The sequence below is a fragment of the Epinephelus lanceolatus genome, chromosome 12 (genome assembly GCF_041903045.1).
Source record: "Epinephelus lanceolatus isolate andai-2023 chromosome 12, ASM4190304v1, whole genome shotgun sequence".
NCBI classification, from domain to species: domain Eukaryota; kingdom Metazoa; phylum Chordata; class Actinopteri; order Perciformes; family Serranidae; genus Epinephelus; species Epinephelus lanceolatus.
Window position 1 is genome coordinate 27937865 of NC_135745.1, and position 106673 is coordinate 28044537.

At 41.4% G+C, this 106673-nt stretch overlaps 7 protein-coding genes and 1 long non-coding RNA gene across 10 annotated transcripts; 5 read left to right on the plus strand and 3 right to left on the minus strand.

Moving 5' to 3' along the window:
• The first annotated feature begins 1818 nt into the window (after window positions 1-1818).
• hfm1 (helicase for meiosis 1) lies at window positions 1819-24004 on the plus strand. Its single transcript, XM_078173201.1, has 38 exons — window positions 1819-1959; window positions 2049-2164; window positions 2526-2799; window positions 3358-3689; window positions 4153-4194; window positions 4324-4394; window positions 4514-4646; window positions 5614-5765; window positions 5859-5936; window positions 7325-7480; window positions 8011-8211; window positions 8359-8447; window positions 8565-8608; window positions 8715-8816; window positions 10203-10348; window positions 10643-10737; window positions 10866-10999; window positions 11103-11150; window positions 13131-13211; window positions 13375-13466; window positions 14185-14291; window positions 14411-14458; window positions 14608-14705; window positions 14797-14931; window positions 15096-15181; window positions 15422-15505; window positions 15691-15848; window positions 16036-16139; window positions 17022-17207; window positions 17321-17386; window positions 17472-17596; window positions 19565-19647; window positions 19808-19920; window positions 20314-20619; window positions 20833-20914; window positions 21080-21179; window positions 22684-22835; window positions 22988-24004. Exons 1-38 carry the CDS (start codon window positions 1889-1891, stop codon window positions 23040-23042), a joined length of 4545 nt encoding a protein of 1514 aa, XP_078029327.1. The 5' UTR covers window positions 1819-1888; the 3' UTR covers window positions 23043-24004.
• A 505-nt stretch (window positions 24005-24509) lies between these two features.
• On the plus strand, window positions 24510-32283 carry cdc7 (cell division cycle 7 homolog (S. cerevisiae)). Its single transcript, XM_033649571.2, has 12 exons — window positions 24510-24682; window positions 24951-25044; window positions 25639-25725; window positions 25862-25997; window positions 26429-26522; window positions 26708-26850; window positions 26979-27327; window positions 27560-27667; window positions 28121-28296; window positions 28603-28685; window positions 28844-28993; window positions 29722-32283. The coding sequence occupies exons 2-12, from the start codon at window positions 24951-24953 to the stop codon at window positions 30168-30170; spliced, it is 1869 nt and encodes a 622-aa protein (XP_033505462.1). The 5' UTR covers window positions 24510-24682; the 3' UTR covers window positions 30171-32283.
• Window positions 32284-33419: 1136 nt separating this feature from the next.
• Window positions 33420-44695, minus strand: glmna (glomulin, FKBP associated protein a). Its single transcript, XM_033650972.2, has 19 exons — window positions 44598-44695; window positions 44007-44087; window positions 42567-42692; window positions 42370-42483; window positions 42129-42237; window positions 41758-42040; window positions 41553-41652; window positions 41176-41357; window positions 40960-41013; window positions 39618-39648; window positions 39365-39454; window positions 39219-39260; window positions 37782-37855; window positions 37620-37704; window positions 37401-37510; window positions 34501-34564; window positions 34060-34195; window positions 33849-33919; window positions 33420-33760 (listed from the first exon to the last, which is right to left on the minus strand). The coding sequence occupies exons 2-19, from the start codon at window positions 44043-44045 to the stop codon at window positions 33671-33673; spliced, it is 1800 nt and encodes a 599-aa protein (XP_033506863.2). The 5' UTR covers window positions 44046-44087; window positions 44598-44695; the 3' UTR covers window positions 33420-33670.
• A 1-nt stretch (window position 44696) lies between these two features.
• Window positions 44697-62112, plus strand: rpap2 (RNA polymerase II associated protein 2). Of its 2 annotated transcripts, XM_033650971.2 has the most exons (13): window positions 44697-44797; window positions 46470-46515; window positions 46700-46814; window positions 47243-47341; window positions 47451-47516; window positions 47613-47701; window positions 47811-47846; window positions 48196-48440; window positions 48603-49336; window positions 49522-49628; window positions 51196-51276; window positions 52885-52953; window positions 61809-62112. In XM_033650971.2, the coding sequence occupies exons 1-13, from the start codon at window positions 44743-44745 to the stop codon at window positions 61951-61953; spliced, it is 1887 nt and encodes a 628-aa protein (XP_033506862.1). In that variant the 5' UTR covers window positions 44697-44742; the 3' UTR covers window positions 61954-62112. The 2 variants fall into 2 exon arrangements, with proteins under 2 accessions (XP_033506862.1, XP_033506861.1); XM_033650970.2 differs by having other exon boundaries at window positions 44698-44797; window positions 48196-49336.
• Window positions 62113-64263: 2151 nt separating this feature from the next.
• gfi1aa (growth factor independent 1A transcription repressor a) lies at window positions 64264-68334 on the minus strand. Of its 2 annotated transcripts, XM_033651502.2 has the most exons (7): window positions 68198-68334; window positions 66868-67071; window positions 66518-66721; window positions 65470-65873; window positions 65098-65235; window positions 64740-64905; window positions 64264-64620 (listed from the first exon to the last, which is right to left on the minus strand). In XM_033651502.2, exons 2-7 carry the CDS (start codon window positions 66977-66979, stop codon window positions 64442-64444), a joined length of 1203 nt encoding a protein of 400 aa, XP_033507393.1. In that variant the 5' UTR covers window positions 66980-67071; window positions 68198-68334; the 3' UTR covers window positions 64264-64441. The 2 variants fall into 2 exon arrangements, with proteins under 2 accessions (XP_033507393.1, XP_033507391.1); XM_033651500.2 differs by lacking the exon at window positions 68198-68334 and having other exon boundaries at window positions 66868-67909.
• Window positions 64557-78608, plus strand: LOC144465097 (uncharacterized). Its single transcript, XR_013492446.1, has 3 exons — window positions 64557-64686; window positions 64799-64923; window positions 78129-78608. It is a non-coding gene; the product is annotated as an uncharacterized LOC144465097 (long non-coding RNA).
• A 4554-nt stretch (window positions 78609-83162) lies between these two features.
• Window positions 83163-87329, plus strand: rpl5a (ribosomal protein L5a). The gene is made up of 8 exons (XM_033651504.2): window positions 83163-83296; window positions 83655-83724; window positions 83838-83953; window positions 84034-84168; window positions 84350-84552; window positions 84964-85141; window positions 86795-86883; window positions 87169-87329. The coding sequence occupies exons 1-8, from the start codon at window positions 83294-83296 to the stop codon at window positions 87269-87271; spliced, it is 897 nt and encodes a 298-aa protein (XP_033507395.1). The 5' UTR covers window positions 83163-83293; the 3' UTR covers window positions 87272-87329.
• A 3915-nt stretch (window positions 87330-91244) lies between these two features.
• On the minus strand, window positions 91245-106387 carry dipk1aa (divergent protein kinase domain 1Aa). Its single transcript, XM_033649645.2, has 6 exons — window positions 105856-106387; window positions 97661-97795; window positions 97220-97327; window positions 96954-97130; window positions 96172-96303; window positions 91245-95498 (listed from the first exon to the last, which is right to left on the minus strand). Exons 1-6 carry the CDS (start codon window positions 105907-105909, stop codon window positions 94818-94820), a joined length of 1287 nt encoding a protein of 428 aa, XP_033505536.1. The 5' UTR covers window positions 105910-106387; the 3' UTR covers window positions 91245-94817.
• Window positions 106388-106673: the final 286 nt, after the last annotated feature.

A 106673-nucleotide genomic window follows, 5' to 3' on the forward strand; every position in this document is an offset into this window, starting at 1 on the left:
GTATTTAGCTACAGACAATATTTTTTTAATAAAAAGTCAAGCTACAGTGCTGTTATATGAAATGTGCATAAGTTGTTACTGGTGGGTAAATCAATCTCGCCAAAAAATAGTAATGACGGGTTAACTGCAATGTATTTCTAGAAATACTGGTCACTCTGTTAAGTCTAAACGCAAAGATGTGTTTATTTTGAAAGCAATGGAAATTTATCCATCCATCCTCCTGTTTAAAACGTTTTTGATATATATTTTTTTTTATCTAATGAGGTCTCATGAACATGTAAATAACAAGAAAAGTGTATTAACCATACATAATAATAACCTGCCATTTTGTAATTTCCCTGCTATTTGATTTTAAATGCTGTATCTGTTTTTTTTTTTCTTCCTTTTCTTATCGGTCAATTTCAGTCTGTCACTTGTACTTTATTTTATTATTATTACTGTTATTATTTTGGACAGTTTCTATGATATCTGACTTTGTATAAATCACTGTTTTCAATAAAGTTGCGGAAAAAAATGGCAACTGAAACGTTAGTGGGGTCAAAGGTTAAGCCCTGACCTGACAACCCTGTGTTAGCATTTGTGTAGTAAATTTATTTATTATCACAGGTGAGAACACAGCTAGGAATTACCGGAGATAATTTTAAAAATTACAAAAAAATCAAAGTTTAAAACAACATAGGAAATTATAAAGCTAACTGTTAGCCGTGAGTTAAAATGTCGTCATAACTGAAGCTAGCAGCTAGCTAGTTGTTGACTAGCGCCTAACCCTTTAGCTAAAGCTAGCTAGGCCCAGTTTCCTCAACTGTGTCAGCCCGTAAATGTAGTTACCTAATAACCGGTAAGTATTTTAGTACGATATACTTGCCTACCACATTCATAATGTATATGTTCATACATCTTTGTTAACAGGTATGCTACTTATAGAACATTCAATTCTGTCATATCCATAAGTGGCTAAATGCTAAAGCTAACCATGGTGACTGCAGCTCCTTAAAAAGTCTAGTTAGCTACTAGTTACTCTCAAAATTTATTGAATTACTTAACCAATTACTGCATATAAAAGTAATTAGTCACCAGATAAAGTAACTTTTGCATTACTTTTAAATATCTGCATCAATTCTCTTATTAAGGCGCATATGGCTATAATAATTTAGTGTTTTAAGTGTAATTTAAATTTTATCTATGATTGTACCCATTATCACTATGATGAAAAGTAAGTAGTGGAACAATAATATACACAATAGATATGTTTTTGATAGGTCTTTATTTATTGTAGCCTCGAAAGGCCTTCAAATCAACCAACACAAGTGCAAAATCAGTCTTAAAATTGGTTAAAAATGATCTTCAAACGGTCGTAAAAAGCATTAAATTAAGTGTCTTATACCTGTAGAGACACTGGCTAGCATTAAATCAGCAGAAATGCTGCTAACTGATATGAAAGCCACATTTTTTGTGTATCCAAAATGTTATGTGTTAATTTTCCTTTTAATCTCTCAAATGAATCCATACACAGTGTAATTAAAATGTAACTACATCATTTGCAGGCTTGATTTTTTTCATTGTAGGATATGTCATGAGAGAAATATTAAAGATGGTAAACCATATGTTATTTTTCTGCTGCAGACCAAAACAAGTCTTCCAAAATACCCCTCAAACTTGCAGCAACAATAGCTTTCTTCTTCTCATACGGCCTGTAAATAATTTTTCACCGAAGAAGTTATACTGTAAATATATAGCTACTAATATATTTATTGATTTGTGTTTGCATTCATATTAGTATCTCTGGTTTGTTTTCTTCTTTAAGCCAGATGTCCCCCAGTCAAGATCCATTGTGACTGACAGACATCGCCCTGCTTTGCATCCAAATGTGTGAGCGCCAAATAATCTGATGTTGGACTCAGATGACTGCACATTGTCCCTCGACAATCTCTTTTTTGAGAGACCCATTGTCCAAAAAGTGTGAGTACAAAGAGATGCCCCACATCATCCCTCTCTCATCTTCATCTCACAGCTGAATTCATTTTTTCCCTCTGGATTGCATTTGACAGAAAGCCACTGCACCAGGAGGTCAGCCCATGGCAGCTGGAAGTGCCTCCATCTCTTTCTCAGGTTCCAGCCACTCAGGATATGCAGAAGGAGGCAGAGTCTCTCTCTACCCTATACAGTATGTTGCGCTCTGGATTAGAGGGAATTCCTTTTCACTTGACTTGAGTAAACTGCTCAGTATCTGGCCTTTTGAAGCCCTACTAAATTTAACTGTGTGACTCACTGACACGATAGCTTGAATAGGCTTGAAAGCTTCTGGATCTGGGTCTTATGATATATTCTCATAATCATTAGTATAACTGGAATGGTAAAGTCCCCGATGTAAAGTCTTTTCTTCAGCAAGCAAAAAAGTCAACCATAATTCTGAGAGTCACACTCCAAATTACAGCTACCAACAACTTTGTGTGATGAAACTCTCTCCCTCTTCAATAATACAGGTTTCTCACAGAGACCCAAGACACTCCTGCCTTCTTTTAAAGGATCAGCTGGGCTTCAGGTTTTACCATCAAACATCAACAGTCCTTACAGTTATAACAATGATAAGAAAGAGCTTGAGGACACTCAGGGTGGCAGCAGCAGCACCAGCAGATGTGATGCCCTTTGGCATTTAGGTGAGGGGTTCAGGGATTACACTAACGGTGCCTGCCAGAGTGGCGGATGTGGAGATGAAACCCTGCAGGCCTCTGGTCATGCGGCCATCAACAGGAGGTGTTTGTCTCTGGACTACAGCGAAAGCCCACCTCTACGGAGAAGGCAAGTGTCAGTTATTTATCAAGAAGATGACATTTACTTGATTGTGAATCAACAACTTGTTTTCAGTGTTTCTGTGGTGCGTATTTTGAAAGATGAGAAGAGTTCTGCATTTGGGGGCAGTAACAGGTTTGTGATTTCAAAGCGTTTAACAAAGATTGATATGTGGCCTTGAGGCCGTGAAAAGCAGGTCAACAAGGATTTTCTCTCCTCGGAGGCGGATGCAGAATGTAATTTTTAAAAAATGCTTAATATAGCAGGATTAATGCTATTCAGTTCACAATATAAAAGCCATGTTTCCAGTTTTTCGCTGTCCAAAAAATGTAGTTATGATTCACGCCTTAATCCCTCAAATTGTTGGAATCCATGACGTGCTCAGTTAAGATGGAACTACAGTCTATCATGAAGAGGATCAAGTTCTTAAGAAAAAAATGAAAAGATGCTACACCATCAAATAAGCCTCCAAGCTCACAGCATTAACAGTAGTTCCCTCTCTTATTCTACCTTCTGCCTCTATCAATTCTATATTCCCTCCATATCTTCCCCTCCCTCTCACAACAGCTTGTTCAAGGTTCAGGTGTTGAACAGTGGAGGTGACTCGTCAAACACAGATGACCTCAGAAGCAGCAGCAGCCAGACAGCATCCAGACCTCAAACTTTTCTCAGTCCGGTTACCATGGCGACAGTGCCTCCTCCTCCTCAGCCGCCACGGGCGACAGTTAGCCAGGCAGCTCCTCCTTTCTCCCCCAAGCCCCCCTTCCCGCCCCCTCCTCTGGGCTCATCTGCAGCGAGTGGCCAACCCCCGCAGCAGGCGGCACATGCTGAGATGCAGGACAAGGGCACAAAGAGAGCCTTCGTTCCGCCCATGACGCCTCAGCCACTTCGCATAGAAGGTGCTGCACTGCATTGACACAGTCACAGACAGGCGCTGTGCTCACAGGCTATGACTGGTTTACCAAATAGCACTCATATAGCCTCTGTAATGTAGTGCAGTTAATGAGCGTGCCCATGTCTAGCCATGGCAGCAGCTGCCACATTGTGTTTGGGTGTGATGAGGTGAAATGAGGTGAGCTCCCCTCATTGACCGTTCCATTGTAATGCAACTTGCTGGTCACTAGGTGGTGGATTGTGAAACATTAGAAGCAGTAGACAGTAACAGTAGAACCCTTTGTGACCACATGTAGTCTACAAACATTACTGCAGCTTTACATTCACAACAGAATCAAACCTCGTGATTTTATACCTTACCAAAGTCTTAAACATTTCATATCAGCATTACGGTGGAATGAGTGGAATCACTGAGAGTGTGACTAAAGGTGAAAGTATTTTTTTGTGTTTTCATTGTGCACATTTTAGGTACCTCTGGGTCTGGAGTTTTGCGGCCAGTTTCTGAAATCCGTATCCTTTTTTGTTGTTGTGTAACTCAACACAATTTGAAATTGTCAGACAGTATGTGAACTGCGCCAGAAGCTTGGAATGCAATAACACAAGTACTGTGGTTTGATTTCCTGAATCATGCTAACACAGCAGCTAAGTTCAGATCCGTTTTCAACGAGTTCCCCTTTTTCAACTACGTTCAATCCAAAGCACTCGATGATGTAAGCATTATTTGGAAGCCTTTATAAACAGAGTGGTGAGGATTATAATTAACACGTCTTGTTAGAACCTGTGAGATGTGAACTGTGACTGCCTCACCTGGAGTTATGTTTGTTCACAGGTTCTTTACACGGGTAAGAACTTTGTGGCATGTGCTCCGACTGGATCTGGAAAAACAGTGCTGTTTGAGCTGGCCATCATTCGTCTACTAATGGAGACCTCAGAGCCCTGGAGAGATGTCAAAGCTGTATATAGTGAGCATAGACCCTATTAATACACCAAATAAACTCCACGCTGAGTAGATTTGGCCTAAAGTATGCTTTATATTCATAAGATATATTGCATTTAATTTAAAAAGTTGTACTTTCCGGTCTCAGTATTGCAGAAAATGATTCCTACCCAGAAAGATAATAATTTCTCAAACTGTTCTACATTCTTAACACCTGAAGGGACAGTTCATCCCAAAATTTAAGAGATTTTGGCCATAGAGATGTCTGACTTCTCCTGAATTTAATAGAACTAGATGGCACTTGGCTTGTGGTGCTCAAAGCATTATACTGGAGAAAAGTCAGACATCTCTACGGCCGATATCTCCAACACTCAGCAACTCACCAAAACAATCTGGATTAATAAGTAGCACTTCAGGAAAGAGTAAAAATATGTATTTTCAGGGGCGTCCAGTAGCTCACCTGGTAGAGCAGACGCCCCTGTGAACCAAGGCTGTGTCCTTGTTGCAGCAGCCTGGGTTGGTTCATGCCGGCGGCCGTTTGCTGCATGCCGTCCCCTCCTTCTCTCCCTCTTACACACTTAATCTGTCCTGTCAAATAATCTTAAAAAATATTTTTTGGTGAACTGTCTCTTTAAGATTTGATAAATGAACATGTGATATTTTTTTCTTCATTTATAACTGATTGAAAACACAAAATACAGATCTGGTGTTGCTTAACTGTTCATACACGCTGCCAATTTGAAAAAGCTTGTGCTGTATCAAAGTTCAGGCAGGAGGAAGAAATCCTATACCTGATGGAATTCAGCTTAGTCAAAGTCACTAAAGAGCAACAATGTTTTAACACAATACACCTGACTGTAATTATACACAGAAGCTTTGAATATGTGTATCATTCCCAGACTGTTTTCATTTTTGATTCAGTTATAGATTTAGGGTATTTCTAAAGTACAAAGAACTGCTTTGAAAAAAGATTCACTGTTTGTTCTTGCCAGTGGCCCCTATCAAAGCTCTCTGCAGTCAGTGCTTTGAAAGCTGGAAGAAGAAGTTTGGTCCCCTGGGACTGAGCTGCAAGGAGCTGACGGGTGACACAGAGATTGATGACTTCTTTGAGATTCAGGACTCCCACATCATCCTGACCACTCCTGTGTGTGACACTACAGTATACTGCCTCTCCATCAACGTATGCAATCTGTAGTTACATTTGAATATGTGATTTTGTGTTTAATTTTTTTTACAGGAAAAATGGGACAGCATGACAAGAAAATGGAAGGACAACTGTCTGTTGCAGCTTGTCAGGCTCTTCCTCATCGATGAGGTCAGATGTTTTGTTCACAGGCCCTTTGTTTAGTGTTTATAGTGTCTCATAATCTGCCTGCATAATGTTGGATACTCACAATGCCAAAAGATACACAGTTTACAGTGGGTTTTATTTTGCCACATTGTGTGATGGCACGCCATTAGCCTCTGCCCTCAGCACTTTATTTCACTTAAGGTTAGCCATTAAAAAATTACAGTACATGATGTTCAACGCCGGTTATTATGACAGTGCATTTAACTGGGCCATGTAGTTCTTCCACACTGAGATGCACCTCCTCATATAAGTGATGGAAGCAATGATAAAAGTATAGTTGCACTGAATTTGGGTGTTTATATTTGAGAGCTTCTATTTGGGTTTTCGAACAATGCTTCGAATGTCCATTTCTACATTATCACCCTAAAATTTTTTAAATATCCTCAAACAAGTTCCTCAATTTTAATGAAGTGATTCATCAAATTAAATGAGTCTTTTTTATTAAATCAACCATCTTTAATGAATATAATGCATTAGTTTTTGTCAACATAAATACCCCCTCGTTAATGCAGGTGTGTGCCTCCGTTTGTGTTCAGCGAGCAGGAGAGCACAGTTTTTTTACTTCAGGGAAAATGTTGTTTTTGAAAGGCTAAATGTCAACATATATAGACTGAAGCACTTGTGTACACAAGGTAATTAACTTGTGCGCACAAAATAAAAAAATGTCATCGTTCAGGACTTTAGGGACTAAGTAATAATGATCTTAGGCAGACAGCACTGGACTCTGATTCCACAAAAAGTATAATACTAATAATATTACTGCAGCCTAATCTTTATCTTTATCTGCAACTGTGCAGAAATAGCAGGTTTAAAAAGAATGAACAGATGTCCAAAAAGCAAAAAAGCTGCACTGTATTTGAATGCTTCGACCTATTAGGTACAGCCCTAGATAAAAGATAACTCAATTTTATTTTGCCAACATGTTTCTGAAGCCAACTGTAAGATCCATCAATCCATCCATCCATCCATCCATCCATTTTCATAACCGCTTATCCTCTTGAGGGTAGCGGGGATGCTGGAGCCTATCCCCGCTGATATTTGGCGAGAGGCGGGCTACACCCTGGACAGGTCGCAAGACTATCACAGGGCGGACACATAGAGGCAGACAACCATTCACACTCACATTCACACCTATGGACAATTTAGAGTCACCAATTAACCTGCATGTCTTTGGACTGTGGGAGGAAGCTGGAGTACCTGGAGAAAACCCACGCTGACATGGGGAGAACATGCAAACTCCGCACAGAAGGGCTCCCTCCTGGGATTGGAACCCTCTTGCTGTGAGGCGATAGTGCTAACCACCACACCACCGTGCCGCCCCAACTTTAAGATGACACATTTCATTCCTTCAGGTGCATGTGGTGAAGGACGTGACCCGCGGTGCCACGCTGGAAGTTGTGGTGAGCAGGATGAAAGCCGTACATGCCTACAGAACAGCACAGAATCCAGAGACAGACCTCTCCATGAGGTTTGTGGCTGTATCAGCCACCATACCCAACATCTCTGATGTAAGTGGCTGAGGGAGAGAGTCAGTGATCTTTCAGAGTGATATAATTCATAGATAAATCTGTAATTTGGAGTCCTAGTTTTGTGATTAAAGGTATACTACGCAGGCATTGTAGATTACTGTTTATAAACCGAATCGCCAGCAAAAATGAAAGTGAAAGCCAACTCCAGATTGGTGTTGTACTTCGCTGTATTTGTGTTTTTCTGGCAAAATGTCTGCGATTTCGTAGCTCCCTTTTGGATGTGTGTGCTTACAGTCAGGTACCTGGTTGCTACCCTTATAAAGTCCTGCCCTCACCTGTATGCTGTGTCCAGGAAAGCCTGAATACAATAACATAAGAAGATAATAAGAAAACACAGGCAGAAGGCAGAGTCTCTGCCAATAAATACACTGCCCTTGAGTTTGTGACAAATTAAGAAAGGCACCCTACTGACTCGCTTCCCTGTAATACACATACATAATTCTGTGCTTGCTCTGTATCGCTAGTTTAAATCAGTAATCGGATCATTGTTTTGTCTGCTGCGTTATTAGATAGCAGACTGGCTGTGTAATGAGAGCGGTCCAGCCACATATCTGAACATGGACGAGAGCCATCGTCCAGTGAAGCTGAGGAAAGTGGTGCTGGGATTCCCCTGCAGCCCGAACCAAACAGAGTTCAAGTTTGACCTGTCGCTCAACTACAAGATGGCCAACATCATACAAATATACTCTGACCAGAAACCTGCACTAGTGGTGGGTGAAGGATGTGGGCCAATTTGTGTGTTTGCTTTCCTTCTTGATTTTTTCATGTCATGGAATAAGACTGTAAGGTTATGAAGAGTTAATGAGGATGGTGGGTTTCTGTTTCTTGATGGTCGAATAATTTATGTTATTTTGTAGTTTTGCTCTACAAGGAAAGGAGTCCAACAGTCAGCTACAGTTCTGGCCAAGGATGCTCGTTTCATCATGAGCGTTGAGCACAAGCAAAGGTACGTTTCCTACATGTTCTCACATGTGCAACTAATCATCAAATCATTTCATGTTCAGTTAAGTTAATTTCACGGAAGGCTTGAGCTCGACTCTTTGTTACTTTTTTATCTATTTAGGTTGATGAGATATGCAAACTCTATTATGGATTCAAAACTGAGAGGTGAGTCCCTTTTTGAAGCCTACAGACACAGACCCAGCAAGAAGTACATGTTGATTTCTGGCTCTAAAACAGTGTAGCATTATTTGGTGTTACGTTTGTGGTCCAGATCTGGTGATGTTAGGAGTTGGTTACCACCATGCAGGAGTTGACCTGTCTGACAGGAAGCTGATAGAAGAGGCCTTCACTCTGGGAGACCTGCCTGTCCTCTGTGAGTCTTTCTTACTCTCAATTTTATCCTGTGCTGTAAATGGATATGTGACTATATGAGTGTGCAACATCATCCTGTGTTTTTATTTTCTTTGTAATGCTGCAGACGTAATCAGGAAAAACAAGTGTCACTGGTTACAGCAACTGAGTCGTACGGTATTCCACCCATATCGTGTTGAAACATTGCTAGGGCCCAGCCCAAGCTTTTTAACTGCAGGGTTGTGTCAAAAATGCATGTAAATGCATGTTTAATAGAACGTAAATTGCAGAGAGTGTGACTACTAATGACCTATACTGGTAAGTTTTTATGCCAAAAGCAATAAACAGTATTTTCCTTCCCATATTGACTAAACTGTTATGCACCAGTTGTAGGAATCTTTGTACAAATAAGTAAGAAATAAGATGGATGTTATGGATGTCTTGTTAAAACCTTCTGAGCAACAAAATACAACACACCTTTTCTGTAGCTTGATGAGATAGCAATACAACAGACAGACAGACAGCTCAGATAAAGTCAGGATATGCTCTCCGACAGAAGTACATTTTTAGGAGAGACTTAAACGGAGCCAGTGACTCAGATGGCCTTATATCATCAGGCAGGTCATTCCACAGCCACGGGGCCCTGATTGCAAAAGCGCTGTCCCCTTTGATCTTCAGCCTGGACTCTGGGACACGCAGAAAACCTCTGCCCGAGGATCTCAAACTATGCAGAGGGTCATAAAGGACTAACAGGTCTGAAATGTAATCTGGAGTCATGAAGAGCCTTAAAAGTAATCAATAAGATTTTAAAGTCAATCCTAAAACAAACAGAGAGGCAATGTATAGAGGCTAAAACTAATGCGATGCGGTCGTTCATAGTTGCAGGGTTTTTTGATTGAAACAGGGATAAAGGCTGTTGCAATAATCAAGACGTGAAGAGATAAAAGCATGTACAACAGTTTCTGTATCTCATTAAGTTAAAATAGATGGTATTTAAGCAATGTTTCTGAGGTGATAAAAGCATGATTGCACAAGCTTAGTGACATGACACCATGAGTTCTTGCCACAGGCTTTATGTGTTGTGACAGGTCAACAGTAGATGGCAGTATTTGGTATGTGATATGCTGTGACCCGAAGCTCATGAACACACCAAAGTTGGAATAGCGACCATCAGAGGAGCAGCCAGTGCCAGGCTGGCAAAGGTCTCAACTTAATTTGAATATAATCTGTCATTCAGTGCTGTTCGTACTCTACGTTACAACACGTTATGGATTCATGAGCACTTACATACTCAAAACTAAAAACTAAAAAGAGTTTCTTCCCATCGCTTGTACAGTTTGAAATCAGATTTTCATTGTATTTCACTGACACTAAATTTGTGTTCGTGGTCTGATTTTTGACACCCTAGTTACCACCAGGACTCTGGCCATGGGGGTGAATCTGCCAGCTCATCTGGTGGTGATCAAGTCCACCATGCAGTATGTGGCAGGCTCCTGTGAGGAGTACAGCGAGGCCGACTTGCTGCAGATGATAGGCCGAGCTGGAAGACCACAAGTAATGGCAGATAACAACAGAAAACTTGATTTATTGTTATTTCTCTCACTGTACCTCCCTTAGCTCAAGGAGGTAAGAGCTGGCGCACCATCACTAAACAAGGAACAGATGTGATGCATTTGTTTCACTGGTGCTGTCGCATTTTAACACAGGGTGCATCTCTCTTCTTTGATTGTTGAAAGTGTACCTTGCTGTCATAGAAAGAGCATTTATTTAAATACTTTAAAAGGAGTAAGAAAGATAGCAACAGTGATTTTTATTAAACTAAATAATTGTCGTCCCTTCTCTCTCTAGTTTGACACATCAGCGACTGCAGTGATCATGACCAAGATCCAAACCAAAGACAAGTACATGACACTCATGAATGGGATGGAAATCATTGAGAGCAGGTATTACAGCTCAGTCACTTGATATTCTTCACTCTCTCTTTCTCAGTCTTTCTTTCTTTCACTCTTTCTCTCTCATAGGAGAGATTATACAGTAATACATGAGGTAACAGTATACTTCCTTCCCCCAGCTTACACAGTCACCTGGTGGAGCACCTGAATGCTGAGATTGTTCTCCAAACCATCAGTGATGTCAACATGGCTCTGGACTGGATACGCTCCACCTTCCTCTACATCAGAGCCCTCAAGAACCCCACACACTATGGTCAGTCAGAGCTCAGGCACACAGAATGTGATGAGTGTCCAGATTCTTTGTCATGACTGAATGTAAAACCAGTGAGTGCAATGTGCCTCAATTCCAATTTCAGGTTTCTCTGCCGACTTAGACAGATATGGAATCGAAGCAAAATTGCAAGGTGGGCTACATCTGTTTTTACTCTATTTGAAGTCACTAAAGTAGCAGGAAGAAACTTGATAAAAAGGATAGTTCAGATTTTTGGAAGTGGGGTTGTAGGAGGTACTTATTCCTACAGCAGATGCTGGTTGGCACGCTCCCAGTTTGTATAAGTAGACTCGCTCTATGGAAGCTAAGCAGTGTACAGCTGTGGACAGGAGCAGCAACAAAATGTATTTTAACCACCAGAAAAAAAAATCATTATCAGTTTAAGTGTACGCTATATTTAGAATATTTTCATTGCTTTACCTTGCCGTGAGCCCTCCCTGACAGGGACCTTAAGCTGTTACTTTACTCTCTTCAAAGCCTATATACTCTGTGGACATTAACATGAATTATTCTAGGGATGCACCGAATATATTCGGTAACCGAATATATTCGGCCGAATATTGCAAAAAAACACACATTCGGTATTCGGTGGAATAAGTTAAAAGCAAGGCCGAATAATAGCGGCACGGTTTTGATAACGCAATCAAACCGTGTGCCGTGACGGGCGGATTAAAATGTCAGCAGTGTGGCAATCCATCCGTCACTGCACTCGCGTTTGCGACTAAAAATAGTTTTGAGCGAGCAAAATAGGCTTTAATCATTCAACACGCTGTGCGAGCAGCCTACAGATTTCAACCACCTGCAGAAACGAAAGGCAAATCCCACCGATTGTGGGTTGAACGGGGGTCACAGACACAGACAGTAATGTATTCCTGTCAAATACGGCGGCCATCGGCTTACCGGCGACGGAGAAGTCGGCTCCAATAATATCCTCTTCTTGGTGTCATGACTGCCCAAAAGTACCTGAACAGCTGAGCCAGCTAAACACAGGTATGTGACGTGTCAGAGGAGAAACGAGCCATTCACGGCCCACAAACCTCACCGCACTTTAGGGACTGTTCTTTACTTATGAAGGGGCTTGTCAGGGGAGGAGGGTGGCTGGTTGATTCTTATTTTATTTATTTGTTTTATTTTGATCCCCCCTATGTTCATCACTGATTGATGCTGTTTTTGAAGTATGAATAAGTCAATAAGTAATTTATTCCATTGAAATATCATTGATGTATTATAGAAAAGTAATTTATCTTTTCATAAATGACAAAAGGCACATCTGCCTCATTTTCGCTGTGGTATCGTGATACTACTCAGAACCATGATATTTTCATTGGTATCGTACAGCGGGATCCAATTTTGGTACCGTGACAACACTAATCTGGAGGGGGTTCATCTGCAAAAACTAATGAAAAACTAAACGATATTCGTTATTCGGTACTCGGTATTCGGCCAAGTGTTTAATATTATTCTGCTTCGGCTTCGGCCACAAATTTTCATTTTGGTGCATCCCTAAATTATTCCTCACAGAACACAGAGCTGCTGGTCTACCTCTGCCTTCATCAGTTTGTTTGTGTTATTGTGTGACTTTGGTGAATCCCAACTAACCCTTTAAACACCAAAGTAACAAAATAACACAAACAAACTTGCGGATCAAGGCAGCAGTAGACCAGCTGCTCCCTTGTTTTGCGTTCTGTTTTTGTCAAATGACTCTGGTGGCCTTGAAGAGAGCATAGATAACAGTTTCAGTTCCCAGTTGCAAAGGGTTGTCTGACGGCCAGTATTCTAAACATGGTGTACACTCAAACCTTTATAGATTATTTTTAGGTGACTAGAATTCATTTTGCTGCTGTCTCCATCCACAGCAGTACATTGCTTAGTTTCTGTAGTAGTACTCCTGTCTGCTTCTCCAAATTTGGGACTGCCGACTGCCATCTCCTGGATGTAATACACTCACTATGTATAATAAGTACCTCAGCCCCACTTCATAAAATCCAAACTATACCTTTAATGGATTTAAAACTCTGTACTGAAGCCACTTCTATCCAAGCTGTCCTACTCTGACTTTTTTTGAGCACATCACAACAGTATATTAAGGTGATTGCTGTTTCTCCTCTCACAGAACTGTGTCTGAAGAACCTCAACTCTCTGTCCTCCATTGGTCTGATCGACATGGATGAGGACATCAACATCAAACCAACAGGTTGAGAGGAAATTAGTTTAAATGGTGTCAAAATGTTTAGTGTGTTTTCACAAAGTTCCTCTTAGTTTCCTAACTTATGTTCAGGGGTGTGGATGACATCCGTATCTTCACCAACACTCTTCTTTTTCAACTGAGTCTTACAATTTGTTTTTGTTCCTGGCAGAGGGGGGCAGGTTGATGGCGAGGTACTGTGTTGCCTTTGACACCATGAAACAGTTCAGCAAAGTGGCTGGGACCGAGAACCTATCAGACCTGGTAGGTTTCCTGATAAGACTGCACGGCAATGTATTTGATTCAAATGCAGGCCCTTTGTGTCAAGGGCCCTGTATAAACAGTCTATAGTGCATGGTTTAAAGTGAATGGCACAATGCACTTAAGGCGTGTCCACCTACTCTTTTGTAGTTAAATGGTGCATAATCTGGTCGCAAAGTAAGGTGCAAGGAGCAAAGGAGTTTTATTTAGTGCCTTCATTAATCACAGGTATGATTTGGGTGTAACTTAAATTTGACCAATCACTGCTGTTAACATGGCAGATTGGAGAAGCGGGTGGTTTTCTGCTGGGAGTAAAGCAGTAAGAGCAGTAATGTCCCTGCATGTATCGTGGGACATTTAAGCAGCAAAACCTAGTTATAAACTTGACGGAGGAAACAGAACTAAACTTTTAGCTTCTGAAATGTCAAGTTATGCTGCTCTTCTTGTGTAAATATGGTCAGACTGCAGCTCTGCAGCTCTGCTCTCTGCCATGTTCACATTTTAGAGAATGTAGATAACATTTGCTACTTACACAACATCTGCTTTGGCCGTAAAAATTTTGTCTGTATGAAACAAGCAATGACAGTTGCGCTGCGTGGTTTGCTGCTTTGCGCTGGGTGTAAGATAGGGCCGTTTGTGTTGATAGGCTGGTTTCCTGTAAAAGAAAATTATTTACGATTAGAAAATACTGTTCAGATCAAAAGTGGCTGTGCATGTTCAGATTGAGTTGCTGTCGAAGAGCAAAGAGTTCAGTGACATCCAGCTGAGAGTGAATGAGAAGAGGCCCCTGAACACCTTGAACAGGGACAAGAACAGGGTCACCATCAGGTCAGATGTTTTTGACTACTAACTATTGCACATTCAGTGTCATACTTCCTGCTTCTAAATGCATCATGGTAGACATAGACACATGCTAATGTAGCTGAGATGTTTCTGTATTTTTCCAGGTTTCCCATTGAGGGAAAGATCAAAACCAGTGAGATGAAAGTGAACTGGTAGGTTTATTCATTCAGTGTTTTCTCTGTGGAAAAGCAGTGTTGAATAGAAGTAGGAACACTGGTTTATGAATTTCATTGCAGAATATGTATTATGGATTTCTTATGGACTGTCCATTACGGACATGCTTCTGTCACCTTGTCTGTAGCTTGATTCAGGCCCAGTTGGGGTCCATCTCGATTCCAGAGTTTGGACTGACACAGGACACAGCAAGGATCTTTAGGAACGGGATGCGCATCAGCAAATGTATGTTGACTGAACCAGGGATACCAAATAAAGACAGTGCTTTCTGTTTCATTTTATTCTTTAACTGTCATTGTGTTTTGATCTTTATCAGGCCTCTCAGAGTTTCTGAGTCACCAATCCAAGACCGGTCTCTCAGCTCTGCTCAACTCTCTGATCCTGGCGAAGTGCTTCAGAGCCAAGCTTTGGGAAAACTCGCCCTATGTTTCCAAACAGCTGGAGAAGATAGGTGGATACACACAGCATATTGTAGCATCTTAGGCAAACAAATATAGTCTAAAATGAGGCCAAATCTCCATGTTAGGTTCTACATGATGAATTAATTAATACAGTAAATATCCTTCCTATTAGATGCATACAATTAAATGAATATTAACATTTGATATGTTTCAGGTCAGACCCTGTCTACTGCCATGGTGAATGCTGGACTCACCACTTTCAGCAAAATAGAGCAAACGCACGCCAGAGAGATTGAGCTGGTCAGTCTGTGTAAAACACAAAGCATTTGATTTCCTGAGCTGGATCAGTGGCAATGTAGGCACCAGGCTTTGTTGATTCAACTGTGAACACCATAGTTTTGTTTTGATTTGCCAAGTGTTGGAGATATCGACCGTAGAGATTTCTGCCCTCTCTCTATTATAATGGAACCTTGGCTTGTGGTGCTAAAAGAAAACTCAACAGCGATGTCTCTGATTTCTAACATTGTTGATTTTATTCAGATTCTTAACAGGCATCCACCATTTGGCAACCAAATCAGAGAATCTGTCATACATCTCCCAAAGTATGAAGTTACTTTGGAGCAGGTAAAAGATATTGCAATGTTTTATTGTCAAAAGCACAAGTATGTTATGACGCTATATAACAGAGCATTTCACTTTTTGATTCTCTGACTTTTGAGCTATTATTGCAACTGATTGCAAGTGACACCTCTTTGGATATTACTGTTATTCTTAATGGTTTTTCTTTAAAGTTGTCTCTGTATTTGCAGCTTCCGAGGTATACCTGTGCTACGGCAGAGATCGTGGTGAAGGTGAACCTTAAAAACCAAGCACAGCTGCTGACGAGGAGAACAGCTCCAGACCAACACTATGTCTCTCTGATCATCGGGAACTCTGACAACTCTGTGGTCTTCCTACAGAAACTCACGTGAGAAAAAGTCCTCTGGCTCCTACGTATTCTGTATTGTCTTTACTTTGTTTTACTTACCCTCTTATTCCATATAATTCTATCACTAAATGAGAACACAGACCTTTCATTGTAATGTAAAAAAGACAGAGCCTGGTTTGAGAATATATATTAATTTTCAGGAGGCATCATTTTATTTGTTTTCCAGGGACTTGGTGCTGTTGAAGAGTGGTAGCTGGTCGAAGAAAATCGAGGTGGCAAAGGCCTCAAAAGGAGAGGAGATCAGTGTCAATCTCATCAGCTCACAATACGGTAAACCATGATAATACCTTTGCATTTAACACAGAAATATAGCCACAGTATGTATCATCTATATTATAGAGGTGAACAACAGTATGTAGAAAGGCTATAGTTTTTTTAAACATTTAGGGGGACACATATTAAGCATCAAACACTTCATTTCCTTCATTGTGGTTAATTTTTGTGCACCAAGTTGTTCCTTTTCTGCATCAATTTATGGTAGACATGTCTCGGTACTTCCTGCTTCAACTGTACATAGTTGCTTCCTCTTCTTTCTGATTTTTTGGCACATTGCAATCATTGCTTTTGATGCTGCATTCTGCCACCACCTACTTTACCGGAGACATTATTGCATTTATGAGTTGCGTTCTGCTTCCAGCTGGCTACCTGATGGTGGCGCTGTGTGCACATTGAAATCATGACCAGAAAAAGAAAGTAATTTTCTCTGATTAAAAACGTAGCCTCCTCAACGCTTGTGACAAACTGAGATGCAGCAGTGAAACTTTGAGTTCCTCGGGCTACTTTGTGTAGTCCACTCAAGCAATGAGAAACAGTCAGGCTGCTAGTGATGGAGACAGAAAACAATGCACACAGGGAAAGCACCTGTGGTTGAAGCCACCCTGTGGATTGATAATGCCCGGTCATGTAATGCCTTTAGTTACGATATATTCATGTAGTAAATATACAGTTGTTAATTAGATGGTAATTTGCATGAGAAATAAAGAAAAAGAAAAAAAATCTGATACAATATGATCTACATATAGTGATCAAGTAATTTATTTTTTGTTGTAATGTTTGTTTTTTTGGCTTTAGACTCTTGGAGTGGACTGCCTATCAGTGCTTTGCAGGGAGTGCATGACTTACTGTACATTTTGACCTTTTCCTCTCCTACAGTCGGCCTGGACATCCAACAGAAGTTCAATGTCTACTTCTCTGGAGCAAGGAGGTTTGGAACTGATAATCCATACAACATGCCATACGATCCTAGTGGACATAGACTGCAGCAGTCTGCACTGAAACCACAGTCTGCAGATCAGGCTGCAGCTCACAGGGAAAATGACACATCTGCTACAGACCAAGGTGCGACAGTGCGGCTTTATTTTGTTGGTGCTGAAATATAACCGTGAGTATATTCATATAGTATGTTTTCAAAAGTAGGTTCATATTTAAGATGGGTTTTATTTCTATTTCAGATTCAGCCAATAAAAGACAGTGCAACCACTTCTGCAAAAACAAGGATCTCTGTGGCCACGACTGCTGTGAGTACAATCACTCGTCTTTCACTGTGTGTTTGTGTCTTTGTGTGGCTGTCAAGATTAAAGAGGTCTCCTCTCCACCCTCAAGGTAAAGTAGGTGTAACTGTGGCACGGACGAGGTCAGCAAATCAAGAATCTGGTTTCTCTTACTATTTGAAAGACCTGAGGAGCAGGTGTGACACACTCACACAGACCCCTGTCAAACGACTCAAGGTGAGAAACAAACCAGATATGATTTTCGGAGTGTGTTCAAGCCTGCATCATGTACTCTTTAACACTGCAGCCATCACACAAAAAACAGTTGTTTGATTTAAACAAATAAACATGATTCAATGTGTAGCTGTCTGTGATTTTTACAGGATATAACTCAATACCGTCCTTTTCAAGGGATTTCACTGTCAGACAAATTTCCAATATCAGTATAAAATCTTCACCTCAGTCTGTGCTCCTGTGATCATGATTTTTTGGTGCAAGCTGGTCATAAAACTCAGTCCGAGCTGCCTTAAGTCTTTATCTTGTCCTGATGTTCTAACAAAATCAAACATGTTTAATATTATTTTAAGTTTTTAGTTTTGGCTCATGCAAATACTGAAGTTCAGTGATGTGAACGTTGTCACCATCCAATAACTGTGCGCTCTCCAGCACTGAACAGGAAGCAGCAAAATGGAGCAGTAAACAAGTGTCGGTTCTCCTGTACTGTGGAAAAGGAGGAGAAATTGGTGGAGATGTGGAGTGAACAAGAGTCTGTTTAATTTGACATGTATTTGATTCACCAACTAGCACTTGTTATAGTGAGAAATCTTCGTTTTTGAAAGGCCTCTTATTCCCGAGGTCTTTTCCTACTAAAATAGCGCGGAGGCTGGTAGCAAGTTGAGGCGACGAAATCAAAAAGTTTGTACACAAATATGGTTTATCTTTATGGATTATATAGATGTCTAATTGACAAGAATATTGTCGACATATGATGCCTTTTATCTTATGTTTCTAGAGTGATGTGTTTGGCGGAAACGTAAGGAATTGTTAAAATGTCATATTTCTTACAGGGAGTTTGGTGTAGTATTTTCGACCAGGGGCAGGATGGGAAATAAATCTCTACAGGAATGTAGTTGTAGTCTTGTAAATAGTGACCCTGCAGGATCCTCAGTCTTTGTGAAATCTTATAATGTGTGACTAAAAACTCACATTATCTGAAGATGTGAGAGGGTGTCAGCCTTATGTACTTAGTGTATGGTAGGCTGTGCCATCCTAAAGCTCATGCAGGATAGAATAGAAACTGCAATTATGCAAGATTCTTTTTCTCCAAACAGGAGATACTCGTTTTTATAGCTAAAAAGAATATTTATTAACGTGCACATTAGAATGAAAAATTTGAAAAGTCTTTTGCCAATTAGACCCCATCGAGATGGTATAATATAAGGAGGGTGATGAAGTCGATTAGTCGAGTAGGGAACACCCTTGGGGTCTAGACGCTGGTGCCGGTAGAGGTGGGGAAGTTGAGATGAGAAGAAGTGCTGATGATCTGGATGAGTAGAGGAATGAGCCTTTGTTGAACTCGTCCTGGACTCTGGATAAGATGGCTGGAGGTGTATGGGATGGAGGAGGGCACGACAGTTCTGCCTAACATCACAGCTGACGGCAGCAGAGGAGAGAGCAGATTTAAAATTTTGCAGTAGTATCCTGATTGGCTGATAGAAAATGTGGCGAAGTTTGATTGGATAACTAGAAGAGTGAACACCCATAGTCAGCTGATGAGAGGAAGCAGTGGGAATGGGAGGGAGAGAAGTGTGAATGGATAAGCACAAAGAAAGTCTTCCTGATTGAACTCACGCTGAATTTCATTATGGATGAACAGCTGTTATACTGAATAGTGCTAAGATATTAGAATACTATTAGCATGTATGTACATTAAGGATGTGCATAAGACATATACCAGAGTCATGTCATGTAGACATGCACATTTTAAAAAGCTTTCAAAAAATATTGTTTACCTGTGTACAATATGCAGATTAAAAACAATATGTGTGTTTTTACACTTAACTTAATATTAAATTTGTGAATAATTTTACATTTGACAAACAATAAAATTGTATTTCTTGTTTGTCTATAAGTCAATTTAAAGATCTTTTTCTGTGTCACTGAGCTGAATAAGTCTCCGTTTGGTGTTCTGATTATTTTCCTCAGATGAAAATGCGTGAGGACTCTGCGTCTGTCAACATGCACGAGTTTGCTTACAAACCCAAAGAGAGGCTTCCGTCTGTTTCCTGGTATTTACAGTTACACCGGCATTGTACACTTGCTTTGATTCATAATTGCAAATAATACAATAAGTCTTCTAACAACTGCTGCAATTTAAAAAAAATGATTGTGATTGAATTGTGTTTCAATGAAAACTGATGGCCTAATGTCTTGTTTTATTTGATGAAGGTATGGAGGAAGTGACTACGAAGCTCCAGTAAGGTCTAACACAGAGACTGTGGATCTGACGGGAGAACACTGTGCTCAGCTGCCAGATGTGGTGCATCTGGATGTTGACAGTGGTAAACAAGTCATGAACTCTGAACACACCACATTGCCCTACAACGCAGGATTTAATAATCCCATTATCAGTGACTGTGTTTTCCTGTCTCTCATACTCAGATTATGATGACTTTGTGGAGGACATGCACAGGATGATGGAGGAGTCTGTCCAAACACCTGCTGCATCACACTCTCACCATCAAAGTATTGTTCAACAGCTCAAACTCATTACGAGACACACAATACTGCTGGATTTGCATGTGAAAATTGAATAGTGAAAAACATGCAAAGCCACCAGTTATAGTCTTTAAAAATGCAGGAGTCCTTACAGAGGTTCTTTTGTCAGATTAGATCCAAGAAAGGCCAGAGTGCAGTAATCTTTTATGACTTTGATTTTAATCATCTGTGTTCAGGTTCCTCGGTGTGGATGACCCCAGGAATCAGTGTCGGTGTGAGTCAGAACCATAAACTACTTCTAAACCAGATCAATACAACCAACTCAGCTTATCCCCAGAGGTCTACTGCAATGTCAAACCAGGGTGTTCACTGCGAAAACACTTCTTCCTCACACATACCGACCGTCAGCTTTGACCTTGGAGATGAATGGGACGACTTTGATGACGAGAACCTGGTGCATGCCAGCGAGACATCAGTGACCACCTCGTGTCCAACAAATGTTAAACCTCAAGTCCAGCAATCTGTTGACCACAGCATGCAAGGTAGAGAGAAGTGTGAGTTGCATTTAATTTAGGAGATAAAGGAGGTAACAAGTTTGTGTTTTCTCAGCTTCTCATACATCTCGTTAAGACGTCATTGTAACACACACAGTTGTGTTTTAATCATCTTTGCATGCCTTACTTCAGGCATGATTATGAGGGAATATGCCTCACAATTGTCAGAGTTTTATAATCCTATGTGTGTTTGATGTGTAGGCTTTGGCGCTACTTCTGCACCAGTATTCCACAGTCACTCTCAGGTCAGACCCTGTAGCACCACTGTCAGAACACCACTGAGGTAAACCCAGAGAATTACACACAAATAATTTCCAACTGAGATGCAATTGTTTGTTTCAAAGATCAGAAATCAAATATATGTGAAATATTTATAATCTCTTACCTGACTGAGGTTTCATATTGTAGTTAATACAATAAAAACATTTGTTGTATTTTTGTGTTTTAGGTCGATTTCACCAACTTTAAACCCTGAAATCAGAACACCAGGACGCTCAGTGCTCACAGTCAAACCGCAGAACAGAATCACACTCGACTGGAATAAGAAGGTGTGTGTGATGTGATGTTTTTTAAATTTGTGTTTTTTTGTTTGCTTTATTCTGATCGATCTGTTCTTGTTTTTACTGAATTTTTAATTTTCTAATGATTTGATTGAGGTGTGTGTGTTGAACACTTGGGCAGAAAGCTGGATTATTCATGTTTGGCATATAGTTAATTGATAAAATATTTTATAAACGGGGTAGGACTTTCTAAGGATTCACTTCTTCCTACTCCTTTCTGGACATGACATACTTAATTATGTTGTGGATTGAGAATTTGCTGTAAATGTTTACCCGGTATTCTGGTTTTGTTTTTTTTCACCAAATAATGTCTTGAACGTCATGTCTCTCATCTGTGTGGATACATTTAAATATCACCAAAAAAAACAAGGCAGAAAGCAAAATATATTGTTGGTCAGTGGTGGAAGACGTACTCAGATCTTTGAACTCTGAAGTACAAATAGCAATACCACAGTGTAGAAATACTCAGTTACAAGTCAAAGTCCTGCATTCAGACTCTTATGTAAGAAAAAGAACAAAACTATTAGCATCAAATTTGACTTAAAGTACCAAAAGTAAAAGTACCCATCCTGCAAAATGGCCCTTATCAGATATATATATTTTACATCACTGGATTATAATATTTATGCAGGAATGTGTTCATCACTTTAATGTTGCAACTTAAAAGTGGAGATCATTTTATGGGAAGTTTAACCTAAAATAATATTTCATAATGCATTAGTTGATTGATGTTTTGTAGCAGTAATCTAAATATGGAAAGTAAATTGTGGCTAAGCTGTCAAATAAATATAGCATGTTGTGGCGTAGAGGTATGATGCACTGTACTTGAGTAAATGTACTTAGTTACTTCCCACTTCTGCCATTAGTTTTGTTTATTGTTTCATTATGGACTGGAATATTCTGTCAGTTTATTAACCCTTTGTAAACTGAGCAAATTGGCTTGATTACTTTCAAAAACATGGGAAGAATGTAATGAGCAACCAAAGAAATGACCCCAAAATATTTGCAAGAAATTAGTAAAAATTGAAAACAAGAAAATCAGTTTAAAAAAAAAAGTTAAAAACAAAACAAACAAGGGAATGACCTGGGAAAAGTACATAAAAATTATAATAAGCCTGCACCATAATTTTAAATGTAATAATAATAATTATAAATATAGTTTTTGCCTAGGATTTTCCCTGTTTTCTTTTTTAAATAATCTTTTTTTTTTTTGCAATTTGTGGGACATTTCTTACCAAGTTGCTCGTTGCCTTTTTTCCCCCATGTTTTTGAAAGAGATCACATCAATTAGCTCAGGGTTTAAATATTTAAATACTAGTGACAGGTGTCTGAGTGATGTCACTCCAGGTTTTACAGGGTTAATTGCAAAATGGTTACTAGTTGTAAGGTTAGCCTTAATCAAGGTGCCAGTAAGCGGCTTAACTTTTCGAAAATCTCTCCTGGTGTATGGTCAGTAGCACACATGACACATGTCTCCCTTCCTCATGTTCAGAGACCGAGCATCTTTAGAGAAGAGTTCGCAGTGAAAACACCACAAAATCTCCCAAAGCAGACCGAGACCCTCGTGGCTCCACTTACCAGACCGTTTGATTTCTTCTCAACAATGAGTGTCCCGGCCAACACCAGCTCATCTGTCAACAGAAGGTAGAGGAAGATACAATGACAAGGCTTGTAGTGACTCATTACAATATTCTTTCCTCTGTACATAATGAAAATAATTCTATATCAAATATACTCTGAAGTGTAATTTTCACCTGATTAACCCCTTCCCTTTCTTTTAAACCTTGTGTATTCAGCACCAGCTACAAAGAAGAAGAAGCTTTCCTTGGGATATTTGATGGTATATTTTAGAGGTGCTACTTGTCCTACTGACAAAAATATGTTGTTAACATAAAGTGTTTTTTTATGTTTATGTTCATATATTGTTACTGGTGAGCTTTACATGAACAGTTGTTGACGTCATGTTACTATATGTTCATATTATAAATGAAACAAATAGTTTCTAATGTTCTGATTCTAATTGTTAGTAATGTTATTTATTTATTTATGTGTTTATTTATTTATTTATTTAATAAATTCTGTGTTTATTGGATGATTCAGTGCAGTCTTTCGACAAATCCTCAAAGCTTTAAAGTAAATAGATGAGAGATCTACCCTCATTGTTTAACCGAACACATATTTATCCTTTGATGGGGCAAGTTAAACATTTAGCACCTATTCTTCAGGTAATTTCTCAGTGGTCATGAAATCAGTTTCATTTATTTAATCTGGTGTTTAAAATCAGCACACAGGAGTTGAAATATGGCTGCATCTGCTTTAAACAGCTATTTTGAAAATATCAGAAATGGATCCAGCATCCTCAGTAACACCCAAAACCGCTCCAGTACTGTCCAAATCGGCCAAGCAGCTGCTGAAATATAGTCTATATATATGATTATGCCATTTAATACTAGTTATGCAAATTTTCCAACATATTCAAGTCAACATCTGACAGTTTCTAAATATTGGGCACCCGTTCTGTACATTTCTAACATGCTGTTAAGAAGACTCTCTGGAAGGCTGGTGACTAAAAATTCTGTTTTCTCTGATTTAAGGCTCAGATTGAAGCTTACTAACTTGGCAAGTTTTCTATGTACAAGTGAAGCAGCGATATTAAACACAAAGTGACGAAAAATAATCATATTTGAGGAGAATATGTCAAACAGACTCATTTTTTTGTTTATCTGGGTGGATGTTGTGTGTAATACGTTAAAATAAAATGGTAGCATGTCCCAGAATCTTATTTTGCTACTTTCCCCTTTGTCTCAGGATACTTTTTACCTTATTGCATACTTGTATGTCTCTACCATCGTAGTGCACTAATATTTGCATTTACATTATTTCCTCAGAAACATGCCCCAAAAAAGGGGTTTTGGGCCCCCTGAGATCAAACGGCTCTGAGCTGGGGCTGCTTGTTATCACCTTTTGATGCCCCATGGTTTAGGCTAACAAGAAATAATGAAAAGGTAGTTTAAAACATGCGAGCTGGACCTGACTCCTGGCCTATAATGTACATTTAGTGATTTGTCAAACAAATGTGGATCTAAAGAGCACATTTTTAGTTTTATGCAGGTTAAGGTCCACACTGCAGCATGCGTGGACCATAGAAAGCAGTCTTTGCACCTTTGTTAGGTCTGGGATGTCGCTTCCCATCAGCTTTTCATCATAGTACGCCTTTCATCACAGATTTTAATGGCTTCCCATTCACAGTCCCGTCTTCCCCCCGGAGATCCCTTGATATCGCGAGATTTGTGTGACGTAACTTTTAGCGCGGAGTTTGTTGTTGGCGGAAAAGCTCCGAAGTCAGAACAACAAACTATTTCACACAGCCGCAGACTGAGTTATAGTGATATATGTAAGTGTTAACCGGTGAAACATTAGCTCATGACTGTACGGTGGTTTCAGGGAATGTTCATTTAAAGAATTATTGCACTTAACGACCAACTAAAGCGGTAAGTTTCTTCTTGTTTTATCAGATAAACTGTGGTTGTTAGCTAGCTTGACAGACGAGCTAACAGTAGCATGCTAGTTGTTGTAATGAGGAAGACAGCAGCGCTTAGACTGAAATAAGCTGTACACATTTCCTATCCATCTGTCGCTCTGTTATGTGAATACAGCTCTTCGTACACTGTCCACCTTTACATTACTTACCAGTTGGAAACGTTTATAATAAAAATATTTCAGTTACCAGCCTCTTAAGTTTCTTCCTTTCTCTCTCAGATGGAGTTGTCTCCTGTCTGCACTGACGGCATCAGCACAGATGGATGTAACGTTATTAAATCTGACAGAGGTCACAGGAGAAGCAAAGTCTCAAGTAAGTTCTTCATGACTTAAAAACACAATCTTTGAGTACAGATGCACCATTATATTAGCATATTATGGTCTAGGGATAATATTAAACTGAAGAAGTAGTATTTGCAGGTCAATATTTTTGTGTATTTTGCTTTATAACTTTGTACAAATGTTAAAATAGTGATAGAATAAAATTATCATTGTCTTAAGTGAAAGCCTGTAACATAGGCATGCCTGTAAAGCTGTCACTCTCGCACCTTTCAGGTGCACAACAATCTGTTGCACATATCTATTGATGTAAGTGATGAGAAAATATGGCAGTTGTTCTATGGCAGTTTAGATTATTTGCATACACGAATAAAAATACAGTTAAAACATTGTGCAGGAGAGGTTAGAAGCCAAAAATGGCTCATGAAGAAGATACCTCCCTTATTAAATAACAACCACCATACATAAAAAGAAAAAGATAAAAATGAAGATTACATAATTGAATAAGAGTTCCCACGACAAAGTATTACAGTATTGTTAAAGATGTACAAGATACTTACTTAAATTTACAACTAATTGAGATAAGTGTTGTGTATCTGTAACAGTATTTTTTCCTGTTTTCTTCCAGGGGATGTGGAAATAGATATTGACTTGCTCTACAAAGCCGTCCCTCAGCTGGCCAAGGTTTTCCGCATCATAGACAAAATCGGAGAAGGTACGTACTCCACCTGTGGAGTTTACAAGCATATACTATTTTCTTAAGAGAAACTCCTGTTTAAGATTGTTGATCTCATTTTATTTGTTGGAGAACAAGAGGTGACGTGTTTATGACAAGTGTATCTGTGCACCAGGGACGTTCAGTTCGGTGTATCTGGGTGAGGCTCAGATGCGGAATGGGAAAAGAGAGCTGTTTGCCCTGAAGCACCTCATCCCAACCAGCCATCCTACACGCATCGCGGCTGAGCTTCAATGTCTTACTGTTGCTGGGTGAGTGTTGTGTGTTCATAAAGGGATATACAGGATCCTTTACTATGCCCCCAGACTACCAGACAACCTTTTGTAGAACTGACCAGATAATGCAAATTATTTTAGGTGGCATTTTAAAATACATTTATAGATTTTGCTTTATGCATTGTTTCTATAGGACCTTTAAATGACAACTAAATAATGACTGGTTAATATTGGTAATATTAAAAATAATCATAAAGCTGTTCTATTGATCTGTTGATTCATGAGGGCTAGTATTGTTTTGACTTTGTGAGTCTGTGTATGTCATGATGCAAATACTTTGCATCAATGCTTTTCAAGATTGAGTTACTTGAGTCTCTTGAGGAATTGTTTCAGCTGTACAAGACATCGAAATAAGTTTTGATGTCTCACCACATCATCACCACATTTCATTTTTTCTCCCTTTGCAGAGGCAGAGAAAGTGTGATGGGGGTGACTTATTGCTTCAGGAAGGAGGACCACGTGGTGATTGTCATGCCCTATATGGAGCATCAAGCTATTGTGGTATGTACATTGTCAAGCAGTATATGGTTACTGTGTTTCAGTGACATACTGATTTTTGCTGGGACACAATCAGTAATGTAATCCTCAAAAATAAATCATTCACTAGGTGCCTTGATGTAGTTCTTGTTTCTATGTTTGCAGAAATGTCTTTAAAACTTCTGATCTAATACAAATGTGTTTATCAGGACATTATTGGCTCACTGAGCTTTGAAGAGGTCCGTCTGTACATCTATCACCTGTTGAAGGCTCTGAGACACATCCACCAGTTTGGTATCATTCATAGAGACATCAAACCAAACAACTTCCTCTATAACAGGAGCAGCAAAACGTGAGTTGACATTTTATGAGTTAACATATTGCTGCATAGTTTAGTTTTTTTCCAACTTTAGAAATGCTGAATCAGTGGGCACATATATCTGTTAATTTCAAATGTTTAAAATGTGTGTGTGTGTGTAGGTATGCGCTGGTGGACTTCGGCCTGGCTCAGGGGACAGCAGACACCCAGATTGAGCTGCTGAAGGTGGTGAGGCAGAGGACATCACAGAAAGGTGGCGGGTCCACAGGGAAACAAGACACCACACAGCGGAGTAAACCACAACCTAAACTCCCTCCCAAAACTACCACAGCTTCGACCTCACTACCTCCGAGAACCACAACCTTGCCACCTTCCTCCTCCTCTTCCTCCACCACCACCACCACATCCTCCTCGGCCACTCAAAAGGCGCTGGTTAAAAAAGCACGTTCTGTCACCACCACTGCCACCACCACCATCACCACCTCCACCTCTCGCACAAAGCACACAAAGGTGTCCACACTTTTACCTTCACTGGTGTTTCTGAGTCTTTTCTTTGTCCTGTAAAAGCAGAGTTGTTGATTAGTGCACAGTGGGTTTTTTGGGTGTCACTCTCCTGAGGTTAGGTTAAGAAATTCCTGTATGGATATGTTGAAGTATCTCTGGTCATCAGTGCATCTGTTTGTCTTCGTCTCTGTGCAAAAATGTGTTGGCTTTAGCTAAATTCCATGTTTGTTTTCTCTAGGATTTGACAGGACTACGCAAAGTGCCACGGCCTGTGTTTGGAGAGAGGAACCTGAACAGCTGCACTGCAGCTCCATCCACCACCAAACAAGCTGCCATTAAGACCGAGGTAAGCAAGGTGGGAATTTAAGTTTTGGAAGACTAAGAGGTTTCTCTCTTTATCATATCTCAAACCATTCAGGATAAGGTAAGATAAGCTTTATTGTCTGTCCCAAAGGTGACAGAAATTCTCCTTTGGCAAGGCTCAAATTCACATTTAAAACACACATCACATTTAAAACACACAAGGGGACTGAAAAAATGGTATATGACTGTGCATGTGTGTATTTTTAATGTTGACAAATGAGTTAAGGTTATGACAAATTAAGGCCCCTGGGAGACAGGCGTTCCCAGCTGACATTACTGTCTTTTGGATGCATGCTTGTCAGGAAGGGGGGTTAAGTAACGCTTCAAAATGAGACCAGGGGGTAGAAGAGGTTAAAGAGGTGCTTTTAAAGGGTATTATGGGTGTTAATGTCTCAGTGCAGTCATTTATTTTTCTTCATAAAAACTTTGTATTCAGTTGGTAAAGCCGAGCAAAACAGAGGACCCAGCCAGCCGAAGGTACTCTTCAGCCAGCCGGGGCCCGCTTCCTGTCAGGACCCAGAACGCCAGTCAGAAACCTCAGAAGGCCGTGCAGCAGGGCCTCACCTGTAACTGCTACATGACCGACCGTGTCTGCAACATCTGCCTGTCCAGGTAACTGAAGAAAGAGGCGAAAATCGTCATTAAAGGCCAATTTTACACGCCACTTTTTTTCTAGGATGGCAAAGGCATAACCTGCCTGACTATTCCTCTTATTGGCTGGTGCTCATCACCTTTGTTGGTTAGGTTTACAAGGAGTTTGGCAGGTCATGGCTTCACCATCTTAGAAAGAAAACTCACAATTTTTCACACCATATGTAACATAATAAGTCCTCCTTAATGAATGTGAACCTTAACCTTCTCTCAATGATTTGTGTGTTGCACTTTTTAAACCGCTGCTTCATGTTGTTTTTAATAAAGGAAGCAGCAGGTGGCTCCCAGGGCTGGAACTCCAGGTTTCAGAGCACCAGAAGTCCTCACAAAGTGTCCCAACCAAGGAACAGGTTGGTTCCCTAAACAATGACTATTATAAATGATTGTCAGCCACACAGATATAATGACGGCTATGTAAACCTGACTGTTAATCTTAAACCTTGACTTTCTTACCCTCTCTAATTGTTACTAATGCAACACTCTCCTGTCTTATCTTCCTGTACTGCAGCCATAGACGTGTGGTCAGCTGGTGTGATCCTGCTCTCACTGCTCAGTGGTCGTTACCCATTCTTCAAAGCCAGCGATGACCTGATCGCCCTCACTCAGATCATGACCATACGAGGCTCCAGAGAGACCATCCAGGCTGCCAAAGCATTTGGTGTGTATTAATATTTTAAACTGATCTTCCTGCTTCTGTGTAGATATAGTTGGTGTCCGGTCACAGTAAGGTGGCTTGGTGAGGGCGAAAACAGCCTACAAATGCCAGGAAAGTGCTTTTTAAATTCACACAAGAGACACTGTTACATTTAATTCCACATGTTTCGAGACAGTATAGTGGTGCTGACGTTACTAAATGCCATTAGCCTATACTTTAGCAGTGGTTTCAGGGCTGTTTCTGGTTAAACTAAAAGGATCTTACTCTTTGAAAAAATGTCTGTCTCTGTAGGGATCCTTTTATTAGTCTTGTCAGGCACTAATAATAACTATCTGAGCCTGTCAGTGGCAAAAACTAGCACTTACAGTGGATGTAAATTGACGGTGTGACCATGCCTTGAGTGTTTACATTGCAAACTGGCTGCTGCTGTCACTCAATACTGAACCAATTCAAAAAATGTTGTTCCCTTTAACTCTGGATTTTTAAATTTATTAAACATGCAGAAGGCCACACCAAAACTCTTCAGCATGGTACCAAATGCTTTGTGTTGTCCCTCAGCGTAAAAGAATGTGACTTATTGTGGGTGTAACTATTGCAATTAATCCGCCAACACAGTTTATCACCATAGACAATCACTGTAACAATGCAGGAGGACTTACATCAGCCTCACTGTGATGTATTGAAGACTCTGTGCAGATAATGAACCTGTTTATGGGCTGAACTTTATTCAGGCAAGGCTGTGGTGTGCAGCAGAGAGCTGCCTCGGCAGGACCTCAGGACGCTGTGCGAGACTCTGAGAGGACGAAGGCCATCACCAGACGATGAAGTCACACCGCTTCCCGAGGCCAGCAAAGACTCCACCGCCATCAGTCATCACAAAATCCAAGATGATACACCCACACACCGTCCCGCTGAAGGAACATTCAAGCAACACAAACACGAAGCAGGTGAAACTGCTTCATCTCTACCAAACCACCAGGAACATTCAGGGAACACAGGAACCCCTCGCCTCATCAAACAGAGCTCAGAGACGAACTGTAAGGTGGAGGAAGATGAGCGGGGCTGGGACAGAGTTCCTGATGAGGCCTACAAGCTGCTGGACCGACTGCTGGACCTGAACCCTGCCACCAGGATCACAGCTGCTCAGGCCCTGCAGCACCCGCTGTTCAAAGACCTGTGAGACCGCACGCTGTCACAGGACCAGGAGTCTCACGTCAAAACAACTTAAGCTTATTCTCTGCAGGAATTATTGGTTACTTGTGATCAGTCTCATCAGTGAAGATGAAAGACAATTCCAGATGCACGTGTTTTGTAATGAGCTTAGTCCACTTACATTAATGCTACATTTCATTTACCCTGGAAGTTGGAGCAGGGAATGACGTCACACCCAAGTTGACCGTATTCAAGTCAGGAAACCAAGATGTTGTACTAGTTGGTAACGTGTTACGCTGTATTTTGCGCATACAAACGCTGTAGCAACAAGTTTACAGACAGAAGTTGGACAGGACTGTGTGTGCGACTGTTTTAATGTGGCACAATAAGACAGAAGCGCTAATAAACATATACAGCATTCACTACTGTTTATGCACAGAGTAGCCATCTTGGATTTTTAGGTTGGGTTTGGTGAGGCTCTGCTGGCTTTTGGAGTCAGAAATACAACTTCATGGAGAATTTGGAAACTTTTACTTCCAGTGCAACTGTAACGCACCGAAAGCTTCACTCTGTCCATGATTTCTGTGGTTTCTTCTTGGATGCCTGCTGCTTATGTTTTGGCACCTGGCCTTTTCCTTTTTATAAAGCTCCGACCTCACCTGTGTGCTGTGCCCAGGAACGTCCCCACCACAGCAGCACAGAGTCTGATAAGTCTGATGTTTTAAGCAAAGTGGAGAGAAGTTTACATCCCTGTTTGGTTAAATTACCTGAACACCACAACTGATACATCTCTGTGTGGGGAGAAAACATTTCCTCTCAATTTTCTCTCTCCCACTGACCCATTAAATGGTTCATAGATTTTAATATGACTATCAAGTTATGACAGGTTTGACTTGCTGGTGCACACACCTGCAGTTCATGGCAGCTACGGTACAAAGTACTTTCAAAATGGTTATTTTAAAGGGCTCTGGATGTGCACTGTTAACTATAACGAAGAGACAGGAAGAGTATTGACTTGAGCCAGACTATTGGCTTTTGTGTCGATGGTTGGTCGGTTTTACAGCTGAAGGTACCCGATTTTCTCTGTGGAGACACGGAATCGGCAAGTTACAGCTGCACACTGTCTGGTTATATTGGTTTTTATTTTTACACTCTGTGCATTTTTACTTGAAAGACCAAAAGAGAAGAATACAAAACGTAAGGGATCTTGTTACTGTGGGCTGTCGGCTATAGTGGTTCCGAACTGGTCCAGATTTCTCCGTAGTCATTAGTTCAAGGTCCACACAGTTTGATATTTAGCATCATACTTTCATTTGGCCATGTGGTTGGCTGGTTCGCTGTTTCTGTTAAGCAGCTGTCTGTTAGTCACTCACTCTACAGCAGGAAACAGCACTTTCAATAAAAGCTTGTGCCAGTCACTTGTGGTCCATTCAGAATGGACCTGAGACCCACCAGTTGGGAACCACTGAGCCAGAAGGTCAAAAAGGAGAAAAACCTTGTTTAACACTTTGTCATAGTCTGAACTGGGTCTTGTTGAGAGGGGATAGTCTGTATGCTTTACTGTTGTCACTGCTGCCAAATCAGCATATTACTGCCATATGAAACGACTATTTCTAAAGTATAAAAGGGCTTTTAATATAAAGCTGCCTATGAGTTCCATCTGTATTTTATAAATTGTGTGTGAATATAGCTGTATGAGAATGTGTCTGTTGCAGATGTGTTAATTTATAACACTCTAAAGTGGATTTTCTAATAAAGGGAGGAAAGAAAGCAAATGGCTGCCATTTACAGTATATGACATCTGACATAATATGTGGAGTATATGAGGCGCCAACTACCTCAGACTGTGTCCTTGAGGCGGCCACAGGTTGGTTTCCAGCCCGTGGCCCTTTGTTGCATGTCCTCCCACCCCTTCATGCTATAACTGTTCTATCAAATAAAGGCAAAAAGCTCCAGAAAATTGACCACCAGCATGCACTGGGGTGGTTTGCAGCTAGGTATGAAACCGTCGTGATGAGAGTCAGCACCTCCAAATCTGAAGCCATAGTTCTCTGCCGGAAACCGGTGGATTGTCCCCTCCAGGTTGGGAGAGAGTTACTGCCTCAAGCGAGGGAGTATCTCGGGGTCTTGTTCACAAGTGAGGGTAGAATGGAGCATGAAATGGATCAGCGGTTTGGTGCGGCCCCTGCAGCGATGCGGACACTGCGCCGGACTGTCGTGGTGAAGAGGGAGCTGAGCCGGAAGGCGAAGCTTTTGATATGCTGGTCCATCTACATCCTAACTCTCACCTGTGGTCATGAGCTCTGGGTAATGACTGAAAGAAAGACTGCGGTTACAAGTGGGGCTCAGCCTTAGAGACAGGGTGAGGAGCTCAGACATCCAGAGGGAGCTCGGAGTAGAGCCTCTGCTCCTTCATGTCGAAGAGAGTCAGTTGAGGTGGTTCAGGCATCTGATCAGGATGCCTCCCTTTAGAGGTGTTCTGGGCACGTCCCACTGGTAGGAGGCACGCTGGAGGGATTACATATCTCATCTGGCCTGGGAACATCTTGGGGTCCACCAGGAGGAGCTGGAAAGTGTTGCTGGGGAGTGGGACGTCTGGGGTGCTTTGCTTGGCCTGCTGCACCCGGGACCAAGCCTCCGATAAGCGGATAAAAATAGATGGATGGATGGAATAACATATGGAGCATATAGTGTACTGAAAATTAACATAACATTATCATACATCATTACTAATCATCACTATAATTACCCATAAAGTTGATGAGGCTCTCATTACCCTCTTCTACTAATAGTTTTGCAATTTAGGTGTGAATTTCATAAATTCAGGGTTCCCATGTGTCCTTGAAAGGCCTTGAGAGTTTTTTTAAAATACAAGAATAGTCATGGGTCATTCAAAGTGCTATAATTTTTTATATTTTGCCCATTAAAAGAAATGCTGTCTTGTATTTTTTTGCTGTGCTGTGTTAGAGAAGGCAAGAGAGAGACAACATGGTCTGCCATCACTGTAAAATGGCACAGTCAAGCTTCTGTCTTCTTAATTGTGAGTCTTTTTAAAGCTGGCTGGCTTGATCTGTGTCTCAAACTGTGCCCTGTTGGGTCCTTAAATTTGAGAGTACTGGGCTTGAAAAGTCCTTAAATTTGATGTTTAAGGAGTGGAAACAATTAATTTTGACATTTTCATCAAAATTACTCTGGAGGCATATTTCAGAGGCCATATCTGGAATAAACCAAACCACAACTTGCTCCCACTTAACAGAACAAACCGTACAGCACCTCATTTAACTTGTGTGAACAAGAGTTTGAAATTTTATTACAGAAGTGATACAAATTTTCCAGCTGTTATTTGGATGTTATATAAACACTGTATGCAACATTTTACAGAATCCAGCAGACCTGCTGAAAACAACTTGAAATAATAATAAACCGTTTACAATAACGTATCCACAACTGATGCTGCTCATTTTTTTATGAACAGTTACAGGCTTCGTTTGGCGATGACGATCACTGGTAGTAAAACTCAGACTCAGTCTAAGAGCTCTCCTTCACCTCGGTGAGTTCCTCTATCCGCACCAACACGCTCTCGATCATGTCAAACGTGTGCAGGGCGGAGTGCAGAGCCTGAAAGGACATTGAAACACAGTCAGGTCATCGCTGCTCTTTGTTGGCGCTGTGTCAAGATTGTCGAGTGAACATGAAAGCCACTGACCTGAATCTGAGACTCAGGCGTCATGTTCGGCAGCTTCTCACTGCCAACGGACACAGAAAGCATGGACTGCCCTGTGGAAAACAAATTCATGCATTTCTTTTTAAATACGTTTTTACACGCTTATTTAGAGAAGTTTTTCAATCTTTGCAAAATGTTATTAAGTAATTTGAGAAAGGTGGGACCGAAATAATCATGCTTGTGTTGGTCTGACCTTTGGCCTTGCCCCTCTTGGTCTCCATGGTGTCATGGAGCTCCCTCTCGTAGTGAGCTCTCGACATGTTTACTCCAACACGTAATGGCTTCAGGAATGAATCTTCTATTTTATACAGCTCTGTCCAGATGCCTGTCTGAGGTTGAAACAACAGCAGGGAAACACGATGAACACGACCAGAAATGTAGGCTGCAGGGTTGGAAATTAGCTGCAAATACTGGTAAAACATGCAAATGGCTGCTGGATTGGCTTCACTGACAAACCAAAAATAACAATGGTAATCTACTGAGTAGCTGGTAGGTTGTCCTTCTGACCACTTGATACAATGGCCGGTAACTTAATTGCACATTAACGAATCAAACCATCATTCACTGTGACTGACTTTGGTCTTTATTCACTGGAAGTGTTGGCTGATATTTACTGGATCAGATCAACACTCACCTGGTTCTCTGTCACTTTGTCTCTGATGACGAGGTAACGCAGCAGGTTCAGAGACTCCATGATTCTGTTTAAAACAACACGCAAAGATGGACTCAGTAACAGAACTTTTACAAAACAATCCTGAGTCAATCACGTAAATGTCTGAGAAATAAGATAGGGTACTTTCTAAGATTATAATGTCATAAATTAAATTATTAATGCCTTCAGGCCTTTCTGCCAGAAAATCAAGTGACGTAGTATAAAAAGCAACAAAGTTGAAATAGGGGGAAGCCGTGGTGGCTTATTTTTTTAAGACTAAGTTGACTTTTTAGGATGGATAAAGCTGCTGAATGCACACTGTGTTAACTTTAGCAGAAGAGCTCAATAGGCCTGTTTGTGTTAATTTTTTATTTCGACATTGCTGAGACGCCCATGAAGGAGGTTCATCTGATGGTCTGGTTACATCCGGTACATCGACACAACTCTAATTTTTACCAGTGGCATCTGTCTCGTAATGAGATTTTTTTTTTGTGACTTTAATATGAGATAATTTCTGAGTCTTTTTTTGCACATTTCTGACATGATAATCCCAGAGATTATTTGAGTTTTTTCACAGGAATTTACAATTTTAATCTCAAAATATAGAGTTTTTTCTCTGAATATTACCACCCTCCGTTAGCTACATTTTAACCTAGAATGCGTCATACGTCCACATCTAGTTAAGCTTATGTAAAAGTGATATATGCATGGTAATCAATAGCCAATAAATTCATGTTTTTCTGTAATGTTTTGCTTTACATACAGCAATGCATCATAACATGACTTTTTTTTTTACATTTTAGCTTTATTAATCTAATTAAACCTACTTTAGTGATTAATTATGCACATTAGTGGGGTGTCAGTGGCTTAGTGGATAGAGCAGGCGCCCCATGTACAAGGCTGTTGCCGCAGCAGCCCGGTCTTGACTCCAGCCTGTGGCCCTCTGCTACATGTCATTCCCTCTCTCTCTCCCCCCCTTTCAAACTCAGCTGTCCTGTCAATTAAAGGCAAAAATGTCCAAGAAAATGTCTTTAAAATAATATGTATATATATATATATATATATACAGTACAGGCCAAAAGTTTGGACACACCTTCTCATTCAATGCGTTTTCTTTATTTTCATGACTATTTACATTGTAGATTCTCACTGAAGGCATCAAAACTATGAATGAACACATGGAGTTATGTACTTAACAAAAAAAGGTGAAATAACTGAAAACATGTTTTATATTCTAGTTTCTTCAAAATAGCCACCCTTTGCTCTGATTACTGCTTTGCACACTCTTGGCATTCTCTCGATGAGCTTCAAGAGGTAGTCACCTGAAATGGTTTTCCAACAGTCTTGAAGGAGTTCCCAGAGGTGTTTAGCACTTGTTGGCCCCTTTGCCTTCACTCTGCGGTCCAGCTCACCCCAAACCATCTCGATTGGGTTCAGGTCCGGTGACTGTGGAGGCCAGGTCATCTGCCGCAGCACTCCATCACTCTCCTTCTTGGTCAAATAGCCCTTACACAGCCTGGAGGTGGGGTCATTGTCCTGTTGAAAAATAAATGATCGTCCAACTAAACGCAAACCGGATGGGATGGCATGTCGCTGCAGGATGCTGTGGTAGCCATGCTGGTTCAGTGTGCCTTCAATTTTGAATAAATCCCCAACAGTGTCACCAGCAAAACACCCCCACACCATCACACCTCCTCCTCCATGCTTCACAGTGGGAACCAGGCATGTGGAATCCATCCGTTCACCTTTTCTGCGTCTCACAAAGACACGGCGGTTGGAACCAAAGATCTCAAATTTGGACTCATCAGACCAAAGCACAGATTTCCACTGGTCTAATGTCCATTCCTTGTGTTTCTTGGCCCAAACAAATCTCTTCTGCTTGTTGCCTCTCCTTAGCAGTGGTTTCGTAGCAGCTATTTGACCATGAAGGCCTGATTCGCGCAGTCTCCTCTTAACAGTTGTTCTAGAGATGGGTCTGCTGCTAGAACTCTTGGTGGCATTCATCTGGTCTCTGATCTGAGCTGCTGTTAACTTGCCATTTCTGAGGCTGGTGACTCGGATGAACTTATCCTCAGAAGCAGAGGTGACTCTTGGTCTTCCTTTCCTGGGTCGATCCTCATGTGTGCCAGTTTCGTTGTAGCGCTTGATGGTTTTTGCGACTCCACTTGGGGACACATTTAAAGTTTTTGCAATTTTCCGGACTGACTGACCTTCATTTCTTAAAGTAATGATGGCCACTCGTTTTTCTTTAGTTAGCTGATTGGTTCTTGCCATAATATGAATTTTAACAGTTGTCCAATAGGGCTGTCGGCTGTGTATTAACCTGACTTCTGCACACCACAACTGATGGTCCCAACCCCATTGATAAAGCAAGAAATTCCACTAATTAACGCTGATAAGGCACACCTGTGAAGTGGAAACCATTTCAGGTGACTACCTCTTGAAGCTCATCGAGAGAATGCCAAGAGTGTGCAAAGCAGTAATCAGAGCAAAGGGTGGCTATTTTGAAGAAACTAGAATATAAAACATGTTTTCAGTTATTTCACCTTTTTTTGTTAAGTACATAACTCCACATGTGTTCATTCATAGTTTTGATGCTTTCAGTGAGAATCTACAATGTAAATAGTCATGAAAATAAAGAAAACACATTGAATGAGAAGGTGTGTCCAAACTTTTGGCCTGTACTGTATATATATGCACATTAGCTTTAAATAATGCTGTCAGGCGAAATAAGCTCACTTTAGCTGTGACTTTTTTCCTTTATTAACAGACCACTAATTTGTCTATGTACCCTGCCCCGACATAGAAAACAAATGGATGAGGGGTGTGTGTGTGTGTGTGTGTGTGTGTGTGTGTGTGTGTGTGTGTGTGTGCGTGCTGACCTGTCCAGGTACTGCAGGAGGTCGGTCTCTGGGCCGTCTGGCAGGATGAGAACTCTACGCAACAGAGGCAGCAGGTGAGGTCCCTCAAACCAGGTGTTACTGTTACCTGGCTGAAGACGGACAGACAGACAGACTCATTTAGCTCTTAAGTTATTGCATCAAAACAGGAAAGATGTCAACAGAGCAAACAGCCACCAAGAATTTAAAAAGCCGTCTCACCTGTAGGGCAGCGTTTATCTGATTCTTGATGTTTTTGATGACGTAGCCTTCGACTCCTGAGTGATTACCTGTTTTCAGCATGTACCTAAAACAACCAGTAAAGGTCAGTACGCTGCAGGCTGGAACAGAGAGAGACAATTCTGAAGGAGAGGTGGAACTTACTGGAAAAAATTGTATTTGGCTTCGGTTTCAAACTTATCGATGCTCAGCTGGAACATCTTCAGACCTCTGGTTCTCTGTTGACAGAGGCACATTTGTAAATATATCTGTTTTTCAAAAGCTTTAATCTTGAGAATAATAGATGCAAATGAAATTTAAAATAATTTCAAAGCTACAATAAATGCAAAAGTAGGAAAAAAAGTCATGTTAAGTTTATTATCTATGGCATTACTTAGATAAATACACACTTTAAACCCAACTAATGTTACTTTTTTCCTGCAAAATTGCTAAATTATATAATTTCATCCCTTCTTTTCTTGATATTTATTATGCTATTTTTTTATGATGTTATTGTCTTTTAAATTTGTTCAATTTGCAATCTGTACTGTTCAATGTCATGTTTTATATACACTCACTGGCCACTTTATTAGGTACACCTTGCTAGTACCAGGTTGGACCCCTTTTGTCTTCAGAACTGCCTTAATTCTTCGTGTCATGGATTCAACAAGGTGCTGGAAACATTCCTGACAGATTTTGGTCCATATTGACATGATGACATCACACAGTTGCTGCAGATCTGTCAGCTGCACATCCATGATGAGAATCTCCCGTTCCACCACATCCCTAAGGTGCTCTACTGGATTGAGATCTGGTGACTGTGGAGGCCATTGGAGTACAGTGAACTCATTGTTATGTTCAAGAAACCAGTTTGAGATGATTTGAGCTTTGTGACATGGTGCATTATCCTGCTGGAAGTAGCCATCAGAAGATGGGTCATCCCTTTATGACCACATACACTGTGGTCATAAAGGGATGGACACGGTCAGCAAGAATACTCAGGTAGGCTGTGATGTTTAAACCATGCTCAGTTGGTACTAAGGGGCCCAAAGTGTGCCTGACCCTACCATCTGAATGTGGCAGCAGAAATCCAGACTCATCAGACCAGGCAACATTTTTCCAATCTTCTATTGTCCAGTTTTGGTGAGCCTGTGTGAACTGTAGCCTCAGTTTCCTGTTGTTAGCTGACAGGAGTGGCACCTGGTGTGGTCTTCTGCTGCTGTAGCCCATCTGCTTCAAGGTTGGACGTGTTGTTGGTTCAGAGATGGTCTTCTGCAGACCTTGGTTGTAACCAGTGGTTATTTGAGTCACTGTTGCCTTTCTATCATCTTGAACCAGTCTGGCCATTCTCCTCTGACCTCTGGCATCAACAAGGCATTTTCACCCAGAGAACTGCCGCTCACTGGATATTGTCTCTTTTTGGGACCATCCTCTGTAAACCCTAGAGATGGTTGTGTGAAAATCTCAGTAGTTCAGTCAGTTAAATCACCTGTCTTCCTCATTCTGGTGCTCGGTTTGAACTTCAGCAGGCCGTCTTGACCATGTCTACATGCTTAAATGCATTGAGATGCATGCATGCTACAAACTGATGTGAAGACTTACCAAATCATTCCTCGGACACATCGTCATGACCTTCACCAAGTTCTGAAAACAAAAGGTAAAATCAATGACTACACATGAGTAAAGCTTCACATTGTGAGGATCACAGCAGAGTAAAAGCTGAGCTTCATGTGAATAACTGTGTTCACCTTAGGGACTGTGAGGAAGGCTCTGATCTCCAGCAGATCTGCAGGCAGACTGCCATCCTCCACCCGCACCAGACTCTTCTCATACAGCTCCTGTGCGACGGTAAACACACACACACACACATGTAAGACTAACACAAGATCTAAAATAAACAGCTACTTATTTTAGACAGTACCTGAGTGTTTCTGCTCTCTTCTGAGAAATGTTTGAAAACCAAAATACAAATCTTTAATTCAATGTTTGAGTTTGACTCACCAGTCCTTTCTGAATCCTGGACTCCTCAGTTCTGTCAATAAAATACAAAATGTTAGTTTGGTTAATATCAACCTGGACCCTATTTTCCATGACTTTCATTTAGCTACTAATGGGAACAACAAATTTTAAAATTATTCCAGTATTGAGCGAAACCAAAACAGGCTGCATTATAACCATTTGGGGTATTTGCACATTGCCAATAACGTCCACTTAAAGTGCTTGTTTTTGTCACTGACAGGTTCAGATTGTTATAAGTGTCTGACAACTTAAGAAAAGTTTACCGAAAGAGGTCGACCCCTTTGTTAAAGAGCAAGATCCTTTTTGTTTAATCAGAAACAGCCCCGACATTGCTATCGCCAAACCCACCAGACTCAATTTAAATATTTAGCAATTTTATCATCGTAAAACACGCTTCATTCAAAGTCAGCAGAAACAAACTCACAAAAAACATCTTGGTTCATGTTTCCACTGTTCCAACAATCACCAACTCTAGTTTGGTTCAAATAAACCCTTAAGTCACACAGTTAGATGTGAACATATACTGGCTCTTTACACGTTAAAATTACAGTTTATTTAAATGGAGTCTGGTGGGTTTGATCAGAGTGATCTCGGCGCTGCTTCTGGTTAAACAAAAAAGATCTTACTCTTTAACAAAAAGGTCTATCTCTGTAGGGATCCTTTCATGATGTTATCAGAAACTTAAAATAACAATCTGAGCCTGTCAGTGGCAAAAACAAGCACTTTTAGTGGACATACTTTGACAGTGCATAATTGCCTTGCATGGTTACATTGCAGCCTGTTTCGCAGCTGTTCCCATCAGTGACTTAGACCCAAACTATAGGAAAATGTTGAAAATTATTAAAATTACCCTTTAAAAGTAAGCTATGTTGAGGGATTCAGATCAAATGCACAACACACAGCAAACATCTACTTGTAAATCCATGTCTGCATTTACACACACACACACATATATATATATATATATATGTATATATATGTGTGTGTGTGTGTGTGTGTGTGTGTGGTTAAATGGTGTGTGAGTAGTGGCTACATAAAAAAAAACAATAACACTTTTTTTAATCAGTTAAAAAATGTGGCTCCAATATGCCTTGTAAACTCTGAATTTATACAAGGAAAATGCTCTTACTAACCTTTTACCATTTAAAAGTTCATCAGTGACACATGCTTTATCATTTCAGGTATCAAGGGCTGCTTAAAAACTCAATTTGACTGATGAACTATCAAACAAATGCAGTGTTTTAAGTGTAATTTATGAAAGCCAACTGACAGCAACACTGGAACAGCACAGAACAGACACAATGACACAGTGTCATGTGCTCACCTGGACAGGAGGAGGCAAATGTGCTCCATATTACACCGCAGACAGAACACAGGACTGTAAACACAGGCAGAGAGCCAGGATTTAAATTCTTAATATTATATTAATAATTGTTCAAACAGTATGAATCATCAAGCAGTAATTTCTAGCCATGTATAAAGGTACTTGTATAACAGTGTCACAGTGATTTATGATAGTACACGTTTTTTACTATCTTACCTAAAAACACTGGGGAATGTATCTGCAGCCAGGTGATGGACGAACACCAGGTGAGCCAGGCTGGCCAAAGACTCTTTAGGGTAACGCACTTCCTCCTCCAGAAAGCCGGGAACGTGTTTTCTCTTCAGCAGAGCCTGAGAGACAAGACTGGGGACGGACTCTCCGATAGCACTGAGGGTGCTCTGCACAAAACACACACACACAGATTCATCAGCGACACAATATCTAAAAGGGGAATCTGACAAAATGAGAGTCCAGCATTTACGAATTCTGTATAAGTTCATGTAAATTGTGGTCTGGTCCAATTTGCAGGACCAGTCTCAACATTTATAGTGCAGTTAGAGGGCAGATTATCATGGTAAATGGATTTGCTGTACCAAAATCTCTGTCGCAAAATTCCTGAGGGGAGACACAGCCAGAGTGTCGGGATCCTTGAGTTGTACCTCCAGCAGAGGTTGACTCAGAGTCTTCATACAGCTGCAGGACAGAAAAAAAACACCAAGAGTCAAACCTTGACATCAGTGCTGAGTTCATGCTGCAGATATTTTATATGCAAGTCCATGTTGTGAATTTCTCACTCACAACTTTAGCAGTTCTGTCCGCAGCTCGTCCTCTTTATCCCTGCCCTGCACACCCGCCAACTTGTTCTCATTTTGTGTCTCACTGCTCAGGAGGTTTTGACTGGCCTCGTGGACAAAAGGCTTGATAAAGTCTATCAGATCGGTGCAGCACCGACAAAGCGAGAAGACGTCATCCTCCTCTTGCTCCTTGGTGTGAGGTAGAGGCAGTTTGGCCACCTGGTCCAGCACAGAAGACAGGGTCATGCCCAGTGACGACGCCTTACGGCTGCCCAGACACAGCAGCACTGAGAGGAAGACACAGGTGAAATGGCTCTATTTGAGTTGACGTGATTTACGTATACTAGATTTAATATTCAAGGGAATGTTCTTTACCTTTCTGCAGAGGGTTCAACAGCAGATGGAGACTCTCTGCTATGGTGTCAGGGTCGTCCTGCTCCAGCTGCTCCAACAAGCCAATCAGCAGCTCTTTGGGTCTGCAGGTCTGGGAAACCAAAACTGACGCTTAAAAGAACAATTTCATCCAACACTCAAGACAACATGCATCTACACACTGCTAATGTTTCATCTTATATTTTAATCCAGTCTTGTTGTTTTCGTTAACTGTCGAGCGGACCCGCAGCAGGTGGTTGAAAATGGCGAGGCACTGAGAAAGCGTCTCGTCTTCTTTCTTCAGCAGAACCCGGATCAGAGGAGGCAACAGATTCCATCCCATACATCTCACTATGTCCTACAGAAAGAGTGATGGAGTGTTTACGCAGAAGTACAACCTGCAACACACTATGTGTTCAATCAGTGGTCAGCTCTGAGTACCTGATTCTTTTCATCCAGGACGATACTGAGGACCTGTGCGCTGTTTCCCTCCTCGATGCAGGTCCGCCCAGAAATCGTGAATACGTCATGGTCCTCGGTGGTGTAACTGTCTTCAGGGAGGGCTTGCTGTGTGACATCGAGACAAATGAAGGAATCAAAAGAGAGAATATACAGACATCTTACTGCAGTGAATTGATGATAAAGTCATTCTTAAGGCAAAAATGCCTGTTTCTAGCATCTTAGTGAGAGTCTGCTGCTTTAAATTATGTCTGTAAGTATTCCTTTAGTGTCACTGTAAATTTTATGTATTTGGGGCGGCTGTGGCTCGGAGGTGAAGTGGGTCGTCCACTAATTGGAAGCTCAGCGGTTCTATCCCCAGCTCTTGCAGTCTGCATGTCGAAGCATCCTTGAGCAAGATACTGAACCACAAATTGCTCCCGATGGCTGTTCCATCAGTGTGTGAGTGAGATAGCAGGTGGCACCTTGTATGGTAGCCTCGGCCACAAGTGTGTGAATGTGACTCGTAGTATAAAAAGCGCTTTGAGTGGTCAGATGATTAGAAAGGCGCTGTACAAGTGCAGGTCCATTTATTTATTTGGGGTTTTGGATATTTTAGTTGGACATGAGCAAACTATAGATATCACTTTGTGATATGGGAAACTGTGAACGATACTTTTCTAGATTTACGGTTAATCAAGTTAGTCTAGACATTAACATTAGTCCCACGGTCTTTGAACCATTATTACAACATAATATAAGTTATTCAAGGCTCTCTTAATATAATGTAGCATAGACAGTAGCAATGCAGCACCCTGTAAAAATGTCTCTTTTACTTATGACTGAAATGTTACTTTTCTAAACTGATGGAGCCGACTGAGGGCGGTGCTGTGTGTGAAAGTGCAGCTAAAACAGAGCTGCATGAATCTAGTATAGTGGCACTGCTCACTGTATAACAGGGTGTCTACAGGTATCAGATAGTTAAATGTAATGCTTTTTAAGTCCCATTCAAAACACTTTGTAACCTGTAACTTTAGGACAAAGGTAAGTGTTATGTAGGAATATGGTTACTAGAGTGAGTTAAGTCAATCTACATTTTTCCAACATTAAAAATGTGGATTTTTATATAGAAAGGCTCCACCCATTTTGACAAAAATAAATTTAAAAGTGGACAAATGAAATTAGATAAAATGTTTGCAGTAGTTAAGATCCCTCAAATTCAAATTTAAGGCTATTTAATGGCATTTAAGGCCTTATTGTTGTAAGAATTTAAGATATTTTAAGACTTTACAAGGACCTGTAGACACTCTATATAAAAAATAAGATTATTTGTTTATCTGTGTGAAACCCAGACATGACGGTGACATGTAGGAGATTTGGATGCATGTGAAGAGGTGGGTGTGGTGTACTGAACCCCCTTCCTTCTCCACCCGAAGGACTCACACATCTCTGGACCACATCACTGAGCTGCTCCAGAGCCATCCCTGCTGTCTTCAGGTCAGGGTTTATCTTCACACAGTAGTCCTCCAAAAACAAACAGAACACTTCATGTCAAAACAATACACACCAATCATACTTCACAATCAAGTGGATCCTAATTAAAGTTTAGTTTATTTACATCCCCTCCACAGGTCTTCCTAAATATAGATATAAACACATGACACAAAACATCTGACACCCATAACGTACACAGCTCAGCAATACTCAGAATAACACCAAGACAAAGTGTCCCTCAGTTGTACACGACTGAATTCATTATTTATATGTACGAGCATCTTGGTTATGTTAAGGTTGAAGTCAGATAATAAGATAGTAAGCCCTGTGTGGGCACTAAAAACTGGACAGTCAACCAACATAAACACAGGAGAGTAAATTGAATGCTAGTGTAACGTTATAACTGAATTAGCTTAGCTGTTACCATGATAATAAGCCTTTTCTTGTGCTAAACTGCCTATCAAAACACGGTCACAAACAGTATGCACTGTTAACGTTTAAATAAGTGATGAACAAGACAAAAACAAAGCAGATACCCACCTGAAATAACTACATGTCCCACACAGCCCGGTGAAAACTACCACGCTAGCGCTAACTGGTGAGCGCGCTAACGGCCGGTTTGTCCGTTAGGCCTTGCCGTAGAAAGGATACGTCACAGGTCAGAGTTGAAACTACTAGAAACAACATGGAGGTAGAGGAGAGACGGAGGAGCGGAAGCTCCCATAAAACCTCCAAAAAAGGTTAGTTTACATTGAAAATGTGTTCTCTATTATTACTATTAACATTTCTGGATATGTTCACAGCCTAACAGAGTTAAAACATGTTGTATAGAGGTGACGTTACTTTGTGAAGTTGCTCATTGGCCGTTTGTCTGGTCTCCATAGCACAGTGACTTGTATCTTTAGTGGTAAACGTACAGTTTTTCCTCGATTGCTAAGACACGTTTAGTGACACTAGGATCCTCTTCATCTTTATTATCACTTTCTCAGCACAGCAGAAGTCTTGTCTCGCAAACGTGTTCACACTTCCTCCACACATTTTCCATACCGTTAAAAACCGTTAACCCAGATCTCATAGGAAGACCCCAAAACTCCACCTCTACTGGACTAACTGCGTTAAACAAAAGGAAAACATGTACTCACAGCTGATTAAAAATTACGCTTATAGTAATGAATCTCTTGTAGAACTTATACATCAACAGTCAGTCTGTATCCATCTAGTCCTTCTCTGTGTTGCTGTGTAGAAACATGGATCTAAGAGGCCAAAGGCAAGTAAAAAATGAAATTGAATCTAATAAAATGAAGAAAACTTTCTTCTTTCTTAGGAGATGTCCCCCTTTCTTTCAATTCAATTCAAAAAGCTTTATTGGCATGACATTTCATGTGTTGTCAAAGCACAATTACAATTTAAGACAGTGAATTTAGAAACATATTAACAACAATGTTTTAATACAAAATCATATATGTGAATTTTAAATAAAAGTGAAGGAGTAAATAAAAAGACAGAGTGTGATCTGTGTTGAGATGAACTATATGTTGCTGTGTTGGTTGTCTCATAGGCTGTGACATGCAGTGACATATTTTGCTGCATCTATGGCACTGACACTATTTTCCCCAAGTACAGTGGCATGCAAAAGTTTGGGGCACCTCTGGTCAAAATTGCCTTTATTGTGAATAGTTAAGTGAGTAGAAAATGAACGAATGAATGAATGTTGTGTAAATGAATGAATGTTGTTTGTTTGTTTGTTTTATACAATTTTAGAGTGACTAAAAGGAAAGGAGCACTATGCAAAAGTCTGGGCACCCAAAGACATTTGAGCTCTGAGATGACTTTTTAAAGGATCTCAGACCATAATTAGATTGTCAGGGTTCTGGGTTGTTCACAGTCATCATTAGGAAGGGCCAGGTGATTCAAATTTCAAAGCTCTGACTTCTGAAACCTTGTCCCAACAATCACCAGCCATGGGCCTCTCTAAACAGCTGCCTAGCACTCTGAAAACTAAAATAACTGATGCCCACAAAGCAGGAGAAGGTTATAAGAAGATAGCAAAGTGTTCTCAGGTACGTTTGTCCTTAGATGGTAATGTAATTAAGAAATGGCAGTTAACAGGAACTGTGGAGGTCAAGTTGAGGTCTCGATGACCAAGAAAACTTCCCAAGAGAGCTGCTAGCATTGCTAGAAAGGCAAATCAAACCCATGTTTGACTGCAAAAGATGACACCTTCAGCTCCTGGAACCCAACATGTTAAAGAAGGTTAAGGGTCCAAAACAACAGTCTGTGCTTTTAAGATGCCCTTTACTTTATGCAGGTGCTGAAGGTCATTGAAAGGTAAAGGTGTTAAATTTATACCCTGAGTTAACATTTTCTAAAACTCCTATAAGCATTTTAATCATGTTGTTGTTTGTGTTGCAGGAGGGAAACGCGTCAAAGCACTGACCGCTGAAGAAGAGGCAAGAAGGTGAGAAAGGGCATCTTGTATTGTTGTATTAATGCTAATGTCTATAGCTAATGCACCATGTCTTACACTAATACTTACAAAAATTGTAGTTTGGTTATAGGATATTTTTCTCACTCTACTTTCATAATAATAACAATAACACAAGACATGGGACAACACAATCTTCTAATATGTCTTGTGTCAGGAGGGAGATAGTGAAGGAGAAGTTAAGGGAGAAGTTGGAGCTAGAAAAAAGAGCCCTGAAGATAGTGGAGCGTCTCCTGGAGGACAGTGTGGCTGAGGACTTCCTGGTTGACTGTGTATGTATCGTCCTTATTTAAATAGTCTATGGCAGTGGTTCCCAACTGGTGAGTCAAGGTCCAAAAACTGGGTCGCAGGTCCATTCTGATTGGTGACTTTTATAATACTTCCAATTTTGCCTAGTTTTTTTATCAACTTATTACTGATTTGTTTGACTTTATGATCTATGGATACATTGCTGATTGTTTTTATCTGCGTCTTGTACGGCCTTTTGAGTGCTTTGAAAGTTGCCTATAAATAAAATGCATTCTTATTAATATTATTATTGTTATTAGTCGTTGACATGCATGATTTTTAAGACATATATTTGTTTTGTAATAATGGAAGCAGTGAATTATGTTTTAATTCACCACACATTATAAGAGTATCATGGAAACAATCATGCTGAGCACCTTTTTCCTCCTCTTATTGTCTCCCTTCTTCACAGGCGAAGTTCATTGTTTCTGCTAATTATAAAGATGCTGTAGAGGAGAGATCCATTGCTAAAATGTGTGGTTATCCCATCTGCTCAAATAAACTGGGGAAGGTAAGAGCCTTTTACAAAAGACTTTATAATCCCTATGCAAGTAATAAATGAAATTGTCTCTTATGTCTTATGCTTCAAATCTAACTTAATGTCACTTTTTATTTTATAGATCCCAACTCAACAGTTTAGGATTTGTACAAAGACCAATAAGGTGTACGACATCACAGAACGCAAGGTAAATGCCGCCATGTGTGGATTTAAAAATATATATTTTTCTTTTGAAGGAACAGTCAAGATAAATATTATTGTTGTGTTTCTCTCTTGTGATCAGTGTTACTGTAGTAACTTCTGCTACAAAGCCTCCAAAGAGTTCGAGCTGCAAATATCGAAGACACCTCTGTGGCTCAGGCAGCATGAGAGGTTTGTGTGCTGTTCACGTCTCTGTCCTTAATCGTAACCATGAACTGATCATTAAAAATTAAAATTTTCTACATATTAAGACTGTGTTTACTTTCTTTCTCCCTGACAGTCCTCCAGAAATTAAACTGATGAAGAAAGGAGATGGGTATGTATTTGCTTCAGTGTTATATGTGATATGTGAACATTAAACACATACACTTCAATTTAAAAAAAAAAAAAAAAAAAAAAACTGATTTAACATCTGACCTGTGAGGATTATCACATTAATGAAAGCATAAAACAAACAAACAAAGACACACAAACACATACACACACAAAAACCTCTAATCAAAAAGGAGTTTATAAAAATTAGTTTTTAAAAGTTTTGAAATAAAGGGGGAAAATGCTTTTTTAAAAAAAGTATGATTCTTACAGTGTTGAGATGTTTGACGTTTTAAATGTAAAATAGGTTTAATGATTGATAGACTAACCCAGTGTAACCTCTGTGTGCCCAGCGGGAGTTCTGGTGAGGAGGTGCTGCTGTCGGAGAGACGTCTCCAAGAAGACGACATCGAGAACCCACTGGCTGCTCACCCCGACGACCCCCACAGCTCTCAGCAGGGTCCTGCTGGAGGCGGCCACAGTGAAAGCAGCGACATTGAACAAGAGCAGGACTTTGTCTCCACTGTGGTCTCCCAGCAGCAGGGACCCAGGGTGCACTGGGGGGACCTGCCGAAACGTACAGACGAAGACAAGAAAGGTGAGCGAGGGAAGATGGGGAGGCGAAAGAAACAGAGGAGAGAGGGAGGTGAAGAGGAGGTTGAGGGTCAGCGTCAGGGTGCAGAGAGGGGGGAGGAGTCACTTTCATGTAAAACAGAAGCTGGAACTGATGATGAGAAATGGCTGCACTCATTCAACACAGACAAACCTAATGGAGAGCAGGTGACAGAGGAGAGAGGCCTGCCTGATGCACCCAGTGTGGACGAGGCTGCAGCTCAGTTGAATTTGTGCACTTTGTCTGAGGCAGTTGCTCAAACTGCTCCCCTGCCTGTTGACTCAACAACCACACAAGCAGAAAGCACAAATCTACTCACTTCTCCACCATGTGAAGACTCAAACAGCCCAACAGAAAGCAAACATCTCCTTTCTTCAACCCTGATCAACACGAATCAGGACGACCACGACATGGCACTGACCAACCAGCCAGGCCTCAACATCACCCAGGTGGGTATGAGCAAGAGAGGGGCGGCAGGGCTACGAGATCTGCTCAAGAAAAACACTGCTGAAGCAAAACCCGCCTCCATCCGGCTGAATCTCCTCGAGTGCCTGAGAAGAACATTAAAGGACTGGAGCACAGACGAGACCCTGAAGTTCCTGTACGGCGCTGACCATTCTCTCGGCTCGCCTTACGCTGATGTTATAGAAGACAAAGAGGTGGAGGTGAAAGAGGAGGAGCTGGATGAAGACGACCTTGAGGATGAGGTGACCGAAGAGGATGCAGAAGGCGTTGATGCTGAGGTGCAGAAAAGACCTGCCGCAGCGCCAGACTACAGGACACTGCGAACAGAGACCCAGCAGCTGGAGCTGAGAGTCAAGGAGTTTTATAAGGGGACCTGGATTGTACCTGAGGAGGTAGAGGAGCCGCATGGAGACAAGGTGAGTGAAGGAAAGAGAGAAAAGAGGAGAGTTGTGAATGAAGGGCCTTGTTGTAAGAGTCAATGGCCACATAGAGGCGCTATATAGAAAATATGTTGTGTAACCATACATGATTGGGACAGCAGTAAGTGTGTTTATGTACTCGAGGTTTGCTCTTCAACACATCTCACTTGTTTCCCCACAAGGTGACAGTCCAGGACCAGAGCACGAAGGACCCAGCTCTGCCTCTCGTTGACTCTCATGCTCAGCACCTCATCCAGAAACGAATCACAGTGGAGAAGCTCACCAGCTGGTGAGTGTGTGTTCTTATTTGTGTGTCTGAATGTGTATCTCAGGATGCACGATAATATCAGTATGACAGCTGCAGATAAAGGCTTTAAATTAAATACTGACAGGCAGCTGTCGCTTTACAGATACAGTTGGTAACTTTTTAAAAATAATTATTTGCTGAAACTGATACTGTCACTCTGAAAAAAAATCATGCTCCTCCTCTTGTAATGTAGTGCTTCTTATTGCATTTGCTTGACCAGGGGTGGGTAACCTGCGGCGCTGGAGCCATATGCAGCTCTTTAGCCTCTCTCCAGTGGCTCTCTGTGGCTTTGACAAAAAAAAAATCACATGACACACATTTTTATTTTTATTTTATTAATTAAAAAAAAAGTTTTACCATTTGGTCAACTTAAATGTGCGTCTGCGGCCTGGCACCTTTTCCTCAAAATTCTGCCATACCTCACTAGCAGTGGCTAGTCTTGAGCCTCCCTTGCTAGGCTAGCAATGGATTACAAATCCATGAAAGCAGTGGTTCCCAACTGGTCCAGCCATGAGGTCCAGATTTCTCCTTCGTCATTGTTTCAAGGTCCACACAGTTTAATATATTCAGCATCATACTTGCGTTTGGCCGTCTCTCAAGCTAGTTTGCTGTCTCTGCTTCAAAATAAAAGCTCTGTGTGGGAAATTCACTGTACTTAAAAAAGTGTGTTTTTTACAGACTTGACATGTTTGTGAATCACTGGCAGACCCACCAGTTGAGAACATAAATCATAAATAGCCCGCTGCAGAGGAGCCATCTTGTAGTAAAACATATTTTTGAATTCTCTTTTAGACCTATTTTTAATGTCGATAGGCTAATTTAGACTTACTACACAGTGTTACCACAAGGCTCAAATATGTTTTGTAGCTCCAGGCAGATTTTTTTAAATTATTTTTGGTCTAAAATGGCTTTTTTGATAGTTCAGGTATCTGACCCTAGACTCTACTGCGGCTGAAGGAAAACATCCAATCAGAGTCGAGGAGTCTCTAATGTAGCCGTCAATCAGTGCTCATGAACTGCAGTCAAACTGTCAAACTAGGCACCTCTGATGAAATGTAGATAAAGATTCTGTTACTGCATTGCTTAATCCTCACCTCAGATGTTTTTAGAACATATTTTAGTGACTGTTTAGATGTAACATGACAACATTTGCTCTGGCTGGTGGGCTGGGCTTGGTTTCTCCAGTGTTCCCAACATGATGGCCAGGTCACAAACTTTCACATTTAACAGCTAAACAGTACACTAAAATATGTTTCTGAAAAGGTTTCAGGTGAGAAATAGGCAATGCAGTAACAGAATCTTGATTCATATTTGATCAGCGCTGCCTAGTTTAACAGTTTTAGCAGCTCATGAGCAGTGACTGAAATGACTGACAGCTGTCAACTGCACTATGACGAGGAGGAGGAACATGATATTTATGACTGATCATCTGTCTCATGTAATACTGTGTGAGTATAGTGACAGTCTCAGAAAATATGTACAGTAAATATATTTACAGTAAAAATGAATTTGTCCCACTTTTTTTTTTTATCTCTGTGTTGTGTTGCAGTCTCAAAAACATTGTCGGCCCTCTGCGTCTCGCCATGAGTGACATCTCCACTGACCTGAACAACCTGGTCCGGACATTCAGGTCAGTGCAGCTCATGCAAACACACACTCTTTTTGCAGGTCTGGTTGCGTAACATCACCCAGTCATGCTCTTTCTTTTTGGTCTGAACATCTTGGCATGGCGACGAGGCCTAAAATGTGTCACAAGACTGGCTTTTTAACATTATGAAAAGGCAAATACATTGTGTTGACGGGGCATCATGGTTCACATCAAGTTGTATGTATTTCTCCAGAGTGTGTACTGAGTGATCTGTAACCCAGTGTGATCTGTAAACCGTCTGCTAGCAGCAACAAAAACATCCATCTTCCTGAGACCTCTGATAAATTGAAGAGAAATAAGAGCATTAAACTTGTAATGAGCAAATGGATTATATTTAAATTCCTCAACGTTGTGGAGAGATCAGATGAAGAACTCTGGTGCCTCCTACAGGTAGGAATCAAACATGACAACAACAGGAGTTTTTATCAACTGTCTGTAGACTTTTTTCACAGCAGATATTTTACATGTCAAAGCAGGACTGAAATTCATCAAAATTTAGAGGAAAAGGCAGGCTGTATACATATGAGTCACATTTTAATTGATTAAACGTTTTTAATTCAATGTATAGGCTAACCAGAAGTTAACGCTTGGCACATGGGAGAGGTTTCAGCTGGTTTCAATCTGCAATCCTCACCACTAGATTAGGGCTGCCACTAACGATTATTTTCATTGTCGACTAATCTGTCGATTATTTCTTCGATTAGTCGACTAATCATTTCATCGAAAAATGTGTTAAAATGTTGAAAAATGTCGGTCTGTCTTGCCCAAACCCCAAAATTACATCATCTAATGTCTTGTTTCATACTCACTCCAAAGGGTTTTAGTTCACTGTCACAGGAGAATGTGTAAAGCTGCCAATATCTGAACGTAAGAAGCTGCAATAAGAGTATTTTGGGGTACTTGTATAGTACTTTTCTATGAAAAATTACTCAAACCAATTAGTCGACTACTAAAATAGTCACCGATTATTTTAATAGTCGATTAGTCATTGATTAGTCGACTAATCATGGCAGCCCTACACTAGATACCATTAAATCCTTCACACTGTTCTTGTAATCTGAAAATAATGGCATTTTAATGTTGCATTTGTTACATAATAGAAATGTAAAAAATCTTCCAAACTTGTACCCAAATTGAACATTTCCTGCCATAGAAGTACTCTGCGTTCCCATTGGCTGCTGAGGATGTTTTCTACAGCAGTGCTATTAAATCACTGTGCAGTGAGTAACACCTCCAGCGTCCTGCTTCCAGGAATTCTCTTTTCTGCTGCCGGAGGCCCTGCGGACAAGAGGCTCAAACCAACGAATATACACAGCGCTGTCACAGAAACATTCATCACTACACTATTGCAGGCAGTGTTTGTGGTGGGCGCTCCGGCCTCGTGCACATTTTGTTCTGTTTGTTCTTATCATCTGAATCAGGTGATTTTGACACTTGCCTATAGAGATGGTTGCTGCTACATGGCATTATGTTTATGTTCATATATGTTCAGTGGTTATCTGCATCACATGGACAAATGCCCCAGTACACTTTACTTTGAGTTATGACTGACCTGTTGCTCACTTTGTGTTTTTTTTAATAACATTGCAGGTTCACCAACACAAACATCATCCACAAAACTCCAGAGTGGACCCTGATAGCTGTCGTGCTTCTTCATCTGTAAGTTTATGGTGTGTGTCTGTGTGTGAATGTGTGGATGCACCGTGACAGCTGGACAGTCTGCTCCTCAGCTGAAGAGGAGAGGAGTGAGAGGGAATATAAAAATGATAAGGAAATCAAGGGCCATTGTTTCCAAGGAAATACACCCAGTTAGCAAACTTGAAACCTCTGTTCTTCACTGCCCAGGTGTGTGCTGCTGTTTGTGTGTGAGCACATCAACAGCGTGTTTTTAAATCATTTAAACTAAACTTAATTAAAACGATATATATCGGGCGCCAAGTGGTTTAGTGGGTAGAGCAGGCTTTCCATATACGAAGGCAAAGTCCTTGACGCAGCAGCCATGGGGTCGATTCCAGCCTGTGGCCCTTTGCTGCATGTAATCCTCTTCCCTTCCCCCTTCAAACTAAGACTGTCCTGTCTAATAAAGGCAAAAAGCCAAAAAAATAATCTTTAAAAAGATATATATATATAGATAGATATAACATTAGAGGTACTTATCCATGGTCAGTGTATTACATACAGTCGATGTTGGTCTGCACGCCCTGATAAGCAGGCAACAGTGCCACAATGGAAGTTAAGCAATGTCCTGCTGTGGACAGGGGCAGCAGCAAAACGTATTTTAGCCACCTAAAAATATCTGTATCAGTTTAACTGTACAGTTTATTTTGAATATTGTCACCTCTTTCACCTCACCATCAGACAGCCCTTTGCCACTGGAACTGAAGCCATGATCTACGGTCTCCTCATAGCCATCAGACTCCGTTGACAAATGTAGTAATATTACCTCGTAGAACCTACACGGTAGCTGCTGGTGTAGTGCTGCCTTGATCAGTGAGGGTGCTTTCCTGTTCACACTGACTTCTAACAAACCAACTATGAGGAGTAAACATGAAGTTATATCAACAGACAGGTAATCATTGATTGGACAGTTTTGGCAATTGTCATCCTCCATCGTCAGGATCCACATGGAGAAATCAAATTTCTGACAGAAGTCCGTGCAGCACTTTAATCCTTCTGATGTGTATATGTATGTTCTGTCGTGTCACAAAGAGCTCATGAAGAAACAACTGATCATAAACATGATTAGCATTAGACTGGAAATCGGCTGCGTGTTATGGAAAACGACTAACAGGTAGAGAAAGGATTAAAGGGTGGCGTCTTGTACAGTAATGATTCAGAGCTTAATATTACTGAGATCAATGTCACATACTTTCTAATAGACTTAACAAAGTGACAAAGTACATAGTCAAATACAAGCACAGCAGTTTCAACAGCTTTTCAATCAGGGAAAACACCCAGGCTGACGTGCATATGTGTTACTATAGTTACCAAATGATTAGCATAAATTGGTTATATATGACCTTATACAGATCAGTTATAACATCACAGATGGATTTTCCCAATCAGCAGATGGATATTTGAGTAGTTAAGCTTTTGAAATCATACTAAACTTGCTTATCTGCTATCATAAAATCCTGCAGTTGGTTCGTGTGCTTTCACACCAGAAAAAACAACGCAGCAGAGTCCGCTTGGAAGGACCGAAACCCACCTTTTCAAGCAGTCTCAGTTGGGTTGTTTGGTCTGCACCAGGGTTTGATTGACAGCTTTCACACCAGCCTAAACGAACCATACAACCAGGCAAATGGATCTGAGTTTGCTTTAACTGAACCAAACAGGTTAGGTGTGAAAGCATCCTCAATTTGTTTATGATATTTTATGACTTTGGTGAATCTGAATCAGTCCTTTAAAACCCCAAAGTAAAAATAACTAACTGATCGAGGCAGCAGTGGACCAGCAGTTTTTGTGTTTTGTCAGGTAAAATTACTGTTTTTGTCTGGCTTTAAAGAGATCTAACATAACGACTTCAATTCACCGTCGGAAAGGGCTGTTTGACGGCAAGGTAAAGCAGTGAAAATATACTAAATGCAGCGTCTAAGCAAACTGGTATTGATTTTTCTAGGTGGCTAAAATATGTTTTGTTGCACAGCAGTTCATTGCTTACCTTCTGTGACAATACTCCTGTCGGCTTCTCCACACTGGGGGCCAGTGCCAGCCACCATCTACTTTAGGTAATACACTGACTATGGATAAGCGCCTCATGCAACCCCACTTCAAAAAATCTGAACTATCCCTTTAATAAAGTGACGCTAAAATCAAAACAACACAACAGCGTCTGCTACAGTTAAATAACCCTATTTGTGGCTTTGATTCACATCCAGCTTTAAAGCTTCATTTTGAGAAGATGCTACATGCCGTGGCATTGTTTTTAGCCCATGCCATATGGTGTCTATGTGTGTGTGTGTGTGTGTGTGTGTGTGTTGCTGGCAGTTCATGGACAGTTCCGTGCTGCTCCCGCCTAAGTACACACAGACGCCTCACAGCCTTATCTCCACATGATTGCCCCTCTCCAGATCCGTGATGCAGGACAGAAAGCACACACCAGCAGCCCTGTACATGCTCTAGTTAAACACACAAACACACAGTTCCTCTGTATACATCCAGGCAAAATGAGCACTTTAAATTGCCCCGCCTGGGAAAACTTTCACCTGATGCCCGCCTGACTTTGATTTATGACTACCTCGGTGACCCCAGGTCAGTTTGCATCAGTGTCATAACTTACATTGTAAGCTCTCTCGACCTTAACAAAAGAATTCAGTAAGTGCTGTGCAGCTTGACGGGCAGTAGGTGACACAGATCTATAACTCTTAAAGCAGGGGAGCCTTGTGACGGCAAACTCTGTCCTTAGAGAGCGCTGCAGAGAAACAGGCTGCAGTGTAACCACTCAGGGCATGTTTACATTGTCAGTGTACGTCCACTAAAAGTGCTTGCTTTTGTCACTGACAGGCTCAGATTGTCATTATAGGTGTCTGATAATATCATGGAAAGGATCCCTTCAGAGATTGACTTTTATGTGTAAGACATATTACATAGGATTTTCCTAGAAAACAATGTAGAGACTCATACAGATGTAATCCCACTTTATTATCACTTATGACCCACTAGAAGTGTGTGACGGTGTATTTTTGTGCAGAGAATCTGCCCTGTGCTTGGATTTTCTTATTTCCTTTTTATATTATGTGTTGAGGATGTTTGTGATCGTGTATCCCTACAGCACTCAGGTGAGGTCTAGGTTTGTTAAAAGCTAGCACCCAGGTGCCAGACTGTAAGCAGCATGCATCAAAGAGACATGGCGTCACAAAAAAACCCACAGCTACAGCGAGGTGAAACACCATACAAGAGTCAATCTGAATCTGGTGTTGGCTTTTACTTTCAATTTTGCTGGCGAGCATGTAAGCAAACAGTAACAGACAGTCCTGCATAGTATGCCTTTAAAGAGTTAGCTCTGTTTCGATCAACCAGAAACAGTCCTGAAATCACCGTCACCAAATCCACCAGACTCCATTTAAAAAATAATTAATTTTAGCGTGTTTGTAGCCAGCATATTTTCACATCTAACTGGTTGAATTAAAGGTTTATTTCAACCAAACCAGAGTTGGAGATTGTTGGAACAGTGGAATGGTGAAGCAAGACCTTTTTTGTGAGTTTTATTTTGTTTCTGTTGACTTTGAATGAAGTGTGTTTTACAATAATAAAATGACTGTTTATTTAAATGGAGTCTGGTGGGTTTGGCAATGCCGATTTGAAGGCTGTTTCTGGTTAAACAAAAAGGATCTTACTCTTTAACAAAACAGATATATCTTTAATAGATCCTTTCCATGGTGCTGTCAAACTCTTATAATAACAATCTGAGCCTGTCAGTGACAAAAACAAGCACTTTTAATAGTTGTACATTGACGTGGCACAAGTGCCCCGTGTGCTTACATTACAGCCAGTTTTGTCGTTGCTGGCTGCAGCGTTCTTGCTCAATATTGGACCAGTTTGGAAAAATTTTGTTCCCATTAGTCACTTAGACACAAAACATTAGAAAAAGCATCTGATTGAAAAAATACCAAACCTCTCCTTTAAATATCATGACATAAATGAGGTTGCTAAGCTGAGATACTGGGAGTTGATCTTGAAAATATTGTGGACAAACTGGAGTTTTTCAGCTAAATACGATGTCTTTGAAATTCTCTCAAAAGCAGTCTACTTTGGGTTGTATGAAATAGATTTAACATAATTATCCTACACACATGCTTGTTAATCTTTTGGGTTGTGATAAAACGTTTTTTGACCCATGTGTGGGGGAAATTTAGACGTGGTTTATCATCTGTGCACTTTGGCTTTGACCTGATTGTAGGTGTCCTTTGATGTTGACAGATGATGTTGAGGGATAAATGCTTAAACCACTGATTTTATCTGACGACCCACTTAACAAATTGTATTTATTACATGCTTAGATATTGCGAGTGGTTGCATGGCAAGCCACATGATGGCTCAGCATCGTGACAGTTTTACATCGTGACACTTTTATTCGATCCGACTTAGATCCCCGGCCTCTCCAGAAACATTTCTTCTCTTTGTCACACGTCCCATTGGTACTCTATGATTTCATTAGTTGCCATTTAACTTCAAGCTCCTCCATCCTTCCATTCCTCCACCATGAATAATTTGGTGTGCTGCCTTATCTATCTGCTGCATGGCAGCTGTGGGGCTAGTCTGGCCTCTTTTGTTCAGGCCAGCTGAATAATGGATGGCCCTCCTGCAACACTAGACCCTGGGGTGAACCGGAGATTAACCAGCAGTGCACCTCCACACAGGTAGACAGGACAGGTAGAGGGGGAGGGAGGAGGAGGGGGAGAGGGGTTAGAGAGGTGACAGAGATCAGGTGGAAGGTTGCGAACAGTGGATTTAGAGCTGGAGGTAAACACTCTTTACATAGGCGTGTTGGTCTGTGCTGATTTGATAGATCATGACAGTTTCTGTACGGATGTGAAATTCAGTGTCACTGCAGGGATAATGACACTCAGATGCCAGTTTATTAGGTACACCACGCTAAGATGAATGCAGTCCGATACAACGACAGCCGCAGGTAGCCTTACATTGTGTGTAAGTCATTTTGAAAATGTTGTAGGTTGTCAGAGACCATTATTAAATATGCCTCTTTTTGAGGTTTTACGACGAGTAGTGAAATTTAGATGTTACTGGATAATTGTGGTCATTTTGGTTTTGATCAGTTTTCTTTTATTGTGTCCCGGTCATGAGTGGCACATGTAAATATCCAGCTCTGTTGCCAGGAAAAAAAAAACATTGGGAATACATTTCTGCAAACCATGGATATATGACATTTGTCAAAATGATGCACTTCAGATGACACATGTACAAGTGTCTCATCAGGAGCAGCAGACCACTGTCTGAGGGTGTTTTCATATATAGTCCTTTTTAAACAAACTGAACTCAGTCCTCTTAAAGTGCACCAAAAAGTGGACCAACAGAAAAAGGGGCTCAGTTCTTTTAGTGTTCACATTGTCAGTTCATTTAAAAGAGGACTCAGTTCTCTTCCTGGTCAACTTCAGCTCTGATGGGGCCTCAGTTCTCCCTATGTTCACACTATAGCCTGTATATAATATATATTGATGTAGTTTTGATTTTACTTTGACATGGCACTGCAGTGTGGTTATGAAGCCCCTCACTTTCAGATGAACTTAAAAGTGGAGGAAAACCTTAGCACTTCTGTGCTGTAGACTGTTGCCGTTTGATGTATTCTATATTCCACATCTGGAGACGTGCAGTATCTTCTGTGGACCAAACTACTCCTCGTCCTGCGTCCTTGCAAGCGTTACCGGCCATTGTGATTGCGTCTGTCCCAGTGCAATAGCCTGTCATCTAGAGGATTAAATACAATTGCAGTGGAACACTTTGTGTTCACAAGGGACAGGTTAAGTGAACCGCACCATGAACTTGAAGTGAACCAAACTCAGACCACCCCCAGAGGTGGTCTGAGTTTGGTTCCCCTCAGAGGGGTCTGAGTTCTCTTGGAGTGTTCACATATGTGCAAAAAATGCTGAGTCACCACTCTGAGTCCGCTTAGAGGGCTGAAAAGGACCAAGTGTGAAAACACCCTGAGATAAGCAGTTGTGTTTTTTTTTTTAACGACACGTGACATGTCCAGCTGTGTTTCCGGTGACAGCAACCGACTAATTCAAGCCAAAACATGCTCCTTTCCAGACCATAACCAAGTGTTTTTGTGCCTAAATCTAACCACACGTTAACCACCGGGTTGGGAAAACATAAAATTGAAAATTGAACCATAAAGTTTAAACATATTCACCATATGAAATGTACAAATGTAACATATCCTTGGTTTGCTAAAACCTGGATATGCTAACTCCACTACCAGGATACTGTGACATGTTAACACATGGTTTCTAAACATTCTCTGTTGACAGACAAGTAAGTGGCTGAGATGTTCAGGAATCAAGACAAAACTGCACACAGACAATCAGAAATACTGATGTGATGATGTGTAGAGGGAGATGAACAACCAGTTTTCACATGCTCCATGTAAATGTCTTATTTAAAATTAAAGGGACAGTTCACCCCAAAAGCAAAATTACACATATTTCTTCTTACTTGTGGTGCTACTTACAGTCAGGTCCATAATTATTTGGACAATGATACAGTTGTCATCATTTTGGCTCTGTACACCACCACAATGGATTTTAAATGAAACAATGAATACCTGCTTAAAGTGCAGACTCTCAGCTTTCATTTAAGGCTTTTTTCAAAAATGTAGTATGAACCGTGTAGGAATTACAACCATTTCTTCACACAGTCCCCCAACTTTAAGGGCTCATAAGTATTTGGACAAACTAACATAATCATCAATTAAACAGACAGTTTTAATACTTGGTTGCAAATCCTTTACAGCCAATGACTGCCTGAAGTGTTGGACACATAGGCATCATCAGATGCTGGGTTTCTTCCCTGGTGATGCTCTGCCAGCCCTTTACTGCAGCCGTCTGCACTTCCTGCTTGTGTTTTGGGTGTTTTGCCCTCAGTTTTGGCTTCAGGAAGAGAAACGCATGCTCAGTTGGATTCAGGTCAGATGATATGACTTGGCCGTTGCAGAACATTCCACTTCTTTGCCTTAAAAATGTCTTTGGTTGCTTTTGCAATATGCTTCAGGTCAATGTCCAACTGCACTGTGAAGCATCGTCCAATGAGTTTTGAAGCATTTGGTTGAATCTGAGCAGATAATGGTGCCCCAAACACTTCAGCTTTCATCCTGCTGCTCTTGTCAGCAAGACAAGACTTCACTAGAATAAATACAGAGGGTTTATCACAAGATGTAAACCATTGGTTAGCCTTAAACATGGAAGGCCAGATTAGAGTTTGTCAAAAACCATCTAAAAAGCCTGTACAGTTGTGGAACAGCATACTATGGACAGATAAAACAAAGATCAACTACCAGAATGATGGGAAGACAAGAGAAGGAAGAAGGGAAGGAACTGCTCATGATCCAAAGCACACCACCTCATCAGTGAAGCATGGTGGAGGTACTGTTATGTCATGGCCATGTATGGCTGCCAGTGGAACTGGTTCTCTTGTATTTATTGATGATGTGACTGCTGAGAAGAGCAGCAGGATGAAAGCTAAAGTGTTTGGGGCTACATTATCTGCTCAGATTCAACCAAATGCTTCAAAACTCATTGGACGATGCTTCACAGTGCAGATGGACAATGACCTGAAGCATATTGCAAAAGCAACCAAAGACATTTTTAAGGCAAAGAAGTGGAATGTTCTGCAATGGCCAAGTCATATCATCTGACCTGAATCCAATTGAGCATGCGTTTCTCTTGCTGAAGCCAAAACTGAGGGCAAAACACCCAAAACACAAGCAGGAAGTGCAGACGGCTGCAGTAAAGGGCTGGCAGAGCATCACCAGGGAAGAAACCCAGCATCTGATGATGTCTATGTGTCCAACACTTCAGGCAGTCATTGACTGTAAAGGATTTGCAACCAAGTATTAAAACTGACTGTTTAATTGATGATTATGTTAGTTTGTCCAAATACTTATGAGCCCTTAAAGTTGGGGGACTGTGTGAAGAAATGGTTGTCATTCCTACATGGTTCATACTACATTTTTGAAAAAAAGCCTTAAATTAAAGCTGAGAGTCTCCACTTTAAGCAGGTATTCATTGTTTCATTTAAAATCCATTGTGGTGGTGTACAGAGCCAAAATGACGACAACTGTATCATTGTCCAAATAATTATGGACCTGACTGTATAAGTCTAGATTGTTTTGGTTTGAGTTGCAAGTTCATGTGGGAACTATTTTTTTCTACTGACCTACACCTGCGAACTGTATCACTGTGCAAAAAGAGGAGTATATCTACTGCTAGGTCACCTAGCATCACCACACCAAGCCAAATGCCATTTAGTTCCATTATATTGGAGAGAAGGCAGACATCTCTACAGCCGATATCTCCAACACTCAGCAACTCACACCAAAACAATCTAGATTAATAAACAGCACCACAGGTAAGAAGAAAAATATGTATTTTTGATTTGGTGGTGAACTGTCCTTCAAAGTCTTAAAACTAGGACACTAATGTGCATGTAAACACATTCCTGTAAGCAGTTAACAGAGAGGTTTGTTATCTGGGTAACTGCTGAGCAAAAACTAGAACCCCCTGAAATAAAGTGTGTGAGCGGATTTGTTAAAAGTTGTGATTTGTGTTTGACTCATAAGTTTTCCATATGACTCAGCAAACCTGTTTCTTTGAGAGCGGCATGAACAGCAGCTGCTCAGCAGCACTGTATAACCAAGTGTGACAACTCGTTGCTCAGATAGGAACCTAACTGCTTCATAATAACTTCACATTCATACAGTGTTTGGGATGTTACTGTAACAACAGCAGACTGGGGTTAGTGTGTAGGTGTGTGTGACTGTGTATGATTTTGTGTTTCAGGTTGGCGGAGGTGTCTCCAGTTGTGCGAGAAGCGTTGGAGACGCGAGCATCAGTGGAGTATTTGAACACACTGATGGAGGAGCTCGGTCTACAGGAGCAGGACCTTCTGAACTTAGTCCAGCTGTTTAAAACCCCGACACACTGACACACACACAGACACACACACACACACACACACACACACACACAGATGGACATATGAACAGCAAATATACATAAATAAAGAAACATGGAGGTATCCAGCATTTTCTATAACGTTTGTTTTCCACAAATAAAATTGGTTGCGATAACTTTTAAAGCCAAAGCTCACGTCCTTTTTATTGCATTTGTTCACTCCTCATCCAGGATACAGGAGGGCAGCCTGCAGCAGTGAAATGAAGTGCATTTACTCAAGTACTGTGCTTAAGTACAAATGTGAGGTACTTCCTTCTCATGCCACTTTCTACTTTAACTCCACGAGAGCTCAAAGGGAAATATTCTCCTTTTTACTTCACTACAATCATTTGACAGATTTTAGAGGCGGGAATCACAATATGATATTGTCACAACACTTGAGTCAAGATACAGTATTACTGTGATTGTAAACGTCTTCTGATATGGTATGTTATTGTGATAAAATATATTGCGATATACTGTGATTTACTACCCATTTTCAGCTCCAAGTAATGTCCCCAAAGTAAACTTTGTTAGCACCTGTTTGATCTAATCTTAAAAACAATTATCCATATTATTCTAGTCGGCTACCTTAAGTTTAATTTACATTTATAACATTTATAATTTATATGATTAAAAAAAATGATACTCTGCACTGTGGGGTGATATGATATTGACACACAAAAATATCGCGATACTATGCTGTATCATATTTTCCCCCCACACCTAACAGATTTAACAACGTTACAATTAAGATTTTTGCACAGAAAACAGACAAGGAGTTTATAAGATGTGATGTTTTGTTATAAATTAAGCGACCCATCACCATCAGTGTATGCAAGTACAGCTGAAACAATAAGTCAAGTAATTGATTGACGGAAAACTAATTGGCAGCTATTTGGGGTAGCACCTAATTTTCATAGTCCGCCTACAGATGCTTTTTAGAGCAGTGGTTTCCAACTGGTGCAGCCACGAGGTCCAGATTTATCCGTAGTCATTAGTTCAAGGTCCACAGGGTTTAATATATTCAGCATTGTACTTGCGTTTGGACATGTTGTCAAGTATCTGTCTGTTAGTCACTCACTCAGATTGATTGATGGGCGGATGTCATGGTGTTATTGGTTGAATTTATTATTTGTTTTACAATAATAAAAAAAACATTGGATTTTTATATAAGAATATAAATAAATTGATTTTTTTTTTTCTTTTTCTTTTTTGGGCATATATTGTTAAACAGGTGAACAACATGGCCGAGGATTTCATATCTACTTTAATGTGAGCATTTGAACCATATTTGGGACAGGGGTCCTCTCACATGTGAAGATGCACTGCTTTTCTTTTTAATTTATTCTTAAAATAATTCTGAGGTTTGTTATATTTGTTGTACAAAAAATGTGTCACGTTTGGCTCTGGGTAATTGTTGCAGCATTTCTCACTATTTTTTTTTTTTCAAACTCAAGAATCAATCGATTAATCAAGAAAATAATCATTAGATAATAGTTAAAACTGCTGGTCAGCAGGCTGGTTTGTGTCGCAGCATTACTGCACACATTATTGACACAATCTGTGGTGAGATATGCGCAAATCAGATCCTTGAAGTTTTAGGGCAGTGGATGTTTAAATAAATCACACCCAGCTTTTCCAAGTGAAAACGCCATGTGGACACGCTGCTTATTGCCGAGCCGGAGGAGCTGCTGCTGCCATAAAAGTGACGTTATTTCTCCAGACTTCCTTCACACGGAGCTTTATGGCACCATAATGTCATTTGTTATATGGGTAAGTTATCAATGCGTGTGTCTGAAGATGTTTGGTTTTGACCAGGTGGCGCGCGCAACGAAACGTTTTTTTCTTTTTAATAGTGGAGATGTAACTTTGACCCTGTCATGTAGATTGGGGACGTGATTGATGGGCCTGCGTGGCTCCACACAGCTTCTCGTTTTTCACAACGTACCTACAATCAATGGACAGAGGCAGAGAGGGGGTTTTAAAATGTTTTTAAGTGTGTAATATTGTGGATTAAAACTTAAGATTCTAAATGTTGGGAAATGTTTTCTTATGTTGGAAATAATTAAATGTAGAACGACTGAAATAAATTAAAGACTTGTCAATTCCTAACTGAAAAAACGGACTGAGCTACAAAAGTTAATATTCAATCCCTGACTAAACTGACTGAATGGAAAAGGCAAGATTTATTGAATCTGGCCTTTAAAAATGATCATTGATTTAAAAAAGAATTCTTGAAAATGCAGCTTAGGAAGCTTTGGAAACTGCTTTTTAATATAAATAATAAAGTAAAAACACACCCGATAAATAAACTTTTATTTCCGTAAAATCAACCAGAATATCTCAGGCTAAATAATTAACTACATTGAACAATGACAGGGCAATGCAACAAACAAAAAATAAAATAAAACACGACCATATAAATAGTCAGAGTACATTCAAAGTGCAGGATTTCATGCCAAAGCATCGAAGTCTGCTCATTTGAGTCCGTGCTGCGTCTCCTTGTGCCTCCTCAGGTCCACTTTCCTCTGGAAACCTTTCCCGCACAGGTCACAGCCGAAAGGTTTGAAGCCCGTGTGTTTCCTGCTGTGCGTGATGAGGTTGGAGCTTTGACTGAAGGCCTTCCCGCACACCTGGCACTTGTGCGGCTTCTCACCTGCAGCAGTGACGACATTACACAGTTGGGAATGACAGCGTGTGGCATTTTTACGCATGACGCACGGTGAGGCGTTATAAAAAGTGGCTGTTTTTTTATTAGTGTGTGCTGTGTCTCACCTGTGTGGATGAATGTGTGTTTTTTCATGTCTGACTTTTGGTGGAATCTCTTCCCGCAGTACTGGCACGGATAAGGCCGCGTGTCCGAGTGGATGAGTAGATGCGTGGACAGCGTGGAGGAGCGCTTGAAGCTTTTGCCGCAGATTTTACAGCTGAAGCTCCTCTCCTGTAAAACATGTTAAAGGTCAGTGTGGGAGGCCTCAAATATGGGATGTAACTGCAGATATACAGTAAAGGTCAGACTGTTTAAAGGCATTGTGGTGGCAGAAACGCGACCCGGGGCCTTTGCGTCCAGGATGTGGGCCTTTGAGTTAATAAAGCAGCTTGTGCGATAGTCTATTTCCAGTTAGAGGCCTACCTGTGAGTGAACCGCTCTGTGCTGATCCAGGCTCACTGCATGCCCGAAGGTTTTCCCGCAGATCCCGCACTCAAACGGCCGCGTCCCGCTGTGTGATCGCCGCACATGAACCTCCAACCCGTGAGGCGTGGAGAACACCTTTGGAAGAATAGACCGATGACATTTTTACTTCATCAAACTACTGAGGAGAAAAAATATATATATATATTGCTCTCATTGCCACACAGTTTATGTATGAAATGACATTTAAATTAAACTTGAACATAAGAATATAGTGGACATATAAAGTCAAAATCATTTGTAGCATCTCAGCATAGTCACAAACATCCTGACTGTTATGGTTTCCGTCATGTCATGCCTCAGTAAACGCACCTTGCAGCATTTAATGCACTTATAGGATCCGTTTGACTCGATGTTGGAGCAGATGAAGTCATTTTCAGACTTGATTTCCGCACCGCGCGGCTTCTGCTTTAAATCCACATACAGCTCGTCTCCATCCCGCATCCTGCAGATCTGGTGGGCCGTTGAAGAAAAGTCCTGGTAGCATCCGGCTACCGGGCCCCGCTGTGCGTAATGCGGCTCAGCGCCGCCGTCCTCTGCACCGTAGATGCTGCCAGGGGAGTGAGGCTCCCTGTGGCCCTGGAGGTGGCGATGGTACGGCCCCTGGACCAGATGCCTCAGCTCGGAGCCGGAGTACGCCGTCCAGGAGTAAGGGAAGAGCGGGATGTTGAAGTGGTGGTTGTCCTCCGCCGCTGGAGTGGAGCATTTCTCTGAATCTGGAGGTTAATGTGGATCCACTATAAGTGTGTATTCTTACTGATGAGTGTTAAATGCAGCTCATGGCGTGGCTTAAGATTTGATCATTTGAAAATTGTGTTGGGCCTCACTGGAAATGCTACATGACGTGCGTAAAAGTAACTTTAGATAAAAATAAACTCCTAAATGCCCGCATTAAAATGTTACCCCTTATATAAATAGATGTGTGTATACAATTAGTACAATGACTGATGATTGACAAGATCTTCAAACATATATTTCAGTGAAATAAATTCTTAAAGATTAAAAAGTGGGCCTGTCAATAACCAATAACTTATTTCAGGATGTCCATATGTTGACTCCAGATAAGTGACGATTTATGTGCTTTATCTTTGTTCTACGTCAACATAATCAAACCTATAACACCAGTACGTACTGTACGTGTTAACAGTGCTGAAAATGCTCAAAGGCTTTTACGCACTAAAACTAATATAGATTTGTGGCAACTGTTGAAAACTTAAAATCTAAACACACATGAGCTCACTGGTTTAATATCACCCTGACAGTTCAAATAAACCAGACACTAACAAACTTTTCTGTGTCTTTTAATGCTTCTTTGAAACTTCTAAAAACAACTATAGAAAAAGTCTGAATGAAAACACACCTGGTGAGGAGGAGGGAGACGGGGGACGCCAGAAATCACAGTCTGAGGACCGGTCACACACGCTGCCTCCGCAGCTCAGCGGGGAGCTGGAGGACAGAGACCCCGGGGACAGCAGCCTGGACCCGGGGGACAGCCTGTCAGCGCCGGCGCTCACGTCCTCCTTCGGCTCCAAGTTGTTCTCAAACTCCGCGTGAGATTTGGTCTCTAATGACAGCAGAGGAGGGCAATGGAACTGACTGACTGTACAACTTGAGTGTATTTGTAAATAGAGGAAATTCTATTATGATGATGTGAAGAATCGCTTTTTCAGACAACCATGTTCGTGCGTAATTACGCACAAGCGAACCTACCTGCGCACACGTGAGATAGAATAGTGTCCAGTCTGCTGTAGTCATCGTCCAGGTACCGGGGCTGGTGGTAGCTGTGGGCCCGTTTACTCTTCACCAGGAACGACCTCGGCATGTTTTTAATCTCCTTCAAGTCGGTGCTGCTCAGGTCTGAAATCTTTCGCTCCACTTGACTCCGCTCCTCTCCACGCTGCTCTGACTTTATCTCTGGACAGATTGGAACACTATTGGTTGACAGGCGAAACAGCGTTGGGATTTTTGGCAGGCTATTACGCATGCGCAGGGAGGCCGTATCGTTTACCAGGTGTCGCGGGGCAGGTGGCCAAAAGTGGGACCACAGTTGCCCCTGAAGCTGTCCCGGCAGATATGTGATTGGAGAGGACGTATTGTGTGTCTTTAATGGTATAGCTGTAAATGTGACAGAGGCTGAATCACATAAGAGGAAGTTTACAGGGCTGTTTTGAAAGAGTTAGACGGAAGCTAAATCTTTATTATGTGTTATTAGTATTTTTAAATAAGAAAACCTTAAATTATTCCTGAGATTTTATTCATTTATACGGATAAAGAGGTTTTTTTCTTCTATATATCAATTTCTAGTCGGTGTTCCGACTGTTTTAACATCGCAAGCAATTAAAATAAATTAACACCGAGATTGGATTTGCGCGTCTGCATGCTTGAGATTCACATTACGCGCGTAAAATCCAAATTAATTGAAAATACTATTTGAAAACAGGTCATTTGGAGTCTCATAAAGCAAGATGATTCAAAAACTGGTAACAATATAAGTTGTGATGAGACATATAATGTGGATCCATGCAGGCAGAGCAGGTTGTGATGGATAATGACCTATTTGTTTGACTGGTTGTAAAGTGATCCTGTTAATGAGACGCGCACGGCCGCTCTGCACAACAGCCTGCTGGTGGGGAGCCGAAGTATCCCTTTACAGTTACACTGCTTCAGCTTACCCGCACTGACTCCAGCCTTATTGTTTTACATCATTAAAGCCCCTTCCCGGCCCATACTGCGGCTCCAATTAGGCTGTCCACTGAAAGAAATACAGGACAGGATACACAAGCGCCAAGTGGAATATTAAAAACATGATAAACTGAGCCACCATGTAGGAAAAAGTTTTGAGCAGTAATCTGTGAGGCTCAAATCATAGCGAAGATTTGGGCTCTGTTCAAGGTCGGACCAAAGCAAAGCGGTCGCCTATCAATTTTTTCCTCCGATGTGGGAACAGAGTTTGTTTGATGCAGCTGCAACAAGTTTAGAGACCTGCAAGCAAAGCGCAGATAGCCGAGGCATACAGCTGAAACACATGGCCCATACTCACACACAGCAGCACTGACACTGCAGGTACTCTATCCCAGCTTTGAGGACAAGTCCTGAACTCTGTCTACATTCAGTCTGAATGTCAGTCACAGGCTGCAGAGAGACACCACAAAAACCCTCTGCTTCTCACACTGTGACACACACACACTCTCTCACGCACACTCAGTCTAACCCCTCCCTCTCTCATGAAATTAATTTCCATGTTAGTCAGCCATGACAGTCAAACAAAAACACTGATTCATGTTTTGATAAATCCACCGGTGCCATAATCTTTAGACATTTGCATTGTACAAAAATAAATCAGTTCTTTCAGAGTTGATTTCCCTTTCGTTATCACAAGCTTTACAGCTCACAATGAAAGACAGATCTGAAAGAAATGACTCTTTATTTGTGTAATTATAACACAGACTCTCTCATTTCTTTAACTTCTTTAACTTTAGACCATTTCATGTCTGTCACTGGCATTTTTCCTCCTCTGTCAGGCCAACAGTTTCATTAAAAGTTGGATTTTGAAGTGTTTAACTTGCTGGAAAGGGTTTAACAGAGAACTCAGTCTACTGAATTTAACCACACGAGATCTAATTCTCACCTCCCCTCCCACTAATTAGCAGAGAGCAATGGCTTCTCACACGAGCACATAACATCAGACATCACTTCTCCTGTTATATTAGCAGAATATGAGACAAAGTTTATGTCAGATTATTTATAAAACGTGGCAACAAATGCAACATTTTCCCTTGATGCTCAGTCACAACTCATGAAAGACTTTCAACCAGATACTTACTTAAAAGCTTTTAGTTAAAAACACTCGAAACAAGCTTAGTTTGAAATTCAGCTGCTCACTGACTGAGTATTCTCATCAGACACTGTGACAGAGTCGCAGAGAAGGACAGTGTCGATGTGACAAAGTTTAAACTCAGAGTTACACACTGACTCAGAACAGGAAACCAAACGCAGAGTCGAGAAGACGCTATCAGTGTTGCCACAGCCTCTTGTCTCTGTGTAACCTTCACCCCACCACCTCTTCCCCCACTGGCCTTGATTCTCGCTCTTTTAGTCTTACAGCAAATATGTGATTGAAATAGAAGCCCAATTGCAGTGATCACAGCCAGGGGTGAGAGGAGGAAGAGGAGGAGGAGGAGGAGGAGGAGGGGAAAGGAGGAGGGGGGGTCTTGTATTTTTGCTTTGCTTTTCGCAGCAGCGCTTGTCTACCTTGTCAAAGGTGCGGACCACAGTCGCGGGGTTAAATAAAGACTTGTGCTGGTGAGCCATGAGGTTATTTTCTCAAGCTCAACCTTGGGGCCCTTTTGGCCCTCGCGAGGATAGACAGAGGCTGCGGGGACTCCTCGGAGTTTTAAATATACCTGAGGCTGCAGCTTTCACACCACATGTGTGTGAATGTTGACAAGAGGAGCAGAGTGCACGGCAGCTTGTCAAAATGTTGACTTGATTTGGACTCTGTGCAGTCTAACGAAAATGGAAGGAGTCTCTGTCTGCATGTCTGTCTGTCCTTTGATTTTCTGGACAACCATTCATCCGACTGATGTTGAACTTGGCGGGTGTGTTGCTCAGGGCCCGAGGAAGTTTAGTATCAGCTCTTCAGATCTACAAGACATGTTTATTAGTAGTGATAGGGGACCCCTGCTCAATAAACTTATGAACAGCACGTTGGGTACAGCTTGCTCTCCACCACTAGTTGCAGAACATTCAAGAGCAGATGAAGAAAGAGAGATTGAAGATGTTACACTTGAGCAAAGTCAAACATTTCAAACATCAGTGAGTGTCCTTTTGTTCCTGGAAAAAGCCAGATGTTGACTTAACTGAAGCCATAAATTGTGTGAACTTTTGCATCCAAATGACATGTATACTCCAGCATTGCTAGGGGATGCAACTATGTCATGGCAGGTGTATTGCTCAGGACTCAAGGAAGCGTAGCGTCGAGTGTGAATTTGTTTGGAAAAAGGAGTTCTTGATAAAGTTGCAAGTAGTAACACCAGCCCAGTTGCCAGAAGAAAATACTGGCATGCGTTTTATAAGTATCATATCAGCGTTTCTAAAGTGATGTAGCTCTGATTACATGTATATGATCTGACTTTGTCATCGGGAAGTGGAGCGAATAGTGGATAGCAAGTCATCTCGGCAAGATGCCTGCCAAGCTCAGGCACTGCGGACTAGTGTTTGAGACAAAAACACAACAACACTGGTGGTTTTTTAGCGAGACATCACTGTGTTTCAAGCAGCTTTGTAGTCACCAAATGTCTGTTTTTTAGCAACCCATTGCTGTGTTTCCACTGGGGATAGTGCCACAAAGAGCGGTTTATTTCACTGAGACATTGATGTGTTTCCTGGCGGGTTAGTCCCATGAAAAGCGGTTGTTTTTTACAAAGTCAGTGCATTTCTAGTGGGGATTGATTGATTTCTGGAAGACGATAAGACAGTAATCCTAAGGATGACATGCTAAAGTAAAATACTTACTTCCAGCATGGTCCTTGGTGTTTTTGTACCACCAAAACTGGGCACCAACTAACAACCCAACCAACCAACCAACCAACCAAAACATGATCTTTTCCTGACCATAACCAAATGTTTTTGTGTCTAAACATAACCACAAGGTAACAGCACTGTCCATAATAACACACATATGTAACCTTTTTGAGGTTTGCAGAAACATACAGTGCTGATGTTTATTCTGCCAATTGGGTTGAAGAATACCAGAGGCCAAGCAAGTGCCCCATTCCAAACAGGTACATTTTCAACAGACGTGTACTAGTAACATTTGCTCAAAGGTGGCCACTGTGGCTCCATGTGACAATTAGGGGATAATGATGCAAAGGGCTGGGCAATATTTTGATATTAATATTGGAGGGTGGGGCCTCCCTAGTGTAGTGGTTAGAGCACTCGTCTCCCATGCGGAAGGTCCAGCGTTCGAATCCTGCTGGGATTGACGTCAGAAAAGGTATGTGGTTGCAAGAGCTTCCCACCGCCAAATCAAACAGGATCAGATTCCTTAAGGTGGCTTCAGCATAAGCCCTCAGGATAAGAGAGTAACTCCAGAATCTGAGGGTCAGGGTTCCCGATTCCAACCAGGGTGGGGGAGCCCTTCTGTGCAGAAGTTTGCATGTTCTCCCCGAGTCAGCATGGGTTTTCTCTGGGTACTCCAGCTTCCTCCCACAGTCCAAAGACATGCAGGTTAATTGGTGACTCTAAATTGTCCGTAGGTGTGAATGTGAGTGTGAATGGTTGTCTGTCTCTATGTGTCAGCCCTGTGATAGTCTGGTGACCTGTCCAGGGTGTACCCTGCCTCTCGCCCAATGTCAGCTGGGATAGGCTCCACCCCCCTGAGACCCCCAGCAGGATAAGCGGTTATGGAAAATGAATGAATGAATGTGACATTAGACTAGACATGGTCTTAGATTTTGGATATCCCGACATCACAACTGTTGTAACTGTTGTAACTGTTCTAGCGTTAGGTCATTTGTCTTTACCAGCTTAGTCATTATATCCACATTGCAGAAATCCCATTGTGTTAATATTTTACCAACAGCCAACTCTACAGTATCATCGTAATATCGATATCTAGATATTTGGTCAAAAATACCTTGATGTTTGATTTTCTCCATATTGCCCAGCACTAATGTAAACACTGGCACAAGTAAGAAAATCATCAAGTCAGTGAGCTGGCTCACTGATTCTGATATCGAGCTAAAGTTTGCTAACATAAGCTAATGTTAGCATCCATATACGATTGGTCATAGCAGGCCAGATAACACCGTTGCAGCAAAACTCCTGAGTGTACTGAGTCAAGCAAAAGTGCATCTAAATCCTCATGCAAATTTTAATTTATATGAGACATAAAGTTATTGTCTTCTTACACACAAATTCTCACTTTAAGTCAGACTGCTGCTGATAAGTGAAACTAAAACAGATTTTTTTCTGGTGGATGGAAAGTCATTCAGTTGACTTTTCTGCAGTTGTGCACATCCAGACTTCAGAGAATAATTTAAATCAGTGATCTTTTTAGTCGTACATACTCACACAAAGCAGATTTTACTCAGTGCACTGTGTGAAATGGATTCATGCCATAATAGCTTATTGTGGCTAAACTGACTTTCCCTGGTTTATGTCTCTGTTTAGTCCCAGGCTCTCAGTCTGAGCGTTCACCTCTGCACCTCCACTCTGCTGTGGCATCTCAGTGGAAACCACATCATGCTATCTCATCCCCTCACAGGTTCCTTTGGCTCCAGAGCTCTAACCACAGTGTAACAACCCCTGCCTCCCCTCTTTGAAACTATCTCCGTCCCTTCCCCTCCAGCTACAATCTGAGTTCACTCCTTTGCTTCAGTTTGAGCTGCAGGCCGCCTGCTTCTCTGCCAGCGGCTGTCCGAGTCTTGTCGAGGCCTCAGCTGGCCCCAACTGCAGCCACCAGATAGGGACTGAGTGTGAACACAATGAATGATTTACTGGACGCCACTGACCGCAAGACAGTTCTTGTTTCACACAGGAGGTCCGCAGATGACTTGTTTTTCTCGCCTGTACTCTCACTTTAAATCTTGTCGTCCTGCAGCAGTAGGACAGCTTCTGTTTGTGATACTGTACATTGATATTGATATTCATTTGCTACTTGTTAGGATAATTAGTTTGATTGGACTGTTGCCAGGGTCAGCATGGCTGCAGTTTCTAAGAAAAAATCCTTGACAGTGTGACGAATACGGAAGAAACACTAAACAGAAACTCTCACGTCACTAAACAGATGCTTGGATTTATGCTGTAAACACCCCACAAATCACCTCCCCTCATCCATCACTGTGATCAGCAGCTCCCCTTGTTTGCAACCAGCCTGTTTCTGGTTGTAAATTTCTCCCCCCAAACACTGAGAATCTCATCATTGGGATGTTGGTGTGTGGATGTGGAGAAACCTGCTCGGTGCTTCCTGGTCATTGTGTGTCTGTGGAGGTGAGGCAGCCATTTGAAAGGTCAGAGTTCAACAACAGAGTCAAGCTTAAATAAGCCTGCAGCTCATGTCTTTGTGCATTTATTTACCTCCGTTGATGAGTGTTTTTAGTCACTTCTTATAGCTTTTGCACTGCTTTTAATATGTGATATATACCCCGTCTTGGTTATTCATTACATTTTGAAAATATTTCCACCCTGAATGAAATTTCTCCCCAGTGTCTGCACTGCTACAAGTGTGTCTTTTAGCTGATGCTCTCAAATCTGCGGTCTGTCACTTGGATGTATTTTCACACACAAAACGCCTCTCTGTAAAAACTCGATCGGGTGGAGAAAAAAAGGCAGGGCTTTCACACGGCTACTTCATCTTTGCACTGTCTCTGCCGTTCCTAAAATATGCTGTCTGGTGTTAAAGTTAGCAGAACTCGGTTTAGTTTCAGCAGAACTGATTTGGCTTTTGCTCAGTGTGTGTCACTGTATGTCATCCAAGACTGAGAACTTTATCGATGTTATTCCACTCTGAAAATATGTGGCAGGTTAACGAGGTGTGTTCAAGATGTGATCACACCTGTTTTGTCTTTGTCATTAAGGACTCTGGGAAAAAGTGGCTGCTGAATTTCACAACGTCTCTGCATGAACATAAATGTAATCAGTGGTGAGAAAAAGAGGCAGGAAAGACAACAGTGTGTTGCTCGTCAACAAAGCACAGTTTTCTTATCTGTGGTGTGCCTGTTAACACATTTGTTCATGTGTGACTTTCTGCAAGTCATCTCTAGTCCACTATAACCTCAGAGTCATCTTCTTTCAATTCTATTTTGTGACTTTTAGGATGGAAACATGAGCATGCTGCACACAAAACAGTTACTGACATCAGCACAGGAGGCAGAGAGCTAAATTTCAAAACGTATGACGGGAAAGTGAAGCTCAAATTAAGCTCAGGAGATGACCATTTAAAGTGCACTATTAGTACTACCCCTTTGTCCGCCTACCACACCCTCCGCCCCCAGTGTGAACCTTTATTAACTGCTGACCACTGCTGCAGACGGATGACTGGACAGTTGCATCTCGTCGTTGTGAAATCAGTTCTGCAGAAACACAGCTTGAGTGGCTGCGAGAAAGCTGTCCACAAGAGTGACTTTGAATTTTCTTATCTAACACTAAGAACATCTGCACAGAGAGTGACTGTGAGGGATATTATCTATCTCTGCTCGAACGGAAAAGCAGAAGATCCTGGTTCCTTTTTCTTGAGTTGATGTAGATAGAGCTCACAGATAGACTCACACTGAATTACTGGTTCATCCAATGACAGTTTTTGGGAAAGGATTTTTTTTTTCCAGACAACAAAACATGTCAAATGGACCGTTGACCTTTTTTTCTTTTTATAAGAGACTTAAAGCACTGAATTGTTTAAGTGTCAATGAGGTGCAGCTAACATTTAGTTCTACGCAGATAAAACGTATGTATCTTATCACACATATTTCAAGTCTGAACTTCTGACTCTATCACTATCATCCTGAGAAAATCACTAGCTTTAAAATAAGAGATGACATATCCTTAATTTACTCAGATAGCCTGAACTTTTTTTACTGGCTCTTTACTTGAGTAATTCAATTTAGGCAACCTAATTTTCAGAACTACATTTATCTGCTTCTGAGAGTTCGATGAAATGATTGCTACCACTCTCATGTCTGTGCAGTAAATACAAAGCTACACCCAGCAACCACTTAGCCACTTAGCATAGCTTAGCATAAAGACTAGAAATAGCTAGCATGGCTCTGAACAAAGCTAACAAAATCAGCCTACCAGCACCTCTAGATCTCACCAATTATTACATTATAGTTTGTTTGTTTACTTCATATGTAAACTGAGGTGTTAAAACCACAAGTTGAGGTTTTACTGAGGTCTGCTTCTCCTCCCCTTTAAAGGAATATCTGACATTTTGGGACATTTTGTAGGCTACAGTAGCTAGCTAAGGCTGCAACTAACAGGAATTTTCTTTGTTGAATAATCTGTCAATTATTTCCTTGATTTAGCAATTAGTTGCTTGGTTTATGAAATGTCAAAAAATTATGAAAAATGTCAATCAGGGTTTCCCAAAGCCCAAGATGATGCCCTCAAATGTCTTGTTTTGTCCACAACCCTAAAATATTCAGTTTACTGTCATAGAAGAGGAAAGAAACTAGAAAATAGGCGCTTTTAAGAGGCTATCAGAGAAAAATTCTTTAAACAGATGTATCGATTATCAAATTAGTTGGTGATTAATGTAAGATAACAGTGGTAGATCAAGATTATAAGCCAAGCGGGAGAAACACTTCTGTGCATGTTTAGTGGGCTGCATACTGCGGAAATAAACCTGGAAGCTAGGAACTTCTTATGGCATATGCGTCAGGAACCTAAAGCAGGATTTATACTTCTGCGTCGAGTTAATGCCATAACCACTATGTCTGCGTTGACATAGAGCCCATGCCGTACCCTACGCCGTAGGCTGACGTGCACCTCCCCAGAAATGTAACTTCACTACTCTGACCCTTCATATGGGTAGAGGAAATCTCCACTAGTCATTAGGCTAATTTATACAATGTAAAATGCCATAGGCTTGTGCTAACAACGTTAGCATGTTGTATTTGTTTTGAAAATGTATTTAGTGTAAGACAGTTATCTTGTTGGTGAACCGTGTGAGCTGTAAGAAGTGCGCTGGGCTTTGATACCAATTTTCGTAGTGGCCAAACAGTGGAATTATAGTCTCTATATACAGACTCTACATTCAGTGAATGTAGAGTCTGTAGGCAAACCCCGGAGATCTTGCCTCCGGAAGAAGAGCGGAAGAGCCCTGGTTTCCGGTTGTAGGCTGTTTGTAGTCCGCGTGATATTGACCAATCACGTTTGAGCCGGCTGCAGTTGTTGCCAGGTTAAACGCTCTGTGCGGTGAACTAACGAGGAGGAACATAATTGGCGTCACTGTAGACTCTGAATACATCGCAATGGTTCACCATATTTACTATACTTACTATATAAATGGAAGTCGGAATCGGAAATTCGCCTCCTCAAACCAGAATGCCAAAAAATCCGGGGTCTGCCCCCAGAGGCTGTATCGCCGTCTGCCGGAAGTCAGACGCCGAATACAACCGATGGGTTCTGAGAATGGTGGAATTACAACTCCTGAGTCCATCATGTGATGCCACTGGGCCCAAAAAGACTTTTTCCCATAGACTTACATTGGGAAAGAGACGTCTGTAAATCAGTAGATATGAGCAGAATGACTCGTTTTACTATCAAGATTTAAACCATTCAGTCGGCGAACATTTGGAAAGTCTACAAGAGCTGCAACATTAAATCATTTTGTCCCCACTTAAGTTAAGGGAGCACTCAACAGGAGGTAGCCGGCTTGGCCTGTGGAAGGCTCTAGTGCACTTGCTCTATGGGCCCAATGATGCAGAAGCACCACCGATCATCCAGGCAATTTCATACCGTGGAAATAGATCTTTTTTGGTCTCATGTGGCACTGACCAACTTTCATGGGAATGAACTGGGTCCAACCTTTAACGCTTTACCCAGGTTTCTTAATACATTCTTGGTATGTGCCAGGTGAGCAATTCTCATTGGACTGAATAGGCGCCATCTTGGGGCCCATTATCTAGTTATTATTATACATCTAGGCTCTAACAGTACCCAAATAAGAAGCTACAGTTAGCAAATGGTTCGTGGTTAGTAGATAGTTTAGCTTCCTACCTGTCCAGCACATAACCGTCTGATATAATACCACAAATTGTCATCTTAAACATTTAGTTCATTAGTTAAACAAGATAAAAAGTGTTAGAGGTCCAGTGTGTAGGATTTAGAGGCATCTATTGGCAGAAATGGAATACAATATTCATAGATATATTTTCATTAGTTTATAATCACCTGAAAATAAGAATTGTTGTATTTTCGCCACCTCACAGTGAGCTGTTTATATTTACACGTGGAGCGGGTCCTCTTCCAGGGAGTCTGCCATGTTGTTCTACAGTAGCCCAGAACAGACAAACCAAACACTGGCTCTAGATAGGGCTATTTACCACTGAAATTATCCTACAAGCTTGGCACATTTGAGAAGTTTCAGTTGGTTGCATCACCGCTAGATGCCACTAAAACCTACACACTAGACCTTTAATGAGTGAGCTTTAGATGTGCTGTGGTGGAGCTGTTTTCCTGTTTTCAGGCTTTATGTTACGCTAAGCTAATCATGTCCTAGGTTTAGCTTAATATTTAGCTTGCAGACATGAGAGTGGTGTCAGTCTTCTCATCCAACTCTTGAGCAGATAAGTATTCATTCATTCATCTTCTAACCGCTTCATCCTCTTGAGGGTCGCGGGGGGGTGGAGCCTATCCCAGCTGACATCGGGCGAGGGGCAGGGTACACCCTGGACAGGTTGCCAGACTATCGCAGGGCTGACACATAGAGACAAAAAACCATTCACGCTCACATTCACACCTATGGACAATTTAGAGTTACCAATTAACCTGCATGTCTTTGGACTGTGGGAGGAAGCCGGAGTGCCCGGAGAGAACCCACGCTGACACAGGAAGAACATGCAAACTCCGCACAGAAGGGCTCCCACGCCTAGGATCGAACCGGCAACCCTCTTGCTGTGAGGCGAGAGTGCTAACCACCACATCACCGTGCCGCCCCAGCAGATAAGTATATTTCCCAAAATTCCCAACTTTACAATCTCTTCTTCTACCACTGTTTGAAGTGAAATAACATCAGCTATTTAATTTAATCTGGATTTGCCCATACTTGTTCGCAGCCTAACATAAAAATAACTTTATTTAAATAGTACTTTTCTGAACAAAGTTACAAGGTGTTTTACAATGAAAGTACAGAAAATGAAAGAAGACCAGAGAAAATAATGGGATATAATAATTTTTCACAGTGCAGATGAATGAGGCAGAAAATCCAGTTGCTCTGCTTTGATTTTGTTTCATGTGCCTCCTGCCATCAGGTGTTGAGTTTCTGGAAATTCTCTTCGTCTGTTCCTGATATCAGGACTCTTATCTGTGAGGTGTGGATACGTTCCTGTCCCCGTCCATGAGCACCGGTACCTCGAGAGTAATGCTGAGCCCTTTGAATGACACTGCCAGATGACACTCACCGCTCATTAATCACAGCAGAGTTCAGTAGGTGGATTATGGCAACACTACTCTGGTGTTTGGAAATAGGTGGATCCATGGTGTGAGAGTCATCTTAATTTACTGTTGTTGTTACTCATGTCACTCTTACTAACAGCTGCTGAATGTCAGCACAGATGGGATGTGTCGTCAGCAAAAGTTACGCTCATATATCATGGCACTTGTCCAGATTGTGCAGAAATGTGTGACCGTGTCATATTGTACCTTTCCACCCAATTATTCTGTTTATACACTTTGACATTACTGCCAATGTTGAGCAAAATGCCTAATCTGACTTGTACCAATTACACCGTCAACACTAGTCTGGAAAAGGTGTTTCATCATAAAAGTTATAAAAGTTATTAAAGTGTTTTCAGGTGGTTTTATTGTTGTCACAAAGACAACTGCATCGCTTTCCATTTTACTCAGAGTGTAGACATGACCACAGTTTCCACAGTTACTTTGGTTGCTGTGCCATGAATATAGTAACTGCATAAAACTTTCATTGATGCTCTACATTAACTTGGAAAAGCTACTAATAGTTACCGGGAAAAGCAAAAGCACTGTCCTCCTCCTATTTGGGTTGTGCAATGCCTGACACATTTCCTTTGTGCTCCCCAGTGGCTGGCAGAACTGTGCAGTGAAAGTGAGGGATATGGGGAACCAGTCTAAACACTGATGATGTCATTATTTTATAGCCGAAATGCAGAAAAGCAGAAATGCCTTCTTTTGGCATTGCATATTTCTGCACATTTTTCAGCTATAATATCCAGTTTGAAATATTTGTCAAAAAAAATCTAATGTAATGGGTTACATTACTTTGATCGAAGAATTTTAATAGTTACATTACTTATTACATTTTAACAGGGTAACTAATAATGTGTATTAATGAATGAATGAATGAATGAACTGTATTTATATAGCACCTGTCATGCACAGAATGCAGCATAAAGTGCTTTACAATTCAGCGGCAGAGACCAACAGCAAAGAAATGAAATAATACAATTATACAACACTCATTCAAGGAGAATGAGAAGAATAAATTAATGAATCAATCAATTAATTTATCAAATTGTTTTAAAAAATACATATTAAAATATTGAAACCAATAACTGCTAGTTATAGGCTATATTAAAAAGATACGTTTTGAGTCATTGTTTAAAACCGTCCACTGAGCCAGCAGTCTAATATTTAAATGCAGGGTGTTCCATATTTTTGGGCGTTTTAGTTAAAAGAAGCATCCACAGAGGTTTTTGTAGTTAGGGACAGTTAAAAGAGCAGCTGTGGAGGTGTGATGCCATTAAGAGCCTTAAAAACCAATAGAAGGACTTTAAAATCAATTCTAAAAGATACTGGGAGCCAGTGTAGGTTACGTGAAACAGGAGTTATGTGGTCTCTCTTTTTAGTTTTTGTTAAAACCCTGGCAGCAGCATTCTGAATGGTCTGTAGTTTTGTAATGGCAGTTTTAGGTAGGCCAGTGTATAGGGTGTTAGAGTAGTCAAGACGACTGGAAACAGAAGCATGAACAAGCTTCTCAGCATCTTGCTGGCTCAGTAGAGGTCGTACCTTAGCTATATTGCGTAAATGACAATAGTTGTTGTTAATTAATCAAAATGAGCTTTAAAATTGAGATCACAATCAAAAATGACACCAAGGTTTCTTACTTGAGGTCATGCCTGAGTGTCCAGGTGACCAGATGATTTTTTGGGCCAGCTAGGAGGCTCTCAGTCGTATCTTCATCTGAGTAAGTTCTGGCTCATCTATTCATTGACGGCTGACAAACAGTCAGTTAGATTAGACAAAGTATTCTGGTCATCTGGCTGTACAGACACATACCGCTGTGTGTCATCAACATAGCTGTGGAAACATACACCAAACTGAAGGATGATGGATCCCAATGGCAACATGTAAATTGGAAACAGTAAATGTCCCAGGACACTGCCTTGGGCTACACCATAGTGTAACCTATTGCATTTCAGAAGTACCTTTCCCAACACTCTCTACAGTTTTGCATTCATACAGGATAACCTGTTAAATAAAAAATAATAAAATACACAAATAAACAAGGTTCATTCCATAGCTGCTCTTCGTATCTTCTGGTTACAGAGATGTAAATCTTTTAAATTTCTATTTTTCTGTAAGGGTTTCTTGTCCATGTTGGCTTAAAGGTTGAGGGTTCATTAAAGGTTCATTTTTGACCTTGTATTCTCATTCCTAACTCATCACATATCACCACTTTGTCAGTGGACTTTCACGTCTACATGTTACTCACATATACTTCTGTTGTCATAGGAAATGTACAGTTTCTGCTCTTCACATACACACAGTATTTTTTAAAATGTTGGTACAACACCACATATTTAACAACATATTTAAGAGAAAGGATGACATGCAACAAGGGGCCGCAGGCCACCAGGCACACCTTGTTTGTTTAATTGTGCATCAAATTCACGTGGTTAGGTTCAGAAAAAAACATAGTTTGGCTCAACATTCACATGAGAAACAAACACCAGCCTCCTGGGTAAAAGTCCGGTGTTGCTGGACCCATCCACCACCCCTTCAACTGTCCTATAGGGAATCCTAGGTCAGGGGTGTGAAACTCTTTTTAGTTGATGGGCCAAATACAGTCCGATTCAATCACAGGTGGGCTCAACCAGTAAAACCATTGCATAATATCCTATAAATACAGTTTCAACAGTATTCCTCAGTCTTTCCACATCCAGTCAGTCAACTACTCATTGTTATTACATACGCATTTTTCTATACATTTCCACTCCTGTGTAGTAATCCTGGCGTCACCACACCAAACTTAAGTCTTTGGCAGTGAGCAACAAGGCTCCATAAATACTGTTTGTAGATAGAAGTCTGATGCAGATTCTTTTGTACTGAAGCTGCTGATCAACAATGGTTTGCACAATGTTCAATATTTTTAAAATATGACCACAGTAAGTATGCATGGCTTTTTCAAAGAACTGTATTCTGGTTGGGGTGGAAAAACCTCTGAGGCAGCATTTTACATGAAGAAAGCTACTTACTGTTTAATTTTACCCTAAAACCTGACACCTCTTAGCCTTCACAAGTACATCAGAGGGCCCGATTGGACCTATTGTTGTCCAATGGCGGTCCAAACTGACACCGCCTGACGGTGAAACATACCGCCATGAAAGGATGCCTCTTTTTCATCACTGTCTGACAAAGAAACCAGTGACCAAGCGGAAGTATTTAACGACTTCCAAATGAGAGCGAGTTGTCTGTTTTACACTTGAGAAGGTTTGATCCTAGTACATGTTGTGGTCCTTACAACCAATGTACTCTTTTAAAATGAATCTGTACATTTGTCTTTTTAAGGAAAAGGACAACCAGCCTATTTGAAGAACATTAAATTACCTAACATGTACAGATACATAACACATCAAAACAGGATTTTTGTGTACCTCAAAATGTTAACTGTTGCTGCCCCAGCAACCTGGCTTCGGAGAAGCAGCTGAAATAAATGGATGGTCATCAGCTAATTCGTAACGTTAAAGTATATATAAAGTTGCCAGGTTGTGGGGGCAGCAGGCCACGCAATCGCTACAGACGTCCCTCTCCCCAGCAACGCTTTCCAGCTCCTCCTGGGCGACCCCAAGCATTCCGAGACCAGATGAGATATGTAATCCCTCCAGCGTGTCCTGGGTCTGCCTCAGGGCCTCCTACCAGTGGGACATGCCTCAAACACCTCCAATGGGAGTTGCCCAGGAGGCATCCTGATCAGATGCCTGAACCACCTCAACTGACCCCTTTCGATGCAAAGGAGCAGTGGCTCTACTCTGAGCTCCCTTCAGATGTCCGAGCTCCTCACCCTATCTCTAAGGCTGAACCCAGCCACCCCAGGGAGGAAACTCATTTCGGTTGCTTGTATCCGTGATCTCATTCTTTCGGTCACTACCTAGAGTTCATGACCTTATCAGTATGTAATTCCTTTATTCTCCATGTTGACATAGTTTTAAACTAGCCCATGAACTCCAACAGCTTAATCAAATTCCTCAAATTCAGTTACGGCTTTTGGTTTTGGTGTGACACCCTACGATTTTCAGTGGCCCCATCTGGCTACCCCTACAAAAAATTCTAGGGGCGCCACTGAATTCAAGAAACCAGTTATCTGTTAAAAAACAATGATGCTTTTGAAATGTCCAAATCTATGATAAATTTTGATTTTAATATCGTTTTTGAGCTGTAGCTGTGCAGCCCTGGACCCCTGCAAACATCAGGATAAAGTGAGAGATGAATATTCATGAGCACTGATACTAAATCATTATGCCTGTCCAGGAGGATCTTTACTGAAGCAATGTCACTACATATGGATCCAAGTACACACAACCACACTAACAGAGGTCAAAGGTGCTTGAGTCCATATTTTTAAGTCTTGAGGGTTTTATAAACTCTATACCGGACATTATAACTTAGGATTGTATAAATACACATACAAGGTTTCAACAAGTGGACTGTGAAATCCAGTTACTATCTTAAGCAAGATAGAAACATGAGATGACATCCAGGACTCCTGTGCGTAGGTGGACAGACAGCTCAGACAGAAATCTTTCTCAGAATCTGATTCAGATGTCAAATATTGTGACCTCTTTCTCTCTCTGGATTTAAAATCCACCCAGTCAGAGATTTCATCACTTAGACCTTTCCAGCCCAAATCATCATCGTTAGCTGGATTTCCCAACAGATGGATGAGACATCAACAGAGCTGAACTCACAAAATATCACAGAGTGTCAGGTTGTCTGAGAATCAAGTTTTATGTTGTGAATCAGTGTTTCAGAAGAAGAGTAAACCTCTGCTGGCTGTGTCTGTGTCGCTGCTGCCCCCTGTCGGTTCATGTGTATCACCCTCCGGAGCAGCAGGGGGCGCTGCTTGCTGCTACACGTCCGGCAGCGGAAGTCTCAAAGTCAACCTTCCGCTATCAAGAGACATATCTGATTCCGGGAGGAAGCAGTGCTAAATCCCCACAAAATGGTGAGTTAAATGAATAGAAACACAACCAGAGCAGACAGACCGGTTGTGTATAGATGTGTTCGACGGTTTAAAAGTGTTTCCGGCGGTTTGACGGTGAGATGATGGCGGATGTTTGCGGCTGTTCGGTCGCACTCCGCCGGTGAGCTCCAGCGTGGCGCCTCCATGGCTGACGAAACCTCAGCTGACCTACATACACAGCTCTCACACCAAACTTTTAATAACTTATTTAAGTATTTTTATGTGACATTGTGAACACAGTGACGCTTAAAACAGCTGACATGTTTTTATGGTGTGTTTTTATGCTACTTTTCCGGTTATAGCTGACATGGTGACATCTTGACTCTGCTTTTTCTCTCAGGGTTTTGTCAAAGTGGTGAAGAACAAGGCCTACTTCAAGAGATATGAAGTCAAATTCAGGAGAAGAAGAGGTGACATAATATTCTCTAACTTCAAATCCCTGGTTGTGAGCTTTCACCATAAAGCTATGCTCCTTTTAAATGTATAAGTGCTTCAGTAACCATTAACTCTTGTGTCTCTACAGAGGGAAAAACTGACTTCTTTGCCCGCAAGCGCCTGGTCGTGCAGGACAAGAACAAGTACAACACACCCAAGTACCGCATGATCGTCAGGTTCTCCAACAGAGACATCTGCTGCCAGGTAAGTGACTAAAAGTGAGCCACCTGTTGTCACATATTGAAAACAACCTCACTCAACCGTGCCCCTGTTTTCTCCTCCAGATTGCCTATGCAAAGATCGAAGGAGACCAGATCGTGTGTGCTGCGTACTCTCACGAGCTGCCCAAATATGGCATCACCGTAGGCCTTACCAACTACGCTGCAGCCTACTGCACTGGGCTGCTGCTGGCTCGCCGGGTAAGATCACTCACGCAGGAAGTTGCAGATGTCAGCACATGAGTAGACAGTGAGATTTGTGCAGACGTAGCAGTCTTGTAGGTCAGATTTGTTGCATCATATTTCAGAATCAGTGAGTGTGGTCATTGTGTTAAGTGTTTTCTCACATCTTCTTTTGTACTGTCCTCCCCTTGTTTTTTAGCTGCTGCACAAGTTTGGCATGGACCAGGTGTACGAGGGCCAGGTGGAGGTGACAGGAGATGAGTTCAACGTGGAGAGCATTGACGGACAGCCGGGTGCCTTCACCTGTTACCTGGATGCAGGCTTGGCCAGAACCACCACAGGGAACAAGGTGTTCGGAGCGCTGAAGGGAGCAGTCGACGGAGGGCTGGCCATCCCTCACAGGTCAGTATGACACGAGAGTAGCGTTCACACTGCAGCATTTTATTTTAAGTCTTGCAGCTTTACCTTTGCACTAGATGTGTGGTTTCAAGTGAAAATTTTCTGTTCCAGTTTGTGGTCACTGGTTCTTCTCTGCTTCTTGATGATGATACAAAGTACGCTGAGCAAAATGTAGTTGGTCCTTCATTTGCATTAGCTGATGTTCACTGTCCTTTCAAGACGGGGCTGAGAGAAGCGAGACAAACCAAAGAAACACCTGCCACTGTGTTACAGCGGCGGAGACTGACTTTTTACAGAATACATTTTTGAGAAGTGCAAAAACTTTGTCAATTGAGAGTTGAAGTGTTTGTAAATGCTAAATCATCTGACTACGTCACTAAACCTAATCTGATCTCTGCTCTTCCTTGTTTCTAGTCTAAAACGTTTCCCCGGTTACGACACAGAGAGCAAAGAGTTCAACGCGGACGTGCATCGGAAACACATCTTGGGCATGAACGTTGCCGACTACATGTCTTACCTGATGGAGGAGGATGAGGAGGCCTACAAGAAACAGTTCTCTCGCTTTATCAAGAACGGAGTCACGGCAGACACAGTAAGATGGAGCTCTTCACCCACAAACGTAGACAACACATGACACTTTGAGGCTGCAGTGACGTGCAACCTTGTCGTCCAATCTTAACCAGATTCGCTTTATATAGAATTCATTTAAGCCAGTATTGTAAACAACGCTGCACTGGGAGTCCAGTGATACATACCCCCTTTTCTAGTGTGATAAAGTAGCCTATAAAGCCCCTTTCATACTGGACAAAGAACCCACCAACACTCCCTAACATCTGGCCTGCCTTCAGGGAGGAAAGGTTACTATCGGCAATGACTCTGTAGTAGTCACAAATATTTATCAGCCCTGGGGGGGTTGTGCCAAATTTTGCCCCTCTTCCTGGTGCGATGCGACGACACACTGCAGTGCTGTATGAACAATAAAATGACATTAACATGGCAGCAACAATCATTTACAGTCGCTGTTGTATGGCGGCTGAGCTCGTCCTCTGCTCCGGAGCATGGAGCACCTGGACCTTACTGTCTGCCCAATTTGTGGACATTTTTCTTTGCTGTTCTTCCTCTCTGAGTTAGCTGCTAACTGCTTCTAGCTGCTTATTAAGGTGGGTCACACGCATGACACGTCCTCAAAGCATCAAATCCGTCCTGTCCTGCCAGCTGTCCCTTTTACAGACATTGATACGGCCCTGTTACTACCTCAGCTGATGGCTGAAAGGTGAGACAACTCTGTCCCCCCTTTCTGCAGTCGTAGCTTTTGGTAAGGCAGAATAATGTAACTTTCCCACCTTGAACAGGCAGTGTAAAGAGGGGCTATGGATTAATATGTTGTTGTTTTTTTGTTAGTTTTTTTTTTTGACGCATAATGCATTCACTGTCAGATAAATTATTTATTTGGCCTGAAATAATAACCTTGTTAATACAGAAAAACAAAAGCTAAATTCTTCAATTCAAGTGAAGGCATTACACTTGAGTAGATGCACGTCACTTGCACGTGATTGGTTCAGAGTTACTTGTTGTCAGGACATCTCAAAATAGACTAACGGATCACAATCTTTGATGTCACAGATATATTGATATTGATGTATAGTTTGCTCAATAAGTAACAGATTCCTGTACAGAAATGTCTAAATTATGTGTGAGGTGATTTAGAAACTGTCTCCATATATCATTTGTCCACCAGAGAGCAGTCACACGCTTATTTAGAAACTGTTAGATGTTAAATACATTTCTCGATCACAGTGCTTTTATTACCAAGTGTAAGGGAGCCTTGCCAGAAATGTTTATACATTTATGTAGAAGCAAACATCAGATTATGTTATTGGGTTTATTTTAACTTTGAAACCTCGATCAGTAAAGCAATTAGTATAGGTTGTATATGTGAACCCACAATGCACTGTCCATAAAACCACTGTGGAGGCCAGCGGTCGAACTTAATGTCTCCACTGCTGCTGCATCATTAGTGCACATTTGCCTGAGCCTTTTGATTTGACTGCTGTTTGCTGGTTCTTCTCTGCTTCTTGATGATGTTACAAAGCACGCTGAGCAAAATGTAGTTGGTCCTTCATTTGCATTAGCTGATGTTCACTGTCCTTTCAAGACGGGGCTGAGAGAAGCGAGACGAATAATCAGGCACAGAGTGAAAAGCTCAAGACGTGGTGGATTGACGTGTGTGTCGTTTTGTTTTCAGGTCGAAGAAATGTACAAAAAAGCACACGCCGCCATCAGAGCGAACCCTGTCCACGAAAAGAAACCCACGAAAGACATCAAGAAGAAGAGGTGGGTTCTTAATTACTTGTTCCTTCTCTAAGCCAGTGATGCTGTTACACATGAGACAGACCTGAGAGTTAATTACCTGGTTCTTGGAGCTAAATTTTGAAGAAGTAACTCTTAAAATACCCACGTCACGTCATTGATACTCTTGGAAAGTAACTATTTAAAGCAAGCTTCCTGTTTTAAGTATCAAAGTGCTTTACTGGTAAACTCCCAGTGCTGAGTGGACAAATGTTTCCCTCTGGTGTGCTGAATGTTAATGGAGCTGTTGTTGTGTTTCTTTCCGGGCAGGTGGAATCGCGCCAAGTTATCTCTGGCACAGAGGAAGGACCGCATCGCCCAGAAAAAAGCCAGCTTCTTACGAGCACAAGAACAAGAAGCAGGCGATGGTTAGGGGCTCGCTGCAAACACACTACACACATCACAGACAAATAAATTTATTGCAAACTCAAGCCTTTGTCTCTCCGGAAATACTTTTTTGAAGAGTTGAGTGGTTGTGTTTACTTTTTTAAAACAAATGTTAAGACCGTGTTTGCTTTTAGTTGTTTAGATAACACCCATGACCAATATTTACAGTGACAGCCTTCAGTCCAAATGACTGAGTCTGATAACGGATCATAGTGTTGAAGAGTACCGAGCCCTTAAAGTCCTATTTATTCAGATTTTATTATTTATTTATATTCTATATTTTTATTTTATTATTATTTTAAATGTATTTATTTTTTCAAATTTTGAGTGCACAAGATGAAAAAAAAAATCACCTTGCAAAAAAAAAAGAAGTATGTTCTTAGGGTCCTGTGTTCTCTTGGTAAAAACTTACATTTTAAGAGATGGGTAAGGGCGAGCTTTGCAGTCCAAATTGTGAAAGAATCAACAGAGATGGCCGTTTCAAATACAGTTAGAACGATAAAAATCTGTTGATTAACTGTAGAGATATCTAAAGTCAAAAAACTGTCTTGTCCATAAATGTGATTGCAGAGGTTTTGGGGAGTGGAACACCAGTAGGCTTCAGGCTGTCGGTGGGTGATTTCACATATTAACCCAGGGAAACAAAAAATGAACATCTAACCTTTGGGAAAAACATTCCTGAGAACATAAAAGGCTGAATCCAAACGTCCACACTTGCAAACTTTGCGAGGGTGTTCCCTGAAGGTCTGCGAGTGCTGAGAGCAGTCCAAGTCCATAATTCATCCAGTCACAAGGGAACCCGTGCAGACTTCCACAGAGCCCGCTCAGGGTTCAGACTTCACTGATTTAATTAAAGTTTATTGCTCTACAGACGAGATGTAGTTCTTCCACTTGCCAACTAAAATAAACTTCTTATGAATGTGTAAAACAATTACTGTATTAAAACATCACTGGAATCATGTAGGCCAGAGATGATATCCAACACCATCATGATAAGACATACCAGGCAATCAAAATGCATTTTATCATTGCAGCCTACTGTATAAAAGCTGTGCAGTGTGATGTCATCTTCACCAAAAAGGTCAGCTGGCCACATTTGGATGTGAAGCAGGACTGACATTGGTTTTTAGTCATTTATAAAACTTTGAAACAGATGCACATTGCATTCTTTTGAACTCTGAACTCCCAATAATCATTGTTCTCCCTCGCAGATTAGGTCACTGCTCCACATTCCTTTAATCAAAACTGAACTTCTAGATGGGGAATAATCTGCATAAGACCTTAAACCTCTGTCCCGCCATTACAACTGTTAAAACGCTTATTTCAGGTCGTTAATTGACTGTAAATGCTTAAAATATAGGCTACATCTACTCTATAGCAACTTTGTTATGTATTTTAACTTTTAGCTGTATGTATGGTTATTTTTATATTTATTTAACCCATATTTAACCAGGTAAGTCCCGTTGAGACTTACCAGCCTGAGCACTAGGAACAGTCTTGAGATCTGAGAGTGTAGCTACAATCAGATCTCTGTTATATCAAAGTACAAATGTACGAAGGGAGTTTACCCAGTATGGCTTGATAAATGAACAAATACCAGTGACTGTTCCACAAGAGGTCAAAGAAGGCCAACCAGCCCTGGAATGAAGTGTACAGTGATGAGTGAGGGCTTTACAGTAGTACAGTGGCTTTGTATGGTTTTATTTCTATTTTAACAGGTTGACATATTGGTTATCTGTTTATTTTAACACAGTTTAAGTTTGCCGATGGTTTATTTGTTGTCTTGTCAGCATCATTGAATATTAGAGTCTCAGTTGATTTCTTGAGTCTTAAATAGAACTCTTGAATGAATTAAATTATAAGCTAAGAAAAATGGGCAAAAACAACAAAAGAACGTCTTCAAATGTCAATAAGACCTAGTTTATTTTGTCATTGTCTGGACCTTATTTACAAAAATGTATGTGTGTGAATGTGTGTATCCTTTAAGCCCATGCATGGCATTTATATCATGTTGTCTGAAGTATCTGATGAGCAGAGGGCATTAAACTTTTGTGAGAAATGTGACAGCAGCATGGGGGGATTACTTAATGAGCCTTCCTGGGCATAGGCTCAGAGGCTCCCTTGGCCTTCACCTGCAAAATATCACTTAAATTATCATGTCCTGACCAAGAAGACACTCAGAATGACCACAACGAGATGCAAAGAGACACTTAAAAACTGCAAAAAGGCAAAACAACCACAAAGAGACACATATAGTCAAAAAAAAGACACAAATTGACCTTAAGAAGCCTGTTTACACCTGGTATAAACATGCGTTTCAGTGATCTGAACAGCCCAGACATCGCTGTTCCCACCTGTGTCTATTGTGTCTCCACTTGTGCTCAGATTTCATGACTGCCTATGCCTCTTAGAAGGTCAAAGGTCCTAGGTCCACACTGTTGTATTGTCCACACTCCCACTAGCATGCTTGCTAGTCAAATTAGCATGTGTTGGTACAACTGGAGATTTTGCTTTCAGCAGAAATCAATGTGTCCTTCCAGAGGGTAAAACGATAGATGTCACACAACATTTTGTCCAACACATCATAAAATGAGCAAGTATTAGACTCCGCCACCCCCATGTCACCAAAACAGCCACCATGGCCAGTATTGATGACATAATACTTGTCGGGGGCTCCTCAGGGCGCATTAGTGTTTATGCTACAAAGGATGTGGTTTTTGTTGCTGAGTCTTTTTTATCCTAAGGCCCAGCTAGGGACTGGCAGTTAGCTCAGGCTATAAATGCTGTGGTGTGTGGCAGTTATGTATGCTACATACTTGTCCCTATACAATAAACATTTAATAAATGTGTCCCAGAGCACCTCAGCGAGTGGTTTGAGGTGGTTGGTGGTTGGTGGTGGTTTACATTGGTATTTTGTGCTGTCCACTTGTCATCGGGTCACTTCAGACAAATGTTAATATCAGGTATAAACAGGCTCCAAGGCCCTGTGTAGACCTGGTGTTAGCTTGCCTTCACTCAAACCGTGCATCCTTGTCAAGAGCGACATTATGGGTGCAGGACATAGTGATTGTTTTGGTGACAGCACGCTAATGTACTTAGGTCAAGTTGGACAAGGAGTTGGGTGACCATCCATCGTTTTGCCCTCTGGAAGGAGACTTGTTGAACTCTGCCAACAGTGATATCTCCAGCTGTACTGACACAACCACTAACAAGACTAGCAAACGAGCTACAAAGCAGTTAACAAAAGTGAGGATGTAATAATAATGTATTAACTGTGCAGTAACAGAATCTGAACACAAGTGGTCAGCTCGAGATGCTTGATAGACACAGGTGAAAATGACGATGTGTCGCGGGTGTCCACTTGTGATCAGATCACCCAGAACACATTAATACCAGGTCTGAACAGGCCAATTAGACACAAGACGACTAAGAGAAGACACAAAATGAACTCTAAGGGACACAAAACAAACAAACAAAAAAAGACACAAAATGATCTCAAGGGCCCATTGCATCATAATCTGCCCATGGACACCAGCAGTCACCATGTATGTAACTGTAGTTGTGCTTGAGGCCTTCACATCAATGGTTTGCGCTCTTGCAGACTGGCAGTGAACATGTCAAAGTATGTACGACGGTGAGGGCTCAGTCCACGAGTCCAGAGGTTGGACATTCGGATTCAGCTAAACCCTTTCAAAAGTCTCCTTAATTATCCATATAAGAGGATGTTGAGCTGGGGAACATGCTTTACGACCCCAGGAACAGAGATATGCTCCCACTTCAGGGGCTCCGATTTGCTGTGTCCTCTCCATCATATGGTGACTTTGTGCATCTGAAGTCCTTTAAGATGCATATAAATTTGTAGTAAATTACCTTCACAAGATAAAAAGTACCATGTTTCGGGACTTTAGGGGCTCTGTAGTGTTGTGTTAAACAGACCTAAAGAGACAAAGTTACAGTGAAGTGGTATGTATTTTAATTGTGCAAAAATCATGCTGGTCTCTTCAATAAGTAAACTTTTTTTTCTTCTTTTACATTGTTAAAATTCAAACAGCAGCATTGACCACAAGCTCAACATGCTTTACAGGTCACGTCTGTTCTGCAATGCATTGAAAGTGGTTAAACAAGTCAGGATGTCAACTCAGTCACAGCAACTTCACAACGGCAACGTCCAGAAGTGAAAATGGAAAATACTCTTTATACAGCATTCAGATGAGACCACAAGAGTTGATAAAGATCTCCACCTTCACCGGTGGGAAACATTCATGAATGATTTCAGCATGATCTCTATGGCACTGAGACATAAAATAATCGTGTGATACAGTACATTACCACAAATGCTCTTTTCAGTGAGATAACATTCACAAATTAAATACATTAATTCTCTTTGTGTCGTTGATGCAGCATTGATGATGTCACCAGCGTTACAGGTGGGAAATGACAGCAGAGTGACAAACAGGAGGATCCCTGTGGAATACTGACAGACATATACCATCATACTGTCCACCTCGAAGCTAACGATCTGTCTCACTTTATCACACAGATGAGCGAAAATTCAAGGAAAAACTTCAGTGTTCTTGGCATAGATTCTCCAACTCTTTATAGAGAGAATCACTGTTATATTTCTCCACCAATTTATAAAAGTTTTTCCTTCAGTTTGTCAAGAATCTGTGCTTGTTAAAGGCAAAGTCTTGATATTCTACATTTTAATTATTGTCAGCTATACCCCTGAAAAGACACAAACCAACACTTAATTCATCTTTATGTAATTCCAGCGTAGACACAGCCTAAAAAGGTTTCTCAAACTGCTGCACTGGATGGCATGGTCCATCTTTATGAGGAACTTAGGCGTAGTAGTTTGATACCGCACACACTGTCCTACTGCTGTAGATGGTAGGGCTGGGTATTGGCATTTAATACCTTTAAAATGGACAGTTCACCCCAGCTGTCCCTCTTACCTGTAGTGGTATTTATCAGTCTAGATTGTTTGGGTGTGAGTTGCAGAGTGTTGGAGATATCGGTCGTAGTTGGCTTGTGGTGCTCAAGCGCAAACAAAGAAACAAACAAAAAAGGATCATTTGAGCACCACAAGCTGAGCGCCATCTAGTCCCATTATATCAGAGAGAAGGCAGACATCTCTACGGCTGATATCTCCAACAATAAAGGACACAGTAAATGTAAAATAAAAGAAAAATTCTGGGTAATGCTTTGTTTTACCGATCCGTGATTTCGTAATGATTTCTCAATTTCCTGAAAGTTTTCTGGGAATAAGAAAGTTCTGTAAATGAAATGACTTCAGTGAGACTCCAGTAAATGTTTATTCATCAGTCTGTCATTACTGGAAACTGTATTCTTCATATTTGATGAACTCTGACACATTTTGAACGTCCAGTTCACTTGCTATCCTCTTGAAAGTCTCAAAGGTCCACTCAATATTTTATCTATAATTACTTCCCTTTTCTAAAGATTTTTGTCTTACGCCAAAACAATGTAGCTTGATGAACAGCACTACAAGAGGAAAATTATGTATTTTTGATAGTGGGGTGAACTGTCCCTTTTAGGTATTGACCAAAATAATCCAATACCAAGTAGTATCTAAACTTGTCCTGTCAAACGATACCTGATTCCGATCATTTCTGTACCCAGATCTAAAAATAAAAGACTGTGTTGTATTGCTTGCAGCCAATCACCACAAGTGCTCTTTGATTTAATGCAACATGTGATTGGCCCACTACCACAGTAACTACAACTCATATAGTCTATGCTGTGGTCAAGTATTCAATAGAGTTGGCAGTTCAGCATGCTGAGGGGCCACAACGTTCTAAAGTATGACTATAACACGCTTTTGGCATCTGGTGGCATTTTACGCAACTGATTGCTTCCATTCACACAACGGGTATCGCATGAAGTGGTGTTGGTATCGATATCACTTTAAGCAGTGGTTCCCAACTGGTCCACCCATGGGGTCCAGATTTCTCCTTTGTCATTAGTTCAAGGTCCCCACAGTTTAATACATTCAGCGTCATACTTGCGTTTGGTCATGTCGTTGAGCTCGTTTGCTGTCAAGTAGCTGCCTCTTAGTCACTCACTCTACAGCAGGAAACAGCAGTTCAAAATAAAAGCTCTGTGCCGGGAATTCACTGTACTCTAAAATAAAGAGTGTTTTTTCAACGAACGTGACACATTTGCAAATCACTTGCGGTCCATTCAGAATGGACCTGCAACCCACCAGTTGGGAACCAGTGCTTTAAGGGTGCTAGGATTGTTACTGGTATTGTAAGTTTTAGCTGCAACCACCAGCTCCATAGGTTGATCAGTTAATCAGATGGTCGGTCGACAAAACCTTTCCTCACCCTTTGGCAACCTAGGCCACCAAGGAGGCTGAAATGTGTGTGTGCGGGATTGCTCGTGAGCCAAAGGACAGCTGATCAGCTTCTCATTCCAGTAGAGTGAAGGGGTCCTATACCAAAAAGGCTTACGACTCCAAAACAGACTCATGAAACATGACCAACCTTTATAGAAAGACAAAAGCACACACACCATTTGGCCACATTCCCTTTCATAACTGATTAACTTACTGTCGTAGTGAGGCATCATTGGACTAGTGACAACTGTTTGTCAGGTTGTGCGTGTGAACGCACGGACATATGTGGTTGCAGCTATTGCGAATTTATGCTTGTTAAACAATACCCAGCTCTAGTAAATACTCATTAGTGCACCAAAGGTGTCTTAACCTGCAGCTGTGCTGTTTATTACTGTTTGGAAATCATTTCATTTAGAAAAAAATAAGGTATAAATCTGTAACCTGTTTTTAAAAATTAATACCTTCAGTAGGCACTAATGGTCTTGGGGCTATGTGCCAGAGGCAGTGTAGTCAAAATCAGGCGGTACTAAGATGAACTAATGCACTGTTGGTTTTGGTCTTTTCATGGGATTTGCTAGAAATAAAAATCTAGAATATCATCAGTCTTATCCTTCAAGCGTACACTCACTGACTGTGTCACGGTGCTCAATAGCAACCTCAACATAACAAAATTAAGGAGCCTATCTTAAAATTGTGTAGCTTCATTACACTTTAACACTCACTGATTTTCCCAAACATGTAAATATCTTCATGATTTTGTGGCAAAAACAGCAATTTGTTCTCTCAGCTCTCGAGACGAACAACAGTAAAATCTGTTTACGAGTTGTTTTTCCAGCAGTGCCCCTGAAACATTCCACTGTGGTGAACAATACAACACAATGTGGCTGCATGAAGTGTTTTAAGTGTGACTGATGGCAACATGCAATCATTCAGTTTATTTAAGTCTTATAATTCAAAGTACTCAGACGTGTTTTCCAGGCTCCAAACGTCTGAGACAGGGATAGAGGAGGTAGAGTCTCCACTGGTCTCACCATTCATTATTCACCATAAGTGTTAAGAGTTGATAATAACTACTTCATTAAATTTGCTATTCCTAAATCACAGCATCTGTAATACTCAGCTCCGTGTGAGGAACTGACTGGCAAAATTCCAGAAGGACTTCCTGTCCTCGTCATGAGTCCTTGGTGTGTGAGATCTGTCTCCACAGCAGAGCTTTCAGGTTGTTGAGAATAAGTGAGTGCTCCATGTTCATCTGTCCAGCGTTGCCCTTGAGAGCCATGCAGGCGTACAGCTGCCTCTCGAGCTCCTCTCTCAGTGCTGTCGGCGCCCCACGCAGGAGGTAATCCTTCAGTGCACTGCAAGCCTTTGCCAAGTTTGGCTGAGCTGGCTCCTCCCTGCACCGTTTCTCTGACACGTCACATGACGTCTGGCAGTCCACCCCGTACACACAGTCAGCATCCGTCTCACACTTCAGCACCCGCATGGCACGTTTGAACTCGTCCTCAGGAACCACCGCTCGGGTGTTAGTCAGGCGGAGCTCATGGCGGTCGGTGTAGCCGAAGTGCGCCGCGGCGAGGTCGCAGATCAGAAAGCTGCCGTAGGTGCCATGGAAGATGTCCTCCACCAGCTCCAGGAGGCCCATGGAGATCTTGGCTTTGCGAGGCCATGAGGGCGTGAACCATTGGTCCATAGTGCGCTGCACGCCGCTGGGCACCCAGGATACCAGCGGCCAGGGTAGAGACAGACCATACAGAGGCCCGTAGGGGACCCGCTCTGTCATGTACATGTCCCCGCAGTAGCCAAGGAGGCGAGGAGTGTGTCCACGGTCTTGGAGCAGCAAGCCCAGCAGCACCTCAAGAAAGAACAAAGCACAAAATGTCTAAAGGAAGAGCTCGAGAAATTTTCATGTTTGCAGACATGCTTTGCGACGCTCAAACACAGTTAAGACCAAAGATTCGGGACGAGACAAATTCAGACTTACAACTACTTGCAATGTGATGGTCTGTGACATTCAGAAACCTGTCAGATTACACATATACGACTAGACAAGTCAGTGTATCGTCTCCATAGCAATGACTCTATGTACTTTGGTTCTAACTCTGGCTTTTCAGGTGCAGGTGACTTTGTTTTTTGGGTATGTGTGTGTCATGTACACCAATATATGTGCCAACAGCCGCGAGGATATAACAAGATGGGCTCGGTGGGGCTGGAGGGCTGTTGTGTGAGAATGAAAGCAAAGTGAACACGCCGTCACAAATCTTTGATCCTAACTGGGCTTAAAGGAATACCTCACTCACAAAATGACCATTGTACATCAGTTAGTCACGCTGGGTTACTTTGAGTTCATGAAGAAAACTGCCTCCATGAAAAACAGTTAACATATTGATTTACTGATTGATTGAAGACCCCGTTTGACAACATCAGATCTATATCAAAGCATCCATTTACATACTCTCACACAACACATTTTGTTCCACAGATAACAGATGCTAATGTTCCCCATCATCAGTGGCTTGTTTTTATACCTCATCCATCTGCAGGAGGGCCCATGTAGAGCGGGCTTCTGGCAGTGACACCCGTCCATCTTTGTTGCCATCGGCGACAGAGAGGATCTGGCTGACAAGGCTGGCGAGGTTAGCCTGCTCTCCAAGCTTGGACTGATGGAAAGAGAGGGAAAGAGTCAGAGCTTTTCTCATTTCTCTACTTTGTGCCTCCACGCCTCCTCTCTCCTCCGTCCTGCCTGTGACCTGGAAGCAAATTTTCTTGTCCTTGGGTGGCGAAGGCCTCTGATTGGCTAGCACTTGTTGCTTTTATTGGTTGGGTTGGTTAGGTTTAGGCAAGAGGGGTGAGACTATTAAGGATTAGTGTGAGACTGTCAGGGTAAGCCAATCAGAGGCAGAATAGGGTGGGTCATGCCTTCACCATCCTAAGAAAAGTAAATGTAAGTCCTGGAAGTTGATCTCAGGGTGTCATCTCGAAAGATGTCTCAATTTCTAAAATGCATATGGCCAGAGGAGCCATGAGCGAGGATGCACAGGTGTCTTTTTGACACCTGTGACATATAAAAGAGGTGTGACCAGCATTCCACAAGTCATATTTGATTGGCGTCACTTTCAAATGATGGTTCCCAAGCACTGATATTATTTTGGTAAATGCCTGTTGCCTCGATTCCTTTCTCCTTGTGTCTCTTCCTTGCCTCCTCTGCTCCCATCTCAGGTGGGTGAGGAGGCGAGGAAAGGAATCGAAGATGTACAATCTAAAATAAGAAAAGCTTTTGGAGATTCTATATGAACCTGCAGTCCTTTACCTTGAGGTGATTAAAGACCATCTCTCTGAACTTCTCCACCGACGTGCCTCTGGTGGGCTTGTCGAACACGGGGGCTTCTCTCCGTGGCTCTGGCTCCTCGCCCAGCTCGTAGTGCACGACCTCCCCCAACTTACAGCGAATGATCCCATCGTGGTCTCCCCAGCTTCCTGTGTACACCTGGCAAACAGGATGCCAAATAAAACAGTGAACATGCTGGACACTGCGAGCAGCAGAGTCACAACATTGAACAGAGATGTGTTTCCTACCTGGTTATTTGGCAGTGTTGACAGACACCTGCTCATGTAGAGTGTTTCTTTGTCACACAGACTGCTGCAGGCAGAGCCATCGATGATTCCCTTCCTGTATTTATCACACTTGAACAAAGAGAGAAAATGCAGTTGTTGGATTTAATGTTTGGCCTCTTTATAATTATATTCATCCATTATATTAGGTCCTGATAATCATAAAGCAGGAATATTAGTTTTCTACACCTTAAAGAGCACAAGAAGTATTTGCAACCGGTTTTGGTTGCCACACACATTTGTATCTTGGGGCTGACTGGTATAATTTTCAAACCACTTCTAAATAACTGAGGTTGATGCAACATTAGGCTAGGTGTTCCTCATGCAGTGGTAACTGCAAAATAAACGGCTATTACAAAAATCTTGCAAAATAACAGGGTCAAAACAAACAAAGCCATTACTCACAATGGCGTTCTTGCACTCGTGTCCTCTGCACAGCTCTGTGTAGGCGGAGTATTGCACATAGAGCACCCAGCTCCCCACCAGCACAGTCAGCCATGTGAGAAACAGGTACTTCACCCGCACAAAGGAGATCCGAGCCTGCGGAGAGCAAGCAGAAACAGAAAGTCTAAGATTGATCCAGAGCCTGAAAATGTACCCGGCCTACAGTCGAGAACAGATTAGTTCAGTAATCTATGTACGATATCATCACGCCACTATGCAATCACAAATATGTCAACATCATTTTTCAATATCTATTAATCTATGTTACCAGACTGAGGTGCACTGCCTGTATGAACATGTTGTACAGGCACAGCACGCCGAAAGGGGTGTCGATTCGAGCCAGACATTTACACTCCCTAATCAAACCCGATCACATAATGGGTTACCATGGTGACAGCATGGGGTATCCTATAACAAGGCACTGGCTGGCTCATTGGTCGCCATGTGCAACAAAAGCTGGAAAATGGTTTGGAGGTGCAGATCCAGTTGTTCCAGTGTCACATTCCATACTGGTTATGGCTTGTCAAGACAAAACAAATCGAATTACTGCCCGTGTCACAGGATGCACACATCACATGTCCCACAATGCTCCTTTGGACAGAGGTGCTGCTGTTCCTGTGACATCGTATAAGTTAATTCAGTCAGTGGCTTATTTTCCACAGTGATAAACACACAGAAATCTTTCCTCCTAAAGAAAAAAACGTATACATGGAGATAAAAATCCTTAGAGCTACAGAACAAGATCTAAAGGCAAGACAACACAATTGAAAAGAACAAAGTATACATACAAACAAGCGGTATTCAATGATTTATTTCAGTCTCTTTACGATACTTTTTAAATTAACTTAAAGGGTAAGTTCTGTATTTTTCCCATGTTTTTGTTTCTAAGTAACTAATGGGAACAACAATTTTTGAGACTGGTCCTGTATTAAGCAAGAGTGTTGCAGCCAGCAGCTGCGTAACAGGCTGAAATGTAATCACTCGCAGCATGTTCGCACCATCAATTTACGTCCACAATAAGTGCTTGTTTCGCCACTGACAAGCTCAGTTTGTTGTTATTGGTTTCTGACAACATTATGGAAAGGATCCCTACAAACATAGACTTTTGTGTCAAAGAGTAAGATCCATTTTGTTAAACCAGAAACAGCCTCGAAATCGCCATCGCTAAACCCACCAGACTACATTTAAATAAAGAGTCATTCTATCAATGTAAAACACACGTCATTACTCTTTGACACAAAAGTCTGTCTCTGTAGGAATCCTTTCCACAATGTTTCAGACACTTAGAATAACAATCTGAGCCTGTCAGTGGCAAAAACAAGCACTTCTAGTTTTTGTTTCTAAGTGACTAATGGGAACAACAATTTTTGAGACTGGTCCTGTATTAAGCAAGAGTGTTGCAGCCAGCAGCTGCGTAACAGGCTGAAATGTAATCACTCGCAGCATGTTCGCACCATCAATGTACATCCACAATAAGTGCTTGTTTCGCCACCGACAAGCTCAGTTTGTTGTTATTGGTTTCTGACAACATTATGGAAAGGATCCCTACAGACATAGACTTTTGTGTCAAAGAGTAAGATCCATTTTGTTAAACCAGAAACAGCCTCAAAATCGCCATCGCTAAACCCACCAGACTACATTTAAATAAAGAGTCATTCTATCAATGTAAAACACACGTCATTACTCTTTGACACAAAAGTCTATCTCTGTACAAATCCTTTCCACAATGTTTCAGACACTTAGAATAACAATCTGAGCCTGTCAGTGGCAAAAACAAGCACTTCTAGTGGACGTAAACTGACGGTGCCAACATGACCCAAGTGGTTACAGTGCAGCCTGTTTTACCACTGCAGCGGTCTCGCTCAATACTGCACTGAAATCTCAATAACTGTTGCCTTCATTAGTCATTTAGACACAAAAACATGCAAAATGAGGTCCAGGTTGAAAAATACCAAAGTTGCCGTCTCACTGGCCAAAAAGTGAATTTCCATCCAAAGTAATCAGAGCCTAAAACTGCTACATTTGCCTTTGAACAACAGCTGAAGATCCCATGCTTCAAATGTGACTACTTTTATGAGCATTGATTTAGTCAACTGACATATCAAATGATCATTTTAGCAATATGTGACTACTGAAATGTAAGCAAGTAAAAAGGAAAAAAGTTGTCAGAAGGCACGGCAGAGCAGTGAAAAAGAATTTAGGTCAGATCTGCTGTGTCAGCCACAGTATGTGATTTTCACTGAAACAAAACTGCAGCGAGCTTTCCCCCAAAGACTGTAACAGCACTTGGGAGGATAAAGTGATTTTGATTCTCACTCTGATCACATGGCAGGAACAGCTTATGTTGTGTATATTTTGGCAGCATGCCGTTCCTCGCAACTCTGCTCCAGCCCAGTTTCCAAATCCCAACAAAATATGCACCCAGTGAGGCAGGGACCGAGCAAACGACTCTTTATCTTTGATGTGCTGTGTTTACTGCACTTGGTTAACAGCTCTGGCTGCGACAGAAGAGCAGTTATTGTTTTGTGTCCATACAAACTGCAGTGTCAGATCCATATTCACACACAGAGGGGCTAATTACTGTCATAAATTCTTTTAAGATTAAGGTATATGACTCCTTTTTGTGGATTTTGAACCTGATAAAAACCCTAACGAGGTCTGGGGCTTTTTCATGGCTCTTGTTCACACAAAATATGCAACGCATCCCCACACGGAGCTACCGACTTCAAAGAAAAACGCAGAGAGGATACAGGAAGACCAGAATTTTCCTGCCTCCCATTCCATTTGGTGCATTTTTACCAAATTGCCTGCTGGCAGCAGCAGGCTGTGAGAGCTTCAACAGCAGTTCTGTGTTATAGAGCTGTACTCTCTCCTGCCGAGCCGCCTTGTTTTCTTAAATGCTTTGCGTCCTTAAGAGATGAACAAACAGATAATGGGCCTCCAGGGAGGGAGCAGGAGTTATCAGGGGAGTACAAATCAGCTCCACAGCACTATCAGATCTGACTCCTTTGGTATGCATGTAGGGTGGTGTATTTAGAAAATGCATGAGACACACACAGACAATGTGATGGCATAAAAGTCATGTGTGCACGCTGGCTTTGTGGCAGTGTGTCTCAGCATGTCTGTGCAAACACGTGATGAAGCCTCTGAGTTAAAGAACTGAAACCTGATCAACAAAGAGCCTCATCCTTTCCTTACTCCCTGACATCCTTCACACTGTCTCCTCTTCCTTGGAACCTGATACACAGTGTTTGTCCTCGCTAAGATAACATTAGATAAACTGAATTGATCCTACACAGGGGACTGAAGTGTCAAAACAGCAGCTGAATACTACGAGCATGATTTAGAGGTACTATATACAAGGTACTATGAAAAGTGTATTGCAAAACTTTTCGGCATCTTTAAAATGACCCAGAAATGTACCTGAGTAAGAAATGTTAAAGGGACAGTTCACCCCCAAATCAAAAATGCATATTTTTCCTCTTACCTGTAATGCTATTTATCGGTCTAGATTGTTTTGGTGTGAGTTGCTGAGTGTTGAAGATATCAGCTGTAGAGATGTCTGCCTTCTCTCTAATATAATGGAACTACATGGCACTCAGCTTGTGGTGCTCAAAGCGCCAAAATAATACGTTTGAAAAACTCAACAGTAATGTCTCTTTCCAGAAATCATGACCTGGTTACTCAAGATAATCCACAGACCTTCATGTAGGAACTATTTCCTTTCTACTGAACTACACCACACAGGAGGAAGTGTGTATCTACTGCTAGCTCACCTAGCACCACTGAGCTAGCTTACGTTAGAGCTCAACCGAGGACGATGTCATTAATGTAAACATCTTGCAATGTCATGAGCACGAGCCTCTCATTGATGAGTTGATGCACACTTCCCTGTGTGTGGTGATACAGTAGACTGGTGTGGTTCAAAAGTAAGAAAATATTTCCTGCATGAAATTGCTCACAACCATGTTTGTGGATTATCTTCAGTAACCAGGTCATGATTTTTGGAAAGAGATACTGCTGTTGAGTTTTTCATATGGCTTTGACATCACAAGCTGAGTGTTCCATATTGGAGAGAAGGGCAATATCTCCAACACTTGGCAACTCACACTAAAACAATCTAGATTGATAGATAGCACTACAGGTAAGAAGACATATATGTATTTTTGATCTTGGGATGAATTGTCACTCTACGTAAATAATAGGAATACAAATATTACACTTGAAGAAGAGTGGAATAAAGTAAAAAATAAAAACCTAATCCTCCTCAATTAGGAAAAGCAAACGTCCTTAAAATGTAACATAGTAAAGGTGGCAGCAGATGCAAAGTTCTCATGATAATACTGATGACAATGGGAGCTGGTTCAGTACAAAGCCCATACTACAAACTATAGGGTTACCATCTGTCAACAGTTAGACTCAGTTACCGGGTGTTAACCCTCATGAAGTATTGACTTCTTTTAGTCTGGTCACTACAGCAGGGACAGAAGACCTGCAGTATCATGTCTTGATATACTGTGAGTGAAGCAGCCTGGAGCTGTCTTCAGGGTTTCATGTAGGGACGAGGTGTTGCCCATGATGGCCAGTAGTTTGGTTATCATCCTTTTTTAACCTACTTCCCCTATAGAGTCCACAGAAGGCCTCTGGTCAAAGCTTTTCCTGTTGCAGTTGAGAGGTCACTGCCCCAGCAGACCACTGCATAGAAAGTAGTTGTGCTATACCAGAGACGGGGCAAAGTTTACAGCACTTGAAGGGACAGTTCACCCAGAAACACATGTATGTTTTTCCTCTTACCTGTACTGCTATTTATCAACCATATCAACGTGCAGAAGGAAGCGTGCATCTGCTCATGGACGAGAGGCTCGTGCCTGTGACAGTGCCACATGTAAATTTTAACGGCATCCTCCACAGATGAGCTGTATAGTTAGTTAAATTGCTGTTGCTAGGTGAACTAGCAGTAGATACACGCTTCCTTCTGCGCTGTGATATTGTTGGCAGGTGTAGTTCGGTATACAGAAAAGTTTTAAAATACCACCGTGGGAAATTGGAGAGGTGTCCTCTCGCAAAACCAGCACAGTTTGGCAGTATGTAAGTAGTATGTTATATTATTTGTTAACTTTAAGTGAGTTGTTGTCTGATAATGTGCAGGGTTTACATTCATACTGCACGGTGCAAAATGCCTCTCATTTCAGCTGAAATTTAAAATTCGACATGGTTGTTGAAGATTGTGATTAAAGGCTTCAAAGGGCTCTTAATGCACACAGTATTTTTGGGATAATGTTTCAAATACACAACAATAAATTGTGCTAAAGTTAAAGTGTTTTCCTGTTTTTTTTAGACTAGTCTTAATTAAAATTGTCATTTAGTCGACAGGGAAATTAGTCGCCAGGAACATCCGTAATCTCCAACACTCCGCAACTCACACCAAAACAATCTAGACAGATAAATAGAGCTACAGGTAAGAGAAAAAATATGTATTTTTGATTGGGGGTGAACTGTCCCTTTAATATCTGTAATGCTGGTATCAAAGAGACCCGACAGGAAAAGACAGAAATTCACAAAATCCGGAGCCAGCTTTCATGTGGCTTTTTGAACTCGGATACTTCAAAAAAGCTTTGAAATTCAAAAGCCATTTATCCAACTTGAGTCAGGTAGATGTTCAGAGGTTATGAGGCTGCATGGTTTAGTCCAGCACAGTAGATACATGATACATGTGGGGGAAACTGGGTTACTGAGTTAACTAGATAACTTAAGTATGACTAAAAAACTGGAATCCCTTCAAATATTGAACATGAACTGATGAAGAAACAAAAAAAAAACTGCTCTGGTTTTTGCTCTGCAAAGTGATCCAGATAACCCTGTAGACTTGATTCTTGGAACCCAGATGTAAACCAGACACTGTGTCCTGTAACAGACCTGGATACCCTGCCTCTGCCAACACATTTTGGTGTGTCGCCATAAACCCAAACAAGACTTCTTTTAGATATGGTATCAGCCAGAGTTTGCATGATGTTGACCTTTTACCTCAATATAAAGGCACTCATGGGTCTGAAAGTGAGCTCAGTGGACCACAAAATGCACAAAGTTGCTAAGATATACCAACACTGAATGAACTTCGTCAAAATTGTCCATCTCCTACATACAATACATCTCCTATGTACAAAGTACCAAGACAGGAAGAGAGGCAACCCGCACAAAAAACACATTAAACTACACAGACTTTGCAGGCTTTTTCTGTGTACAGAAATCACCTTGGGGCTAGAAGAAACCACTTTGCAACCATATGAGAATTACTGTCTCAAGACAAACTTTTGAGGAGAAGATGGATTTATTCAGTTTCTTTAAAAAGATTAAACTGAAACATATGTTTGGCAACTCTGATATACAAAGGTCTGACACACCTGTATTTTAGCCTAAATGCACATATATACCTACAATTACAAATCCCTCTATCCAGACTTTTCGTAGGTTGGTTGAGCAAGAAACAGTTGACTTATTGAAAAACAAACCCACTCGTTCTTTCACTAATTTCAGTCATGATGAACATTTGGCGATAGAAGAACTTTCTTAAGAGTCTGAGATTATCATTAAACCTGCTGACACTATACTCATTCAGATCATGCCAGGCTACAAAGAAGAGGCCTACAGGCAATTAACTGATGAACATTTTTACAGAAAACTGAAGACTAACCCTAGCGAGAGGGTTCCTGGTTCAAACCCAGGGTGGAGAGCCCCTCTGTGCAGAGTGTGCATGTTCTCTCTGTGTCAGTGTGGGTTTTCTTTGGGTACTCCAGCCTCCTCCTACAGTCCAAAGACATGCAGGTTAATTGGTGACTCTAAATTGTCCGTAGGTGTGAATGTGAGCGTAAATAGTCTGGCGACCTGTCCAGGGTGTACCCCGCCTCTCGCCCAGTGTCAGCCGGGATAGGCTCCAGCCCCCCCGCGACCTCTAACAGGATAAGCGGTTACGGAAAAATGAATGAATGAATGTTATTCATTTCTGTTTCATTTTTTGTCAAAGCCACAGGGAGCCACCGGAGAAGGACTAGAGAGCCACATGTGACTCCTGAGCCGCAGGTTGCCTACCCCTGCACTAGACCTTTAAAGTAATGGAGACAAAAGGCTTTTATTTGGCTGGACAAATGCTTTACGGTTAGGCCTATTTAAATTTGAAACCATTTTTTTAAAAATGGAAGTTTGTGTAATACGTATGACAGGCAGTGGAGGAGTGAAGGGGATGTGAATGTAAGATTCTTTTCCCCAAAACCATATATAAGCAAATGTGCATGGTATGACCGCTGCAACCCTACTGCACAGTGTGATTTTTTGTGTGTGTAAGATGTGGTATAGCTACTTTTAACAAGTAGCCTACAGGATTAAATGAAACCTAAGTGTGGCTGATCTTGTTAAATTAATAAGCCCACGAGGCCACGGGAAACACTGGCAAGTGTTGTTTAATAATGGCTGGTGCCAGATTAAATCAGCTGTGCCCTCATGTTTCACCTCCTGAACTCTACTGTAGTCATTGGACTGTAGTCCATCCCCAAAGTTGTGATAAGCAAATTGTACTGTTGTAATGTAGTAATGTGTTTACTTTTCCCCAGAGTAAATACAAGCCTGTATTCTCTTCCTCTTTCATAAGCTTCTTACTGTACTGGAACAGTATGCTGGCGCCAAGCCACTGGTACCCAAATGAGAAGCTTCAACCTTATTATCCAACCAAAAGGATTATTGCTGCCCTGGCACAAGTGGGGGTGATGAAACAACTGTGAGATGTGAGAGAAAGTCTAGGCATCTTTTCAGACAAATGTGATGAGAGGAAAATGATCCAAACAGGAATCCCTCCCTGGCCTGGGTAATAACTCCTGGCATGGATTACTAATGTCTCCTCACACTGTAGTACCCTCTCAGTGTTAGGCCTGTGCTCTGCTCTGCACTAACCATTCTGGATCAACACAAAGATTGTCAACTTAATCCTCCATCAGGAGTCACATTCCTCAGGTATCAAACAGCCACCGATGGCTGAGGAGGCACAGCCAGCTGTCAGTCTGCTGTGACACCACGACGACCCCATTACACACAGGTTCACAGTCAATTTAAACACATCCCGGTGATAATCCGCTTCACACAGCACTTAGAGAGCAGTGATGTATTACCTGGAAGTAGAAAGACTTTTTCACCCAGGCCCGTGGAAACAGACCCTTCGCCATCACAAAAATAGATCATCTCAATACGTGGACCTGGCTGTGGGAGATCATCCAAAATACACGGCAGGGAGCGTCTTCCACATGAAACCACTCCTCAGGTTTACACCACAGGCACAAATGACTCCATATTAACAGATGTGAGCTCCTCTATGATCCACGGCCCCGGACTGTCGTCTTGTCTTGTCCGTGTGAATCGCTCTGATGTTGCACTTTGCCTGCGCCTCTGCTCTGTGCAGCAGCTGCTGGTTTTCAAGCGAAGCAACAACATACCTCAAGCTGGGGAAAACGGAGGATCACGGCGCAGGCGCAACGTGTCCGTCTACAAAGAAAACGTTTCTGAGTTTTACGGTTGTAAACACAACGGACAACATGTTTGTCAATGTCGATCCCCCGCTGTGCTCACATCAGTTACTTTTTATGTGTATCGTGTGGCTGCATTGCTAAACTGAAGCCACAGCCGGGTCAAGCTAGCAAGCGCGAGTCAAACGAACTTCCGTAACGTCTTTCACAATAAATGCTGAAATGTGTAAATGATAGCCCAACTTCCGGTCGTAACATTAAAAATAAATAGAAAAAAATATAAAAAATAAATAAAAAAAAAAAACATGAAAAATTTACGAGTTGCCACAAATGTATTAAACACTACATAGTTGAGCTTTTGAACATATTAAGAAACATATACTTAGGGACTGTACTTTACTTTATGAGAGTACAGGGGTGGCTGGGGTGTGTTATTATTTTTTTTATGTTGACCCTCCTTAAAGCTA

Coding starts and splice junctions, on each gene's coding strand:
- gfi1aa (XM_033651500.2), bottom strand. CDS start 67,141: ATGCGTAATAGCCTGCCAAAAATCCCAACGCTGTTTCGCCTGTCAACC. Junction 64,906..65,097: donor ACAGAGCGGTTCACTCACAG/GTAGGCCTCTAA, acceptor CATGTTTTACAG/GAGAGGAGCTTCAGCTGTAA. Junction 64,621..64,739: donor ACACACATTCATCCACACAG/GTGAGACACAGC, acceptor TCACTGCTGCAG/GTGAGAAGCCGCACAAGTGC.
- rpl5a (XM_033651504.2), top strand. Junction 83,725..83,837: donor CAAATTCAGGAGAAGAAGAG/GTGACATAATAT, acceptor GTGTCTCTACAG/AGGGAAAAACTGACTTCTTT. Junction 84,553..84,963: donor GGGCTGGCCATCCCTCACAG/GTCAGTATGACA, acceptor CCTTGTTTCTAG/TCTAAAACGTTTCCCCGGTT.
- dipk1aa (XM_033649645.2), bottom strand. CDS start 105,909: ATGGCGAAGGGTCTGTTTCCACGGGCCTGGGTGAAAAAGTCTTTCTAC. Junction 97,796..105,855: donor AAAAGTCTTTCTACTTCCAG/GTAATACATCAC, acceptor TGCTCTCCGCAG/GCTCGGATCTCCTTTGTGCG. Junction 97,328..97,660: donor ACGAGTGCAAGAACGCCATT/GTGAGTAATGGC, acceptor TCTTTGTTCAAG/TGTGATAAATACAGGAAGGG.
- hfm1 (XM_078173201.1), top strand. CDS start 1,889: ATGTTGGACTCAGATGACTGCACATTGTCCCTCGACAATCTCTTTTTT. Junction 13,467..14,184: donor CCGAGAACCTATCAGACCTG/GTAGGTTTCCTG, acceptor GTGCATGTTCAG/ATTGAGTTGCTGTCGAAGAG. Junction 14,932..15,095: donor CAAACAGCTGGAGAAGATAG/GTGGATACACAC, acceptor GATATGTTTCAG/GTCAGACCCTGTCTACTGCC.
- cdc7 (XM_033649571.2), top strand. CDS start 24,951: ATGGAGTTGTCTCCTGTCTGCACTGACGGCATCAGCACAGATGGATGT. Junction 25,998..26,428: donor CAATGTCTTACTGTTGCTGG/GTGAGTGTTGTG, acceptor CTCCCTTTGCAG/AGGCAGAGAAAGTGTGATGG. Junction 28,686..28,843: donor GTGTCCCAACCAAGGAACAG/GTTGGTTCCCTA, acceptor CCTGTACTGCAG/CCATAGACGTGTGGTCAGCT.
- glmna (XM_033650972.2), bottom strand. CDS start 44,045: ATGGCTCTGGAGCAGCTCAGTGATGTGGTCCAGAGATGT. Junction 39,261..39,364: donor CCTTCCTCACAGTCCCTAAG/GTGAACACAGTT, acceptor TTTTGTTTTCAG/AACTTGGTGAAGGTCATGAC. Junction 33,761..33,848: donor CGCCTGAGTCTCAGATTCAG/GTCAGTGGCTTT, acceptor ATGTCCTTTCAG/GCTCTGCACTCCGCCCTGCA.
- rpap2 (XM_033650970.2), top strand. CDS start 44,743: ATGGAGGTAGAGGAGAGACGGAGGAGCGGAAGCTCCCATAAAACCTCC. Junction 47,702..47,810: donor TGGCTCAGGCAGCATGAGAG/GTTTGTGTGCTG, acceptor TCTCCCTGACAG/TCCTCCAGAAATTAAACTGA. Junction 47,847..48,195: donor CTGATGAAGAAAGGAGATGG/GTATGTATTTGC, acceptor CTGTGTGCCCAG/CGGGAGTTCTGGTGAGGAGG.